The sequence below is a fragment of the Calypte anna genome, chromosome 1, assembly GCF_003957555.1.
Source record: "Calypte anna isolate BGI_N300 chromosome 1, bCalAnn1_v1.p, whole genome shotgun sequence".
In the NCBI taxonomy this organism is placed as follows: domain Eukaryota; kingdom Metazoa; phylum Chordata; class Aves; order Apodiformes; family Trochilidae; genus Calypte; species Calypte anna.
Genome location: NC_044244.1, coordinates 168,577,447 through 168,721,625, shown reverse-complemented (window position 1 = coordinate 168,721,625; position 144,179 = coordinate 168,577,447). Strand labels below are relative to the sequence as shown.

General features: G+C 41.3%; 1 protein-coding gene across 8 annotated transcripts; it reads left to right on the top strand.

Annotated features, from left to right (window-relative positions):
• The first annotated feature begins 36,909 nt into the window (after positions 1–36,909).
• Positions 36,910–134,377, top strand: TSC22D1 (TSC22 domain family member 1). 8 transcript variants are annotated; one of them, XM_030466129.1, is made up of 4 exons: positions 36,910–37,387; positions 38,085–40,948; positions 131,576–131,627; positions 132,931–134,375. In XM_030466129.1, the coding sequence occupies exons 2-4, from the start codon at positions 38,118–38,120 to the stop codon at positions 133,186–133,188; spliced, it is 3,141 nt and encodes a 1,046-aa protein (XP_030321989.1). In that variant the 5' UTR covers positions 36,910–37,387; positions 38,085–38,117; the 3' UTR covers positions 133,189–134,375. The 8 variants fall into 8 exon arrangements, with proteins under 8 accessions (XP_030321989.1, XP_008503092.1, XP_008503094.1 ...); XM_008504870.2 differs by lacking the exon at positions 36,910–37,387 and having other exon boundaries at positions 38,076–40,948; XM_008504872.2 differs by lacking the exons at positions 36,910–37,387; positions 38,085–40,948 and adding an exon at positions 117,716–117,816 and having other exon boundaries at positions 132,931–134,377.
• The last annotated feature ends 9,802 nt before the right edge of the window (positions 134,378–144,179 follow it).

Below are 144,179 nucleotides of genomic sequence, written 5' to 3'. Positions count from 1 at the left end.
TAATTGATTTTTAGAGCACACCAGTGCAACCATTTATTTGCAGCTGCCTGCAATGAAGTTACAAATCAATATTTTTTTCTTGGAATTTATTCTATGAAGATGATTCATACCAGACAGCTAAGTGCCATCAGTGTTGTGTCAGCTTTTACTGACTAAAGTATTTTTCCATATGTGATAGTGGACTGTTCTCATTAATAGCTGAGCTGTAAAATCTTGCTTTCCTTCTTATTTATGATACTGGAAAGGATCCAGTGTAGCACAGTACATGTGTAAGTCATTACCCTCCTTCTAAGCTCCCCCCCAAGTATGGAATGTTACTGTATTTTAATATATTACAGAAATAAACAAATGTTATACATGTGGGAAATGAGTATAAATCAGATGTGACTCAAAGGGCAAAGGGCCTAAACAGAGTTTGCTGGGCCTGAAAACCTCAGGAGAACAAGGGCTGTGGTGGGGGGGATGCTGTGCTGCTGCACAGTGCCCCCACCTCAGCAGTTTGGCCATGTCCATCCCTTTGTATTGCCACATTTCCAGTTCATCCAAGCATTTGAGGCTGCTCTTTAAAGGCTTGGGATTTCTGATGCAGTCTGTGTATGCATGGTCTGTGCAACAGGCAAGGATGCTCCTCACTGACACATCTCAAAGCCCAGCCCAGGGAGCCTTTCTTTGCCAGTGGCCACCAGCTGCCATGCATCTCCTTACTGGGCACCAGTTCCCATCCTCTTACTGAGACAATATTGGCTGGTAGAGGTTAAATGTGGAGACATTTCTGGGAACAGGGACCTCCTGAGTACCTGTCAATTTTAGTTTTCTTCTCTTCTGGCCCTCCAAATTTTGCATTTCCCCTTGCAGAGGAGTTCAGTGATGCCATTTCCTGAAGAGCTGTGGCTTAAATGTCCTCACCCTGGGGACCGAGCTGTCTCTTCACTGTTGCCCCTCATGATTGACAGTGTTACCAAAAGGGCAGGAGCCTTTTGGAGACCTCTCACACCCACCGTGGGTGCAGGACCATGGTCTGTACATCACCCAATGCCACCTGTACTGGCAGGTAAGAGGGGTTTGGTGATAACTGATGGCACACACAGCTTCTGTTCCTCTGCCTGAGCTCTTTCACCTCTCTCCAAACCAGGGTGGCTTCATCCACCCTACCTGTGGACAATCCTGAGCCTGTGCCCTGTGCTTGCCAACCCAGCTGTAGACAATGGATCCACCTCCTAAATAACGTAGCTGCCTAGCATGGGCCACCAAAGGTAGCTGGTAGGTGGCCACCCAAGCACTGGGTATCACATCCTCTATTCTGGAGGTGGCCAAGTCCACCTTTTAGATCAGGATTTGAGTTTGCCATGCCAAATTCCCCAGCCCAAGTATTTATGCTTTGATCAATTCTCTGTCAAGCAGGGAAAGAGGAAAAAAAATATTCCTCTAGCAAGAGCATTTCCTTTCCTCTGGATCAATGCACACAACTTCATCTGACATCAGTGGGAGCTCTGTCACAGATCAAAAGCAGTAAATGGCCTAATGGAAAGAATAATAATGCTTTCATGTGTACCTACTGCTTCTCATTCATTTTGCAGTTTTAAAGACCTTCCTCATGGTGAGTTTGCTGGTCATAATGCTCACCCTCAGCTAATTCATATCTTTTAATTATCTTTTCAAAGGTGCTATCAAAAATCACAAGGAAAAAATGGAAAAGCACAGAATATGCAGACTGAAGCTGAAGCTGAAATGTGATGCTCTAAAAGTTGAACCTCTCCTCCTTTGAAATATAATAGGCAATGTAAGTTTAAAAAAAACCCCACAACAGTATCTTTTATTAGAAGTACTGTAATTTAAAACCTGTGAGCCTGAGATTTAATTTCATCCATAATATGCAATGTAATACTTTATTGACCTCAAGTTGTTTTATACTGTGCTCTTCTTCTGCCTCTTGATGCTAAGGGAAACATCTTTATGAGCCACTGTATTATGTGTTAATACAACACTTACATTGTATTCCAAGTGGAAAGGAAATCTATTTGTGGTGGCATTTCATCTTTCATGCTGTATTTTCTGTGGATCTTTGTGGGTACCTTTCAACTAATACAATATTAGCATCCATGGTGGGGATGACAGCTTCTTTGATATTCACTTGAAGCTGGACAACAAAGTGGGAAAGGATAAGAGAAAAACAATAGGAATAGAAAAGTCTTTCTATATGAGATAGTTATTTGTCTTAGTTGCATCATTATGTTCATCCTCAAAAATTTCTCTGGGATTTCACCCTCATTTTGATGTTTTGTGGCTCAATGGACACTTAAAATTATTATTACTTTTTCCTTTTGCTTGCATAGCAAAATGTGCTGGTACTCTCATGGACTGAGTGGTCTTATTTACTTATAGTTCCAGAAGTGGAATTAACATAAAATATTGTTTAGGATATTGTGCAATAACCCAAATAGCACACAGAAGGGGGACAAGGAAAGCTAAATTATGTTTTATATTTATTTTGGTACCAAATATAAATCATCATCATCCTGTTACTATTAGTGACTGTTAGGAAGAAATTGAGAGTTTCTTGATGGCATAATTGATGAATTCTTAAAAATGAGGACATTAAAAGGGTATGATAGTGTTAACAAATTGTAATGGACTGATTGTAAAGAAGTTATTCTGTCTGTATCAGGTATCACTATATATTCACATTATGGAAGACTCCTGACATAATGAGTAAATCATGATAGGCTATGTATGAATCACAATAAAAGAATTTGTGTTTAGTTTCAAAACATCCCCAAGTGCTACAAATCAAACACAGGCTTCCCCTCCCTCAGCTGAGTCCCCTCAATCTTCACTGGGGATGCAGAAGCACATCTGTATGTGATGCAATAAAACATGGAAATTGAGCCTATTGGTAGAAAATTATTTTAAGGCAATTGCTGTTTGCATCTAGTCTGCTCCTTGGAGATGCACGAGTTGTTATGTACCAGATGTGCAAAACTGTGATACGCGACATCACCTTCCCTGAGTGGCTCAAGTGGTGAGTTGCAGAGAACTTTAAGGGTTACTAGGAGAAGAAAGACATTCTAACATGAAACCTGTGCTGTAGTCCTTAAGCAAGAGAGTCAGATTCTTCTGTAGCAGGGAAGGATTTCATGCAAGAATGATGAAATTTTAAGAGCTAGCAAATGGTGTTAGATCCAAGCTCTGAAACAACACACCAGGAGGTGGGCACTTGGGCAGAGCCCTGTTTTCCACCAGGAGGGTTGGGAAGAGTCTGGTTTGTCTGGAGGAACCTCAGGATACGTTGAAATATATTAAAAAGTTTGATATTTTCTCCACTAATATTTGGGTGTCAGAGAGCACAGGGCAAAAGGCTGAGAGGCCTTGTGAGCAGCTGCCCATCACCCATGCACCCTGCCAGCCACCAAGAAGTGGGGAGATGTGCAGCTCCTACAGGCTCTTCATGAAGAGCCAGAAAAGAGGAATGCCAGGTAGCAGGGCAACAATTTTTGGCAAGCTGGCGTATTTCAAACAACAGGAAGGATTATGGAGACAATACACTATTTCTTCCTCCTTTTTAACTCCCTTGAGCTCCCATTAATGAGGAAAAGCAGCTTGTTTACAGCCTCCAGAGCACTCCTCACGTCAGGCTCTGAAGCAATTCTGTTTGCAGAGGTCATGGCTGAACCTTGGAGAGGTTAAGTGCCTTTCCCAGGACTGGAGGGCAAGAGCAATCAGGGCTATGGGGACCGATGAGGAAGATGGGTCACACAACAGAACAATTGCAAGTCAGGAAAGGAATCTGGGCCATAGGATGCTCAGAGCCTGCAGAGCCAGCCGGACGTTCACCATGGTGGGAATAAGGATATTGTCCCTCCAAATGTCTTGGACCTTATCAACATGGAGCCATCTTCAGAATTTTTTTGAAATGCAATCAAGCCCAAGGCTTTCCTGGACATTGGGGGACTGCTGGAAAAGAGTTGATAAAAAGCACTGAAGACTGGTGAGCCTTTGGTAGGCTTGATATCTTCATTTCAGCTTTACAAGATCTGCAAAATCAAAACAATTTGAAAAAATTACAGATCCTCCCTTTATCCAGAAAATAAAGTCAGGTTACAAAAAAAAAAAAAAAAAAAAAAAAAAAAAAAATCTTAGAAGATGTGTACCAGAAAGGAATCATTATCCAGACTCCCCTAGGAAAGTATGAAAAAAAGATCAGATCAAAGGTAACTACACCAACTGCCTTAAACCATGTTTATACATAACATTTTCCCTGTGTTCTGCTTTTAAAAGTAGATTAGGATTGGAAATTATTCAGAAACTTCTTTGAAATGAGTAAGAGCCCTCTGAACAGAGCTGCAGCCTTAGGAATGCCAGCACTAGGATGAGGAATTGCACAGAAAGAGGTTCAGATGCAGATGAAGAGCTGTAAGAGAGGCGGTTGTAAAGCCCTTGTACGTTGAAGATGTTTGGGAAGACATCCAGATATCCAGACATCTGGACACAGGGAGCTGCTTGTGTCACATGAGAACTTCAGCCATGAATAGAGGGAACCAGCAAGGACAGATCAAGGAGAAGGAAACTTCATCTGAGCTTCTGACAAAGAGAAATTAAAGAATCTGAATATAAAATATCTAATTCCTTTTATATTACATTTTAGGCCCAAAAAAGACACAGAGTATGTATTTCACTTAAGTTTAACTATTTCTTTTCCTTTTTCCCTGTCATGCCACTGGAATGCTCTTATTAAAGGTAAGCTTGGGAAATGAGGGTCCTTAACCTCTCCATAGAGGTCAGATGCATGGAAGGAAGCAAAGGCAAACTGTCAGCAGCCCCTTGAGTATAGGATTCACTGGAGTTTTCTCACTTCTAGGACAGTCACAAAGGTTTATCGATGGCAACAGAGAAGGAAGCAACAGAGCCAGACATCTTCTTGCATGGGGCTGATGCTTCCCCAGCTGCTTCTGATCAGCAAAGTTTTTTTTGCACCATTTTAGAAGGATGAAGGAAATGTGTCCCAGTGAAGAATAGATCCAAAGGAATAGTAAGTGTGCTCACATCCAAAATACACTTGAAATCCCAGGACTACTGTTCAAAGAAGACATTATGGGTCCTGCCTCAGCCCGTCTCCTGACGACATGCTTTGCTTTGAGTCCCTCTGAAATCCAAGTTCCCTTTTGAAGTGCACTTCCCTACTCTTCCAAAAAGCACAAGGGAGATACGGAAAGGTTAACCTAAGATAATGGCACTATACCCTATAAATTTTAAGCTTTGATCTATAGTTTTTCCATCAGCAGCTGTATGGATGAGTAAATTCCTTTTGATGCCTACAGCCATGTTGCAGCACACTAACGCTTAGAAATCGCACCTTCAGATTTATTGCTTGAGTGAATTTCTCTGGCTGCAACACAAGGCACAAAGGAGTTTCTGCAGAGCTGGCTGCTTCAAGGCACTTCTGCTGCTCTCAGTGTCAGGAGAGAACTTATTCCCTTTGTGGCACAGGAGTGATGGTCACAGAATCATAGAGTCGGATGGGTTGGAAGGGTCCTCAGAGATCATCAAGTCCAACCCTTGATCCACTACCGCTGCAGTTACCAGACCATGGCACTGAGTGCCACATCCAGTCTCTTTTTAAATATCTCCAGGGATGGAGAATCCACTACTTCCCTGGGCAGCCCATTCCAATGTCTGATCACCCTCTGTAAACAATTTCTTCCTAATATCCAACCTAAACCTCCCCTGGCAGAGCTTAAGTCCATGCCCTCTTGTCTTGCTGGGAGCTGCCTGGGAGAAGAGACCAACCCCACCCTGGCTACCCCCTCCTTTCAGGGAGTTGTAGAGAGTGATGAGGTCTCCCCTGAGCCTCCTCTTCTCCAGGCTGAACACCCCCAGCTCCCTCAGCCGTTCCTCACAGGACTTGTGCTGGATCCCTTCACAGCCTCCTTGCTCTTCTCTGGACCCGCTCCAGGACCTCAATCTCCTTCCTAAACTGAGGGGCCCAGAACTGGACACAACACTAGAGGTGTGACCTCACCAGTGCTGAGTACAGGGACAGAATCCCTTCCCTGGACCTGCTGGCCACGCTGTTCCTGATGCAGGCCAGGATGCCATTGGCCTTCTTGGCCACCTGGGCACACTGCTGGCTCATGTTCAGCTTCCTGTCAATCCAATCTCCAAGGAGGGAGTTTGGTCAGGTGGGAAGATACCTGGGTGAAGGCAAGATTACTCAGGCTTCTGGAGTGTAGGTGTATAATGCAGTAAGGCTTCAAGGGAAAGCAAACTGCAGCCTGACATAGCACAGAGATGCTATTATGCCTTCAGCTTTATGGGCTGGCATAATGTATGAACAAATGGGCAGCACACTCTAGTGTGTACCACTGACATGGCCCTATCTGCCCACAGCATCATGAAACATCAAGTCAAAACCATCCTGAGTGTCTTCTTTCATGCTTCCCTGAAAAGAAAATCCTTTGCTTTCTGTTGCCCTATCTTACTTCCAGAGCTCTGACTTTCTAGGTTTCTCATCCCCTTGAACATCTCTCTTTCAGCTTATTTTTCCCTAGATGTATTATGTTTCATCTTCTAAGTGAATGTCACTTCGTTATTTTTCAGCTGATACGTGCAGGCTCTTTTTATCCCCACTGGTGTTTGCAAAAGTATTGTCTGTGAATCTTAATAAGCCAGAGTGCAGACTACCAAAGATAAGCACTTGGTTTTTTAGGAACTGCTGGGCTGACAAAAAGGGAAGGTAAATGCCTTGCCTGCAGCTCTGAAGGTGGGTTCAGACTCTGGTGGCACAGGGAGCATTTGAGCTTGTGCCTGATCTGCAGGGACAAAGTTTTCATCTGTCTGAAAAGAAATCAGCAGCCACAGTAACCCCTCTGACCCCCTCATGGTTTGTCTACATGTATAGCAGTAAAAACAAAAAGCAATACCGATGGAAGAGGACAAACTATCCCTCTGCAAAGCATAATTGGCATTTCAGAGGCTGGTTTTGCTTTTAGTTTGTGGGTTTGAGTAAGGAGAGCACATTGGTTGATGTTACAAAAGATGACTTGTGCTGAGTGGGCAGGTTTGGTGCTGTGCAGAGGAGCTGAGTGAGGAGCAAGCACTGCCTGAAGGAAGTAGATGCTCAGCTGGGCATTGGTCTGGGCACCCAGGCTTGACCTTTAAACCAGACATGAACCCTGGGCTTTGCCTGAGGCCATCAGGGTTTTTCTAGCATGGGCTGGGACTAGGAGGGGGATTCTTGGAGGTTGGCTGAAGCATATTCCTGCCCCACACTGTGGTGTTGCCCACTGAGACAACCTGGGGCCAGCATTTCTTCTGCATGGGAATCCTCTTTTCCCCTTGGACAAGACTGGTTTCCCTAACCCCATTTCAACATACATCTGCATGTCCTGTTGATCCCTTATACATTATAAACACTGAGTAAAGGGGGTTTTGTAAAAAACACAGGTGTATGTCTTTAAAAAATTCTCCTCCTCTTCCCTCCTCACCTTTCCCATCTCCTTCTTTGCCATCTTCCAGGTGAATGGTCAAGGGCAAACTTACTTTCACAGACTTATTATGTATGGTAGGCTGGAGAGCAACAGCTTTCTGAAGCAAATATAACTATGGAAGGTCTTGTGGGAAAAGAGAGTGCACATATAGAAGAAAGGAAAGATAGGATGAATGAAAAATAAAACACTGGGTGTAATTTCCTTATGGCTGGCGATACTTGATTAGTTTAGGACAAAAAAAGTGTAATTGTAAAATGGATTAGTTAGCATGTTTTAACTTCTACGTTTAAAAAATATTTTAAAAAAATATTTTAAATTGTAATATATTATCATATATTTAAAAGTATGGTGGAGGCTGAGGAGAAGGCTATTGAGGAGCTATCTTTGCTCTAGCTGGCTAATCTGTGCTTAAATTGTTTTCCTTGTCTAGATTAAGGGCACAGGTCTATGACTGCAAGCAGTTGTAGTAGCTGACCAAGCTGCCCCTCATCAGCTGATCTGCAGTGCTGGTTGAGTGTCTGCTCTTAGCTCACCAAGACATTGAACTCACACGATTTTCCAAATGGGATTCTCGTGAAAAGTGTGAGCCCCAGTTTATGTTGAGATAGATGTATAAGACAAGTAGTTACTGTGGCCCTGGTAGGCACTTTCAGCAGAGGATTTGCCTCATTTTTGTGCCATAAGTACATCTCTTGATACCATTAGGCCTGGGATCTGGCTCACTCATCAGCCCTTTTGATCCTTGAAGAGTCACAGCATCTACGTGAGGCACTGCTGATAGGCAGTCTGAATAAAGCCCCTTTCTCTATCTAATCTGCCCGGGCTGATGTAATGCACGATACAAGCCAGCATCTTCACAAGATAGGAATCTAGGAGCTGCTTATGTGGCTAAGCCTTATGCCAGACCCTGCTGGGTAATGTCAATTGGATGGGGGAATTAACTAGAGGAACAGTCAAGGCTCTTTGATTAAGGGATTGCATCAATTGTCATAAGATAGGTTGGCAATAAAGATCTGTGGTTCCTGCTAGTAGGTTAGTATCAGTTGTAGCTAAGAACACTATCTGGCCATCTGTTCTTGGCAGGAATAGTATAATCCTTTCTTTCAAGTTGCAGATATTCTTACACTTACTCAGCCTTTGTCAGCTCAGAGCTTGACCATTATAATGCTCCCTAAAGGATGCTGCTTGCTGTGACCATCTGGAAAAAGAAGTTAGATCAGTGTACAGCTGCTTGCTTATTCTGTGGCATTCCATACCACAAATGCCTTACACATCTGCCTTGTCATCTGTCTCAGTTATTAATCTGGAGGGGTGGTAGTAGGTGTTCCTTTGAATCTATCCAATGCTGTGCATGCACACACAAAACTATGCTAAAGCAACACGAGGATACAAAGTGGGGTACACCTGGGTATTGACTGGACTGTGACATTTCTAGTTTAGAGGCTTTGCAAGGAGCCTCTAGACTGCAGTAGCAGCATGATAAAGGAGCATTCACACCTCCTGTCTTAGGCTACATGTGCACAACCTCTCCCCACAAACTAGATTTCTGTCTTCTTCCTCTGAGTTTCCCCCAAGCTGTGATATTCTCCAGTCACTGTGAATACACTGTCCCCCCACCAGTCACAAGCCCTTGCCTCTTTCCTTGCACAGAAAAGGTGGTGCCCACGAAGTGAGCAGATGTTCAGTGCTTTGTTTTTCATCTTTATTTAACACATATCTCAGTGCCCCTTTGAAGATGTTAGCCAAGCCTTTCTCAGAGGTAGATTTGTCCATTTTCTTATGGTCTTCTCTATGCCACTACCATGGGTTTATTAATCAGTTTATAGCCTTGTTCATCTTGCCTGAACATGGTTGCTAAATCCTCCTAGGGTCTCACCTACCCTCTTCCTCACTGTCATCATGTCTTGCTGGGGGCCAGGGTAGCTCCCTATGCACAAATGGTGTCTGCCTCTCCTGGCCTTTCATTATTCCCCTGCCTGGGGCCCATACTGCATGGAGAAGGAGGTGCCACCTCAAAGGCAGAGGAAATAAGCAGTGGGACAAAGATGGGAAGTCATGGGGAAAGTATCTGAGGACCAAGAACCTCAGGAGGAGAGGAACAAAGACTGCGACTGAGGGAAGGCCACTGGCTCTTTCAGCTGGGATGCTGCAGAGACTGGACCACAGACTGGGAGGAGAGGCTGGGGGAAGGATAAATAGCACACAGGTTGGAAAATAGGAAAAGCTGGAAAGGTTAGGAGACCAGGACGAGGAGGCAGGGAGGAGAAAAGAAATACAACAGTGACTGGGAGAGCCCGGGGCATGTTCTCCACCATGGTTACGGACAAAACCCACCCTGGAACTCTGTTGGCAAGAAATAGCCATGAGACTCACCCACAAACTGTGCTATCATCCTCATCTTCTCTCTGATCCCAGGATTAGATGGCAACCTATCAGTGCTATCAATTACTCCCTCAGATCATGTGTCTGAGTCACTTCAAGTCTTGGAGGATCAGCCTACCACAGACCACATCTAAACTCCCAGCTTCCTAAGGCAGATCTTACCTCTGGAAGCTAAAATTCAATTCACAGAAGAAAATCTTTGGAATACTGAGTGTCATGTTTTCCTGGGTAGCATTCACAGAAGTTGTAAGAGCAGTGTAAAAGAAGAAGATCTTCTGTAGGCACTTACAACTGCGTGGAGGAAATCACCTAGTCCATTTGCACAACCCTTTAGCTGCATAACTGGGCTTTTGTTCACAAAATCTCTGATTCAGCAAGTTCTTTAATCATGTGTCCCACTTTAAGCATGCCTCTGAAAATCGCCTCTCGTGTCACACACCTCTGGAAAAAAATCAATTTTTGTAGCAATTCACAGCTTTTTCTGTCACTTTACCTCTCTTGATGGATTTGTCTGAAATTCTGCACCCAAGGCAGAACATCAAGCAAACATAAGAGCTCATGTAAACAATTATATTTGTCAAATGGTTATCTTTTTGTGGCTTAAAGTGACACTATCACAGTTTTCCATTTTTCTGCATTATTACACCACAAGAAAGGACTACCACTGGAAAAAACAAAACCAAAACCCAACAACCTAGCCATGGTTTGGGGCTTTTTGCCTTCTTCTGATTAAAGAGAATAAAACTAGACAGCAGAGAAAGCCACATTTTACAGGATCTATCTACCTCTGTGTCTTCCCTTAAGCTCCATAAAATGTATGACCATATCATACAGCTTCACTAGTTTGTTGGCACTTCTCAAACATGCTAAATTAGCATCACCCATATTGCTTATCATGCACTACATCCCAGCCACATGGTAACCATCAGTTTTTCATCTATTTCATGTGCAGAAGGCACGAGGCTTATGTTTCAGCTCTGCTGAGAAATGGGGAAATGTACTGTATTATTAAAATCTATAAGTTTTCCTATGCATTTAGTGATCACATTTTTGACTGGAGTTATCTAAACTTCATCTTGCCCTTCTGCTACTTGTTATGTGCATGACAGTCTTCATTACTGACTTCCCCAGAGATGACTGATTGTATTTGGGTATAAGAATGTTTCCAGGTCTCAGGAAGTTTTTGAAGGCAGACAGTGTCTGGGTCCCCTGGTGGCTCTGAGAGGATGCATATGCCAGTTGTGATGGAAAGAAATGATGACCTCTCTTTTTGTCCTCAGAAACTTTGCAGATCTGCCCACTGAGGCAGATGGAAAGCCAACTGGGGGCTCAAATAACCTTTGTGTTTTCCAGGCTGCAGCCTGAATAGGCAGAGAAGGAGGAAACCACTGTCAATAAATGCAAAGCTAAAAATAGGCAGACCAAAAGCCTCAGCAGAGCTCTGGAAAAATTCTGAAGGTGGAAGTAAGAGTTATTTATGAGGTTAGGAATTGAGAGGGGAGAAGGAGGTCAGTAGAAGACTTTATTTACATAGTTTGGGTTCCAGAAATTACTTACCAGTGCACATAGCATCATTAGCAAGTGTTTCTGGTCCAGTCCTGGGTACTAGCTACTTTTTGTGCCAACACAACAAGCTGTGTTCTGCTCTGATGGGAACCAGGTCTCTGGGTATTCCCAGGATGCAAAAGGGAAAGTTCTCAGGAGCTGCAACTCCACTTTTCAGAGCAGAGGTTCTCACTTGCAAGTACCTGGTTTGCAAAAGCAGTTTTTGGAGTCTGAAAGCAGGTTAAGCATGGTCCCAGCTGGTAGGTAAGTAGACAGAATTACAGATAGATGCATGCCTAGGGTGGAGTCATCTGTTCTAAACTGAACTGCAAAGAAGTGAGCTTTCTGAGTTAATTAGCTAGGGTGTATGAAGACATTTCCAGTTCAGAAGGTGATTAACATCAACTGCACTTCACTTGGGCAAGTACTGCAGTGCAGGAGGAACAGCTTGAGAGAGGCAAAAGTGGTGCTGAAAACTTGATGTTTATTCTCTACACATTGGTCTCACTCTGGTCTCATCACATTTAGAACCCCAGGTGTGTTCCTAGGGCACATCTTTTGGTCTAGTTACATCAGCAAGAGGTCCAGCTGGTGCCTCTGTGACCACTCCTGGATGAGACCCATAGCATGGGAAGTGGGGATGCCTGAGGGATGCACTTCAGAAGAACCCTCCCAGTGCAAACACAGCTCTGTCACATCTTTAAGCAAATAATTTTATACACCTAAAACAGCTGCCATGACATCTATCCCTCACAGGTTTTCCTGCATAAGCTTTAACCTCACATTTTCAAAGGTAATAGAGGGAATTTTCATTTCACAAGACAGCATGTCTATTTTGTCTGTCTTTAGTCTTAATAGGTTACTAAAAACCTTTGGCTATTTTGCTTGAGGCAGGTAACCAGCATGAACAAATTCTGCATTGTTACAAGTGTTAGAATCTTATTTAATGAGAAGTCTTGAGCAAGCTTAATAACAGATGCATCTTCCAGACTAATATAATGTAATAGAATATAAATGACCAGTGAGTGTGTATTTAAATATCTCCTCTGGGGTGTATTTTGGATTGGCTGTTTAAATTAATTATGCAAGTATTTAATTGCTAGTGAATTTAATGAAGAACTTAATCTAGTTAGCCATATATGAGAAAGATGGGCAACATTTATGCAGGTGCAATGTCCTGTCTGGCGGTTGGAATGGACCTTCTGGGCGGCAGAAGGACACTTCTCAGAAGTTGCCTGTGCAGAGGAATATCAGAATATTTCAAATATCAAAATATCAGAACTGCTGGGACAGCCAGCTTCTTGCCCAGCTCCTGGACTAAATAATCAACAGCATCTCATGGAGGAGCACTAGCATTGCACTGACCTGATTTACTCCTTGCCTTTGCAAAACGATTGCCCCAGCACAGGTGGGGGACAGTGAGTTGCAATGTGGAGTTGGAAAGGAGCAGACAGAGCAGCCATCACTTTAATCAGCTTTGCTGCATGAGGAAATGAGTGAAATGAGGAGTGATGAGGTGGGAATGTCTCTTGCTGAGGCTGGAGCTTGAAAAGCAGCAGTAGTCCTTCAGCAGCTAATTTAACAGTCCTCTTGCATATCAAAAGGACCCACTGACTTTTGGAGCACAAAAAATAAATAATGGACACCTCGTGAAGGAGACTATCAGGTCTCAGCCATCAAATTGATGGGAATTAGCCTCATTGGAGGGGATGTCTGCAAGGCCAGAGCACATGCAATTCTGATGCTAAGTGATTTGGCCGTGATATAATGCAGAAGTTAATGACATGTCAGTATTTTGTTACACCATTTTACTCTCTGCTCTTCATTAAATCCTTTCAGTGTTTAAAAAATTTCTTCCCAGTCACCACTGCATTTGTTAGAGCCCTCAGTTCCTGGCAGGATGGTTATAAACCTTGCTGGATTAGAGGGTCTCTGGATTTTCCCATTAGAACAAAGCCTCTGAAATACCTCTGAAAAAGTGTGTAGGCAAGAGGGACCCAGCAAAGGTGATTTCCACTGGATATTATAGCTTTTGGAAGTGAAAAGATTGACATTCTTATTTTTAAAATAAAGGCTCAGGCTTCCAAGGAGCAGGATACTGCAAATGACACCTCAGAAACAGGATGGCTTCAGTGGCAATGACTGGTTTGTATGTAAGGCCATGTCTTTGGATGGCTCCCCAGCTGTTGTGCAGGAAAGCCTGTACCACAGAGCTTTCCTTCATGTTATCCTGGGAAAAAAAATGCCTCACCAAGAGAAAATCCTATTGTGGACTGGTCAGAGTTGGTGCCTTGCTGCTCAACAGAAAGCCAAGGTGGGGTATGTGCAAAAAATCTGGGAGTATAACACAAACTGTGGGGAATCAGTGCTGGTGAGGCCACAGCTTGAGTTCTTTGTCCAGTTCTGGGCCCCTCAGTTCAGGAAGGATATCGAGGTCCTGGAGCAGGTCCAAAGGAGGGCAACCAGGCTGGTGAAGGGACCCGAGCACAGATCCTGTGAGGAGAGGCTGAGGGAGCTGGGGCTGTTCAGCCTGAAGAAAAGGAGGCTCAGGGGAGACCTCATCACTCTCTACAACTCCCTGAAAGGAGGGGGTAGCCAGGGGGGGGTTGGTCTCTTTTCCCAGGCAACTCTCAGCAAGACAAGAGGGCACGGTCTTAAGTTGTGCCAGGGGAGGTTTAGGTTGGATATTAGAAAGAATTTCTTTACAGAGAGGGTGATCAGACATTGGAATGGGCTGCCCAGGGAAGTAGTGGATTCTCCGTCCCTGGAGATATTTAAAAAGAGACTGGATGTGGCACTCAGTGCCATGGTCTGGTAACCGCAGCGGTAGTGGATCAAGGGTTGGACTTGATGATCTCTGAGGTCCCTTCCAACCCAGATGATTCTATGATTCTATGAAGTGAAGTGGTGAGTGAGCCTGGTCTATGAAATTTCTGTGGGTCTTGGCCCGAGCCTCCACTCCCATGCTCTGGATCTATCTGCACACAACTAAAATATAGAAAAAAAGATTTTGCCAGACAGGAAAACAGAGTCCAGAGGAAAAAAATCCACAGCTCCTTTCTTTATCTCCGCATGAGAAAAAGGAGACAAAACAAAGCTTAAATTTCTCAAGGTCGGGCAATTCGACTTGAGAAGGCATGAGTATCACAGAGACGACTGCCGAGACAGAAACTTTAAGGGATGCAGGGCAAAAGTCCCACCCACCACCGGGTCAGGCGGCTGAGAGCTCCCAGCACCTCCTGCCCACACCGCAGTCGCGCAAGCCCCAGAACACCGCGTTCTGCTGCAGTCAAATCCCAGCCATTGCCCCAGCCTGCAGCTGTTCCCCGGAAAAAAAAACAGTCCGGGTCACAGGCTCCATCCACCTGGAATTGTCCAGGAGCAGGGCCCAAAGCCTGGCCCTGCATGCCATGCATGCCTCAAGCCCCCTGCAATCAACAAGAGGAGTGAGCCCCTGGGGGAGGCTAAGGTCAGGCATGTCCCATTAACTGCTAATGAACAAGCTGGCAAGAGAGAGAATTGTTTTTTTGGCTTCCTCCTGAGAGGGAGCCTAATGTAACTAGATACGAAGACAAAGGTGAGAAGGTCATTCCCGCTTGTGGCAACCCCCCCCCCCGAGCTTGCTGGTGCCGGGTCACAGCCTGTGCTGGCCGGGGAGCTGCGTGGAGCTGCCACACTTGCGCGATGTCAATCAGGGATGGGGCAGGGAAAGGCCACGCAATCCCTTCACGCTATCTCCCTGAAGACAGCCCCAGCGCCTTCTCATCACCCAGGGGTAGTGCCTGAAGCCTTCTGGAAGAGTTAGAAGAGACTGATGGTTTGGAAGTAAGGAGGTCTGCTTGAAAAATGGTACTGGAGCTGGAAGTTGGGTTTGCTCCGGAAGATTTAAACCTCTGAAAATCACCACTTTGCAGTCTGAACTGCTTGAAAAATCCTGGAGCTCAGGGCAGAGGTGGTGTTAGTGGGGATGGAGATTACCTGATGCTTGCCTGAGATAAACAAATTATTGGGAAATTGCCATTTTAGTAACAAGGAAGAACATTTAACCAAAGTCTATGGGGACCTAAATGCCATCAGTGGATATGTCCTCCCAAGACACGTCTATACTGTTCCCTAAAGAGGAACTAAGAAAGGTGAAGAACTAAAACCAAAAGACAATGGGAGATGGAGTGACTTACTGAAACTCATATGAAAGACACACTGCCTTGCTTTTGGCATGCAAACCAGGTACACACATTGGGAGCAGTCTTACCCCACGTTCTTTCTGTTTTCTGAGGTGAACATCCCCAAAGTCTGAGCTCTCTGGAGGTGCATGTCTCCCCCTTTTATTCCAGAGGGTACATGTGAGGAACTGGAGACAACTGAGCCTTTCATAGAATCATAGAATCATAGAATTGGCTGGGTTGGAAGGGACCTCAGAGATCATCGAGTCCAACCCTTGAACCACCGTTGCGGTTGCTAGACTATGGCACTGAGTGCCACATCCAATACCTTTATAATGATATTGATCGCCATTCCCAAACTGTGCTATCCTGTCCAGGAACAGGATTTAGCCTGTGATGGAGAATGTTTGCATTTCATCATCTGTCTCTGAATTCTAACAATAATCCACAATAACCACTGTAATAGACTCTTCAAATTAAAATGCTGTTTAACAGGAAAATGAAGTTCTAGAAATGTATTGCAAAATTAGAATTAGCCACAAAATAAAATAATTTTGACATGACATATCTGGCTGTAAATTTGCCTTGCAACAGAAATATTCATAATTACAGTAATTTGCAGCTCAGCCTCTTACTGTAGTTATAAGATCCCGTAATTGCTGAGTTGTCTGCAAAGTGCTGGTTGTGCTAGCTAAACCAGTTTGCTGCTTTAAAGGGACAGACTGCAGGCCAGCTCCAGTGCATCCTGAAGCCATGGAAAACTTCCCAGAGACTGCAGAGAGCAGTCTGGACTTTGAGCTGGAAGGGAGGATGTTCAGCCTCCTGAAGAACAGTGTTCCTGTAACATTTGTTCAGAAGTGTGGAATACTGGGATGGAGACAGGTATTGGTTAAAACTGTAAATCGGCCTCTACTATCAATCACTGCATGTTAACTGAGGAGTTCTGGGTTTATTCCAATCTAATTGGAAAATATTCTGGTCAACATCATGGATAAAACTTTGGCCTATACTTAGGATACAAAGCTGCTGATTTCCTCAAATTCAGAATTGAATGTTCACTTCTGGGAAGCCAAAATTAGGAGAGGTATAATTCAATAAATACTACTGCTAACTTAAATGAACATATCTCTCAAAAAAACATTAATACTGGGGCTTGATTGAAAACTCAATCTGTTTCTGCTGATCATATATGAGATGGCATAAACTATGGGTTATGTTCTTAAAAACACCAGTTAGAGGAGAACTTGCATAAGGAAGGAGAGCCTGAGGTTTAGGTCCTTAATGTCAGGTAAAACACAGGGCAGCATCTGCATTTAATGTTAGGTAAAACACAAAATTAGTCCTAAGATCCTCTTTTCCCAAACCCTGAGCCTTCAAATTCATCCTCACCCTGTCCTACCATCATGCTTTCATGAACCTGTGTTGCAGAGTGGTTTATATTCAGCAAGAACAGAGACTGCATCGCCTATGGAGCTTTGGTTGTCTCCTGGGATGTGGACACTGTGGGTTTGAACTGCTTCAGATTGAGATGCAGAGAGATTTTCCATCTCCTGAGAAGGTCCTCTTACAATTAAGCTGTCAGAGACAAGCTGTGCTGCATGGTCAGACAGTACATAATGTAGTGGGACCACAAAAAACAGATAGTTTGGGATTTTCTATAGAGAATAAAAACCATTTTAAAAAATAATGAATGCTACTATTTAAACTATTTATCTTCTGGTATGCAAAATAAATTTTACACATCATCTCATATTTTATGACACTAGATGGATAAAGAGAAATGTGGAACAGATAGGTTTTTATATTCGTGCTGATGTTAAGGCTACAGTTGTCCAGTTATATTTTTTTAGTACAGTGTTTGAATGATAACTCCTTTGTTATCTAATGTACATTGGAAATGACCACCCACTTTGGAAGCACTTGTTGCAGCATGAGATTTCTTCAATAAAATTCTGTGACCAAAGTTGGCCAATATCACCCTAATACTACTTGTGCAGAAAACACTTTCTGCTGGGCCTGGGGAAGAAGCAACTACAAACTACTTCTTTAAGAGCTTAGGAGAGCAAAAGGGCCCAGTATCATAACACCTGTCAGCAGCCTGAATCCTGCTGCTGATGGGATGTCTTCTTGGGAATGCCCCATCCATTCCAGCTTATACATTACAGCATTTCATTCCATTGACTGTAATTTAATACAGCAAGGAGGCTCCCAGCAGAAAAAAGCAGAACCAGCTTGTGTGGACTCCTTGCTGAGATGAATATTGAGTAGCGTGCTACAGGATTTATGGCAGTTGGTTAAAAATACCAGTATTATTAGGGAAATAAAATATGGCTGCTCAGCTCGTGTGAGACCTTTCAAAAGACTCATGTCAGTATGTGACCTCTGGAAGGAGAGTTCAGTTCCACCTATAGCACATTCTCCCTTGCAGCAGAGCAAGCAGGGAAGCTGCCAGTCAGGCTTTGCCCAATATGTTTTAGAAGTTTGATCCTCCTCCAGACCTCATCCCACCAGTCTTTTTCTCACCACTGGTGTTTAACTAGGTTTGCTCTCACCTTATTTTGAACAACACTGTACGTGGCTGACCTTCCTGTCCAGGAACCAGTCCCAATTCAGAAGTCAACACAGATGGACCTGGGGTTCATGACCACACTGCAGAGCACCCTTTTCCTCACAGAGCTGCTTGCCCTTATACCCCCTCACCACCAGCAAGCCTTCACCTCCTCCTCACCAGTTCCAGGGGTCAGGTCTAGGATGCTGTGGATGCAGAGGAGTGAAATGAGGTGAGACTGTGGTTGCTGCCATGGGAGCTGCAGGGAGAACTGCTGCTGCTGCTGAGAGCCAGCCAGTCCATCTTCTCCAACTCTCTGGCAGCTGCATCACTCCAGCACACGTGGTCAGCTTACAACAGGCGCTCTGCCACTTTCCTTTTGGGAAACAGGCTGGGGGAAGGGACCTGCAACCTCTCTTCAACTTGCAAGCCACCTTCAGCTTGCAAGCCTGTGGGTAAATGCCTGAGTAAGCCCAATATTTCTATTGGATTTAGTGGATTGCAGTAAGGTAGATGGGGACTCAGAGCATTCCTGCAAGTTGCAGCAAGCAAAATTGCCCCTCCCTCCTCCCTGCATGCACACCATCCCAAACTAAATGTTGGTACCATCAGTGATCATGCAAGCTGATGGATATGCAGCAAGAGATGCACCACTGCCACCTCAACAGAGAGGCCTTTTGGAGTAGGACTTCATTCAGGACTGTCTCTGTTGTCAGATTTTTTTGTTTCAGGTAGGTCTTTGAGGTGGCAGGAACCCAAGTTCATCTTTCAGGATGGTTCCTCCATCCTCTGGCCAATCCCTTTCTTCATTTTTTAACACCCATCATGCCAACTTTTAATGGCAAGCACCTTTCTCTCAGCTGAAGAGCCATCAGTACTGATTCCTGGTGTCTAACACAGTGTTTTCTGTACAGCAAAACACTGGTGAGCTCAAAGATGGAGCCAGAGCCAACAAACAAGGCGCTGCAAAGGGTCCCACAGTAACCTGCAGCATGTGATACCAAGGATGTCTTCTCAGTAGTTTTCTTGGCTGTATTCCAAACCCTGGGTCAAGTTTATGCTTCTCCATGGACAACCAGCAATCACTGCATTAAGTTATCATCTCGTATCATCTCTTTTTTTTCCTTCTCTTAAAAAAAAAAAAGAAAAAAAAAAAGAAAAGAAAAATCTACATGACAAGAGGGTGAGGGTTGTTACATGAATAAGAAGAGCAATAAAAACATTGACTTTATGGAGTCTCCTGCCCTGGGCTGTATGTTTTGTAAAGCACTTTTTCAGACAGTGCCAGGCTAGGATTACTAAGTGTGATAACCAGATGCAGATAATCTGCATGTACAACAAGCTGAATAGCTAGAGAGTGCAAAAGGCATTAATTTTTGTCATACTTCATGAGAGTTATTATTCTGACCTTAACGCTTCCTTAACTTTCAAAACTGTGCATGGTGTTTTAGCTCCGTAGCTTCCAGGCCCCACACTGTTCCTGTTCAAGACAACAGGAATTCTATCATTGATTCCAAAGGGAACAAGCTCATACCAATGGCATCAACACTGATTGCACCAGAAGGCTGCTCTCTTAGAAAAACACACTTCATGGCTACTTCTGACCCCAAAGTGCCACGGTTATGTCTGATGACACCAAATATTTGCTGTGACATCATAACAGCTTTGTAAGTTTCCTCAGAGTTTTCACAGCTAGCGTGGCAGTGAGTAGATGCACAGCTGGGCTCATTTCAGGTGTCCACTTCCTCCAGATTGAAGGCAAAGTCCAGATCTGTTGGCAGCAGCTCTGTAAAATGTCAGTAGAGCTTATGCTTCTGAGGCCAAAGGTACATTTGAGTCATCCCTTTTAATGAAATGTTCCTTAATTGCCTTTATTCTTTTGAATAGCATAGCCAATGGAATATACATTTCATAAAGAGATTATAGAAAAAGAGTGTTGCCAGTATAATTATATAATCTTGCAAGCCCTAAACTTGAAATTGCCTTGTGTTTGCTGTTTTACAGTGCATCTTTCCTTCATGCCCTCTATAGCTGACAGAATAGTGTTTGTTTAAAAAAAAAAAAAAGTGACAGAAAATACCATGGGAAAAAATGTATTGTTAAATCTCAGCCAACCCGCAGGAAGGCTCAAACAAGGACTGTCAACACATCCAATCCCAATTCAAAGTGTGCTCTTTGCAGTGAAAGAAGGCAGCACAGAACTAAGCAGAAATTAATTAGAGGACTGAAAGGAAAGAACAGAGCAAATTTTATTCTTTTCTAATCCCCACCCAAGCCCAGTTGGCAAATACCTGTTCACTGTACAGAGATACAGTTTCACTTTGTAGTCACAATTAAGTGAAAGCTATAAACTAGTTTATGGTGAAATTACCAACTGTTTTGAAAGCCCAAACGTGACTCCTACTGATTTCAGTGGAGCTAGGCCTTTATTTGATATGCTTATCTTATGCTGTTTCAGCACTTCAAGAAACCATTACTAGTATTTTTTTCCAAATCATGCATTTCTTGGTCTTTTTTTTATTTCAAGTAGCTCATTGTAAATACTGTGTTATGATTTATGTTTCTCAGAGCTGCAGGATGGCATTTTACTGCTTGCCCCTCTCCAGAGACACACAAGAAACCAAGCAAACCACCTGTGTGTACCTCTTCTGGAATAAAGCAAAACCAGCACTTACACTAACCTTCTGGAAAGAGATGTACCTTGGGACTGCCAAACTGCCCAGGGCTTGGAGGTACCCACAGGTTCTGCCTGCAAATCATAGAATTGGCTGGGTTGGAAGGGACCTCAGAGATCATCAAGTCCAACCCTTGATCCACTACCACTGCAGTTACCAGCCCATGGCACTGAGTGCCACATCCAGTCTCTTTTTAAATATCTCCAGGGACGGAGAATCCACTACTTCCCTGGGCAGCCCATTCCAATGTCTGATCACCCTCTCTGTAAAAAAATTCTTTCTAATATCCAACCTAAACCTCCCCTGGCACAACTTAAGACCATGCCCTGTCTTGCTGAGAGTTGCCTGGGAAAAGAGACCAACCCCCCCCTGGCTACCCCCTCCTTTCAGGGAGTTGTAGAGAGTGATGAGGTCTCCCCTGAGCCTCCTCTTCTCCAGGCTGAACAGCCCCAGCTCCCTCAGCCTCTCTTCATGGGATCTGTGCTCGAGTCCCTTCACCAGCCTGTTTGTCCTCCTTTGGACCTGCTCCAGCACCTCAATCTCCTTCCTGAATTGAGGGGCCCAAAACTGGACACAGGACTCGAGGTGTGGCCTCACCAGGGCTGAGTACAGGGGAAGAATCCCTTCCTTGGACCTGCCTCTTTGTTTGGCCCAGTTCCACCAGAGGAAAAAAAAAAAAGTGCCACATGCCATCAGATTCACTCAAATCTGTTTTGGATGCTTTGTGCAGTCTTCAAATGAAAGCAGCAAGTTGTGCTATTCCTAAACAAAGGTTTGCACCTTTGATTATGAGTTGGAAACATTGCTGTGGAAGCAAAACATCAAAAAAACCCCAACACCCAGGAACTTAAACTGTGTTTGGTAGCTGCCTATGCCCAAGCTGTCACCTAAACTTTCTTTGAAGCAAGATGTTACTCACAGCAGTCTGAGGCAGGGATGGTGAGCAGCTGGTTTCTGAGGTACTCTTCTGTTTGAACCCCAACCTTCCCACATTGCCACTGCACCTGACACTATTGGGGCTTCCCTCTGTGCCAACAAACCTTAGACTTAGCAGGATCCTTTCTTCTACTAAGGAAGCCTGCACTATTTTTTGCAAGCTTTTAAGTATGCATGGAAAGCGGTCTGGCCGTGGTATGTACAGCCAGTGCCAGGTTTAACTTCCTGCTCCAGAAATGAGGCAGCCCTTCCCAGATGGCATGACTTGCACGGAGAACTTCCGATAGCGTCAAAGCAACGCACACGTTGCTTATCACCCGGGGAATTACACACAGAACGTTTTGACAGCCTCTGGATTTGTGGGAGACTAGTGCTGGCTTTCCAGAGAGATATGATGACATGATGGTAGGTGTGGGGCATGGCGTGTCACCTCCCCACCTACCTTGCATCAGTGTTATAAAGTCATCACCACGTATGCTATGGTATTAGTAAGAGCTATACAACCACCCTCCCCAGCTGCTGCAACCTATTCCTGGTTTGGAGCAGGAATAGGAGGTGGGGATCGGTCTGTTGAAGGAAGTTACAAGCGGCAAGACAGGAGTTGACGACCTCAAGCTGCACCAAGGGAGGTTTAGATTAGATGTCAGGATGAATTTCTTCACTGAAAGGGTTATCAGGCATTGGAATACGCTGCCCAGGGCCGTGGAGGAGTCACCATCCCTGGAAGTATTTAAGGGTCGGGTAGACATTGAGCTTAGGGATATGGTTTAGTTAAGGACTCATTAGTGTTAGGTTAATGGTTGGACTCAATGATCTTCAAGGTCTTTTCCAACCAAGGCAAATCTGTGATAGGAGAGCCTGGTTCCCTGCAGCTGTGCATCTGGAATTCAGGAGAGCTATGATTCTAAGGTTTTATGCAACATCCTTAGCTTCCCTCTCTCTCAATTGCATCCTCATGTCATAGCAGGAGTGAAAGTTGCATTACAAAATTTCCCCTCTACTTGCATGAAGCTCATGCAAACTACAGGTGTTTGGGACCTCTCTGTATTTGTCACATACACTAAAAAATCACATGTTGCCCAGCAACACGCAAAACTGCTGGGGTTAGGAGAAAACAATTTCAAAAATCTGCACTCACAGAAGTTTCAAATTTTTTGGAAACCAGGTTAAAGAAGTAATACCATTAGACTCAAGGCTTTCACTTTCTGTCATGCTGCTGAACAAAAGGACTAAAATGGTCACAGCACTTTATAGACATGGTGCTGGGACAGTGCTGCTGGGCACCTCGCTGGCACGGCCACTTCTGCTCTGTCGAAAAAGCTTTTTATCAGTAGGAAGCTCATCTTTATTGCTTCCCTACAGCAACATTTCTAGCTAGAAACAAAAGGCATTGGATTTAATGCTATCTGTGGCATGTTGCCACCAAAATTTGGGTATAGTTATAGCTACCTTATTAACTTCCTGAAGGTAATTAAGAGGCTTTCCGAAAGATGGAGTTTTGCACCAAACAGAGAGGAGTACTGCTGGGATGTGATTTCTTTAGATCAGCTGAGACAGATGCTCTCAGATCACAGAATCACAGAACTGTCACAGTTGGAAAAAACCTGTAAGATCAGAGAGTCCAGCTCTCAGCCCAGAGAAAACCACCAGCATGTCCCGAAGTGCCACATCTGCATGGTTTTTAAATGCCTCCAGGGATGCCTGATGCTGCTGCACAACTGGGTGTCCTGGGACATGTTGCCCACACCCCTTTTTTATGGTGTTTCTTCTATTAACTTCTCAGGTAGTCTGCAAAGAGTCTGCTGCCTTTGAACAAGCAGAATCCCACTCCCAGCACAGAGTAAATTCTTGATTTTGGTATTGATTTTTTTTGTGTGGTTGTTTGGTGGTTTTTTGGGTTTTTTTCTGCTAAATATGCACTTTTTTTTTTGTCCACCAGCAATTTAACAAAGGTTTACATGGCTTTCTAACTAATCACTGGCCTAAAGACTATCGGGAGAAATAACAGTAGACAAGAGAGACTAAGTCCTTCTGCCAAAACAGGTTTACATGTTTGCACATCAGTTTTAGCTGAACTGCTGGAAGTTTTTCTGAGAGGTAAAAATCTGAAATTGCTTTATTTGTTGCTGGATTTGCATTCTACTTGGATTTATTTAAATAAGTGGTTAAAAATATACTGAAGCAATTATTATGGCAACTGAGACAATAGCAGTCATGTTGAGAAGAGAAGCAACATGTTCATAGCATTATGCAAAGCTCTAAATGATTCCTTCAGTAGGCTACAAACGTTTCTGATTTAATCCCAGACATTTCTCATACTTATTATAATTTTTAGCCTTGAGAATTAACAAAGCATGAGAACTTTCAGAAGCCCACAGCAACATCTTAGAAAAAATTAGTTTAGAAAAAATTAGTTTATCTGTGATTTCCTCAAACAGTAGGAGAGCAAACAGAAAATTTCTGGAAAGTTTAATGGAGTATGTGCCAATTCAAATCCTGGTCTGTATATAGGAGCTACAGCATTTCCTGCATCCTAAATATGTATATGACCGGATGTACAGGGTTGATAAAATATTATTCCACTAACATACTGTGCAAGTTATTTGGTGCCTTAGTATCACCCTCTCAAAGCAGTGTGTTTTCTACAGAGATTCCCAAATTTACTTCCCCTTTTTCTCAGTCTCCTGGAGCTAAATTTAACTCCTGGTTTTTCAGCTTTGCTATGCAGTCACGACTGATAGTCAATGACAATTTCTGGGCTGTGTTTTCAGCTGAAGAGTTGGATTTAGTGGCTCTGGAATGTGAAAACTCAAACAGGGCATTTGTATCACATGCAATTGCAAGCTTTTCCTATTAATAGCTGGGGCAGGAGAGCACCTGTGCTTTTTCCTCCTAGCATTTTGATGGATAACTTTGTTGGCATCTCCGCAATAGACGCTACACTAAATTCAAAAAACAGGCTGAGTCAGTCCTAAGTTATGGAAAAAGTCCAAATTCTTCTTGGCTTTGATTCTAACAGAGAAAGACATCATTTTTGTCTCCTTCCAGATTAAACTCTATTCCATTTTCTGCTGCCCTAAATGCACACTCCTGAAAATCCCACAGAAGCATTAACATTCAGTCAATGAGTTATTTCTAGCACCTAGACTACTATAATGTTTAGGTTCTTCTCTAGTTGCAAGGCCTTGATTTTAGCCTGCCTTTACAATCCATAAAGTGTCTTTAATTTTGACAGCCCTGAACAATACCATCCTGACAGCCTGTAATGTCTTGTACCCTTGCACCACCCTGCCTTTAAGGCTGCCACTTTGATCTCCTGAGGTTTCCTGAAAGAGAGAGAAAATTGATAACCACCATCCAAATTATGAATAACTTGTTTGGTTTTGGTGGGTTTTTTTTAATGTGTCCTCCTGGAAATTCATGAGGAATCTTTTCCTTTTCAGGGCGGATTGCTTGGAAATTACTCAGAACGTGGGTGAAAACCCAAAGTTTGTATGTTCTTTCTTCCCCTTGTGCAGGATAATAAACCACCTCCAGCTCGTAGAGTATCAAGAGTTCCACATTCAGGCACTGAGGGAGCAGGATGAAGGGAGAGATAATATATCAAGGGAAGCATGAGAAGCAGGTTCAGGCTGTGAACATAAACTATATCTACTGAAAAGACCAGATGTGAAGCAGCTAAAGTTGTTGACCTCTTAAACTCTTCCCTTGAAGATTTCATGCTACAGAAAAGAGAAGCTATTTTCTTGCTGTTTGAACCTTTGGTTCTGTTGTGTGCAGATTCAGGGAGCCCAAGTTTTGAGTGGATTGTATTTTCAAGGTTTTCTTTGCAACTACAAAGGGCAGGAGGGTACTTTAGGCTGCAAAATGACAACAAGAACAACACAAGCTTTAGAATGTGCAGAGTGTTGATGCTGTTTGGGTGCAGGCCACCCCAACAAATCCTTGACCTAACCTTGTATGAGCCACCTTGCATTTGTTAACACATGCATTAGCTCAGGACAAGCTCACCAACCAAGAATTCACCCCATCACTCAAATGGCTTCTGCTACGTGTGCTGAGCTTCAGATTACTGCACTGCTGAGGTTTAATGGTAGCTGATGTACATCTGTGCACATCCAGTTGTAGACGGCTTGCTACATAAGGCAGTCAAATGTGTTCAGAAAGTATGTGTTAGTTCTCAGTGGACGTATTTTCTGCTTAGAATTCAGTTCAACTAGAAGTAAATCAAAGGGCCTGAAAAACTCTAAGGCTTCAACAGGCCAGGTTCCCTGAGAAATTACAGCTCACCTTACTTAAACCCCATCAAAACAGCCAAAATTGATTACACATTTGACCAGTCTGTGTTTGTCCACAAGATTTCTAGCCTGATTTCCTTAGGAAAGGTTTGGGATGTCAGCCTTTATTCAAACACAGGTACATGCCCAATGCCTGTGTACATTTGCATGTCTATGAATTCACCTTCATGTCACTGTCCATCACCTACTAATTTTGAAGTTCTCAACCACTTCCAGCCAAACCTGACAGCAGAGCAGGGGGTTCTAAAATGCTTATTTCCTATGAGTCTGAATAAGTGGGCAGTTAGTTAATGGATAAAAGCTTTATTAGTGTATCAGTTATCCTGAGAAATAGGTCTAACTCTTATTAGATACCAGAGACTGTATCTACACTTCTACATGGAATTTTCCAGGACCACTTGCTGTAATTAAGGGCAGCAGGTGGTGAACAGCCCATGTACTACTAAATGCCCTTGCCCTTTGGAGCAGGGCAGCCAAATGCAAACTCCACGGTGGAAATGGCCTTGGCCAAAGCTTGCTTCCAAACTGTGTTCAGGAACCATTTCGGAGACTGCTCCGGGCACAGGCCAGCACTGTGCAAAGCACCATTCAGACAATCTGATAGCACAGAGGATCAGTTTCAAGTGGCCAGAAATATCCCCTGGGACTGTTTGATTCAGTACAGCCACTGGCAGAGAAACTCCACGGGAAAGGCATTGGGAGTGCCCCAGCTACAAGCAAAGTTTGGATGAAGGTGGCTACCATATTAGACAATGGAGAATCCAAACACGAAGTGCAAAACCCCAGGAGAGAGGCCTCATTAAATCTGTTGCTGACAGAACAACTTGTTTAGCTGACAGCACCTTATTTAGAATTCACTTCCACCAGCAACCCTTTGCAGATATTATATAGCAAGTCCTGAATGCCAGATGCACGAGTTGCTTATTTTAGCATTAATTTAGCTGTTGATATTTTGTTTTCTAATTTGTTTGCATTAGCTCCCACTGTGATTGGGGTTTTTTTTTGAAACACTGTAATTATGTTCACCTTTATTGCTTAACATGTGAATCAGATGATTTACCTTGTTTGATATCAGGTGTCATGACTGAGAATTCAGATCACAACCTAAAAGAATGAAGATGTTAAAATCTTAAAAGTATGAAGTCTGTTAACCAGCAGCTGCAAACTCTCATCTTCCACAGCACAAAGAGAGATAGAGGACAAATATTGAGTATCTGGATACTGGATATCTGGAGACCAGCCTCCTGCAAGAATAAACAGCTGAAAATTATAGCAATGCTAAGAAGATTAAGACTCTGAGGAGCTGGAAACCTGAACACCCAGGAGGAGTCTGAAAATTGCCAGCTGCAGGCTCAGTCTCTCGGGTACCAAAAAATGAAGTCTAATGTTCCTACTGCAATTTTATTAACATCTCCTATTTGTATTTCAGTGGCACTTAGTGACCTGAATCTGAGACTGAGCCACCCAACTGAAAATGAAGACACACTCACTGTGAGTCTGTGATGTGCAGACACTCTTTCCAAGAAGAGAAAGACTTCTGTGAAGGAAACTTTCTGGACACTTGGATATTGTCATAAATACATTTATTCCATAAACAACAGCAATAATGACATTTGGCTGCCTTCAGACTTTTCAACCCCATACAGAGCAGGCCTTCTTCCTTCCCACTTCATCACCAGAACAGCCCCCTAAGCAAGCTCTTTGCCCCAGGGGAGGGACTCTGACCCAGGCAGGACTGCAGTACCTATGCCACTGCCACCCCAAATGGCAGTGGGATACCTGGTGTCCCATCAGAGTGATGCATTTGCGCTTTGTCCTCTCCCAAACTGGAGAAATGCATAAACTATAGGCCCAGTGTATCTCTGCGATCTCTATCCCAGCCTGAAATCAACCAACAGGTTCAAAGTTATTAAAGTGAGGCTGACAGACAAGCAGAGGGACAGCCAGGCAGAAGGGTTGTGTAAGCTTTGTTTCCTTAGGAAAGCAGGCTAAAAAAAGAAACAAAATGCAGTATTCACTCATCATTGTCTACAAAAACACTGAAATCAGCTATTTAACACTTTGTAACGAGGGTAATAGCTCAGCAGAGTTATTTATTCTGCTTGAAAAACCTGTTTCTAGGCCTTAGAGGATTAGCTGAGAAGCAGCATAAACTCTCTGTGACCCCACCAGAGAAGAAGCTGGTATAACTAGAAGTCTGAAAGCAGCATTTTGGAAGTGGTGGCAGCTATGCACAGGTGTTCTAGAGCTGGTCTAAGCTAAGGGGAAGTTTTACAGAGAAAGAAAATAATCTAAGCACCAGATAGGAGAAAGGTGAAGAAAAGGAGAAGAGAAAAGTAAGACAGAAAACAAATGAAAAAAAAAAACCACAAATCCCAGAATCAGCACAGCAATAAACGCTTATCATTGTGCTGAGGAACATGGTATATAGTTTAAATTACAGGTTAAAATTCTGTTAGGCCAACTGATAGAAGCTCAACGATGTAGAAATTTCTAGAATATAGATCTGGACTTCTCAAACACTTTTTCACGAAGGTGAAGGATCATGGACTCCAAATGCAGGGGATGCCAGAGCAACGAAGATCAGGGAACGTCTGCAACAAGAAGCCAGGGCAGAAGCCACAAATCTGATTTCATCCACCTGCCAGAATTTGGTTTGGGAAGTTGTGTTTATATGGACAGTAGCGAGCTGTCCAGTTTTAGGAGAATGAAGACAAGAAACGTAAGAAGCAGCTCTTGGCTGCCCAGGCAAGGCTGACCCTGGCTCAAAGCACCCTCAGCTAATGGTATCTGATAGCAGGGGGATGCAGAAGTCCCAGTTAGCAGACACTGAAAGCATCACCAAGCTTCAGCTAGGGCCAAAAATATTAAAAATATTAATATAATAATATTTGTATTCACATACAAACCCACATGTATATTTACACATATATGTATACAGCTATATACATATATATATTTATCTATATAAAGAATGTGATTTTATTCCCCAGTATAATGTTGAGGAATAAAATCACATTCTTTCCTGCACTGGATAATCACCTGTCGCTTTAATCCTGGTATCGGGGAAGAGCCATATACCACAGATTATTGTCCTTTGCCAGATAAATGTATTGTATGTACATTAATGGCAGGATTAATCTTACAGATTATATAAAACCTCTCTTGATCAGTATGGGATTACATTCTACAGGCAATCCTTCAGTGGTTTATCCTGGCTAAATTTGAATGTCGCTGTAATTGATTTTCTGCCACTTTCTCACAGGCTGAATTGCATTGTAAGTGTCTAGTGTATCCTCAAAACTGTTTGTTCTGATGTTCAGTCCAAATACTCTTTTTCATATGCTATTGGCTCCCAGACCTCCCACCTTATGCTAGGTCTCTACTGGGACACATGCTAGATGGAGACAGAGGTCGTAGGTTAATGTTCCCATTCCCTGTGAGAAATTTTACAGCAGCACTTATAATTCAGGTACCTCACTGAGACTGAGCCAAAATCTACCCTCCTCTTTAGAGAGAGAACACTATCTTGAGATTGAATACCTCGACCTGCAGACACTTGTAAAATAAACACACATTATGACCAAAACTCCAGCTTTTTCTAATATCACTTTTGTTGCCTTTCTCTGGACTACTTCCAGTTCTCCAATATCCTTCCAGTACCACAATGTCCTTATTACAATTCCTAGGTCTATAACAACAGCTTCTTCTTAAATGTCACTGAGCACTAAAAATGTTACTTTGCATCCATTTTATATTCCAAAGTCACATCTAATTTAGTGTTTACCAAGCATGTGAACCAAGCAAATGTACTTTTTCTGGACATACAAAGTCCACCTGTTATTTCCTGGACCTGTCTGGTTTCCAAGCCACCTCTCATCTTCGTGCCTGTGAATTTCACTTGGATGCTATCAACTTCTTCCTCTGTGCATGGTAGAGGTAGAGGTAGAGAAGGAGCTTCTTGCAGCCCACGCCAACAGGGAGTTGTTAGAAGTCTTCTCACCGAGGATTCCCCTTTGAGGGGAATCTTGTGAGCTGCTGGGAAGACACCCGCCAATTCCAGAGCAAGTGCTCTGGAAGTTTCTGAGCTAGATTTAGCACGTGTGTCGACCAGGATTTGTCTTTTGCTTCCTACAGATGGTTTAAAAAAGACAACTGAGTCACTCGGGAGACAGCGGGCAGGGGGTGTTTGCTGCAGGAAGGAATTCCCTCACTTGTGGCGTCATTCCACCTAGTCCCGGGGGACAGGCACACTGACATACTGCCCCTTCTTCAAGTAGGACAGTGGTCTGAGGAATGTTTTGACACTATTTCTGCCTTTCCTTGTTTATTAGAAAAGAATTCACTTGGCAGTGAGATGTGGTGTGCAACCCCGCCGGGTTTGAAACTCTCATCAGTGCTTCCATGCCCAATTACTGACAAAGGTATTGGGACTGAAGAGAAATAAAGCACTTAGTAATCAATAGAAACATGTTTTTTTTTGTTTGATGCCCTACTTAAAACAGGCATTTTTCTAGTCTCTTGCTAACAACAGTTAAAATGCCTCAATGAGTGATAAAACTGGAAATGAGGTGATGTGGCTTGATCCTAAAACAGTGAAACTAGCAGGGGTGGCTTTTAAGCTGAGACACATGGTTCCTATCAGAAAAAAGTTAGCATCCCTTCAAAAATACTGGAGAGTGCCTGGTCTGGCAGCACACAGAGTAACTTTCTTGCTGATAAGGACTCAACACTGTTACCAACTAAATGTCATCATAATCCTAAAGCTCCCTAGGACCACACCTTAGCACATACCTCACCTTTTTGTCTTCTGAGCCTACAAATATTTACACATGTAATGTTAAGTTTTTAGGGGTTTAGTTACCAAATGTTAGCAGTCAAAGGGACTATTCACATGACTGAAGTTAAGCCTCTGATGATGTGTTTGAACTGTCAGGACTTTGCACATCCTTTGTTCTACTGAAATTGATAAAGGCCATTTTTTCTGGTGCTTGAGTTGGGAATCCTGTTTCCAACTGAATTTTGCCACAAGGACATTTGACTTTTCAGGACTTGCCCGTGTACATGTGCAGAAGCAAAAGTGTCCCATACAGTAATTTAAAATGCAGATCAAAACACTAAGTGACCTACTCATAAAAACTGTGTTTGCTTCTGTGCTCATGGCAAATCTGTGCTTGCTTTCAGTAAGCAGTTCAGGCACTACCACTAATGCATATAAGAAGCCCCCAAATATTTAAGTTTGCTCAAGTACTGTCCAATAGAAAATTCTGGATTTGAGCAAACACATACATGGTTTCACAGAATATATTTCAGATGGGAAGAAATACTGTTGACACAGCCAAAAGGGAGGTGAAACTTAGATACAAAATATTCAGACAACTAAATCATTTCAAAAGGATTTCTCTGTACCCTTCACAAGCAAGATTGCCTCTCTGCCTCCAGGTACTATGTGATAATATAATGACAAAAATGGTGTGACTGTGCTAAATACTAACTAGCTCCACATTCTTTCTGCTTTTCCAAAGAATTCTGCATCAAACAAGCCTGGTTCTTCAGGGTATTTATTCCCAGCCTGAGATTTTAACGATTTGTGTCTCATCACAACAGACACATTCACCCCTGATCATTCAAGAAAATCACACATAAATTGCAGAACTTTTAGCCACCACAGAATTACCAGTGTAGGCAAGAGACACAAAGTGCATTCTCAAACAAAGCATTTTCCTAAGTGTTTTCCTCTATCAGGGTTAGGATCTGTCAAAAGAAAACACCACCACACAATCTTTATGGCTGAGAATTAGAAACTGATTTCCAACACTGTGAAACAGTCCTGTCCAAATCTTTATGATTAATTAATAAAAATTAAAACTAAACTAAAATACTAGTTGACTCGCTACTTTGCTCACTGATTTCCCAGAGGTAAGAAAGGGATGGTCTACTTAACAATTGGACCATTTTTCAATGATTTGATCATCTATTTTATTTAATCTTCAACTTAATTATATATACCAGTTGGCTGACTAATCAAAGATCAGACAGTTAACAATCTAAGAGCTATACTCTACAAACACCTAATTAAATAAATGATCTCAGACTACAACTGAATTGCATCCATTACAGCTGTAGGCTGAGGTATTGGAGGAATACTTCCCAGAACTATAAATGCAATTTCATCAGCTGACAACAAATGCAAGTAAAAAAACTGAGTAATAAAAAAGAGCACTATGATAGTGATAAAATCATGGTGGTCTTTTGGATGGTGATACATCACTCATGAGTTGGTGGAGGACTTTTAACCCCTGCTGCTGCAACATGCTACACTTAAGTCCATTCAGTTTAAAGTGATGTCTTTCCAGAAGTTTTCCATGAAATCTACAATATAAACCCTGTTAAGAAAAAATAAATAAAAAAGAGCACCTACTTGGCCACAGTTCCCAAGTGCAAGGTATAATTAATATTTTAAAACAAATCTTCCAGATGACCTAAATGATATGGTTTTAAATATATTCACATTAGGGTAGACCCGAGTATTCTAAAGGAAGTTTGGGGTTTTTTGTTTTGTTTTTAATTTAAGTGTGCTAGAATTGTCAATTTCTGCAAGCGTTTATTTAATAAAAACTTGTGAGAAAACTTCCCGTTCCACAAAGTTTAACATCATTTCATAGGAATTAAAATAAAGACTAAAAAATGTTTCAGTAGGCGTTTTGGAATCAGTCAGTAAACCCCAATAAACCAACTAACCAGCCAACTAAAAACAAAACAAGAAAGGAAGATCAAGACTTGACTTGAACTTTCTAAGAAAATACAGAAGCAGAATTACAACTTTTTCAGAACTGAAAGGTGAGATTTTTCTAATGAGTACTTTTCTAAGAAGGAAGAAAAAAAATTTATTCATCTTTGCAAATCAACTTAGAGACTACAGACAGCAATATTAATGAACACAGAAAAGCCTTCTGTCTTAACTAACAATGACAGCTTCATATCATAAAAAATCCTTTTCATTACAGTTTTTAAAAAATTATTTATGAAGCAGTCACAGGGGATTTAAAGAGACATCAGGCTGATTTGCCGTGACTCTGACTGTCCTGAGTTAAAAAATCCCATAGTATTCCTGTTTGTTGGCTGTATAATTACTCTGCACAAAGACATAAACTACTGCATATCCTAGGATGAAGGCACACAACTGTATGAAACAGTAAAGAAGCCAAAGAAATGAAGTACTAAAATGCTGCTTCTTCTTGGACGATCTGTGGAGGCAGCAAGGCTTGTTGTTTCCTGTCTGAAGAAATATTGCATATGGTGGAGACAGATCTCTAAATATTTACACTATGAAGATCTTGTTCTCTTGCACTAACCTGAATTGCAAGATTTTAAGGTTGAAATAAGAATTCTTCCAAACACTCACTCTCCCTGCCTGGCAGCAAGGGCTGCATCAGGCCCATCTGTGCTTGTTGATTCGGGAAGCATTTATGTAGGGGATGTGATCCAAGGGGATAAAACTCTGAACAGGCAACTCTCCAGCAGTCTTCAGTGTCCAGCTGAGGTAATGATGGGACTGAAGGACCCTCTGCCTTGTATTTATAAGCAGAGACCATGGAGAACAAGGTGCTGGATCCATCCAGTGATGGTGCCACAAGCACCTCTGGTTCCAGCCAGTCAGTTAATAGAGTTCATTAACACACAGCAGGTGGACTCACTTGGAATAACTATTGGGTAATATCACTTACTGTCCATACGTGAAGGTCATCAATTCTGTTGGTGTTCTGTAAAGGATAAAATTTATTTCCTACTTTGAATATCAAGTAGAAAACACAATTAATAACAAATTGTCAGTTTAAATGTTTTCGTTTTAATTTCATAAACTTTAATGGATAAGAAAAGGAATTTAAATCTTTGAGAACCTCATTCTCATGCTTAGACTAAGGATTACAAAACACGAAAGAGAAGTGTAAGCATATACTGATGAAAACAGATAAGCAAAGAATGTATAACATTAAAATGTTCATACCTATGAATAGCATTAAAAAATTAACTTGAAACATGCCACTTCAGATGTGCTTTGTCTACTCTAGACGATCATTTAGATTGTTAACTGTCCTGTGACCACATTAGGCAAAGAAACTAGCACCGTTACCCATATTTCATTTTTTCTTCAGTTTCTTTTGTGCATGTAGAAATGTTTCACATGCTATACTAAGATGTTTGTAGCCCAAAACACCACCAGCTATTCAAGATGAATATCAGTTGGTGTGGGCAAAAGCAAACATTTAACCAATGAAAATACCACTGGTTTACTTCTTTTTCAGGCTTGTTAATGTCTATTAGCTGCATACAGGTTATATAGCTCAATCCCTTCTGAGATACTTTTGCACAGATTTTTATGGCTAGAAACAGATTCATCTGTATTCAGAGCCTATGAGCTTTAAAAGTATTTGGACTTTTTTCAAACATACAAAAAATCATCTCTGAGCTGCGACTAATCATAGAAGACTTAATTCCTCAAGGAAATTGTTCTGGGAAAGCTATAAGCAGACAGAACAGGAATTTACAATGGAAATTGGCTTGCAACCTCAGGCTCTCATCTCAAAAATTTTTACACATGTATCTCATTAAAGACATATAGGAGGCCTTCGTGTTGCATCAAGATGCAGACAGGCTGTGGGCACCTTTGTGATGCTTTCCTAGCATCTGTGAGGGTTACACATAGACTCCTTCCAGCAGAGCTCACATTCGGGTAGTATGGTCTTCAAGCTGTCATATGTGGTTATTAGTTTAAAAAAGTAATATTTTGCTCTCACAAAAGGCAGAATCTTGTTTAACTAAATGTCAACCGTTTTGTAGTGTCTGTACACAGGTAGTGTCCTAGAGCTGCAGAAGGAGCCAGGGTTGCAAATCTACCTTTCAGACACCTGAAGTCCTGAGCTGAATGTCTGCATTCCAGACATAAAAGGAATTAGGCTGCAAAAGGTGGGATTTGCTTAGAGCCACCCCTGTCCCCTCACCGAATGAGTTTAGATATAGTAGGCTAACAGGGAGAGGCGAGATGGAAGGGTGAAATTCAGGAACAAGCAGCAAAACCTCCCACTGTGTGTGTGACCTTGAATCCTCACCCTTTTCACAAAATGGAGCTAGAAAAACAGCTTTTTTAGTACCTCAGCGATTAGACACCACACACTGAATATGGGAGACTCAAATCTCCTCTCTGCTCTGCCTGAAGGAGCAGTTTACATCTCCCACAAGAACTCTCCAATGACTCAGCTATATGATATAATGCCTTGGACTCTCACAACTTTTCTCCTATTAAAGCTCTACTATTCCTGATGTGCTTGAATATTCACTGCAGCACACACCAAGCCCTCCTTATTCCCTGTGCCCTGCTGACAGTCCAAACCAGCCGGGGATATTTCATAGTCAGGTCACAGAATTAGCCTGAGCCCGTCTCATCCCGCGAACCTTTTACTGTTCCACGCAAAGGGGCCCATTTCAAAGCAGCGATTTGGAACACCCCCACCAGCTCACGGATGCCTGTGTTTGAAGACAAGGGATGTGCTGACAGAGAAACAGGGGAGAGGGTACAAAAATGTCCCCCTCTCCATAGGAAAGCCGCGACACACAATTTATCACTGCGGGAGAGGGTCCTGTTGATGGAAAAGGTGGAGCAATGCCGAGGGTGCAAATCGGGCTTGCGTGGCCATAGAGTTACCGTCCCACTTTCTGCCCAGCTCTGTGCACCCTAACAGCAGCAAGGACACGAAGGAAAACCTCCTGGTGGACATGCACCCACCGAGTGTCCTCAGAGACCAGACGTTCGTGACTCCACGATGAGGAGAAGCTCAGTTTGGGACAAGGGAGAGCTGGAGCGCATCGGGAGAGGCACTTTGAAAGTTGCTGCCCGGCTTTGAGAAGAAGGGCCACGAGGTCTTTCTTGCCCATCAGGATCTCAGCACTGAAGCAGCGAGGGAAGACGGGTGGGACTTCACCTCAATTCCGTTTAGTAGCTTAAAAATACCTTTGAAACGGCATCGTTTTTGGAGCAGCCCACACATGTCGCTTACGAATGCTGATGCTGAATGATTTCACCTGACCCGGCCGCCCTTCCCCCTCGGCACCGTCGTGTCCTCCGCCCCGCCACAGCCCAGCGTCTCCCACACCGTTTCGCTGCTTCCCTGCTCGTAGCTCCCGCCCTGCCAACGCCGGGGGCCTCCAGCCACCCCCCGGAGACACCGTCCTCCCGCCCGGCCAACAGAGCGGGCATGAAGGAGGGTGGATGGGCGGCGGCCATTTCGGGGTGTGAAGGGAGTCACCCGCGAAGACCCCCGCCGGAGGGGGCAAAGATGCGAGCGGCGGGGGGCACAAAGGGGAAGGAGGTCCCCGAGCGGAGCGCCTCCGCTTTCTCCATGAGCGGCGGGGAAGGAACGGGCAGGAATATTCTGGACCGAGGGAGGGGAGGAAGGAGAAGGTGATGAATAACTTGAATAAATCTGCAACGGAGCTGAGGAGAGGGGGAGGGAAGCGGCGGCGGGTCATGTGAGGCACAGTCATGCTGCGGGACCAAAGAAGAGGCAGTAGAGGGGCACCTCGGGGCTGGGGAGACGAGGCGGCTGCTGGGGGGTCTGCCTGCCTGCCTGCCCGGTCACCATGGCCACAGCCCTTCCCCGCCCCGCACCCCCTCCCCAGCCTGGAGAGCCCACACGGGGACAACCCCCCACCCTTCCCCCTCCGCGGGCTCGGCGCCGCTCGGCAATTTCCGCCACTCGAGCCGAACCTATTTCCGTCGGCCTCGGCCAGACGGGCTTTATGTCTGCCAGCAGGGCGCGCATGCGCGGCGGCCGCCATCTTACGTTGTCTCTCGCCTGCCCTCCCCTTTGGCGAGCTTTCCCCTCCCCCCTGCACCTCGGTGCAGCGCCCTCCTCCAACGCTCCGCTCAGGAGACGGGGCCGGGAGGGGGAGAGACCCGCGGTGGCAGGGAAGCCGGGAGAGACCCGGAGGGAAGAAGAAAGGACGAGGCAGACGCGCACGCGGGAGGAGGACTGATCCCAGGCGCGGTTCTGCGGAGGAAGAGCGGGTGCCGCCTGTTATAAAGGGGGAGGAGGCGGAGGGGGAAGGAAGAGCGTGCGGAGCGGAGCCTCCTCCAGAGACAGCCAGACACAGAGGGAGGAGAGAGAGGCTGCCTGGCTGGCTCCCCCTTCCTCCCTCCCTCCTTTTCATGGACTCTCTTGTTGGGCTGCTGCTGCTTTTCTTCCCTCCTTATTCCGTCTCTTTCATACCCAAAATGATTCAGCTCCATGGCTGCCACTGACGGGGATGTCCCTGCCCGGCTCAGCCTGCCGCTGCCGCCCTGCTGTGCGCCAGTCCTGTACGTATCTGCTCTCTCCTACTACTACTACTACAGCTGTGATGGCGAGGGGCGCCGGCCGCCTTGCCGGGCTGCCCTGAGGGCCCGCCGGCTGCCCTCGCCCCGCTGAGGAGGCGGCGGCCCGGCGGCGGCGCCCGCCCTGCTGAGGGCGGTTGTGCCGGCTACCGGCGAGCCGCGGCGCCCGAGTGAGCCGCGGGGAGCAAGGGGCTCGACCCTGGGGCTTGCCGGCCGGCCGGCTGGCTGGCTGGCTACCTCCAGCATTTCTTCCGCCCGCTGCCCACCCCCCAGGAGAGGTGCAGTCGGGGGGCGGGAGGGGCAGGAGGGGGGGAGGGCAGGAGGGCGGTGGAAATCAGAAGGGGGTGGCGGGGAGAGGGAGAAAGAAAGTGAATGGCGGAGGATTGAAAGTGTCACATTCAGAAGCGCTAATCTGGAGGACCGGTCCTCGCCCCCTCCCTGTCTCAGAGGGGAGGAGGAGGGGAGGGGGGTGGTTAGCGGCGGTGCCGAGGCGCTTCAGCCCGTGCTTTGCGGGAGCCGAAGCGGGGGGGGGGGTTGTGCGTGCTGTATCTCTGCCCTGCCGTGAGCGCAAAGCTAACTGTGTGTGCGTGTGTGTCTGTGTGTGTCTCTGTGTCTGTCTGTCTGTCTCTCTCTCCATACCGGGGGATTGCACTCTTAAAATACACCCGATACAATGCACCAGCCTGACTCAGCCGCAGACATTAGTGCTAGGAAGATGGCGCACCCGGCAATGTTTCCTAGAAGGGGCAGCAGCAGTAGCAGCGGCAGCAGCTGCGTTACTGCTCCCACTGCACCAGGTACCGGCGTTGGGAGCACTGCCCTCTCCGCCGAGGATTATCAGCCGCCTTTGCTGGTCCAGCCGCCGCCTCCATCTCCCGCAGCATCTTCATCAGCGGGTCCACAGCCGACACCCCCTCCTCCACAAAGCCTGAACCTCCTTTCGCAGTCTCAGCTCCAGCCACAGCCTCTTACACAGACTGGAGCTCAAATGAAAAAGAAAAGTGGATTCCAAATTACCAGTGTGACCCCTGCTCAAATATCGGCAAGTATGAGCTCTAATAACAGCATAGCTGAGGATACGGAAAGCTACGATGACCTGGATGAGTCCCACACTGAAGACCTGTCATCTTCAGAAATCTTGGATGTTTCTTTATCCAGGGCCACTGACTTGGGAGAACCTGAGAGGAGCTCCTCTGAAGAGACTTTAAATAACTTCCAAGAGGCAGAGACTCCTGGGGCTGTTTCTCCAAACCAGCCTCATCTTCCTCAGCAGCATGCTCCTCTGCCTCATCACCCACAGCAGGGTGTTGTGATCAATGGAAGTGTTCACCCCCATCATGTTCATCACCACCACCATCTTCACCACCACCATCATGGACACCATCATCCATCGCATCCTGGGGTGGGCAGTGCCCCTGTTTCTGGAGGACCACCGCCCAGCCCATCATTTAGAAAACTATCAACAACTGGAAGCTCTGACAATGTTATATCAACTGCACCAGTTTCTGCTGCATCATCCACTGGTTCCCCGGCATCTGCCGTGTCTAATATCCGCACCACAAGTACTCTTGGCAGCTTAGGTGTAAGTCCTGCTACTGGAACTAGTACCTTAAATAATATGGGTGGTGGTAGTTCTAGTGTGGCAAGCAATGTGCTTGGTACTATAAATTTAAGCAACATTACAAGTACTGGTAATGTAAATGCTTTGTCTGGAAGTAGCAGCAGTGTTAATGTGAATATCTTGAGTGGTGTTGGCAATGGTACGAGTGCTTCCTCTAGTGTCATTAACAATGTTACTAATCCAACTGCAGGAATGGCAGTGGGATCAAGCCAGCAGCAGCCTACATCTGGCACTTCAAGGTTTAGGGTTGTAAAATTAGATTCTAGTTCTGAACCTTTCAAGAAAGGCCGATGGACATGCACTGAATTCTATGATAAAGAAAACACTGTTGCAGTTTCAGAAGGAGTAGCAGTAAACAAAGCAGTAGAGACGATAAAACAAAACCCGCTTGAAGTGACTTCTGAAAGGGAGAGCACCAGTGGGAGTTCTGTTAGCAGCAATGTAAGCACACTGAGTCACTATACAGAAAGTGTGGGAAGTGGAGAAATGGGAGCACCTACTGTGGTACAGCAGCAAGCTTTTCAAGGTGTGGGTCCACAGCAGATGGATTTTAGCAGCACTGCTCCTCCGGCAATTCCAGCATCCAGTATACCACAGAGTGTTTCTCAATCACAGCTTGCACAAGTCCAGCTGCATTCTCAAGAAGTAAACTATCCACAGCAGAAGCCAGGGGTCCAACCTCCTGCACAGGCCAGTCTAACCACTGTGACTGGGGTTCAGCCAGCCCCAGTTAATATCCTAGGTGTATCCCAATCTCTGGGCCACCAGCAACCTGCCATTCCAAGTATGGCTCAACAGCAGCTCTCGTATTCTCAGCCGGCGCAGCCCGTGCAGACTTTGCCAGTTGTACAGCAGCAGCAGTTGCAGTACGGGCAACAGCAACAACAGCAGCAACAGACAGTTCCTACACAGATGGCTGCAGGTCACGTTAAGCCCGGGAACCAAAACTCTGTCACAGGGGCTATGCCAGACTACATTCAACATCAGCAGATTCTTCAGACTCCAGCCCCTGCCATGCAGCCCAGTTCTACAGGAGTAGGAGCAGGGCAACCGGTTCCCGTCGCCCCGGCGCAGAGCATGCAGCCTTCAGTACAAGCACATCCAGCTGCTGCCCCAGCTCAGCCTGTTGCACATGCTCCAGCAGGGATACCAGGTGTAGGTACCAGTGGTCAAATGCTGAATGTTGGGCAGCAAGGAAGTGTAGCCACTGTGGTGCAGCCACCGTCTGCTGCAAGCCAAATTCCACCTCCAGTTATGCCGTCAACGGCTGCTCCTCCATCTTCACAAGTAGTGCAGCCTGTGCAGACAGGAATAATGCAGCAGGGATTACAGGCTAGCACTTCAGGCCTTCCTCAGCAAATGGTCATTGCTCAGCAAAACACCTTGTTACCTGTACAGCCGCAGGCACAAGGAGTGGATTCTGTAGTCCAGGGGATGACCGGCCAGCAGCTGCCTGCAGTTAGCCCTATACCGGCTGCTAGTACTGTTCCTGCACCAAGTCAGGCTGGTTCAGCTGTGCCTCCTGGCATACCTTCTGCTTCCATAGGTTTGGGACAGCCGCAGAATATAGCGCAAGCTTCGACTGTGCAGAATGGGAATTTGGCTCAAAGTGTTAGTCAGCCCCCCTTGATATCAACAAGTATAGGTATGCCAGTGGCACAGAGTGTGCCACAGCAGATACCGCTCAGCTCTACCCAGTTCCCTGCACAATCACTAGCTCAGTCAATTGCAAGCCAAATGGAAGATGGCAGGCGCCCTACAGAACCTTCCTTGGTGGGTTTACCTCAAGCTGCCAGCGGTGAGAGTGGTGTTGGAGCATCATCTGTCTCGGATGGTGGTAGCAGCAACATGCCATCCTCTGCTTCCCTCTTTCCGCTGAAGGTGCTGCCTCTGACAACGCCCCTCGTAGATGGTGAGGATGAGAGGTAAGAGTGCTTGTAACTTTTATTCAAAGATGCTGTCTGATAGTTTGGTTTGCGCTAACTTGAAGGTCTCGTTGCAGCCATTCTGTGCACTGAAGTGGTGTGATGTTTTTGTCTAATAAGAATTACTGTTTCTTGGGTCCCAGTGCATGTAGGTATATATTAAAATACTTGCTTTACTCTTGAGGGGGTGGGTTGTATTGATGATGCTCTGAAACTACTGCGTGGGTAAACTGTGTTTAGCAATCTGTGACATTGTGTACGTTCCCATTGTATAGAGGAAGACTAAAGAATACTGCGGAATGTGGGTATGCTAGTGGTGATTGTAGTTTAGATTACTATACTGGAATAATTAATATTTATTCTAAGGTAGATTGTGTTTCTTTTTCACAAGCCTAGACTTCATCCTGCATCAGCTTCTTTTTTTTCAAGTATTGACTTTACTCAGGTTGAACCAGTTGTGAGTCTGTGGTATATGTAGAAGTCTTCTCTTTGACAGCCAAGCAGTGCTTTAGGCAAATGAGTATGGTGGGAAAAGGGAGGTTCAGCAACACTGTTGTGGCTCTTTAAATTGAACTTAGGGCACTTTTGGTCTTGGTGGTTTTGCTTCAAAGCATGGAGCCATGGCAAGAGCCACTCAGGCCTACGGAGGAGTGGTGAGCCTTGGAATCTGGCGCACCAATTCTGTGAAGTCAAGAGTAGGAAACTGCTTGTGTTCTCCCACCTTCACCTTTGCAGGTAACTGACCACTGGCTGGTCTGAATAGTATGTTCATGTGAATGTTCTCTGTTCTTTGACAGCATGTGCAGAGATCTGTGTCAGTTGTGAAGGGCACTTGCGTGTGCAGGCTGTAGCGATCCGAACCGCAGTTTTAAAGTGCAATTGTTTGATATTAATTACACATGGAAATTCCTCACAGTGTTGAGGACCCCTTGTGATAATGTGTTTAGAAATGGATGGGAAGACTGTGGTGGTTCTCCCAAAGAACTTGTTGTCCTAAGAAGAAGCTATGTTACTGGAGGAAGTAACTTTAATAACTTGCCTTGAGAATGTGGGAGAGGATGGGCAAGAACACCAGAAAAGAAAAACTGAGACTCAGGAGACAAAATAAAGCACTAAATACTTACAAGGTGGGGGAAATGGCATTGCAATGGCAGGCGAACTGCTTAAATATCTTCTTGGTGCCATAGCATAAATCAAGAGTAATACCAATGGCAAAGCCTTATTAAAAAAATAATAAACCAGGTTACTGGGAGAGGCTGGATTCTTTCCTTAATATTGCAAATACTAACTCTATCAGCAGTCTCTGATTATGTTGATCATGAGGTGTTGACTGCCTTAGTGGCTTTCATCATGTCTTTCTAAGATGCCAGGGAGCTATAATGAGTAGCAGCTTGTCTTCCAGGAGTGCTAGAAGACAAGTTCCAACACTGTTTAATTCTGATTCTGTTTTTTAGTCAATAAGTATGTGAAGGTGGTAGAAGACGGATTGAGGTGTTAAAGCCCACAGTGCCACCATTATGCTACTAGCAGTCAGTTTTCTCAGTAATGTTTTTTGATTTGCCTTCTTTCCATATTTCTAAACCAGAACACTAATCCTTCACTTCACGGGTCTGACTGGTGTTTGTTTGGTGGTGTGTTCTCGTGGTCTGTAGGTTTTTGTCTGGGGTTGTTCTTATGTTGTAGTGGTGTTTTTCTTTTTTTTCCCCAACCAAAAAAATCTCCCTAATCTTTCGGGGGATCCTAGCTGAGAGAATCATAAACTCATTGATACTTAGTGTTTTGGAAAATGACATCTGGCATGTGACTGTACACTGATTTTAAGAGCATATGTTAGCTGTTGTCGTGATAGGTAGTTTTTCCAGAATGTTTAAATCCCTCAGGGTAACAATAGCCAGAAATACCTCCTTCCTCTGTTATTTGGCTGGCCAAGGATCATATCCTTTCTTCTCCCATGCACGTTGCGTCTTTGTTCAATCTGTCATCTCCAGGTAGACTACACTTTTGTTTAGCTGCAGTTGGAAAATCATTTAGATTCTTTACACGGGGCAGGATATGACTCTATTAAATGGACACCAAAAATAATTGTGGGGTTTTTTGCATGGCAGTAGTGGTCAGGTTACTTTTGTGTACAATTAGATAATTTAAAGTGGCACTTTTCTCTGCATATCTGCCCGTAACATTGAAAACTTAGCGAGATTGCATCTGTTTCTGTATCCAGGGAGTTTCAGAACAAGATATTATTTATATTATCATGCTGACTGGAGTTTCTTGTGGTCTGGGGCTTAGATCTGATCACTTGCTGAAGGTAGTGCAAGATAACCCTGTTCTGCTTGGCTTTTCATTTCTCTGGCCATTGGATGTCTCTAGTTAGAGTTTAATTTTTTGCCTGTTGTTAAGTTTATTGCCTGTTTTACAGGAAGTGTAGTTTATTGTAAAAATATATAAACATTTAAGAAGCAGGTATATGGTAAATATGTGTTTAAAATGCCCGTTTATCTTTGTCTTGTGCACACGCACATATGTCACTGAAGACTTATCAATAAGTCCCAAGTGATTCTAAACCTGGCAAGGGAAAAGGCAGGAGAAAGAAGTGATGACATAATTGGGCCAGTGAAGAAGCTGTAAAATTCCATTTAGTGTGCCTTTGAAAAAACATCTGACCCATGTAATACCTCGTTTAGATTAACTCCCAGCTTTCCTTAAACCTGTATATAGTTGCCCTTAAAGACGTGCCAGTATCTTTAAGTCTTTAGTCCTGTTCAGTTTTTAGAACACCATTTGAGGCTCTCTTTCTATGCCTGTTATCAGGGCATGGCCTTTTAAATATAGACAGAGTGGAGTGTATCTACTTTGAAAACTGTAATCTTTATTTCTCTAGAATGTTTGGGTTTTTTTTTTAAACTTCAGTGACTTGAAATAATAGATATTAAAAAGTAACTGCTTGACAGAATGTTGTATGTAAGAATAATTAGCAAAATTTCCCTATTAAAGAGAGGGTAACACTGTTATGAGTTCCTATATCAAAAAAACCAACCCAGTAAAAGCAACAGAAAAAAACCCCACCACCCCCCGTGGTGGTTCTTCTAACTTTTCTTTCTTCAGCCTGTTGGGTATGCCATAGATGTATATATGTTGGTAGATTTAGATTATCTTCTAAATGTTGGTAAATTTAGATTATCTTCTAACATTTCAGTTTACAAAAATGCAGTCCTGTATTTTGAATGTTAAGTATTTTTTTCTTCTCTTGAATTATGGTATCGACCAATTTTAGTGCATGATTATCTTACAGTTTCTTGGGTTTGCAGCAGGTACCTTGATTAATCAGTTCTGTTGTTAAATTGTGTCAATTATAGATGTCTTCTGAGCTTAGCATTTCATCTTTGAAACTGTAGAAGATGATTTCTTTTTATGCTTTTGAAACTTAAGTATGGAAAAAACCATTGACATTACAGTGAATTATTTTGTGTGTGTATATTCAATGTTGCAAAAGCAGTTTTACATCTTCCTAGACAATGCTTTATTATGCTATAGGTGCAGTAAGATTTTGTGCAATTCTTAAATTAACCAGTAAAGCAAAAACTTAAAAAAACCAGTGCATTTTACAGCATTTATAAAGGCTTCTGTAAGTGAATTTTAAAATAACTTAATCTGAAATCTTGTTTACCATTACTGAAAAGCAGATTTTGTGAACTGAAGGATAAGAGAATGAAGAACTGTCTCCCTGTCCTTGACAGCATTTTCTGTAGAGTTGCTTTCATTTGTCAGTCTGATGTAAGTTGTTTTCACCTGTTTATGCATTTCATCCAACAGAGAAGGAAAAGAGGGAGGAGGAAAAGGTGATGATAAGCACTTAAAAGTGACATGGAGATTTGAAGTATTCTTTAGTACATCCAAATCTCTCAATTTTATTTTTGAACAGAAATTTTGGAAAAGATCTCTTTACAGCTAGACAGAGAAAACAATATGGAGGAAATGTTTTCTGTATAGGATGTATGCTATGGCTTGTTATTAAATCTCTGGAAAAACTGGAAGATTAAAGCTGAATTTGAGAAATTAAATATTCATTAACAGCCTCTCTAGTAACTAGTACTAGCTTGTAAAGCAAGAGTTCAGTCAGGAAATTGGATTAATTTTTGTTACATACATAGTTTGATATTAATACAAATGAGATTTTTACAGGTGTGATTGCATGCTTGTTGAGGATGTTATAGTCAGGCAGTAGTGAATGAAAATACTGAAGTTGAACTAGACATGTCATTTAAAGTTTTTTTTTTTATAAGTTTTGCTTATTTTACTTTGGAAGATGTTTGTGTTTATATGGGCTTTTAAGATTTGCTGTAAGTTTTGCTTCTGTGTGTTTGATGAAAAAGGGAGAAGATACTTTTGGAAGATAATTCACAATAAGGATTTATGGTGGCTTAGCATGGATTTATGGTGGTAGTTTCTTTAATAGCATCATAGGGGCAGCATTATTATTTTCTCAGATTTTAAACTTGCTTCAGAGTCTTTCCATCAATAAATTTCCTAAAAGTCTCTTCAGATCTTCAGTTTGGCTATCTTTGGAACTTGGAAAAACAGCTACCCTCAGTAATGGCAAGTTACACGAGTAAAAAGAAAGCACTTTAAAGAAAATGTGGTTGCTGTTGTGTTATGGTGACAACTCCAGCTTCTCATTTCATCTGATAAAATTCCCACTGTTGGCAGAATTGCTTTGTTAGATCTCTAAGTAAATAACAGTGTGGAATTTAGGGTCTGCACCTTGTGTGTGTGCTGGCCTGCTGGATGTGGCAATACCTGCTTGGATGGACCTTTTTCCGGTGGCTTTTGTAGAGCCATTTTCTGCATACCATGGTTTGCTTTGAACTGAGAATAGCTGCAGTGCTTGGTATTGCTAAATACAGGAAGAATCAACAGATTTCAAGGGGTTGTAAAAGCAGTAATTTACGACTTAAAATAAAAAAAGATTGTCGGAGATGCTGAGAAGTGTTGGTCTCCAACTGATAATGTGATTTCCAGAAAATGTTTCTTATCATTACAGTTTTAGCTGCTCTTTGGAAATTATCAGTGTATATGCAGAGTAAACAACCAGCAGGTTTCAAAATATTTAATGCTGAAAAGCCATCTTTGCTACTGTCTCAGGATTTCCTTTATGTTACAGGCTAATTAGGATATTAGAATTACCTATTTGTCAGTCTTTGTATTGGTAGTGAAGTGTTTCAGTCTTTACAAGTTACAATGATCTAGATAATGCCATAATAAGGAGTCTTTAACAGTCAGTGGTAAGCGGGCAAAGGTATGAAAATGGGAAGGGGAATATTAATTAAAAGAAAACAAAAAAACCTCAGAAAACCCAGCCCTCCTCTCTAAAAGACCTTCATGTTAATGTGCCTTGCTTAAGCTTGAAAGACGTGGCTAGAACATCTTTTTTCCCAAAAGCCCACCCTGTAATAAAGCTGTTCAGTTTCCAGAGGATGATAAATTAAATAAGCCTTTTCAGAACTTTCTCTTAACAGCTTAGAAAGTAGATCAAGTTGTAAAGAGTAGTTTTGCTAGTGTAGTCTTCTAGGAGAAGAAACTATGTTTACCTAATATCAGTGTAATAACAGCAAGTGTATTCTTGGTATGACCTTTTAGGTAAAAATTTGTGAGCTGAGTTTGCAGTTTGGTGCAGCTGAAATGTAAACAAGAATAGAAAAGAATTGTGTGTCTTTGTTCTCATTGATTTAATGCACTGGTTCTTTTCTGTTGCTGATTAATTTATGAGACTAAAGTGTGCTATGTATAATGGGTATTCTACTTTAAGAAATGACTGAAAACTTATTTTTAAAAGGAGGCCTCTACCTTTCATTTACTGTACTTAGGCCACCAAAGGCAATAATACTATTAAGCAAAAGCATGCTTTAGCAGCATACTAAGCAGGGACTAAGGGTAAGATTATTCAGGAAATTATTTCATGGTAATGATCACTGTAAATAAGGAACTGGTTTATTCTCAATGCGGTTGTACAAGAAGGCATAGCCTAAAGCTAAGATGAAAGAGCTCTTGAGTTACTGGAGATACCACTTTATTTAAGCCTGTTCTAAAGCATTCACAGAGTTAAGAATTGCACGATGGTGTCAAATTGGAGAACCTGATCATCCTTTTAGTTTTAATGTCTTGCATGGCTTTAACTCCTGGTCTGTCTTTGGAATTTGCTGACACAGATAGTGATTGTGCTAATAGTCAGCTGTGGTGTGTAAACCCTTATCAGCTCGTTTTGTGCAAGCCTTCCAACACCTGTTATGCATTATCAGCATCTGAAGCAAGATTTGGTTTGTGGTTGCAGTTATATGCAAAAGTCTCCATCTTCCACTGAAACTGGATAGGCTTTCCTGAGAGAGAGATTTAGAGGGTATAAATGTTTGTCAGGCAGGGGTTGTAATCATCCCATAGATGCAAATGCAAGAGATTATTGCATATGATAGTTGAGGTGTGTTTATCACTGTTGGTTACCTTATGGGCTAAATGACTTCCTTGTACCTAATAAATGAGGACTTTGGTGCTGTGCAGAAATGAAGAATAATACTCATCATGGTTCAGATAAAGTACAATGTTGCACTTTAATAACTGAACTTCTTCAATTTCATATTTTTTTTTTTTTCACTTGCAGAACAGAATCAGGAGCATTTGTTTTGGGAGAATAAAGTCACAGTAAACTTGTTCACTGTTTTTCTTTGAGCAAGCAATTAGTTTGTATTCCACTTAGCATTGTATTTTGTGTTTCAGAAGTGACTCTTGAAACCTTTGTCTATTCTACAGAATTAACTGACACTTTGTGGTCTTATCTAAGTTGTTTTAATGCTGTTGGTAATTCACCTTTTCTTTAATTCAGTTAATAACTTTCCAGAACTTCACTAATCTTTTTCTTAAAATATTTGAAATAATAGAAAATGTACACTAGGCTTGAGTATTATTACTGTAAGTTTAAAAACAGTGCTATATGAATTATTAAATAAAACATTTAAGTGGGTTGTGTAAACATAGGAATATGTTGGATTCTAACTGCTGCTCCATATGTGTATATGAAGTCAAGCTTTCACCACTGTGTTAAGCATGAAAAATTGACATGTGTTTATGTCTATATTTGGGCATTTAAGCCAATGTGTGTTGTCACATGCTTTTTAAATGATTTTTCTTTGCATTTAATGGTTTTTTATTCAGCTTTCAGGAAATTGGCATGGTATTGGTGATGCTTCATATATTGAGTACCTTTGACAATCACAAGGTACATTTTAAATAGTGTAGGCATTCAAGTTTGAAGCTCTTGTCTGTGTATTTCTTCTTGTAATGCAGAGCTAGGGGGGATCTAGAAGAGTCACTAAATTTCTTTGTTCAGCACAGAACTGGTGTATAAACAACCCACCCTTTGTAAACCTTTCTTGTTGGGGGTTGTAGGTGTACAAATTGACATGGGTGCAGAATCAAGAAATCACATTAGAATAATAGAGAAGAAGTAAAGCAGTCTGAGGGTCTTTTATCATTAAGGATTAGAAGTTAAGCACTTTCTTGAAGCTGACTTTAATTCCACTGAGTTTTTAAATTTTTCTCAAGAAAACTTTCAGTAAAATGTTTTAAAAATACTTGGAGCATCTGATCATCTGTTTTTATGCTTGTGAAATACCCATTCTTTTGAGTATAGTGGAGGAGTACAGTTTTATAAATTGCTTAAACAGGCAGCAGATGATCTGTAAATTTAGGCCTAACAGATATAAATGGGCCAACAGTAGGTTGAAAAATATAAACAGTATTTCTAGTGAGATATAAATTTGATAGCAACTGGAAGTTGTTTGTAGAACAATTTCTATCTTGCTGCTTGAGTGTGCTAAACCACTTGGCCAGGCAATTTCAGCTTGTATGTGACTGAAGTACTTGTCCAGCATTCTGTTTCTATGTCTTATGTTGTTTTGCTTTTCTTTGTGTTTTTTTTTTTTATTTTTTTATTTTCAATTAGCGTGGATATCCATTAGGAACTTTTCAGGGCTTTAAACCCCTCATGTGTATCAATGTTTGAACTTCTCCAGCAGTATCAAAGTGCTTAGCTAAGTATGAGGGAGAGTATTGAAAGCTGCTGAAAAGGATACACATTCATCAATAGTCCTGGTTTGTTACTTCATTTAATTTTTTACTACTGTGCTGTAGTTCTTAAAGATGAGTTAGTGACACAGAGAAGGTAATTTCAACCTGCCAGTGCTACTGGGGTATTCTTGGTTCTGTATCCTCAGCATTACACTTGGTTCATATAAGATCAGAAGGTGCAGATAAAATATAAGTTATGCCTTTTTTTTGCAGACATTGTTGGTCTTCTATTTTAATCTATTGCCTCATGGGTCAATAACCTTCCTAGTTACTGGTATGGTAGTGTGAATCTTCAGTGTTTCTGTATCTAGTCAACAGTCTTTTTAATTGTATAAGATGTTACATTTCTGAACTTAGTATCTGTTGTGAGTTGCTTCTGTTCAAAACCGGTATTTTCCTTTAAATCATTGTAAACAAATGTGTGATGTAGAAAGATCTTTTTGAATGTTTTTTTCAGTAACTGTGTAATGTAGAGGGATAAAATCCCTGTCAAGATGAGGAAAAAATTCAAATGCATTTTAATCTTTTCTGACCTTCATTTCACCCAACTCTGTCACAGTTGTGTATAGATAAGAGATGGATGCAGACCCACAGTTATAACTTAGGTATGAGGAACTGTAGAAAACATAGAATTAAAAATGTAACCATACTACATTTGTGTTTCTAAATATTCAGTGATGTTCTGGCTAGTAAAAAGATGGTTATTCAAAATAAAGCCAGCAACTGATGTATGATTGCTTCAACTTCTGTTGTGACTGCAGTTTTGAAATATTTCTCTTTTTAAAGATGAGCAAGCAAGAAGTGCTCAGGCAGAATCTGATTTCTGAGTGACTTGTTTGGCATGTATTGCCTCTCAGTTGGGATGAGCATAGTGAAAAAAAAACCCAAAAACCAATGAAACAAGCCAAACAAAAACCAAACCCCCCAATTAAACAAAACTGAACCAAAAAAACCCACACTCAAAACAGAACAACTAAAAAACCCCAGAAAATCCAAACAAACCCCTCAAACTTCTGTAGGTAATTTTCATTTTGGTGATTTTACTAAATGCATGTTTATGTGACAAAAGTATCAGTGTGAGATATTGTACTGTCTGAAAAGATTCTAGATTTCTCGGATCAAGTCTCTCTGTAAACTATAAACAGCATTTTAATTCTTACTTCCAGGTTGAGCTTGACAGAAAGGGAATGCTTTCATTTCCTCTAGGATTTTGTGAGGTTTCATAAAACAATGTTTATCCTATAGAAAGGCATTAAAGGGGAACCAGAACAATTTAGGATGTTTCATTATTATCTTGTGTGTGGAAACTGGTGCATGACATTAATTGTTGGTTCCCTTGGTGTCACTTGAAATACAGGATTCTCAACCTCTGAGCATCTTTGAAACCTAGCAAGGAAGGATTCTGCAGTAATAATTACTTTGTATTTGGCACTGTGGTTTATGTTATAAGCTGTTCAGTGAAAATCTTGACCTGGCTTCAACTTGAATTTTCTGCTGAACATTTTGATTAATGGATTTGGAAATTCTTTGGTCAAAAATTCTGAACACTGTGTATCTGCATATATGTACATAAGGGCATAATTATTATTAATTATTATTATTATTATTATTATTATTATTATTATTATTAATTATTATTTTCTTTCTAATGAAAAAATCCCTCTCCTGCTGGTGGGAGAGGCAGCAATTGCTTTTATGGTTTCATTTCTTGCATCCTTACTAAATAAGATTGAGTAAAAATAAAATAAAAGGAACCATGAGTTAATGACTACATATTTTAAGTACTTGTTAAATAATTTACTGTAGCACTCGAATGAATTCAAGGTATAAATGTACCCTATTAATCTGTTGAATGAGGTTATTGTGTTAAGAATGGATCAGCATATTGCACTGCCAAGTGTTTCTTTTGTAGGCCTAATATCCTAAATTGGGTGAAATGGCAAGTTAAGCATTAAAGGTTCAGGGAATGGTGCAGGATGTGCATGTGCCTCCCTGTACTGTTCTTTTCTTTCCAAGTTGCTGAGACTTTCCAACTCCATAATTTCTTGTGAAAAAGAGGAGTTCCTGAGCTCATATTTGATTGGAGGGAGAGGAGGGAGGACTGAAAGTGTGAAATGCTTATGATGGTGGTTTTGACTTTCTGCTTTCTTTTTCTGGTGGGGAAAGGGATTTTCATTTTTCAAATGGCATGAATGTGTTAGAGCCAAGTGTATGCAGTTGTTGGCTGTACAGCCTCTTGTTATTTATGGGATAGTAGCTAAAAGGTCTGCTTGTGTATTGAGGCTCTGTTTTGTTGGCTGCTTTGTAACCAAGAGAAGGAAAGGTGATGCTGAAGGACTTCTGCTGCTGCCTATATATTTTCTGAATTGATTTTAAGGTGGTGATTCTTTAAAGCAGGCAAAATCTTAAATGTTTTCAGTGCCTTATGAAAAAAACCCAAAGAGCAGCAAAAGATGGTTATCTCCATATTCCTGTAGAGATGTACCCTGTTAATAACAAAGTACACCACCTCTGGAATTCTGCTGCATTGAAAATTGAGTCACCCTTTTGTGTGGGTTAGCATCTTTTGAAAGGTTTCACTGGCTCTGCTCTTGGGATGTGTAGATTCTTAGTGCTGCTTGCTTATGCTGGAGCATAGTGAGCAGCTTTTTTATTTTGTTGGAATTTAGCATGTAAACAGTGGATAGTGACTGCATGAGGGGATTTTCAAGAGAGTACTGTGGTCTGTGGAATGGGAAAAGCATTAGCATGCTATAGCAGATAGTTATCTTCCCTTTTTGTATTTGCCTGAACACCAGAATCCAGTCTCTGAGAAACTTTATGTATTTACTGTCCAAATACATAAAACAGTTAAAACTAACCTTTTAGTGCCTGTGAAGCTATTGGATTAAAGTGTTTTCTGTGAAAGCATCTCAAACAGTCTTCCAAAAAATTCTGTCACGGACACTGAGATTGTGTTAAGTGTTCCTATGTATTTTCACATAAAAGATGGTCTTGATATTTACTGACTTGTAAAGTGTTTAAGCAAGCCATGCAACCCTCCCTTTTAATGCTTGTAAATTTGAGAGATGTCTAAGGAAGCTTGCTTTTTTCCAAGTTTTATTTTTAAAAGGTCTTCCTTCCTACTCCAAGCTCTGAACATGATCAGCTAAACCATTCTTAATGATTTAGGAACATATACCTTTTATAAATACCTAAAATGTTTTATCCATTTTTATGTTTCAAAAAAAAAAAAAAATATCCCCTCAAAATTGAGATACCATTTTGTAAATGATGTAGTATGCATACTATGTGAGTTGGAAGATGAGTCAGATCAATGTGAGATCCATGCAGTTACCAAAATTTGAAATTCCCAAACACTTTTTCTTTTAAAGCTCCTATAATTAAACGAACTCATAAGTACTTTCTAGAATTACTTTCTCAGAGTTCCTGTTCCTTTACCTCTGAAACCAAAGTGCTTTATGATAGGCACTAGGCCTCCTGTCTGTGATTTAAGAGGAAAGTTGATAGCTTCTGGATTAAGTCTGTAGCCTTTGTTTGCACACAAATCTTCCCCATGTTTTTATTACTATGATGACCAGAACAGTAATGCAGATTATATTTATCAAATAATATTGCCCTGTAGCTTTGCCTTGTAAAGTCTGTGTTCAGAAATGTTCAAATGTAAGCTTTCTGTAGTAAATTGGTGTATGTATATGCAGAGCTTCTTTAAATTAAATGCTGGAACTTCATAAAATATTCTAAAATATTCAACTTCCTTGGATACCAGTATTAAAAATGTAACTATAAATTAAAAATATAATACAAATTAAGAGCTTCTGTAGCATTTGATGTACAAATGTATATTCAGTCCAAAGGTATAAATTAATAATGAAATTATTAAAATCATTTGTGCCTGTGCAAAATACTTTGAACTTCACAGGTGAACACTGGATCCTTTTTTGCTCATGAGTTGCATGTGTTCAGCCACTGATTTATATAAGCTTTCTACTTCTAATGAAGAGGCAAGATTTAGGAGAAAAAAAAAAAGAATAAATCCTTTCAGAAATCATGAGGTTGCTGGAAAGATCTAAATTTTGCTTCAGAAGTAAGAGTTAAAAGAAGTAAGTACCATTGGTAGTGTAATCTGCCTAAGGTGATCATAAAAGGAAAACAGTACAGGTAACTCCTGGGAAAAGTGGCTTTTCCTTTTTTATGAAAGAAGCTGATCCAGCCGTGTCTGAATGTGGCTGGTTTCTGAACATGACCAGTTTCTGTGGGATTGGCTTTTAAGTGGCAAACAAAAATTAAAGTTGCAAACAAAGGTAATCTCAGACTGGCAAGAAGTGGTTTGAAATGTCCTGAAGAGACTTGCAGTTTTTTTTTTTTTTTGGTTGTTGTTGAAGTTAGCAGATTTTCTCTCTGTAAGCATACTGATGTCAGTGGATTGAATTAAGATTGCTTGCACAACTGTGAAACATGAGAACCCAGATTCTCTTTTCAGTTCTGGCTTTTCTGAAAACTCGAGCTAAATAAGAATTGTTCTTGAAACATGGCAGTGAACATCTAAAATGCCAGAATGGCTGGTGCTGACTTAGCAACTTAGTCTTCTTGAAGGACATGCTTGTGTTAATTAATCTAATTGAGTAATTGGTAGCTATAATAGAGTTGCTGAAAAAGGGAGTAGCATGGAGCCCCATGAACTCAAGAGACTGAAAATCCTGAATTGAAGTTTGCATTTTGGAGCAGTTTGTAATGGAGATTTATGAACCTTTGGCCTTCTTCAGGAAAGGTATCTAGAAGTGTATGAGCTACTTTTAGCTAAGTTATACTTTATTGGGAAGTAAGGTGTTTCTCTCTGCTCCTTCTTTTGATGGTTTATAGCCAGAGACCCACTGCCATAGGAAGAAGTGATGAGTGGAGGGGCTTTTGGTCAGCTAGAGTAGGGTTTGTGAAGTCTGACTGGGGTGACCAAGTGTTGCGGGGATGCTGTATATCCCTGGAAGTGACTGTTCCATCGAGGCTTTACTGTTGAGGACAGCACCTTCCAGAAGTGGAAGTAATAGAAGCAATTGATTGATGTTAATTGCACATTTACCAGGTTAGTACATTTCATGTGCATGCAAATAGCATTTTAATATTTCTCACTGTATTTGCTTTTCTGGATGTGAACTGCTTCTGTTGGAGCTTTGCTGTATTGCTCTGCTTACTTAAGTACAAGCTTCAAAACTTCTGCTGCTGTCCTGACAAAATGCACACAAAATGCAACACTTGCAGAACTAGGGCTGCTGCTTGACCTGAGGTATTTTCTTACAAAGTCTGGAGTGGTCCCTTCTGCTTCAGCATTGTGTCCTGGGCTTTTTCCATTTGTCCAGTTTGGTTCTGCATCAGCTGTTCTTTGCTTGAGAACTGATCTGGTTCAGGAAAACGAGGATGTCTCTTGGTGAGTCTTTGTAGCAGAAGCAATGAAAGGGCATTAAAAAAGGCATGGTATCAGCAATTAACTAAAGTCTGGATGCTGCTAATTCTTCTTGTAAGACTGAAAAACTACCTTTTGTATTTTCCCATTTAATTTTCCTACAGGGTCAGTCTCACTTAAGCAGCAGCCCTTTGCACTGCCCTTTGCACTGCCCTTGTTAAGGACAAGCAAGGTTTGCTTCCTCCTGGTGTGTGGTGCAGGAAGTGGAGCTGATGTTAGGGCCAGTGGCTTTCCTTTTCACTTCACTTCTTCCAGTACAAAGGGAGTGTCTTCTCTGGTCACTTTTGCCTTCCTATGGATTTACCACTCTTACCCCCTATTGCTGTTGTGAATTAATCTGTTTAAGGCTTCCAGATCTGTTGTTGAATGTGCCACAATGGATATTTAGGTTTGGTGTGAACAGATACAAAGCCCAGAACGTTCATCTTGTAAATCAAATGAGAGCCTTTGGAAACAAAAAGCTAATTAGTTAAGGCCTGCTGTGTCCCTGGAGCTTGTCCTACAACATCTCGGAATTCAATTGTGGTGTTCTATTTTTTAATGACTAAAGATGGTCTACAGAGATTAGAAGGAATTCAAAATGAAAAGACAAAGTAATACCTAAACTAAGAAACAAATCTCTAAAGCTGAATGGTAAACCTCTATCAGAAGAGACAATGACTCATAAGGAGCCTAAAGCTATAATAACCTTTTTGTCCTTCAAATGATGAATGAGAACTAGTTTAGAACAAGATAAGGACTTTATGTGCTCAGATAATTCAGGACCAAGAGGAAACACATAAAATTGCCTTGGCTAATTTCAAGGAAGGTTTTTGTCTGTTGAGTTCATTGCCACAAGATACTCTAGAGACTGAGAAGTTAGCAGCAGCTAAAGAAAAAAATCTGCATGCATATTATGTATGTTTGCACTGGAAACCATACAGAATTTTAATAGTATGTGCAACATTAAGTTGCTTTAGGTTTTAGGACTACTACCTAAATCAGGGTAAGCAAATACATTTATTTTTAAGCAGGCTTTCTGTAGCTACCTCTTGCACCGTTTGCAGTGATTTCTGAAGTACTTAGTACTTTGAAGGTGGGATACTACTCCATACCTGCTTACTCCAAACTGGAAAGAAACTACAGCTTTATATATATATATTTTCTTTTTAATTCACACTTGATTGAAAATGGAAGTATGGGCAGGAGAAACTGGTAAGAGTCAAATGGAACAACAGAGGCTCTGTACAGAAGGCTGTGCCCTTGACTGTTGTGCTTAGAAATGTGAATGATTGATATGGGTCCCATGGCTACTAAAAGGTAGTTGGGATGCAGTGATGTGTTACTGACATTGTGGAACACCAAAAGTTTAGAGGTTGTTGCATCCTTCAGGTAGGGAAAGGTGTGACAAAGGTCAGAAATTAAGATGTCACCTAAGCATAACCCAGGTATTTCTGGTTTCATTAGCAGAAGAAACACTTACTTGCAATCATTATTTTTCAGGATGCTGTTCTCGTGCTTGAGAAATGTAATGGTCAGTACACCAATGGCTTAAAATAGCATGTTGAATGCTACAGTATTGGCATTAGAGCCCCACTGGCAAACATCCAGGAGGCCTATAAAAGAAGAAAAATGCTTTAAATGTTAAAGTTTCAAAAGGCAGCTTCTGCTATTTACATCTTCCAAAAATTTTAAAGTTGTATGCCTGTTTAACAAGATATTAGAGAGTGATCTTAAAATCCTTTAATTAGTAACTTGACAGAGAGGTTCTTATTGGCAACACCAAATAATTAACTATTGTAGGAGTGTATGTTGGGGAAGGTAGCTGTGAAGAATTACTGGAGTTGTACAAAGGAAAGTGGTAGCTGCACCAGGGAGGTAAAAAGAAATTAACTTCAGCAGTTGAATTTTTTGTTCTCCATGCTTGCGTATCTTTCAAATGCTTGGTTTTGCCAGGATACCCTGTAGGGCTTTCTAGGCAAATTTTTCTTTGGAAATATATTCCATATTTAATAGTGATGTGATGGAATTGAAGCAGGTAGTTTGTCCTGTTGCAGGACACTGCAGGTGACAAGAGAAAGGATGGTCTTTAGCATCCTGCTTCACTGCTCCTCTTGGAGTCAGCTTTGGTAGTTCCATCCTGCCTGAGGGGAGGAAAGATGCCTTCTGTTTGATAACCCCTCTTACCTGTATCTGTGGTAACTCCATTAGCTGCTGCTAATGAATAAATAGGCAAGTAGCAATCATTTAAAATTACCAGGTTCTCAGTTTTGCTGCTGCCTGCAAAGGACTCTGAATAAAGATGTGAAATGCTTCCTGCACTTGTTCTTCCAGTTGTGTCAGGTAAAAGCTATTACCAGAGTTGCTCTGAACTGTCTTCAAAGTAAAAAAAGAAAACAAAAACCCCAAAACTAAGCAACTAACCAAAAGAAACCCCAAAAACCCAACAAATCAACCCAACAACAAGAAAAGAAAATCAGAGCAGGACAATTCAGCTCAGTTTATGCCTGTGTGGTCAAATTTGCAACCAGGGTAATAAAAGACATTTTAAAGTGTGTTACCAGGGCTGGTGAGAACTGGCATAACGTTTTCAAAACACTCCCACATCACAGTGCTGCCTTTTCAAATGCTGTAAATAATTAACATTGAGGAAGAATTAGACTTTATGCTTCTATTATGGTAATAAATTCTGCAGCAAGTTTTTCAGGACTTCCAGATTTCTGGAGTTGCTGGCACATGAGATGTTCTGCAGATCAGCAGGCACGTCAGAGGTCGCTAAACCCTAAAGGAGACAAGTAATCTACTTAGGTTTTGTTTGTTTTTTTTTTTTTTTCCTCCCCCCCTGACTTTATTTAGAACTCGTAGTTTGTAATATATTGAAAATAGCAATCTTCTCATTGTCTGGTATTTGTTTCAATCCAACCAACAACAGAATAGTTACACAGAGTGGAATGTCTTAGAAAGAATTTCTTTACGGAAAGAGTGATCCGTCATTGGAATGGGCTGCCCAGGGAAGTAGTGGATTCTCCGTCCCTGGAGATATTTAAAAAGAGATTGGATGTGGCACTCAGTGCCATAGTCTAGCAACCGCAACGGTGGTTCAAGGGTTGGACTCGATGATCTCTGAGGTCCCTTCCAACCCAGCCAATTCTATGATTCTATGATTCTATGTCTTTTTCTTGTCCAGTCAGTGGAAATTAAAATGTTTTGCTTAAGGAGCTTGTGCTTGGACAAGACCTGAACACGAGCCCCAAAAAGTTACCATTGTGGGGAAGGACTCTAAATCAAAACATGGGTTAAGACAAACCTCAGGTACTGTAGCTGCCCGTCTTCTTATCATGTGGCTTTTGGCTAAGTATTGGTATTGCATTTGATCTACAGCACCTGTTCCAGAAATCCTGCTGCAGAAGCTGGAGGAGTCTGTAGGCTTTGTAGGGCTTGTATATGGTGTTTGGAGAAGATGTTTGGTTAGATTTTAAAGTTGAGTGTGATGTGAATTAGACACAAATGCAATTTTGCAAGTTAGAAGTAAAATAACTTTAGAAATGCAGAAAGCCTGTTGATCTTGTTTTTAATATAAGTTTGGCAAAATGTGTGTGGTGTGTTGTTTTGTTTTTTGGTTTGTTTTTTTGTAATTAGTCACAGTTACTGTAGCCTGTAAATTGCCTTAATGTTTTCTAGATACCAAATATAAACTATCTCAAATATTTCCTGTTGGCTGCAACACCAGGTATTATTGGAGGGAAATGCTACGTTTGGCTTAAAATACAAAATTGAAAAACCAAGGTAATAGATTTCCAAGTCAATGCATGGCATATAACTGATGTGTAAGACAAGTTTGCAAACACAGTGTTGTTTAGTGTTAGTGTCTTGGCATGTTTTCTCACACTTATTCCATTTTTCTGCCTATAATTTATGTAGTAAATTCTTCCAGACTACCTGCCTCAAGGAAGCATCTGAATATGAGATTAGGAAGTGCTGTTTGACACTAACTAGAGTAGGATTAGCCAAGTGTTCTATTTACACTTGAAGTACTGTTAGGGAAATCTGTTTCTTCCTTGTGTTTGAAATTTGCATAATATTGTTGTCTAGGTGATACTGCAAAATGCTGTGGTTATGGGAACACTCAGGTAATGAATTAATTGTTCACGTAGTTTTGGAGAACTTAAACTTCTCAGGAAACAGGTACAGAGTTGTTGCAAGTGGAATAAAATACCCCAGAGGAAGTAACTGCTGTTATGTTCTTCAGAAAGAAATCTGGTTGGAAATGTTTGTAAGGACTGGTGGGTGAGGAGGCGCAGGTACAAAGGTAAAACCAGGTCTAGTGACTGTAAATATATCCTCTTCCTCCAGCTATTACTCTAATATTATGTGTTGGTTCAGCCCTTCATTTTAAGCTTCTGTACTTAGTAACTTTAAGTGTATCTGTGTATATATTATATATATATATATGGGTGCCCACCAACAGTGATGAGAGCTTGTTTGCTGACCTCACAGCTTTCATCTTGTCTTTTTATTTTCCATATTTCTGGAACTGTGGAAACATTTTTAAAGAATACAGATGTAAGAATTATAGCTGTATGTGCTGTTTCCCACATAAACCAGGAACAGTTCAACCATACTGGGGCCCAGGCTGCTCTGAAAGAGCCAAGGGGGCTGAGACTAATGGAAGGAAATGATGAAAAGGATTTCAGAGTTTCTAGTATTGCCCAGGATTTAGATACATCAGTTTGGTTAATTTACTTAAATACGTTATAAACAGTGTACTGAAATGTACTGAAGTGAAGTAAAATAAAAAGTAAAGAAATTGTGTAAGTTGAGTTAAAGGGAAGACAAAGATCAGCAGAAAAAAAAATAGGGAAGCCAGAATAGCTCCTTGTGTAACTAGTACTGCATAAATTGCTTTGGAATCAGTGACTACTGATGTCAGCACCCTTAAAAATGTAAAAAAGGGAATAGAAACACTTTTGAGTTAAGTAGATCTCTACTGAAAAACTTGTTACTCTTGTTAGTTTGGCTGGTTTTAATACACAAACTGTTGAAGTGCAGAGGCTTTAGGACATACCAGATGGAAAAGAACAGTAGAATTTCAATGATTTTATTTATTAGTAATTGGATTACTCATTGGAATGAGACTGAAATGCAAATATTTTTGCATTGTTTGAAATTCATATAGAAAATAGGAACTGTTCAAAGGACCATGGGACCTGATTCAGGTACTTGTATACAGCTTTTTTTTTTCTGTTTTAATGATTGGATCCCCTGCTGTTATTTAAGCTTTTCATTTGCCATACAAAAGACCCTTACATAGCATTCCAGAATGAAAACAAGCTGTTAAATTCTTTTGTTTGTTCTAATAGTTTGCTTTCTAAAGGTTAATATAAGCAGTTCAAATAATTAGCTTAGTAGTAAAAAGCCTATTTAATATTTAACAAAAAATCCCAACACCTGAGGCTTAATGCATCAAAGTCCCAGCTGTGAAGGGAGATGGACAAACAAGTATTTTCCTTCTTGATACTTGATCTTTTTTGGAATCCTGCATAGATCTAGGAAATGGATTCTTAAGATATTTGGCATTTATGATGTGATAGTTATTTTTGTGCAGTAACTAGGCAGGATTAATTTGAAAGCCTTTGACAAATGCTTATTATTTCTAGATATTTGGGACCCATTTTTCCCTGGAGGAAAGAGTGATGTAGCCAGGGAAGAATTTTCTGTTGGAATTTACTCAGCTGTCTGAAAATTCATTGAGATTTTGTACTTCAATGGCTTATTTGTGTGGGTGGGTTTTTTTTGGTGGGTTTTTTTTTGTTTTTTTTTTTTGTTTTAAATCTGAATGACTTTAGGGGAACACTAGCAAGAGGATGGGAAATGTGAATTGACATGATTTGATAGAGTTGATTATTTTAATTCCTTGAAATTCCCATCTACCTCCTGGGCCAATGAACCCCCCCAAAATAGGCATCTGGTGGATATCTTCTCCTTAAGGATTTTGATTTTTTTTTCTACAACTTAGACTTTTGTTTGAGTGCTTTTTGAAATTTTTTTGATCCTTAAGGTTTTTAATAGTGTATCTTTAACTGCAAACATCCATGGACTTACAGTTTTTATTGAAGACAGTAGGGTTGGTCATGAGTTGTGTTACACCTCTCCCACTGTGTTGCAGTGTAGTGTTTTCTTCATCATTAATGTGGCTGTTAGTTCATAAAAAACTACAATAGACATAACAGATTTGAAAAATACTAACTATTTGATGCTTTAAGCCTTATTTTATAATACATATTATAGAAAAATATTATGAAATACCCATGAAAATTTCAGTCTTTTACCTAATTTAAATAAATCACTGTCTCTAAAGGGTCTCAAGTGCTTACTTCATACCTATGTAGGAGCAATGAAGTCTCCTTAATTTTGCTTATGGATTTGAGTTCCTTCAACTCAACACTTAAAAATCAACAACAAAACCCAGCCAACCAGAACCCCCAACCAAGAATACTCTAAGTAATATTCATGCTCCAAGAGCATTTACATTATTTGCTTTATTGCTCTTTTGGTTTATTTGGTAGTCTTGGCATGTGCTCTCTTCAGACACAATGTATCCCAAAGCATCTTGCTGAAAATCTCTTGAATTCAGTACAGAATAATGTTCCTGAATATTACTCACTATCTTTGCCCTTTTTGGAACTGGCTCTTTGAAGCTTCTGTTTCTGTTCACACTTTATTTTTCATGTCTTTTGGTGTTTCCCAGGTTAAAACATGCAGATAAAAGGAAATATGCATATTTTCTGTAGCTGTCTCTTGGCTCTTCTGTTTCAAAGCAAGTAGTTATAAACTAAGAAATACAGTTACTGCATTCAGGTGTGTATTAACTGGGGAAGAATTTGCCATCTTCACTAGATGAAGAGTGAGGAGACCTTCACTCTTGAACTAAACCTTTAAGATGAAAGCTTTCTATGTGATGCTTTAGTTTTGCTGCATATAGATTTTTAGTTTCAGATCAATAGTAGACAATTCTCATCAGTAGAGGTGTGATGTATTGCTTGAGATTCCTTACAAATAGAATCATAGAATTGGCTGGGTTGGAAGGGACCTCAGAGATCATCGAGTCCAACCCTTGAACCACAGTTGCGGTTGCTAGACCATGGCACTGAGTGCCACATCCAGTCTCTTTTTAAATATCTCCAGGGATGGAGGATCCACTACTTCCCTGGGCAGCCCATTCCAATGCTGGATCACTCTCTCCGTAAAGAAATTCTTTCTAATATCTAACCTAAACTTCCCCTGGCACAACTTAAGACCATGCCCTCTTGTCTTGTTAAATAGAGAAAGGCTTCCTCTAAATTGGAAAGTATCAAATTGTGACATGTACACAAAGTTTACTCATTTGATAATATGTTAGAATATGTTAAATATAGTTACTTAATGGCTTTGTAGCACATTGTGCATCACCAAATGTGCTATAGTTCCTGTAAAGAAAATGCCTGCTTTTCCAAAAACTAGTATACAGTTCCAAAGGCAGCTTCTGTTCCGATAATCAAGTACAAGTACCATTGCTACCTACCTCTTAAAAATATATGGGAAGAAGGGAAGATGGTCTGTCAGCTGCTAGCCCTGCTTTGCTTCTGAGTCTCAGAACTTGGTACACTGGAACATCTTACTATACCTTTTGTAGCTTGTTACTCCTTTCTGCTGGATGACACTACTTTGAGCTGCAGGGTTGGACTAGGTGGTCTCCAGAGATAACCTGCCAGCCTCAGCTGTCTGTGATCCTGGGAGAAGTTCAATGTGCTTTTATAAATTCCACTTTTAAATTGTTACTTCTGCTGCAAGGAAGCATCATTTGTTGTTTGGTGAATCAATTTTTTAAAAATAAGAAATTAATATAAAAATTGAGACCTGTGATGGTAAAATAAGACCTGAAATTGGTACTTCACTAAAACAGATAACTTTGTTCCTCCACCACAAAATGGAAACCAAAAACCTTTATGTTCATGTGTAGACTGCAAGCCTGACTTATATTAGCCCTCTTAAGCATGCAGTTAATTCTTGTTTCTCTATAACACCTTCAACTTACTCTGGACGCACAGCTGCATTTTGGTGGTTTTTTCCTCATTTTTCAAGAAGCTTGATGTAGATACTGCTGTAAATCAAATGCTTATTTTTTAAAAACAGCTTGTTTCCTTCCTAAGGTCCCTTTCTCTTCTGTCTGTACCTTTGCCTTCCTCCCCAGCCTGTTAGTTTGCTTTATTTGAAATATTCAGATGAGGTACCGCAGTAAGGGGAAAGAAAAGGACATGTGGCAAATTCACCTTAATATTTTATATCAGTTAAGCCCACAGTTCTGGCACCATTTGTCTATACTTAGTTTATTCTAAGAATTTATGTGATTCAGTTTCACTTAAAATTAGCACATTTTAGCAAGCTATAGAATTTGTGTACATTTTTAGATCTCAAGTGTTACTATGATGAATATTTGATTTTAATTAATTTCCTCTAGTGAAGCTTGAGAGAACATCTCATGTTCTGTAGAGTAGAATTTCTAGAGACTTAATGTTTCTTCTGTGATCTATAATCAATGCCTGCCTGTTTCTGTTCACACTTTATTTTTCATGTCTTTTGGTGCTTCCCAGCTTAAGACATACAGATAAAAGAAAATTTGCATATCTTCTGTAGCTGCCTCTTGGCTCTTCTGTTTCAAAGCAAGTAGTTGTAAACTAAGAAATACAGTTTCACCTTTTATTTTCATTTTTTTTATTTGCCTGTTTCCAACTTTTAACATATCACATCCCCCTTCCTGACTCCTTCAGTGTTGGAATCCACAAGGCAGTCAGCAAAGGTGACTTGAATTCAACCCTTTGGGACTGAGAGATTTTTTCATTTGCTTATGTGCATTTTTGAGGAGACCTCTAAAGCAAGGTTTTGTTCTTGGGTTCTGAATTCCTTTTCATTGGCACTTGTAGAGGAGAACAGAAACTTGAAGCAAAGAAGTCTATAAAAAGTTTGACAGTATTGCAGGAGAACCTTCTGATCTGCTGTTGTCTGCTTGCCAACCCTGGTACCCTCTTGCTTTGACCAGCAGCCTGCAAGCTTCTAAACAGCTCTCAACCCCTGCAGGCTCTGCTTCCAGAGGGAGCAGCAGCTACATAGGTGTAGATGGAGAGTCCAATATCCCTTGGAATTCCTCCATGCATCTTGGGAAGTCACAAGAGATCACTAAGACCCAGCCAGGTATTTTTGACCAATTGTTTCCAGATATTCAAGCACTGGAAAGTTTCTGTTCATCACTTTCTTTTCCTCATTTTGTGTCCTCTGAACTGGTAGAGGACGTGGCTTAAGTGCACGATGGAGTGAAAATGACATGCTCAGGTTTTCTTCATGCTAGTAATTCAGGACTTGTTTGAGTTTTTTGTGGTTTTACTTTGGCCAGTGAGCAGACCAGAGCGGGTGTACTGGAGCCAAAAAAACGGAATATGTTTTTGGATCCTTGTTCAAATTTATTCAAACTATATTTTTTCCTGTTTGTTTAATTGCTAAATGGCTTTGGTAGGTAACTCAGGGCAAAACAAAAATGGAGGAATCAGCAACTCCATGTCCCTCTTCAAACATCCTGTCTTTAGGCCCCATCACTACCTTTTTCATGACCTTCTGTAATCCTCAGTTTACCTTTATAAAAATGAAAGCAAGTCTAGGAAATAGTCAGCATGAGAAACAAACCAGTGATTGTAGCCTCTTGTGTTTAATTACCTGCCAAATCAGACTCTGAATTTTTTTCTGAGGTTGTAAATTAACTGAACACTGGAGGCAGCTGCTTTTTTAAAATGCACAGCATAGGAACTGGGGTCTGCAGTCTTAATTTGAGAATTCCCAAATTCTTCTTTTCAACTAGCCTATCAGCTATGCTTTTTTTTATGTTGAATTCTTTTTAAGAGAGTATGCACTACCTTTCATAAATGGTTCATAATGGTGGTTTTGCTTCTCTGGAAGTATTTTAACTTTGGCTTGTGTTAAATAAACTGAAAATAAGATTATATATAATGAAGGGTATTTGTTCCTCCCTAGTCCCAGAGGCTAAGGAAGCCTTTTTTTTTCCCACTGTAGTTTGCTTGTACTTTTGACTCATCTTTATTGCAGGTTCATGTTCTAATAAAAGCTCTTTGGTTGTAGTTGATTTTTTTTTTTATTTCATGCTGTCTCTTGATTGCTATTTATTCTAGCAAAGAGTAGTCTCACTTCATGTTTCTCTAAAACACTCTTATATTGGTGGTCTCAAAGGAAAAATGTTCCTGAAACTGAGCCAAGGATACTTCAAACTGGACTCTGAAAAGCATTTGCAGTTGGAGAACATTTCTGAGACATCTGTGCTTTGGTTGGTTAAAGAGGGAGGGATTTCTAAAATGTTGGGTGCTTAAAAACTGGGGGCCAATGTTCTTGTCCTGTACAGGGAATTCAGAGTGTGAGGAAAAACATTTCTGTCTGTGGCTGACACACTGGAGGGAAGGGATGCCATCCAGAGGAATCTTGACAGGCTGGAGAGGTGAGCCCATGCCAGCCTCATAAAACCAAGTGTAATGTCCTGTATCTGGGTCAAGGCAATCCCAAGCACTGATACAGGCTGGGCAGTGACTGGCTTGAGAGCAGCCCTGGGGAAAAGGACTTGGGGTGCTGGTGGGTGAGAGGTTCAACATGAGCCATCAGTGTACACTTGCAGCCCAGAAAGCCAACTGGATCCTTGGCTGCATCAAGAGAAGTGTGGCCAGCAGGTCAGGGAGGTGATTCTCCCCCTCTGCTCTGCTCTCCTGAGACCCCACCTGGAGTACTGCATCCAGTTCTGGAGACCCTGTTACAAGAAAGACATGGATGTGCTGGAGTGTGTCCAGAGAGGGCCATGAGGATGTTCAGAGGGCTGGAGCAGCTCTGCTGTGAGGACAGACTAGAGAGTTGGGGTTATTCAGTCTGGAGAGGAGAAGGCTCTGAGGAGACCTTATTGTAGCCTTCCAGTATCTGAAGGGGGCTACAGGAAAGCTGGGGAGGGACTTGTTAGGGTGTCAGGTAGTGATAGGACTGGGGGGAATGGATTCAAACTAGAGGAGGGGAGATTTAGATTGGAAGTTAGGAAGAAGTTCTTCACCATGAGGGTGATGAGACACTGGCACAGGTTGCCCAGAGAGGTGGTGGAAGCCCCATCCCTGGAAGTTTAAGGCCAGGCTGGAGAGGGCTCTGAGCAACCTGATCTAGTGGGAGGTGTCCCTGCCCATGGCAGGGGGGTTGGAACTGGATGATCTTAAAGGTCCCTTCCAACCCTGAAAATTCGATGATTCTACAAAATATACTTTACATGGCTTTATTTGTTCTAAATGCCTGATTGCCAGCTCTAGTAAGTTCTAATGTGTCCACTGATGATCCAAAAAAAGTACATGTACAATTTTCCGATTAAAATTGCATAGAAATTTCAAGCTGTAAATTCAGCTCCTCAAGCTCTTTGAAATACATGAGGGATAAGTATGTGTATTGGTTAGAAGTTTTGAAGACTAAAACTTGTCTTTCTTTGAATCCCCTGCTATTGTTTAAAATTCAATAGTCTTATTTATTTCCAGTGTAAATTGTGAGGCTTTTTATTTGTTTAGTGTAGGCCTCTGAAAAGCTTTGGTTTCGGGGTTCAGTGCCAGTGATGCCTTCTAACGTTTTTGCACAGTGATGCCAATCATTTACTAAAGAAGTAAAATGGAAGTAATTAAAAAATGTTATGCTAGTTTTGCATATTATTTAGAAGGATAAACTTTATTATTAGCAGCTGTTTTGTCAAGCATAGCAGTCATTGCTTTAATAAATGTAAACAGTTGTATGGTTGTAACCATGTTAGAATGACTCAAATACTTGGAAAATAAGGTGGTTTTGAACAAACTGCATTTGAACAGTGTTTAAAACCAAACAAAAATCATAGAGGCTTGTATCAAACCATGAAAGAAAAGATGAATTGTACTTAAAAATAACATTGGCTTCAGTCCTTCCAATGGCCTCAGAAATGAAGAAAATTGAATGCTGGAGTGTTCCTTCCAGTCAGTGGAGTTCACTCAAGTCAGTGGTTCTGCTTTAGGGGGAGTGTAGGATGTAGAAACCAGCTTAAAACATTTGACTTACAGGTGTGTAACCCTCTGTGGGTGTGTTTATTACTTGAGAAACATAGGAAGTCTATGAGAACTGGAGTTAAAAAATGAGGGGCTGTGTGTAGATTTTTCCATGGATTTCTGTCAGAGGTCTCCTTGACTGTGGCACTGTAGCTTATCCTTTTCCTACTGCTCTTTCTTTTGTCCCCCCCAGTAATTTGAGTTCTTGTATCTGTATCTCTCTCCTCTGCCTTTCTCACTTCAGTTTCCCTTTTGCTTTGTGTCTTCTGGCTTGCTGGCTGCTTGAAGAAGAAAAAAAAAAAAGCAGATGGAGCCACTGCTCTCTAACCTTGTCATGTGCTGCCTGGATAAGGTGGTCACTGGCCATCAGAATGAATAATGTTGGGGTGCCTCTTGACACCCCTTGCCCTGTGCTTGGGGAGGCAGAAATGGGGCCCTGCTCATCTACTCCATTGCTTTCATGACACTTCTGTTCTTGGAGGTGTCAGGCTGGATATAAACTAAGCAGTGGCTTTGGAAGTTGTTTAGTAGGGAAAGAGCAGCAGAAGTACTTGGTTTGTCATGTTATTTTGACTTTGAGGTTGTGAACACCCAAGCAGAATTGTGATAGAACGATATGCAGTGGACAATAATCTTGGGGAGTCTGGGTTGCTTATCTTTGCAAACTTTAAGTGTAATTACTAGAAATATGTGAGTTTATGGAGTTTTAAACTGTACATGTAAACACAATAAATTTCTAGAGACTTTTAGGAATTTACTATACAAAGTTAATAATAAAATTTGGAGATAACTTTGGAGATAGCTATGAGCCCTCTTTTCCTATAGCTTGCAGTTTTCTGTGTTCATTGTTAGCTGCAATTCTGGAGTGGAGTGTTAAGGTTGTGTGAGTTTGGCTTTCTCACAGGAACTCTGGTACCTTCCACTGAATTGTGTACTTTATGACTAAGCTATGTGGAGATGGATTACTGATGTCCTTGGCCATAGTGTCATATTTTTACCTCAGATTAACTTTATTTACATTATATACTAATGCTCCAAATGAACTTGTAGTATTAGTTTAAATGTGACTTATGATAGATGGAAAACAGAGTAGTCAGATGATAGTGATTTCAGAATAGCTAGCTGCTAAACAAACTTTTTTTTTTTTAACATGAGTGTTTAGGACACTGTTCAGAATAACCATTTTCTCTGAAGTCAGAGAAGGGGGAAGGAGTATTTGTTGTGTTAATGTGTGCTGGGAAATGGGTGGGAAAAGAAGACATGAAGCAGTTGTTTATAGTGAAAATAATATTAAAATTTACATTTTATCTCTTCACTTTCCTTTTAGAATATTTAGGCTTTCTCAATAATGTCTTTTACTAGCATTCAATAAGTTGTAATTAAAGATTTCTCTTAAGTTTGCATGCTTTTTTTTTAAGTCTGTACTCAGTATTGCTACACTACATTGCTCTAGATGCTGTGGAGCTCAAGAACCTGTACACAGTCCAGTTAATGATTCATTTTCTTAAAGGCCAAGGTTATTGTGGTTAAACTATTGGTTCCTCAAGAGCAGTCTGCCAATGTGCATGCTGCTGTGACAGGTGTTCAAGTGATTCCCCTGGAGTTGTGGAGTATCCCCTTCCCCCTGGCCTCCTCCTCTTCCTCCCCAGTGCTCTAGGTCTCCACTTTGGTGATGGGAAGCATCTTTCATGGAGCTTTGTTGGATGAAGAATATATGTTTAATTGCATATTTTTGTAATGAACTGCAGTAGGAATGAAAACAAACTATTACTTGATTGTGGTAATGACAGACTAGCAAAATTTTGTTTAAGCTTTTGGATTTTCTGCTGCACCACGTTTTTTCTGTCTACATATTTTAAATGTACAAGGCAGAAATAAATAAATACTGTTAGAATGCATTTTATTAGGTACTGTATGTAATTTTTTTTTGTCATACAGGATACTTAAATACATATATGCATGCTTTTTTTAAATAAAATAGAGTTAAAGAACCTGGCTAGTTATTGACAATTTCCTGATGACTTGAGAAAGGATGTTAAAAGGCTGCCTGGGCTATAGGAATAGCAGACTGTTACAGTAAGTTGCATCTTAAAGTATCAATTTGGCAGCTGTGTTTAAAACAATTCTAAAATCTACATTAAATTGGTTAAGAAATAAAAAAAGAAAATTACTTGGTGTTCTCATGTAAAATTATATAGACAAAGTAATGCTGATATAATGCAAAAAATGAAGAGGAGGGGACAAAAGCAGTTACACAATATGAAACTGTGGTCTCGTATGCAGAATGCTTGTGGGGATTTCAGTTATGTGGATGTTAAACTGTGAATTAAGTATCATTTAAAACTTGGGGAAATAGCTGTTTGGAAGGGTAACTACACCTAAAAAATACAGATTAATTCTCAGGGGAATTCTATATAATGCTTGACTCTGTGGCCCCTTGGGAATGGATTTTGATCACATGCCAACAATTAAGGACTTTTACTTCATTAGGCCATCTGTATTGCAGTTTCCTTTTCCTTGGCTATATCAGGCTTTGCCATAGGCACTATACTTTCCTTTCTGTACATTTCAGTAAACTAGAAGATGGAGTTTGTCTTGATTTAAGGGGGTAAGATAGCTTTGTAGTATGAACTTTTTTGTGTATAGAAGTAACAGCAACATGGAATGTTTTAAATTTTATCTACTAAGCCGTTAAGTAGAAAATGCAATAATTTGCATATAAAATATACAGCTGAAACCTGAGAACTTTAATGCAAATCTCTTTTGTTCTTGCTGCAGTCTAATTTTAGAACCTTGCCTTAAAAAGAAAACGTGATGGATGGGAAGGAGCCTTGCTAGTCCTTTATAGGAGAGCTGATCTTAGGAACTCAGAGGTGGAAGCATTTTACTAAATATAACATCTGCTTTGAGGAAACCCTGGCCTTTACACTGGCACAGAAATCAGAGAGCAGGCAACTCATATCGTGCTTAAAGAGTCACATCAAGAATATATGTGGTGTATGTTGTTGTCTGACTTGCTTCAAAATAAACCATGAGTGTTGTGGATATTAATCGTAAACGGAATTGCTCAGTAATGATTCAAATGGTGGGGTTTTTTCAAGAGGGTTCATAGTGTCTTTCGTGTTTGGTTGAGCATGTGGGAAGCTCTTTATCTGCCCTGGATTACGTTTATTTTTGTCAATGAAGTCTTGACTCAAATGAAGAGGGTCCTGTGAGATTCACTGTGTGGTTAAACACTCTCCAACCCAGATCAGTCAGTGGGGTAAGTTTCTATTTTGGCACAAATGTTTGATGTCTGTCTTTTTCCCTGTTCAGAAAAAAATTTTGTCAAAGTAGCAAACCTAGGCTAGAAATAGATCCTTTCTGTTTCACGTGTATATTTTTATGTATAACTTGATACTGTGTTTGATTTCTTGCACGAAACCTAAACCAAGTGCTAATATTTCAACAGATACAGAATGGCAGTCAAACACTGCACACTGGTATGCCTGTGAAGAGGCACTGCCAGGGTTAATTCTCTAGTGCAAAAGCTGGGAGTTCTGATGGAAGCAGGTAGGTGTGGGAAGGTGCTTGCATGGAGTGGAGATCTAGGGGCAACTCAGTGCAAACAGCTGTACAAATGTTAGATTCCTAATGGCCTTTACCTCAGCTGAACAGTTTTACTGTAAGACCGGTGGTGGTCTTACTCCATGTTGTATTTGAGAGAATGACACGATTTTAGTTTGATACTGAAAGATGGGTAGATTTGAGGTACTTGTCTAATAAGGGAAGTTAAGTCAGCAAATTTTAAGAAAAGATTTAGTTTAGCTAATTAAAGACAGCATATTTTGTGTAGTGGTAGCAGGACAACATAACCTAGAATTAATTTTTCATGTACTTCTAACACCTACTAGGTAAAATATTTCTAATGTAAAACACAACTCATTGCACGTGAGACTTTTTAAACTTGCATCCTGCGAGTCAGACTATGTATTGCAGCTACCCTGGTGTGCTTGTACATTATTTGCAGGTCATGACTCTACATTGGTTTCTGTTTCCCCTGTCACCAGTTTGTGTTAGGCAAAAGCCCTGGTTTCATCATACACCTCTGAGTGCTGGGGAACTCACACAGCTTACAGCAGCATCTGACAATCAGTTTGTCTCTCAGCTACTAAAAAACTAGGTTCAGTCACTCAAAATGAGGAAAGGATCAAGCTTGTGGGTCAGACAGCATGCTCAGTTTGTAGAAGTAGAGTCAGGAAGTTGTTTATTTTTAACATAGAAGATAAGTATTTGATATGGAAAGTAATGTAAGTGCTCAATGCTGAATTGCATGTCTTGACTACTTTCCAAAGTAGAATTTCTTAAAACTGGTGACTTAAAAAAAGCCACTCTTTTGTTTAGACTTAATTTTCCAGTGCATTCATGTTGGCCTTTACTAATAATCTATTAAATATCTATACTTGAGTAAATATTGCACAAATTGGGGCATTTTTGCTGTGTTTTGCTCTCCAGACTCCAGAGGAAAATCATGAAAGGATCAAAAAATCAAGGGACAAAACCTACTGAGAGAACAGCCTTGAACTATTCTCACCTGAAAATTCAGTTTCAACCTTGCCTACAAAAAAACCACCAAAATCACAAGCATCCAGTCCAATGTGGCTGCTGTACATTATTAGAATGGCTCTTCTTAACATTCCTTATGTTTAGTATTTCAGCTTTCAGGTTCTGCAGATAGACTGGCTGGAAAAAACCCTGACCAGAGAAGTGTAGGAATTATGTGAAGATTGAGAACTCAGTAAGAGAAATGAAAAATTTGTGTAATAAATTTACATAAGGTACTTGCATGTAAATTGAATCAAATTAAATCAAGCAAATCGTGGATTAAGAGCTAAAGAGGAAGGTACAAAACTGCTGTTAATATTTAAAAACTCCAGATATGTTCAAGGTATACATAAATACTGTAGCCTTTGTTGCTATTATTTGTATTCTTAAGGAGGAAAAAAATGGCCAACCCAACATCTTAAACACTTGTCCTTAAACAATGTCTTAAACACTTTTTTTTTAGTAACAGCTCATGCACTCTGCCCAGAAGCATAGAATTTCCCTAGGGGTGAATGAAGGTCTGTCTTTATGACAGAAATGTATTTTAGTGCCAGTAAAATCTGTTATTTTGATTTAAGATGTGGTCTATTTAGGCTAAAAAAAGGTTTGCTCGCAACTGTTCTTGGCATACAGAGTTGACAAAAGCATGTTAATAAAGACATTTAAAGATATTCTTGCAATGTAAACAGTTCTAAAAATGAAAAAATTAATTTAACTTTGCTTAAAAATACCCATTTATTTGATTGATGCATCTGTGAATAGGAGTTACTTTTACAAGATAGTATTTTCTATAATCAGTCATTCTATTTTATACCCTTAGTGTTTTTCCTGCTGTTATATATGAGCCAAAAAATACAGTTTCTCAAATGTGTGTTGCACACAAAGTGCATACAATTTCAGAATTTTCTGTCATGCAGAGTTCCACAAAAGCATAGCTTTATACCACTCCTAAAGTGGCAACAGGTAGGGTCTTCCAGGGGTTGGTACCTATGCCAGTCTTGTAAGTATTGTCTGACACCTTGCCTGATAATCTGGACAATGCTGTGGCCCTCGGACTTTTAGGAGGCTTCTAGAGAAGTTGAGCACAAAGCAGTTCTGGAGGGAGGCCAAATTCTTTAAAACAAACTGAAATTCAAGTCAAGATGACTGCTATTCTAATAGTGTCCAAGTTTAGCTTTTAATGATGGGTTGCATGATACTTAATCTCTTAAAATCATCAGTGGTTTTGCTGCCTTTTTTCCAACTTGGGACCTGATAATGTTGTCTGGTATCAGCTGCTGTAATGCTTAATGACATATTCTCTCCTGTCCTGTCAAGTCCTCTCTTCCCCCCAAAAAACCCAAAGCAGGATGTTTTGGGAAACCAGTGTTTTTTTTTCATAGAGGTGGTAGCTGGGAATTTAAACAGTCAGCTTGACCTCGCTCCTGTTGATACTTTAATATGCATTTCGTGTTAGTTTCCAGGAGAAAGATGCTTCACTGAAATTTCTTGTTCATATAACATTTATTTTGTATAGCAGTTGAACTGGATGCTGGTGCATAGATCCTGCAGTGAACTTACAGCCTGCACATTATTTCTTACAGGTATGACTAAGGACAGCAGGGCAAGAACTACTTAACCTAGAGCAAGTTTCATTTCAGGAATTGCATATACTCCATATAGCTAGTTTCACCTTCAAGCATTGTGCAGTTATTTTAGATTTATAATTTCACTTTGAGGGTTGAGAAATAGTTGATTTAGTTGCAGGTAATGTGAATCAGGTGTGGCATTTGCACTTTGTTTCCATGTTCTTTGTTGGTGGAACTGCAGTATTCAGAATCGAGAGGAGGGGAAAAAAAAAGTATTTTTTTATACTACTTACCAAATAGAGTTTTTTGCTTGTTTTGCAGATGGCATCCTGCAGGGTTTACAATTGTTCAGACTTTTCTTTACTGGCTGTTGAGCTTCTGCTCGCTGATGCTGGAAAATGGGAATCACTCTTCATTGACTCTTGAATAGCACTGAAACTTGCTGTGTTTAGAGAAGGGAGGTGGAAGAAAGCCCTAAAGGGAGTTTTCATCCCAGAATATCTTATCAGCAGTTAGGCCACTACAGAAAGACATTGCAGAGATTCCTTTCTTTGCCCAAAGGACACGGAGGTTGTGTATATAGAATTTCTTATCTTGTATGCTCACAAGTAGAACTACCAGCACATTTCCTGACTTCACCTATAGCTGAAGATCATCAACATATTGTTCTTGTGTCAGCGCAGCCATAATTTCTTCCTGCTCCAACTAGAAGGATCTCATTCCAGCCTGTACTTGAGGTAAATCAGCAAACTCTGTAGCAGTGACTGAGAAGAGCTGTTGCATGTGCAGATCCTTAAACTGGCTTAACATCCCATCTTGGTTGTGTGAATCACTTCTGAGGATTGATGTGAGGCAACCAAAAAACCTCTCTCAAAATTCCCCTAACCTCAGAATTCAGGTATATTGGTCTATTCTAGACCTCTTTTCTTCTAAATCTTTAGAAAAGCCTAGAGTATTTATTAGCATTTCTCATCTTAAAAGGTAGAGGTACAGTTCTTTCAACCTGAAATATGTAAATACATATAGGAAGCAAGCAGGCTCGTATTTTTGATAGCTAGAACACAAAAATTACCAACCTCACTTATTCTTTGGAGTCCAAGACAAATCTCTTCAAGGGAAGAAAAGTGTTTGAAAGGATGAAAATAAGAAGTAAAAAGTTCTTCCTTTGTTGGAAAAGGAGAGATACTGTGACCTTGATGTAAGGAAAGGAATTCAAAAACAAGTTATTCCTAACAGCATGTTTCAGATTATCTTCCAGAAACTGATTTGTGGTCCAGCTTTTTCCATGAGGAAAACAGCAATGCACAAAGATCTAATAAGTATTCTTTATTCCCCTTAAGGTATTACATTGGATCTTTGTCTCTTCTACTGAACTTCTACATGAATAGAATAAGATCAAGTAATCCCCTCTTCTGTACCTCCTGAAGCTTCAGTAGTTGATTTCATACTGTGCTGTATGTTGAAGGTGATCAGGAGTCTTTTTCCAGTAAATAAGATCTTTACTCACAGGAAGAGGATTTTTAAAAGACAGTCTTGTCTTGATGTTACAGAGGCCCTGGGCAGAAAAGAACCTGCAGTAAGCTGGGTCAGGCTGCTTCATCTGGATTGATTTGCTCTGATACTTTGTATTGCTTTCAGCTGGAAAAGAATATTGACTTCAAAAGTGTTAGCAGTGTTTGTAGCCTTCAACTCACTGCCCAAAATTAGGCTCATAATGCTGTATATGGCATTGCAGTTTACCCAGCTGTTTACCCACTTGAAAAGTTCCTGAGATACAAGCTATTCCAAGTTAACCAGTTAAAAGGAACCTTCTGTTCACAAAGGAGTATTAAGAAGAACTGTGCTTGTAATTATAAGGTCTTTTTAAGATAGTTTCCTCGCCAGCAAGTATGGAACAGTGCAAATTTATGTTTAACATGTTCTGTTTATTATATTTTTCCTTCTTTTATGTGGTATCCTCTATCGTAATTGAAGAGAGGAGAGTAAAAATGCTAAGCTTTTTAGCTAAGTACATTTATATGCATGTTGGTCAGTTAATATTTCCAAACAGAAAGACCTTATTCACAGAAACATGCATGTGAGATGAAGAGACTGAACCTCATTCTGACCTTTGAAATCTGATGTGAAATACCCAAAAAGGCAGTGTTTTGTCAAATTGAAAGGTACAGCAAAATATCTTCATCTGGTTACTGAAAAGTCATGAAATTCCACTAAAAGACAATCCTATTATTTCTAAAATAATCTTGCTGTTTAGAGCACAGCCTCTTACCTTAGACTGAGATACCATCACCCTATTCACTATCTTCAAACACAAGCCAAGGTACAGAGTACAGAGCATTTTCTCTGGAGGTGACTTGTTGATTTTTGTTTTAATTACTGTAGGGTATTAGGTACTTTCCTTGATAGTTTTGTCACTTGCTAAAAAAAAAGGCAGCTACTGTAACTGCAAAAACTAAAGGTGCCTTTAAAAGTTATTTTATTACTGTGGTTTAATGACAAAACCTAGCTTTTTCCCCCCCCCCAACTTCTCCTTGCGTAATGGGAGCACAGTGTAGGAAAATTTCTTTGAGGAGGGGAAAGTTTGTAATTGAAAGACACATGAGATATCAAAACTGTTTTGTTTAGGTGTGTGCTCTAATGGAAAGGATGAAGAAACACCAGCAAAATTGCCCCCAAATGAATTAAGTGAAATTGCATCTAACATAAGGAGTAGCAAATCTTCTCAGTTAACTACTGGGTCATACTCTACTTCGTGTCTTGAGAGCAACAAAGACCATTGGAGATGAGATGGGGAGTGCCTCATTTGGGGCACAAAGTCTCCCCTAGATATAAATACAGGCACTGTTGCTGTTGTGCAAAAGGTGTTGCAGTGGATAATAACCAGTAGATGCATACACAAGCAGCTATTTGAATAATTGTATTTTTAAGCCTCGTGGCTTCTGTTGTGTTGCATTTTGGCTCCATGCTACTGATAAAATTTCGCAGGAGTCGATCAGCTTTCAGGATTTCTGAAGAAGAAAATTTCAGCTCCCTTGTGCATTATGGTTTTGTTTTTTTTTTTCTTTCTTTTCAAGTAATGGTGGTTAACTCCTAGGACATCTAGATTTTCAGGAAAAAAGAGGAATATTCTAGAAATCCAGAAACCGGATCCAGGAACTTGGGTAGGTTCTTAGCTTCCGCAGCAATCATAATGTGCCTTGTTGAAGTCAGAGATTGTCAGAAGAATATGAAACTGCCATGGGAGTTTGATCACTCTGGTTTTGAGAGTAGAATAGAAGACCTGAGATTAGAGTAAGGCCTTTCCAGAGGAGCTGGGGGTGAGCTTAGGAAGTAGCTGGTGAGGGGAAACATTCAGGTAAGTATGATAATTTCTTCTTAAAGAGATTATGGGGAGACATTCACTGCTTTATGAAAGATGCCATTTTTAATTCACTTGAGAGAAAGTGAACAGAGGAGAGATTCAGATTTTTTTCCCAAGAAATGAGCACTTAAATGTTTTGGATGTTTTGGGGTTTTTTTGTTCGCTCTCCCCCCCCCCCATCCACTTGTAAAAAATTGACAGAACTTTCTGGACAAACATCTTATGATCGATCTCATCTATTGGTAGATGTCTTAAAAGTCTTGAAAGTTCACAAGTCAACACGTTGGGGTTTTTTTTTTTGTTTGTTTTTTGGGGGGGTTTTTTGGTCTTTTTTTTGTTTTGTTTTTTCTTTGGCATCAGAGCATGAAAAAACTGCATGTCTGGTATTCATCTCTTGTCATCCTCCCCTATTGCAGTGACTATGTGTATGTCTCTGTGTGGCAGAAAATAAGGGAATGCAGTTCATTATTCAAGAAGTTACCAACTAGCACTTTTCCTTCCCCTCCAGTCTTTCTGCCTCCCTATCCTGGAAGTATGGAATCCCTGCCTCAGCCTTCGGCTTCATTCTTTTTCCAGCTGCCCACAAAAGTAAAGAACCAGTGTGAGAGTTTGAAGAAAGAATCCACTCAGAGGACTGAGTCTCAAGCAAAAGCTCCAGGTTGCAGACTCAGAAAGAAACTTCCTTTGGGGAAGGATCTGCTTCCAGGATTTGCTCGTCTCTTTTTCCTTGGGCAAACAGAGTTCTTGAAGCAAACAACAGGGTTGCAGGTAGGTAGGGCCACTTTGAACTGCCATCCACTCAGGTGTGAAGGATGGACTTTATGCTGTTTCTCTATGCTATTTTTTGTTGATGTTGTCTTCCACTTCTCTAGTCTGAGAGAGGGAAAGATTGTGAGCAGTTTATAGAAAAAAATATGGGGGAGAGAGAGAGGAGAAAAACTAATATCTTGGGCACTTGGAAAAAATGGTTTTATGCTTCTGTGTAAGCTTCCTGTCCATGGGTCATATTTGTACTTCAGTTCCTTGAAGCACTAATGACATTCTTTGACCCTTTGCTAGACAGGAAACTAAGTCAAGAGCAGAAAGTGGTGGCTAGGGCCAAGGTAAGGCCAGTGATTGTATATGGCCCATAGTCACACAGTTTTCATCTCCTCCCTGTCTCTTCACACCAGTGCTAGGTATGAATGTGCAGTAAGGTGGAGGCCATCAAATGGGTTTGAAATCTGGCTTGATTCCCAGCACTGAAAAAGTTCCCCAGTTCTAAATGTGTAAGTATGTTCTTCCTTCAGAGGAGCCTGTGGCTGCTGGGTTTAAGTCCTGTTTCTTTGTCCATGTCAAGGAAGTAGACTGGGATGCCGTGATTTAAGGGGTTGTGCTACTAAACCCACATGGTCAGCAATCCCTCAGATCCAGAGAATTGAAATCTGTAGAATCAGCTCAGGTAAATTCTGCCTTCCTTGCTTCACGCTGTGCAGAGCAACAGCCTCTTCCTTGCAAGCATCAGTAGCTTACAGTCAGACCTTTTCTTTCTCCAGCTATGTCATTGCTGGCACAGGAGTTTATTCTAAATTTCCTTTTGATTTTTAGCAAAAGGAATAACTTGAAAACTGGCAGTGAAATTCTAAGGAGATTTTACCAGTTCCTCTCATGCTGAGTTGAAGTCATTTGGAACTATGTTACATGCATTATTACTTTGGTGCATCTTGTGACTCTTCTCTCCCTCTTCATTCCCTCCAAATTGCTTCAGGACACCTTCTAACCTTTATACAGCATCACAAGCCTTCAGCAGAAGATCTTGAAGAGCCATTTATGTTGCTGGAAGATGACTGGGTTTGGATCTTGGCCTTCCTTAAGCAGGATCTTCTGACAAAAATGGGATTGGGAAAGAAATGACTTCTTTTTTTCCATCACACAAAGCCACCCTAGAAATGGAGGCCAAGGCAGAAAATTACTTCTAATTCATTATCCTTTAGGAAATTTGTTTGGCCTCCCATGGTCCTTTTGTTGCAATGTCAAAAGATGTCTTATATAAAACATAAGCTTGGCATCTTCCTATCTGAAGATCAAGTCAATAAATCCAAGGTTGAGAATTTACAGGTCTAATAATGTGATCAGATCTTGCTGTCCCCTGCATAGGAGATGCCATGTGAATCTTTGATACCCAGGGTTCTGCTGTGGTTCAGACTGTTAAATTTGTAAAGCCTTTTATACTTGCAGTCCATTTAAATGGCTAGAAAAAAATATTAATAAAACTTCTTGTGAAAATGGTATTTAATTAGGCTTCTACCTTTCCAGGTTGATGTAAGAATAATTTGAGCCAAAAATGTCACAATAGCAATATAGGAAGTACTCTGTCTTTTGAGGTTTCCTGTGGCTCTATTTTGAGAAAAGGTGCATTGGAAGTGTTGAGAGAAATGAAATGGGAAAAACATTAGATTTTTCTTTAAGAGAGAAAAGTTATTTGTTAGAAAGCAGAAAGCTTTAATTGTTCTCCCCCTAAGGGATTCCATAGTCAAACTTAATTAAATACGTCTTGCAAGATCTCAAATAAAAACCTTATGTTTGGCAGTAGTGAACAACACACGCGCATGCCCGTGTACTTTTGTTCTTTCACTATGGAAAGTTGGTTTTCAAGAATAGGATTTACTTTTAACATTCAGATTAGGAGAGGGGGAAACTTTGTTCTGAAGCTGAGTGTGATAAGGGGTGGCAGGAGGGTAAACTGGACCCTCTGGCAGTAGGTAAAGAACACTTTTATTTTCCTGTCTTCTGCTTCTGGCAGCTGGAGTAAACTAGTCAGATCCTTGTGCTTGAATCCAATTAATTTCTTAAATCAGTTACCACTAAACATTGTTTTTACTAATGCCTCGATCTTTCATTAAATTCACCACCATATTTAAATTGTTGAACAGTCTAAATGTAGCCCTGAGGCTACTGCTTCATGGCAGTTGTGACTTCTTGCTATGCTTGAATGCATTGCAGTCTTAGTACATTCTAAAAATAATTGTTCATATGGTCTTGTTTAAGTACATACTTATGTTGTGAGCCATTGCACTGGACTCTATGAAATTTGGCTCTCTGGATGGCTTTTTAATACTTTTTTTTTTAAATTGTGACTATATCAGTCCTATTTGTCTTGCTTCTTCTGTGGTTATTGAGTTAAAATACTGAATTTATAACCCAGTATTTTTAGAAAACTGATAGCCAGAAGCATGTGTTTAAACTATGCAACCACAGTGGCACTTGTGAAATTTAAAGGGAAATAAGTTTAACTCTATCTACTGTATCACATTCAGTACTTTTTTTAATATGTGGAAATGTGTATGTGATGACCTTAAAACTGAGTAGTTGTTACAGGTATGGGCACGAATTGTGTTGGAACAGGAGTTGTCTCTAAGTGCTAAGCTGAAGATCTGTGAGTCTCAGTAAATGCTAACATCTGTGGCTAGAGGTCTGTCCTAGGAGTGTTTCTAGTTGAAAATACCTGTTTTTCTAACTCTAGACTACGTAAGGTTTAATGTGTTTTGTGCCTTCCTTAAATAGGTATATTTGCCTCAGCCACAGTTTTTGGTAATCTAATTCTGTGTAACATAAGGCAAATTGAAGACAATCAAACGCTTCTGAACACTAAATACTTCCAGTAAAACAACAGGGGCACTGAGAATTGTTTCTGATTTTATTATCTCAGTTGCTAAAATGACTACTCCCCCTCCTTCCTCCCCAAAGTCACAATTAGGAAAAAAACCTAAAAACAAATTAAAAAGAAAAAGGTTGCTTTTCTACAGTCAGTATTTTGATACTTCTTGTCTTTCAGCATTGTGTCAGCATATTATTATCATGCTCTGACTTTTGCAGTTGGAATCTTGGGTGCTTGTTACATCTTTAGAGTAATAACTCCTGCCTTTGTGTTTGTTATTTAATAAAGATGTCTAAAACCATTTTCTTCTGGTTTATATTGTACTTAACGGAATTGTATGAGTATTGAGTGACTCCTCTGACTGACTCCAGAATGCCAGGAAACATGGAAAACTCTGTATGGTTGTTGAGGTTTTTAATCCACAATGCTAACAATTTTACAAGATTGACTTGTAGTGGTCCTCTTTTTCCTCTTTCTGTTCCTTTTTAAGATTCCTTGAACATTTGAGATACTTAACTCACTTTACATAATCTTTTACATCTTCTTGACCAGATGCCAACTCCTCTTAATTGTTTCATAGCCAGTCAATAAAATCCTGGCTGTTGACAGTTCCTTTTTCCTGTCCCAGATGAGCTATCTTGTTTAACCTGAAAGATTTGCTTTCCTCTTTCCACCTCCTATCCACCCTCTGTGGCAACTCTTTCTCTGTTAACGGGGTGCTTTGTGAGTGAAGAAGCCTTCTATAAAAATCAGAAAATCAGGGAGAAAATCTTCTTGCTTCAACCACAGCTAAACCTGTCGTTAGTGTGAGATGCTTTGTCAATTCAGAGTAGTTTAAAAAAAGGAGTTATATATTTTAAAAAAAAGTGCCTTTTATAAATTTAGAAAATAGTGTTGATTTCATAAACAAGAAAATGAGAATAAAAAGCATAGGTTCTGGGATGTTTACATGCCATTGATTTGCAGTGAGGTTGATGGGTAACAAAACATCAGTTCACTAGGAACTTCAGAAATCTGGACTGGTTCCATCAGCAGTGGTGTGCTATTAGTTGTATTTAATTTTTCCAGTCCTGTTTTCAGGGCACTGGGATTTGAGTGGGCAGCTGTGACAAAATTCTTTTTTCTCTTTTTCTGCTTTTTTTAAATTGATGAAAGTAGATTGATACCTTGGTTTGCCAGACTTTGCTTATTACTCTCTGAAAGAATGAATTCCAGTTAGGGGTTAGTTTAGAAAAGTGGTTTTCATTGAAAACTGGAAAAGGTGTTCTCTGAAAGCAATGGTAACAAATGGTTGAACCCTTCCAGTTTTGTTCTCTTGCATGGACTCTTTGAAGAATTGGCAGCTGCACAACTCCTAAGCCAAGTCCATAAGTTGGTATCAGCAACTTGAGGTGAGTTGGTGGGTTGTTTCAGGAATTGTTGGATCTTGCTGCTTAAGAAACTGACTTGTCTTAGCTGGCATGGAAGGAATTATGATTTTAAAGATTGTTTTGAAAATGTGACCATATTAAGTTCGTTGGCTTTTACTGATGACAATGATGTTTCCCTGATCACTTGCTTTTTTTTTGTTCTAATAAACTGTCCTATGTTGTTGTATCTCCATGATCCGTTTTTACACATGGGGAGGCTTTTTTCTCTTCCTGGTAGAAAAAGATGGTTTTTGTGTTTTCAATGTGCCAGTCATATGGAGGTCAGGAAAATGTGTGTGGGTTTTAGGCTTCAGTTATCTTGCATAAATGGGTATCAGGTTGTTTGGGGTTTTTTTTTTTTGGGGGGGGGGGGGCAAAATAATTTTATTTATCCTGATGGATGGTTGTTAGAGAGGCATCTGGCTTAGGATGGTTTTCATCTTGGTAACTGCTTGAGCTGTTTCAACCTTACCATTGGCTGAACCCCTTTTGCCAAATTCAGATAAAGTTATCACTGGTAATTCTGAATTAAACAGCAAATATAAGAGCAAATGATGGAACTTTTATGATAAAAAATATATTTAATGTGCTCCTAATTGACTTTTGAGAATCTAAATATGATTTTTCTAATGGATTTCCCCCAAAATTTACTTTGTACTGACTTGAACTGAGGCTTATTCCTCAATGGAGTTCTCTTATTTAGTGCCCAGATAAAGTCATAATTTTAATGCAGAAAGATAGCAGATGTATACTGCTATTCAGGGTAAGCACTTGTTAGAAATTAATATAACTAAGTAATCTTTAGTATTGTAAGCATGGCATATGGGAAAGGTAGCTGTTTTTTTGGTTTTAGCTTTTTATTGGTGAAAAATTAAAAGACATATCAAACAATACTGTAAAGAAGCTGTAGGTTAAACAGCGTGTCTGTGTATTTTCATAGCTTTAATACTAGTAAAAATAGGATGGAATTTTCTGCAGCTCATGCACTCTTTTCAGGATGTAACCTTGACTGAAACTGTTTTACCTGCCTAGGCACCATGAGCTTGCAAACTTAGCTTCTTGTTGGTAGGAAACCTTTGTTGAAAAGACAAGGTAAGATAACACTGTTCTGAACACCTTGTACAGGGCTACAGAAAGAATGAGAAGACTATTTGGACTTGTCATTTTGCAGAAACTGCTGACAAATAGCAGATTCCCACCAATTTTTTCAAAGCTTTGCTTCCCTATGGCTTGGTGAGGGCCTAAGTCAGAAAATCAGGAAATCTCTGCTACTTAAAGTAGAAGTTGAATTATCTTCTCATTCATCACATTGTCCCCACAGCTGTATATCCTGGCACGTACCAGTGAGGGAAGAAGGTATTTTGAAAGGCTAGGAAATAGTGTTTAATGTGAAGTATAAGTGAAGTAACATGAGAATGTGAAATGTGAATTTCTTGAGACCTGGTAGAAACTGTCTTGAAAACACCCATAAGCTGTGATTGGGAAAGCATCCACATCCGTTTAGGGGAGTTATCAAAACCCTGCTGCTTGCATGTGTTTAGAACTTCTCAGAATAGTAACATTGGAACTATATTCCAATAGTTCTAATTGGGAACTATTTGGAACTATTATATTATAATATTTAAAAAATAATAAATTTAAATGTCTTTTAAAAAGTCTTTTTAAAAAGACTTCCTGATCTTTTAAAAAGACTCCCTGATCTTTTAAAAAATCTTCCTGATCTCTGGTAGCACGAGGCATTAGATGAGGAAGCATGAAAAATTAATCTGCCAAGTCTTTTCAGAGTCCATGTATAAATGATGGAGAGACAGAACCAGACTTAAGCAGGTGACTGCAGACCAGCTGACTGCAGCACAGTTGCTGTGTACAGATGGGCTGTTCCTGGGTGATTCGAGGACTGCAGAGGAATTGAGGCAGTGACATCCTGGGTCAGCCCAGGAGTTGGAATAGGAGTGCCTTAGCAGGCATTGGACTTGACAGAAGATGACTTGAAAGCAGCTGAGCTTTCCCCCCTCGCCCCCCATGAGCAATGAAACAAGTACTGAGGTCCTGTAGGTCCTGTAGATGTGTAGCTTGTGTGGTGAGGTTCTCTGGTGTCTAATAAAGTATAAGCACTGATGTGAAGTTTTATTATGCCTTGGGCACTGGTTATGTTTATCACCCAATGGTGTCTAAATCAGCTGAGTGAATGCTGCAGCTGGTTTGTTTTTTTTTTTTTAAGGGGTAAGTAGGGACAAGTTAGAAGGGCTCCCAACTTGTCAATTTATCTTTCTGTAAGTTTTAAAGAGCTTGTATATCTTTGGAAGCTGTTAACCCTTCGATGGGTCTGGTTAAAATTAGAAATAGGTTAAAAAAATTGAGAGGGACATGAGAGTTAGGGGTGTTCACAGAAAGAACTTGTATTAGTTGCTTTCCTAATAAATTTGAAGAGTAGCTGTAAAAATGAGAATGTGCTGTAACAAACTAACTTTTTATGTGTTAATCTCTTGATTTTACCTCTATAGTACCCCTGAATCATACCCTGCTTAATTAACCTCTGGACTATTTTTAAACAGTCTTTAGAAAGCACCCAACGAAATAATTTTATTTTAATAATAAGCAATAATGCTTTCTTCTGTTCTATATTACGCTGTGGAGTGTTTCAAGAAGTGATTTTTGCATTGATGTGTTTCCATTCTGTGCAGGTGTGATACCTTTTAAGTGTCTGTTTCCCTTGTATTAATGCTGAATCTTGCTATTTATTTTTTAATCTCTTTTTCCATATCCTTGAATCTGCCTTGGAGACTTTTCCCATCTATCCTGTTGAAAGAGCACACCAGTCAGGTGTCTCTAATACTTTTTAACTAGCTCAGAAGTGGTTTGGTGTGTGGGGTTTTTTTTTGTTTGTTTGTTTTGATAAAGCAGTTTTGTTAATGAGAATGATTAACAGTATTACTACATCTGGTCAGAGGATAAATGTTAAAGAAAAAGTGAAGGAGACTCCTGTCTCCTTATCAGTCCTCTCATTGCTCTCCAAAAGCAGGTATCATTACTGGGGAGACTGTGTCTCCGTGGCTGGTGGTCAAAGCAGTACTGCTGGTATGGCAGCTGCAGGGCATTTTACTTTACTGATGAGACTTACTTGTCTCCTCAGATAATTTTAACACCCAGCTTCCTGCTTGTAGTGGAATTTAAGTTACTGTTTCAGATTAATTTTCTGCCTCCTTCAACGACTTGAACATTGTAATCTTTTTGGCAATACAGTGATGGTACAAAGGGCTATGCACCTTGCCTGTTGCTTACAGCTTTGCAAATTAAGGATTTTTCTCTGGGCTTTAATGGCACATATGAATGGATGAGGTAAATCTAGGATGTTCACTTGCCTTTACACTTCAGCAGCAAATGGTTTATATTGCCACATTTTGTCTCTCTGAACTACCATCTGGTTTGTGTCCCTCCTGAAGCGCCTACTGCTTCAAAACCTGGCTTGCTTTGTGAGTCAGTGTACTTTATAAAGAAATTCTCCTCCCAGCCTTTACCTAAATACTGAAGTATATGCAAGATGTTATGCCTTGACTAGCTGTTCACATTTGTTTCTTTGTAGAGGGTGCAGAATTTTAGATTGGAGATATTTGAGAACCACATGGTGTGAGGTCTTGATTCAGTGAATAATCTCCCCAGTTTGACTGGCATGTGATAGTCAGGAATTCTCAGGATACTCCTTCTTGGAACATTTTTGTGTAGACTGCACTGGAGCAGATCTTGGTGTCTGGCTTTCTGCAAGGCAGGTGCTCTTGTTGCCTAACAGTTTTTTTTTCTTCTGCTCAAGCTAAAAGCAAATACAATAAAAGTGCCAGAGTCCCGCATTTCTTTCCCTCTTCTTTGCTCCTGTTTCTTCTTTGATGTCTGGCACAACGAAGAAATTTTATTTACTGAGCAAACTCCCTCTGCCTATCAGAGAACCCTTGTAGGTTAGATAAACCCTGAAAATTCATTGCCTTCAATATGATTCATAATCTAATTTATGAAATAAATCTCAATGCTTAAAAAAGCCTTGACCTGTATCAAGAATTTAACCTTTAACCTAGAATTATAGTGGCTTTAACATGCAATGACTGCCTTTTCCATCTCCCCCTTTCAAATCTGAACTTCAGTTTACTATGGATTAAATAATTCAGGATATAATTTTCCCCCATTTTTTCTCTTGATGCCAGGGAGCCTTTCCTTGTTAAATGAGGCCCACGGTTGGTATTTTAGCACAAACATGAATTTGGTTTATAAGGCATGGGTTTTTGTCTATATTCCAAATGAACCTGAATTTTCTCATTTGCTCCCAAAGTTGAGAATTGGTCCCTTAAAATTCTGACAAGCTATCATACAGGATTTAATCAAGACAAAAATCTCCCTAAAGTAGACTTTGAGACCTGGAGTGTAAAGTACAGTATGATGTATGACAGTGTTTCTTTAACATGCCAGACAAATAACTATCTTCAGAGACTGGGGATTCCATCCTGGTTTTGTGGTGTGGTTTCTTCCCACCCCCCCCCCCACACACACACATAGAGATATTTTTAAGGATTAATTTGTACTTTTGAGTGGTGAGAGGCTTTGCTGGTGAAGAACACCTACTTTTGGAAAGCCCTCTGTTCTTGTTGGTTAGTTTCTTTCTTATTTAGCACACTGAGCCTTACTTTTTTGACTAGGTTTGTAGTAGTGTCTTCCACATGTGAAGTTAGTAGAAAGATTTTTAGTTTAAAGGTTTAAAAGTTTGTGTTTTATTTCTCTACTGTGCTCTTAGGGACAGCTTCAGCTGCAAGTCTGTGTTAACCTTTTGCTGAATTATTCTTAGAGGTTAGGGAACTGAATACATAATTTTAGTGTTTTTATATAACATCTTACACACTAGTACACAGAAGAAATCAAAACATTATTTTTCCAACCCCTGAATATATATATATATATCAGATTATGAAGTGATTTGTGGTTGAGAAACACTATATTGTATTTTTTTTAATACTAAAAATAGTTTTGAAGGTGGTACTGCATATTGTGACATTAATATTGTAGGGTATAGGAAAAAGTGGTAAATTATGTTCTGGTGTCTTATACTTATTTAAAGAGCTGCTTCATGGCACTAGATGCTATACTGGCCTTTAAAATGAAAGCTAAAACTAAAATAAGCTCAAACTAAAGCAACTCAGGTGATTGCCTGCAGAAAGTGGAATAAAATAAATTCTGTGAGGATTCCAGGGGAAGCTGTTTCCCTGATAATAAGAGGAGGTTGGATTAAGGATGCAGATGGCTATTTTTGAAGTGAGGACAGTCAGTGAGAGAGAATATTGTTTTCTACATCTTCAACAGCTTTACTCTCTCTGTCTTTTTAAGTGCTCTGTAAGTTAAAGTGTGGATTTGTATCTTCAAAGACCTGCAGCCTGTAAATGCATGTTGGAATATCAGATATATTTTTCTGTCTCTATCTATCTATATGAAAATAGATAAATTGTCTCTAAATTTCTGTAGGTAGGTATAGTGTGCTGGTGCAGAACATCACTTTTGTGAACAGCTTTGGCGAATCAGAACTTTTAATTTCTTCCTTTTGACTTTTAAAGTCCATCAAATCATGAGGCATCTAATCATGAAATAAATAATGGCATTGAAATAACTTTTCCCCAGCCTTTCCAAACAATATTATATTAGTAACTGAATGGCCTTGTCCACAGAAGGAGTGGTGATCAGGCAGTGCAGCAGTGGTTCTCCCCTGTCACTAGATAGGGCTGTAGAAAGCTTTTTTTTTTTTTTTTTTTTTTTGCCATCTGTTACTCCTCTGTGCTGCTTTTTTGACTTGACCTGAATGCCCCTGCCCTGTAAGGGCAGTGAGGTTTAAATGCTGAGCACAGGCTGATTAACAAGGCATTAAGTCAGTGAATTCTTTCATCTTTAAATAAAGTATTAGTGTGGCCTTGGTGGTCACTGAGTTACATTTTAAGTGAAAGAGAGCTTATGTAAGCAATATGGATTTTTAACCATTTGTGGTGTTTGCTGGCTTTGGTTCTCAATGTGACATTGTAAAGTTTAAAGAAATTAGTTGGTGAATCTGCTTTGCTTGTTCATGGTACCTGTTGCAGTGCTGAAGAACAGATATGTTACAAACTTGTTTAAAGCTGAAGGTTACAAATGTATATGAAGGGTGGACAGGCCTGCTTCAGAACAAGTATTTTTTTTAAGTGTGTTTTTTTTAGAAGGGATTTCCTTGTGTTATAACACAACATTAGATTTACTTATCAGTAGGTGACTTTGACACTCCTGTGGCTTAGTACCTGAGTGAGCTAACTCGGTGAAACTTGGCATCAAGTGGGCAAGGGCTTGAGGAAGGTGGAATGATCTTTTCTAGAAATGGTAATGAAATAATATGACCTGCAATTTAATTCTTTAATTTTCTGAATTTCAGTTGTGGTGGATTTAAGTATTTCTCATTCACAACCATAGCAGTACATAAGACCGAGACCAAAGGTCCCACTGAAGGAGGGAAAAAAAAAAAATCAGTGAAATCCTTTTGGCTTAGAAGAAGATTTGAATGCTGAACTCTCTCTTCTACTTTTGTAGAATACAAAAATACTTTGAGGAATACTTTGCATTTACAAGAGCATCAATTTAAGATTTCTGCTTTGGGGAGATGCTTTTGAGTCCTGAGGCCATCTATAAAAAGCTACTTCATTCATCTAAGCTCAAGAATATTAATTAATATCACTTTAATTTCCTGGTTTGGGGAAAGGTGTAAGAACTCTGTATGGTATTGCCATAGGAGCCATTACTGCAGTGCAGCTTCCCTACTGTTGGGATTATTACTGAATTTCCCCAGAGACAGCGTTGCCCTTCTGGATAAATAAATACTTCCTAACACTGTTACCAACTCGTGGTGCCATAGCTTCTGGGAGCCTTTGTTTTGATTTATATACGTTCTGTGAGCTGATGTGCTCTTGAAAGTTGTGTTGGTTCTTCTGGTGGACATAGTTGCCTATTATGTGAATTATAGGCTACCTTCTGACTTTGAACATGTGTTAATTTGATAGCCCTGTTGCTTGGAAGGCTGATAGTATATAAGACGTGGTTTATTTTATTTTTTTTTCCCCCAGATGCTTTGTTTAAGCAGATCTCGTGTTGTCAAGACAGTTCGTTCTCACATCTTAACTGGAGGTGTGAAGGGCTCTCCTCCTCTCTTTGAGGCATTTTAGCAGCTTATTTGTTACAGCAGGTTGGAATAGGTGGTGTAGTTTGGGGCTTGTGTATGAAAAAGGAGAGAGAGGCTGTTCTGGGCAACTCTTAATGATTGTGTAGTACTTGGTACAGTAAACACAAGTACTCCAGGTTTGTCTTGGCACCCAGCTCCATCTGTGTATTTTTGTGTGTGAAAGGACATTATTCATGTTCCTGAAGGCCAGAATAAGACAGAAATTTATTGCTTGCAGATGGTGCTTCACATGCAGAAATACTCACTTTCTGCTTGTGCAGTTACATGACTTAAAGAACATCTCACACAACTTGGCACTTAACTTTTTATTGATGCTCACACAAATCTGGAGTTCTTGTTTTCTACCAGTCCTTTTTCTAGAGCTTATTTTGCTGTTCTGTATACTAAATAGAAGTTCTCAGCAGATTAGTTGTTAGGATAAAGGTACCATGATTTACTGAAGTAATTTACAAAAGTCTTGTTGACTGCCTTTGAAATCAGGACTGAAGGTGTGAGAGTAGGAAATGATCTTTGCTGAGCCATAAAGCTTCCTTTTCCTTCTGCCATACTGTCAGCTAAGTACTGCACTCATGATTTGTTCATGGGAGGAGAATATGCACAAAAACCAGTTAAAAATGTTGGTGTAAATACAGCAGATATTATTGGTATTAGGCATTTTTTTATGTAAATGGAGTGGTAAAAACATAGCAATCTGACAAGGGATTTTTCAGTTTGTGTTTCTCTAATCAACAGTGAAATTAATTATTCTCTTGATTCTTTCTGTAATACTTCCTTTTTAGAGTTCTAGGCTGTGTGTAACTGTTAACTGTATCTAAAGATACCTTCTTGAAAGGCCTCTTTTAATGTCATCATGTTGTTACTGCTCAGATGTGCCAGGACTTGGAGATAAATTTGGTCCAATTTGTTATTTTGGTAATGGAATTGAACTGGTACAAATTCAACACCAGGGCATTTTGTTGCTCAAGTTATTCCAGTTCTCCATTGACAATGATGGTTGTGTGCTTTGTTTCCCTGGGTCACAAGTTGTCATTTCTCCTCAGCTTTACTGTGTCAACTTCTAATTTTTGCTGTTAGCCATATACTTTAAAATGTTGAGAATATCACCTAGGAAGTTTGGGGGGTTTTGTTTTCCTTTTTATGAGTAGCATCATTCTTCAGTTTTGGCTGCCTTCTTCCTCTTGGTGGCTGGGGCACCTTTCTTGCCACTTCTTCCTCTTTCTACCTCAGCTGTTGTACTGTGGACTTTACAAACAAACAAAAGTTTCCTCTTCTCATGTTCAATACAGGAAAGATTTTATTTGGCCTAGAAACTTCACAAACAGCTCTAACAGGTCTGGGTTTGTGCAAAAGTGGCCTAAGTCCATTGGGTATTCTCTCTTTGTTGTATATCCTCTTGTGTATGGTTCTCTGCACCTGTGTCTATGTTGAGTTGCAGGCTGCTGCTAAGCGATGCCACAGCCTCCCCAGTAATTGTACAGGTGAGAAATCAATAACAGTGAGGGGGTGGATCAAACAAAATATAAGGTGATTTATGTTGGGAATGCCTAATGTAACCTAAACATATGGTTGTGTGGGTGGACATAGAATTTCTGAAGCTGTATGCTTAGAAAACCTGCCTAACTATAATTTTGGTTAATGTCTAGTAGAATATTCAATTCCAGATGCTTGGTAATCAGAATTTTTGTACTCTCTCCCACCACTCCAAATTCCTGTCGTTCATCTGTCTATTTTAAACGTGTCTCTTGTGGAGTAGTCCTAAAATTACCCCTGTTTTGACCTGACAGTAACAGGAATATGCAGGCTTCTCTTACTGCTGTTCAGCTAGAGTATGGCTGCTTACACCATTCAGAGATTATGATTCCCCGTGGAGGAATTGGGCATTTAAAATGCTATGCTGATTCTACTGTATTTTTGACCTTTCCATAGCAATGACTGACAGGGTTTCAGTTCATCATCATGGTGCTGAGAGCACAACTTGGTCAGGCCAGATGTTCAGAGCCTCTCACTAAAATTCAGCCATTTAAATCTTGTTCCCTGTATAAAACCTTACAAGAACCTGGTTTGCTGGGTTGCCCAGCCACATAGCCTTTCTCTCAGCTTGTCTGGCCAAGCTCATTGCTCTCTGAATATGAATTGCTGTGTGATTTCTTGCACAAGGGAACACACCATTTAATGTAAATGAAACATTAATAATGTAAGAATATAATTCAGTAATAGACTGTAATTATAAATATATAGTCTATACACCTTTAATAGATATAGAATATCTCCATTATAGAGATAGATATGTAATATAGTTAAAGTGTAATCCAGTAAGAGTAGCTGTTTTGCCAGATTGTAAACTATGTCACTGGGATCAAATAATTTGAAAATGTTTTAATTCAAATAAAAATAAACCTTTGCTTTTCAGAGAAAACAAAAATGAAGATTTGAAAAAGCTATCAGAGCACATATTGGTAGAAAAGGACAGAGTTAGGGTTACTGGCAAAGGTGAGGGGGGAGGCAGTGGCAGAAAGCAGCTTTTCAGATGCAGTGTAAACACAGCCCTGGTTCCTCTTTGTCTGTTCCTCTTGCATTTTCTGACTAATTCTCTTTCTTCTGTGCACGAACAGATTTGCATCTTTGCAACTGCTGTAACAGCTAGTAAGGAGACTTGAGTTCCCTTGCCTTCTAAGCTTAAAATTGGCAAATTCCTAATAATGTCTTTGGTTTTGCTTCCTCTACCTTGCAGTGCTGTTTCATAAGTAAAATAACTTTTTTTGTCCTCTCCTGTGCAAGCAAACCTTCCATACTTTTAAATTTCTTTACAGTTCCAATCTTTTAAATACTACTGTTGAATGAGCTTTTTGTAATCTTATGATTTGGATAATTTTTGGAAAAATTAAATCTGTTGGGTGTTAGTTACGTATGCAGTTCTGTGAATTGTGAACTAAGAGTTCAAAATCATTTATTTGCTCATAGACAGTGCTGTGTAAATACTGTATGGTAGATAGTCTAGTTGCTTAGCAATAACATTAGCAGTCATGAGTGTTTATAAAGCAAATATAATATGATATGGTCAACAAGGTATGTGGTGCTTTTGTATTACTTAAGTGTCTTGATAACTGTTGGAAAACGTTTATTAGGATTACACATGAGCAAGCACCTGACACTTAAGAGCAACAACTTGAGTAAGTAAATCTGATAAATGATGTGCTTGTATTTTTAAGTCTAAAACCCCACAACTTAAGCCAAGTGGTGAACATGATGATTTTCCAAACACATTAACTTTGAACTTTGAAATGTTGTTTTCATGGCTTTGATAAATGCTCTTGGGATGGCTTTGGATGTTCAGTCTGGTAATATTAAAGGTGATAGGTTATGTGATTAAAAGGTTTGTCTTTGTCTTCTCAGAGAAGCCCTGAGGCACAGCAGCAGGCGGGGGAACCCTGGGGAACCTCATCAGAGAAATGAGCCCCCTGACCTGGCTCCTGCCAGGGCTGTCACTGGAGATCATTAGCCCTGGGGACCTGGGTGACAAACACTTGATGTGTAAACAGAGAGGCTCTGTGGGGTCAGCCTGCAGATTGGGAAGGGGGGGTATAGGGTCACTGTTGGGACTTACTGCAGGATGCAGGGAAGAATGTTTTGGGATTGTAGATGACTTAGCATGAGATGCTCAGGGGAGGGACCACAGTTGAGGGAAGGAGGGATGAGGGTGATTTTGAGGTAAGGAACAACCATAGGAAAAATCGAGGGGGAAAAGGGATAAAGTGGGCTGGTTGCATGTAAGCAGGTGTCCGAGCAGTGTGTCTGGCCATGCTGTCTTCATCAGCACAGCTTGGCCTCTCTCCTCATTAAACTCTCTCATGATATTTTCTTGAGTGAAGGGGCCACATGCTGTGTGCGCCATGGGGCAGCTCTGTGCCACCAGCTGGAGTCTGACCACTGGTGACAGGGCCTGTGTGGCTGGGGTGAGTGATGGAGTGAGCATTGGGGTGTGGTCACCAGGGACTAATGGAGCAAGAGTTGCCAGGGAGAAGAAGAGATTTGGGAGCAGCAAAGCATCCCCATGAAACAGGTGGAGTAGCTGGCTTCTAGAGGAACTGGGGTCTGGGCCAGCTGCTGAAGAGACTGTGAGGTCTGGGGACTGGCTGAGAGCCTTGTTTGGCTCTGACTTAACAAGAAGTGAGAGGTTCTGGGGGCCAGTAGATAGGTTGACCAAGAGTCCAAGGCCAGATCTTAGAGTGATTAATATGGGCCCCTCAGTTCAGGAAGGATATCGAGGTCCTGGAGTGGGTCCAAAGGAGGGCAACCAGGCTGGTGAAGGGACTCGAGCACAGATCCTATGAGGAGAGGCTGAGGGAGCTGGGGCTGTTCAGCCTGGAGAAGAGGAGGCTCAGGGGAGACCTCATCACTCTCTACAACTCCCTGAAAGGAGGGGGTAGCCAGTGGGGGGTTGGTCTCTTCTGCCAGGCAACTCTCAGCAAGACAAGAGGGCATGGTCTCAAGTTGTGCCAGGGGAGGTTTAGGTCGGACATTAGAAAGAATTTCTTTACGGAGAGGGCTATCAGACATTGGAATGGGCTGCCCAGGGAAGTAGTGGATTCTCCATCCCTGGAGATATTTAAAAAGAGACTGGATGTGGCACTCAGTGCCATGGTCTGGTAACTGCAGTGGTAGTGGATCAAGGGTTGGACTTGATGATCTCTGAGGTCCCTTCCAACCCAGCCAATTCTACGATTCTATGAATATTGAGCATATCTATGTGTTTGCAAGGACTTCTAAGTACCAGCAACTAGAGTGGGGCTGTGGGAGCTCAGGTGTCACGTGCTGGCAGCTGGAGAGACCGAGGGGGTGAGGGAGATGCAGAATTGAGCCCTCAAGGCCAGTCACAGGGGTATCCTTATCCTTTGTGTGTGTGTGTACACTCCTACATAGATATTTTCCAGATGGACTTTCACCCTGGTCAGAGAGGAGCAGGAGGAGGCTGCTGGTGTTTACCCAAGTGCTGAGTTGGTGTTGACCTGTGTGTCCAGCCGTGTACATATGTGCTGTGTGTCTGCTTGTGCGTGTGCACCTATGGGGAACGTGCTTGGGGCAGGGAGCTGGGGCTGTGTCACCTCTGCTGGGCTGCTGGATCCAGGAGCTGCCAATAAGGGGTCTGAGTCTGAGGAAGAGGTGTAGAGGCTCTTGGAGAAAAAGATATCTCGTTAACTGAAGATCTGAGATCATTTACTTGAGGAGATACTGACTCTGTTTTTCAAATGTTCTATGCTGCTGAAAAGGATAAGAAACTTAGCAGTATAATGGAATATTATTTTCATATCAAGATTTACATGAAGTTGTAAATCTCAAACTTGGAAGTTTGAAGTTGTGCCATTTATAACCAGCTTTGAACATAAATGATTTGGAAGATAAAATTCCATCTAAAACACAACTTTAAGTGTCATAGTGAGTTTGACAGCATTGTTCCTCTGCTAGACATCTACTAAGTGTTTTTTCAGGCTGTTAATTAATTTTTTTGGTAGCATGTTGTCATTTATGTATTATTTTTACACTTTGTTTTCAGATTACTTAGCCAAAAGTAAACTGACCTTGAAGCCTTCTCCCCACGTGCTGCCTCTAAAGAAAAATCCAGACAAGCAGCATGTAATTTAAGTGTCTCCAGTTCCTGGGATAGTCCTCTCCTTTGATTTAATGGAGGTTGCAAATCATATTTAAACCTGTAATAAGTTTCTTTTTAATGATGTAAAAAAACTTAATCTGAACAAAAGCCATCATTCACAAAACCTTCTAGATACTTAACTATTCTTAAGTAATAGTGTCTAATCATATATAAGTTGACAGCTTTTAAAAAATATTTTGCTTTGGTGATTTCTCTCAGCCACCCGTTTGACTGGAGGAAATAATCACCAGACAAAAAAAAAAACAAAAACAAAAACCCAAAATGAACCAAAGCAATAAAAGTGGAAAGCTTCTGTTTGCAGTAATCTTGTGGATGAATGATGAATGTTCCTTTGCTGGAGAGCCTCAGGTATTTGGTGCAAGGCTTTCAAAATGTCACAGGCATCGTGTCAAGAGGTTGCTGTTGTATTCAGCCATATTTTTGTACCCAGTAGATAGAGCTGTCACTTTCTAAAGTATGCTCAGACCTCTGGAGAAGCTCACATGAGACCCTGACCGTCATTCTAAGGTCTCATCCATTCTAGAGCAAATGATGTAGGGGGAAAATGGGGAAAGGTTTGCTCCATGTGTACGTACTGCTAAAAAACTGAATGGCTCATGCTATTTGAGGAATGGTATGCAGCCCAGTGGCTGAAGACTGATGCAACACACTAGAAAAGAGAGTTAAAGGTCTCAGATATCTTAGTGTGCAATGTGAAATAAATAAGTCAATGCAATATATAAAAGCTGAGGGGGTTACTGAATCTGGAAGGAATTGGTTTCAGTTAAAATTTGTTGGGTGGAAAGCTGTGTTTATCTCTTTCATGAAGATGTAAGGAAGAGTCCTCTGCTGAATTTAGGATTTAAAAAATTACTAGATTGAGTTTTTGAAACTAGAAGAGAACTGCCTCATCTTTAATAAAAGAAACCATATATTAATTTCAGCAGAGGAGTCTTTTGGAAAGAATGTGTTATGCAAACCAAGTTTCCAAGGAGTCTGTAGACACAACAGACTTCATGGCTTGATATGCAGGGTGGCTTGTGTTCTAGTGCAACTATAGGGGTGTATATGTATTATCAATAGACTACTGTAAAGGATTATGTCAGTCTTTGAAAAAAAAATCATCTTGTGAGTGTTTAGAAAGATTGAGAGTCTTGTGTGACACCAGTGTATTGGAAATAAGATTTTGTAGTTCAGATGACCTGTGCTTCAGTTCTTCATCTGGCTTTGGAATATAGTTCAGACCTTTGAGACCCGGTGGAAGGTCTCAATTCTGGACAATAACGAACTGATGAAATAATGTTGGTTCTTGATTTCAGCTTTTGTTTGTGTGCTTAGGATCTTGGTGGGCACATGTCCTTTCATTCTTTGTACATTTTTCCACTCTGCATACATGACGCTTTTTGTATTGTTTCCTGGCTTGCTTAGCAGGTGATTTGTTGAGATGACTCTTGCTTAAGGTTGCCAATTGAACACTGGCTCCATTATAGGATTAAAGCTTTTGATTCATAAGTCATTAGCTTCGTCCTCTTTGATCACTAAGTACTGAAGTACATGTTTTTCATTTGATACTATTTTATAGCTTCTACAAGATACAACTTGACTTCTAAAGTATGTTAGTATTTAATCATAATTAAAAAAAAATAAAATAGGTACCTTACCTGAATACTTAGATAAGGAGTTTTGTTTTGTTTTTTGTCTAGGTAATGTCTGCTTACTTGTCTGCTTACTGATGCAAACCATCGATGTATGGGAACAATTGTCTGCAATGATTCTGGATTCAGTTTGATGATAATATTTTCCCTTTTCCATGCTTGCATGCCTCATCCTGCCTTCTCTTATCGTATAAAAGCTATCGGTTCTTTCCTATTCTTGCTTGCCAGAAAGTCTTAAGGTAAATGAGTTGATGAAAATGTCTCTATTCTGCTGATGCTGAGTCAGAAGTGTTTATTTAAAGATGATGAATTTAGTAATCATCAAGCTGTGTTTAAATCATCAGGAATGCTAATTATAGATAGGCTAACCTATATTTCTGAAATACTTAATGACTCGAAGCCCAAATCCTTCTCGCATAAGTTAATAAATGCATTGGTTTCAGTTGGAAGCGAATAACACTGTAATTCACAAAAGACAAAAGTAGTAATTATCTAGATGAAAACATAAAATTTGTATCCCATGGTATGGCAAGAGAGAAACCGAATGACATTCTCACACTTTTCTGTGCTCTTTAAAGCAAGAAAGGAATAAAAGCCTTTGAGGTTCTTTATGCTGTATGTATAACTTTCGACTATTTTATGCTGATGATACTTTGCTGCGTTTTCCTCTATGTCAAATATTTATAGCTCTGCCTCTCCCACTGTACTAACTTTTTTCTTAATTCTCATGGTTTTTTGTTGGCATTTTTACTGGGTAATATTTGAGGATCATATGCTGATTATGGCTGGTGTGTTTGGAAGCCAATCTGGGGAAGAAAGCAAGTCTTGCATTTAGCTTAACAATTTACTCAGCACTGTTTTCAGTAACTATTTATAGTGATAGTATCAATCACTAGCTAAAGTAACTTTCCATTGAAAGCTAATTCTGAGATGAAGCTATTTTGGAGAAGAATGAAAAGCCTTCAGTTTCTTCCATGTGCAGATAGGGAAACAATTTATTGAGCTAAAGCTTGAGTCTAAAATTGTGGTAATTTAATTTTTGTCCATTACATGTGATGAGAAAATACCCAGATTGTTGTGTCTGTTCTTTGTTAATCTGGAAGTTCCATTTTCTTAATGATTATGGAATGTAATGACAGTGTAATGGTATTACCTACTGATGTGAAGCAGTGCTATTTTACTGAAAATGGAACTTCCTTGTTTTTTCAGAGACCCAAATGCTATTGTTTCTTGGTTTCTTTTTAATATTAATGGAAACTTGGGCACGTCCTAGGAAGAATGTTTGAAAAAGGGAAGAAGGTGGAAGAATTTTAATGTCCCTCCAATTTAAGGAAAGAATCTTTCCTGCTGGGTGTGATCTGCTTCCAGAAACTGATGACCGGTTGTAATGAAGAGTTCTGTTTAATTGCAGTCAGATTACAAATGATTCAGTGCAGCTTTCTGATATGGAAGCATTTGAAATCAATGGACCCTTAACGTCTTATGCTGACTGATAAAATTAATGCAGAGCAGGCAGGTACAATTTCTCTAACTCAAGTTACTGGTGATGTGTCTGTATTCAGAGTGTTTATGAACATACACATAAAGTTTTAAATAGAAATCATGAGACTGATGGGTTTTACTGGCATACATACAAGGCCTTAAGTATACTTACATTTATAAGTGAAATGTGAAATTTAGTGTTTCACTGTAGACAAAATGGATGTTTTTATGGGCTGAGAAAACTGTTTTATTGCTGCCATGACTAAGGTTGGGTTTTTTCCCCCAGTAACTATAGGATTACGGGGACTTCAGGATAAATGCTATAGATGGCATGTGAGATTTATTAATGAAAACTTTGCAAAACTGATACTTTCTGTAAATGCTATGGGAAAATCTCTGCTGTTAATGAAGACAGATTCAATATGCCACTCTTACTGATGCAAAACAGGCTTAGTCAATTGCCTTGCACAACCTTACCAAGTAAATGTGAGAATGTTTCAGGCTTCTGAGAGCTTTGGGAGAGGAATAATTGTGAATGGTGAATCCACAGGAAAGAATGAGCTCAGCAGAGGTTTTATTTAAATACTGGCCAAGAATGAAGAATCACATATATACACATTTTCTGACACTAATTGTGACACTTCTCTTTTAATGCTGGGGGGAAAAAATAGCATCTCTATCTTGATGATGGGAAACCCCCAGATTTCCAACACCTATTACCTAATTCTCCTTAGTGAATTCTGCTGTGTCAAACTGCCCATGGTTGGTTGGTTATTTTGTTGGTGGATTTTTTTTGTGTGTGTGTGTGTGTGTGTTGTGGGTTTTGGTTGGTGTTTGTGGTATGGTGTGGTTTTTTGTTTCTTTCTTTCTTTCTGTGACCTGAATCTCTCAAACCTTTGTGACAGCAGGGGTCTGTCACCTCATTAAACTTTTGTTTGGAGCTGGGATCCTCAGTGTTTGAGAACAAATGAGTCTGAGCATCAGAAGAATGTTTTCTGCCTGTGTGGAGTCCCAGTTCAGAACTGCCAAGTTTAGGCAACTGCTTATCTTTGGGCTATTCTTAACCTCAGCAATCACGTATTGCAATCATTTCTAGCGTGTCTCTAATCTGCTGTTAGGGCTCAGTCTGGAGTACAACTTCTAGGATAAAAAAAGGACAATTCTGTCATAACTTTGTAACCAAGTTATTGAAACTATTTGTAGAAATGTCAATCTTTAACTCACAGAAGCTAAAGAAGGACATTTTGGTTAAGTGTATGGTTACTGTTAGCACACAGAGCAGGCAAGAGTGCTTGGCATTCAAAAAGTAACTGGCTCTTAATAGACTTCAAAAATACTTGAAGTTGTGCAATATGTTGTGAGAATGATATTAAATGGGATGATAGAAGGTTGAGATATGTCCCAAGTTCATTTGTGAAGCCTTAACACTTCATGTACTATTTCTACTGTGGTTTTTCTTTTGAACTGCAGACGTTGGCAACATTCTTCCCTATATCTCTTATATTAATTTCTATGCATCTTAATTTCAATGCTTCTATTCTCCTTTCCTGCTTTATTTTCTTGCCTTTGAATTCTGATATTGACTGTAGAGACCATAGAATCACAGAATGATATGGGTTGGAAGGGACCTTCTAGAGGTCGTCTAGTCCAACCCCCTTGCAGTAAGCAGGCACATCCTTCACTAGCTCAGCTTGCTTAGAGGTTGAGCCTTCTTTTGAGTATCTCTAGGGATGAGGCCTCAACTGCCTCCCTGAGCAACCTGTTCCATTTTTCCACTACCCTCATGATAAAGAACTTTTTCCTAACATCAGACTGAATATAATTTAAAGCCATTGCCCCTTGTCCTATCACTACAGGCCCTCGCAAACAGTCCAACTCCAGCCTTCCTTAGGCACTGGAACATCACCATTACATCTCCCTGGAGCCTTCTCTTCTCCAGGCTGAACAGCCCCAGTTCCCTCAGCCTCTCTTTGCAGGAGAGGTGTTCCAGCCCCCTGATCATTTTTGTGGCCCTCCTCTGTACTTGGGTCCCAGTCTTGCCTGTGTACCCACTGAGTTATTACTTAAATGTGTATCCACACTTTAACAAACTGTTACTGGTGGTTCCATTCAGGCAGCTTTCTTTGACACATTTGAACTGAAATAGTGGAGTGTTAGTAAGGAACTAATCCCCAGATACAACAGGTGTTGGACTTTGCAGAAAGTCATCGTTAAATGTTACAGAACAGCACCAAAACATATAAAACAAATGCAGATTTTTCAGCAGGTTTTGAACATAAAGCTAAGAACAAAGTATTCTTTTTTTTTTTTTGCCTGTCTTTTAAAATATTACTTACAGGTGCTGAATTAAACAGGCTTGGCATTTTTAAATGGGTTCTACTCAGACTCAAACCTGCAGTCTTGAGAGCATAAAGGTTTTGAATCAGTCTCTTGGGATTGTTTTTGAGATAGGATCTTTTGCCAGTTTGGATATAGACATCTTTCATTGCTGTCTGCACCCCGGATCATGACATCACACCTAATTACAACATAATTGTTTGTGACCGTTGTTTTTAAGTACCTAAGTGGATCTTATTAGCATGAGCTGTGATCTGGTGGTACAGTTACCCCGTCTTCAGTTCTTGAGGTTTTTGGGTGGTTCACTGCTGGAACCTCTTTGTATTTACATTTGCAAGGCATGTGAACACAGGGTTTCACCTGGGGTACTACTGTAGAACAAGTTGTCTTCTGTGTGACCAATGTATTTGGTCTTTTTTTCACTGTCACTTTTCACTTTGATGCCTCCCCAATCCCCAGCTTTCTCCACTTTGCAGGTATAGTTTAATTTGGGCTTTTCTGAAAAGGTTTCCTGTACTGAGTTTCTTGTTCTCTTCAGCTGCTGCCTTGTTTACTCTTGCCAGTGAAAGACTGGGGGAATATAAAAACATCCAGGAGGGAGAAGAGATATTTATACTTTTGTTTTTCAGGCTAGTATGATCTCTTAATCTGTTGCAAGAAAACACGCATGATATACTAAAGGCTACTGCTGTTGGAGAGCTGAAATTCTGTTTTGGCTTCCAACCAGAAGGGCTGAAGTGACATAGTTGAAGTAATTGTTAAAATACTGTTTGAAATATAAAGTGTGTTTTGAGGAGTTGCCTGATGAACTTTTGATGAGCCATATTGCTTCTTCTTTTTCTTTTATCCTGGAACTGTAATAGTTTGTCAGCTGCTTGCTACTTCCAGTGCTCTATTCTACTTTCTGCTGTTTCAGAAAATAATCCGTGCTGGTTTAGTTGGAGGATCACAAACAGGGAGCCTTTGCTGAACTGCAAGGTCTGTATTGGTGCAAAGTCTGCACCATTTTTGTTTACTGCTCTTTAGCATTTCTAGAGCTGTGTCTTTCAAGTGCCTTTCAACCTGTGGTGGAAGGATAGTTGTCATGAACTGTAAACTCTGTCTGAAGGCAGGAAACCTGATATAATTTTGAAGGTAGCCCTCACCTGAGCAGGAGGTTTGTCTAGAACTCTGAAGAACCCTTTCAATGTAAATTTTTCTATTATTCAGTGGTTGGTAGCACCCACTAGGTGGTTTCTTAGCTACTTTTCTTGATTTGCTTTCTTCTTGATTTGCTTTCTTCTTGATTTGCTTTTTTCTCTTTACTGGACCTGCTGTGTCATTACTTGCTGTTGTATCTTGAAGGTATAAACCCATCACTGGAAGTGTTCACGGCCAGGATGGACAAGAACTATGAGCAACCTGGTCTAGTGGGAGGTGTCCCTGCCCATGCAGGGGGTTGCAACTAGATCTTTAAGGTCCCTTCCAACCCAAACCGTTCTAGATTGGTTTATATAACTTGTAGAAACTGTAGCAAAAGACATTTAGCCAATTAAGAAAATTGACCTTCAGTGTTCCCTCTATCCTGCTCAAGGTCCACTTTCAGAGAGTTTTCTTGTAATGTCCTGTGAAATAGCAGTAAGAACTCAGCTACTTCAGAAAGTAACCATGAGACTTAAGCCTATTCACTAAAATAATTGGATGAAATATTGCTTTGATAATTAAAAGGATAAATATGGTTTTGATCAGATAACTAATAGAGTCTACGTGCAGTATTGAAACTACAGTAGTGGACAAAACTCTAGCTTGGCATAGTAACAAAAGATTCAGACTCTTGTGTCAAATCCTGTTGTGACAGTCGATTCACTACTAAATTTGGAAGGGCAGACTGCATAAAATGTCTGGTTTTGATAGGGTTCACAATCTTGCAGGCACATCTTTTTCTGCAAAAAAAAACCCCAAAAAACTGTGGTCCAGTGCACGTGCAGGTAGGTCAGGAGGGTAGGTGAGGTAGAGCAGTACTAAAAAGTCAGAAGACTTAATCCCTTTTTTGTGACCGCCTCTGCCTTGTCTGTGTGTCTTGAGAAGAAATGAGTTGGAATGATTAAGTTTGAGGTGATCCCACATCTTTTTTGAAGGTCTTGTCTTGCCTTACAAGCTTTCATGCTGCTGGGCTAAGTCAGCTAACAATAGTTTCCATTAATGCTTGACCTGGCAATGTCTATGTTCTGCCTCTTCAGAGGGAAGGCCAACTTTACTAACAAAACAGTGCTGACATCACTTTTATACTAGTGATGCTTTTGGCAGTTGAAGAACAAGTCTTTGCCATCTTGGCTGATGCTCTCTTAAAACAAACAGAGAAAATAAACAAGGAAGGAAAATAACGAAAAACAATACCTCCAAGTGTTTGGGTGTTCATAAAAAGGAAAACTACTGAATTACATATTCATTGGGACTGAAAATTGATTGCATAGTGGAGCACTCTTTTTAAAGCTTCCCAGTTTTTGTAAAGAAACATTTTTTTTAAATCATAAAATCCAATTAAAAAACCCTCTATGCAGCAGTAAAAATTCTTGGATATTAAGACTGTCTAAAGTCTGTGTGTTCTGATATACCAACCTCTCTCTTGTGTGCCTATATCACACCCAGGCACTTGTATTTTCTTAAGCTGGGCTCAACAAGGACTTGTTTTTTCTTCATAGCTTTCCTGGGAATAGCAACAGAATTTGAGTGCACATCTTTTTGCTTCAATATTTGCTCAAACTTAACTGCCAGTGAGCAAAGTCAGATTGGTTTTGGGGGAGAGTGCAATGACCCGTTGGCATCTTTGGTAAAAAATGCTGTTCGGATTTTTTTTTTTTTCCTGTCATATGCTGCACGGCTGGTGCAAAGGATAAGGGTCATTTCTCAGTAAGGCTGCTGTGCTGTGGGCATATGTTTGTTGTGGGTAAGCCAATGACCTTCTAGCACTGGAAAGCAGTAAATTTGGGTAAGTTTTCAGGAAGACACCAGAGGAAATCTAGTATTTCAATTAATACAAGGAATACTTTAGTCGGAGAAGTGACATATGGCTGGTGTGACACCAGTAACTTGCTGCCCTTGTCTGTGGCTTTGGTGTTGATGAGACAGCGGAGAGGAGGGAGAGAAGAGAGAGTAGAGAGAAGGGAGGGTGTTGCTTTAGCTTGACTGGAGTTGGCAAGCATGGTGTCCTGCAGCCTATCTGCCATGGTCTTTTGGAGGTAAAGTCTCCCAAGAAAAACATGGTGTGTGCTCCAAGTCTGATTCAGATCACTCGTTCTGCCCTCATTCACAAGCAGCCCCAGCAATCAGAGCTGTGCTTGGCTGCCTGTATGTGGAGCACAGGGGAGATTGATCTGGGTTTCTCTTGCACACACAGCCTTAAATATTTACTTAGAGGGAAAAGCAACACAGGTTTTGGCCCCGAGGTCTTTTTAGACCTGAAAGCATAGTGTGTGACTGGGATAAGGAAGGGGCTGGCTGGTGGGGTTGGTACCTGGCGGCACCCCCTCACTTGGGGCAGTCAGTGAGAGGAGATGCTGATGGGGAACTGACTCAGGGCAAAAATTTACTTCCTCAGGATTTTTCTAGAACTCTTCTCCCCACAAGCTTCCCCTTGACACATTCTTTATCCACTGACTTCATAGTACAGAAAATTACTAGGGGAGGATATAAAACCAAGTAGGAGGTACACAGCCCAGGCCTGGGGGACACACTGCAGCTGGGGACAGATGTATCTGACAGGTCCTGGTGTCCCATTTCTGGGGTGTGCTCCATGGTCATCCAAAACCCTGCCTTTTAAGTTGGGTTTTGTCTGCAGCACCTATTGAGTGCTGTCACTGGGGTCGGATGCTCTTGTTTATATGCCTGGCCTCTGTACAAATAGAGATATTTCTGCACCCTTCCCTTTTAGCCTTTATCTGTGTAAATTCAGGCCAAGCTGGCATGTTGTGTCTTAGTGTTCAGGGAGATAAAGCTGTTTCTTCAGGAATGAAGGAGAGCTTGACCTGCTGCTTCCCGTTTTATTTGGGGGTGTCGATACAAAGGCATGTTGTGTTAGAACTGGGGGGCTAATGGCTTGAAATTGAGAAAAAGGGAGATTGAGATGAGACATTAGGAAGAAATTATTTATTGTGAGGGTGGTGAGACACTGGCAGGGGTTGCCCAGGGAGGTTGTGGCTGCTCCCTCCCTGACAGTGTTCAATGCCAGGTTGGATGGGGCCTTGAGCAACCTGGTCTGGTGGAAGGTGGCCCTGCCCATGCAGGGCTGTCGGAACCAGGTGATCTTTAAGGTCCCTTCCAACCCCAACCATTCAGTGAGTTTAATTTATTATTATTATTATTTTAATAGCTTTGTAAGAGCGGTTCCCAGCCCTCTATCTATGGAGGGGAGGGGGAGGGCGGAGCCGCCCCGCGCGCCCTGCGGCAGCGGCCGGGCTGACAGCGCCCCCTGGCGGCCGCATCGGGGCCCGAGTTCGCCGTCCCCGCGGCGGGGCTGTCCGGACCGAACCGGAGCGGCTCTCCGGGGGGTTGCTCCCCCTGCCCACCCCACCCCATATCCGCCCACCGGACAGAGAGCGAGTGTCGGGGGCCACCGCCGCCTCACGGAGCGAGGAGAAAGTCGGAGGGTGCTGGCGGCAGCGGGGAGCGCAGCGGCCACCAGGGGGCGGGGTTGGGCAAGCGCTGCCCGGCCCGGCCCGGCGGCTCTGCCCGCAGCCCCCCTCCGGGGCTGAGCTCCCCGGGGATGAGCCAGGGTTGGGGTTAGGGACGTTTTGGGCCCCAGGCTTCGCTTCCCAGAGGTTTGCCGAGGTGACAGGAACAGGATAAATACCCCCTGGCTGACAGAAGCGGTGCTGGTGTGGAAGTAGCATCCTCAGGAATAGTGAGAAGCTGTCAGCAACTTGAGGGTTTGGGTTTTGGTTTTTTTTCTGTTAGTGGAAGCTTTATCTCTGCAGTGCAGCTACAAGTAGGGTTTCCCTCCCTTATCAGAGGGAAAAGCCCTGTTTGGCACGGGGGAGGGGAAGGTTAAGTCCCCGTTTCCTTGAAAAAACAGCAATGGGGCTCAGACTTGACAGCACAGAGTGAAGAAATGGGGTAGAGAGTGAGGAATTCTTTCCCAGTGTGGGGTCTTGGTTTCCCCCATGAGATGTCAGTGTTCTGAACTTTAAGTAGTTTTCAACTACTTCTAAGTAGTTTGTTTTGCTAGAAGCAAAACACAAAATCAGGCTGAACACAGCTAGCCTGTAAAAAGCAGAACTGTTGAGGTCAAGAATAACTCGTCTGCATCTACTGATGCAGCTTGGAAACACAGCTGGATGGACATCAGACCAAACCAACAGTACTTATGGTTAGTAGGGAATGGGTCAGAGGAAGGGATGGTGGTGCCCCACTGTGATCTAAAAGGATTCAGGCTCTGCTGGCATATGGCAGCTGTGAAATGGTACTCAGAGCTTTCCACTGACATTTCCATTGTATGGGCTTCTGTGGGGAGCTTGGTGGAAGTAGCCAAAATCATTAAGGTTGGTTTTACCAACACCAAATCTGGCTATATTTCACTGAGTTTTGTTGGTGATTGTTTTTCACCTTTTAATTGATTCTACGGAGTCCCGGTTTCATTTATATCTGGCTTTTAATATAGAATATATTTAGCTAAACTTCTGGGAAGAAGATGTCACCAGGAGGTTGTTTGGCCTCTGCAAGCCAGTTCTTTTTCTCTGCCTAGAGGAGTGGCTGCTTCTCCAAGCCCCACAGACTCTTAACAGGAGGGAAGAATCAAAGGAAGAAAAGGCAAAAAAAGCTTCAAAGGACTGGGATATGTTCAGCTATGGCTGAGGTGTCAGTAATAACTCCCAAATTTCATGATGCTTGGCAGAAAAACAGTGAATTGTCTATACTTGTATTTACACTTTATCTTGCTTAACTTCCCAATTGTATGTATACAGTTGAGTTTTTGTCTTAGCCTGACTGTAAACATTACTTTCATATGTAAGGAACCCTCTGTGGTCAGGGTTGGTGATAATGTTGAGCCTTCACACAGTGAAACCTGGGAATTTAAAAATACTCATTCTCTCTTTGATTTTCCTCAAACATTATGTATGTGATCAAAGGACAGGGTTTGTTTTATGATTTTATTTTTTATATTAAAAAAAAAAGCTGTGCTGCAATTTTTGGTGGTACTGGTACCAGTGGCAGTTTTATCTTGCTATGAAATTAAGTTGGTGCAGATGAATAAGAAAAACAGAAAAAGTTGGTTTGGTGCATTTAGAGGAGTGTTTGTAGCAAAAGTGGGCAATTTCTCTTTCATTGTTGTCTGGAAATGTACAAGGGTTTTGTTGGCAGCTGAGCTATTATAAATAATAGGAGCCTTGGAAGAAAAAGCAGCCACCTTAACTGGTGGATGAAGAGAGTTTCAGGTTAGCATGAATAACCATTTGCTTTAAAAACCAAAATGTGCTACATGGAATACCTTTTAATTCTAGTAAAATTCTTTTATGCATAAGCAGCAATTTGAGACTGAAAACTATTTCATTTTCTCATAATTCAGGTTAGCAAGAAAATTGAGACAAACAATAAAACAGAATTAAGACTCTTCCAATTTCTTCTGTATAATTGAACAAGTCTTTAAAAATCATTATCTTGCTATTTTTCTTAAGAGCAATGGGAGTTTCTTGATATTTAGCACCTTTTTTGTTTGGAGGTTTTTTTGTGTATTTTTTTTCTTTTTCTTTTAACTCTTGATCTAAATGTACAAATAACTGACCCTAAAGAGGCTTAAGGGTTAGTCTGTATATTACCTTTGTCTCTAGAGGGACCAGACTGATTATTTTTTTTTTTTGTGCTGTGGATTTTGGTGTTCCTTATAGTGTGGTGTGCTAGAAGAAACTTTTTTTCGCTGTTCACTATAGAGGTGTAGTTTAGATGAATTATGCATACTTGATATCCATTGCCTTCCACTCCCTACCCATTTCCTTACACTCATGCTTGGGACTTCTTGGGAGGAGGGAGTGGGAGGTGGAAAGAACATCCAAAAGGTTTACTGTGTGCCAGTCCCCTGAACCAAAGGGAAGAGGCCAGAAGGCAGAGAGCAAAAAATACAGGGAAGGTGGAGATAGAGGAGTGGACAGGTTTGGAAGCCAAGAGAACAAAACAGAGGAACAGAAAAGGTGCTACAGAGCTCCTTTGCAGTAAGGGCCTCAGCTTGGAAAACCTTGTGAAGTTGGAGCAGCTGTCAGGTGCTGTGCAGAATGGCTTCTAGTTACCAGAGTTCTCTTTCTGTGTGTGTGGCTTGTTTGTTTGTTTTATGAGTCTTCCATTTAGATGCTGGCCCCTGCAAAAACCACTTTACAAGAGGACAAGATATTTTTGAAGGCTAACAGATTGTGTTGGGCTGCTTCTGTGGAGAGAAAAAGAATGGAGAGAAAGGCAGGGACAGTGGGCTTTAGACTGGGCACTGTCTTCTAGACATCTAAGCTTACCTGGGCTGAAGTGAGTTTTGAGAAACACCTCTTGGTATCCAACATGTGCATTACTTTCAGCACACGCTTTCTTTTTAACCACGTGCTTATTTTGAGCAGCTTCTTTGAGTGGACCAGACATTGTTGCAGGTTCATGAGTTAACCATATTTCTTTTGAACAAAATAATTAGCTAATGCTATATCTGTGTCATTACCTCTTTGCTCTTAGATACAAATGATTCAGTTACTTCTCAAGTAACCTTGAAATAACCAGTCTAATGTTAGTTGTCCTTGCTGTTGTGTATCTTAAATATGATAGCTTTGATTATAATTTAGGTTTTCTTCTCTTTTCTGCTGTCCCTTTTGCCTGCCTGCTTATCTTCATTGGAATGTGGTCCTTCAACTGTTCTGATAAACTTCTGACACAGGTAAATACCAGTCTGTTTGTAGCTGTATTTACTGAGCATGCCCCCAACTTGGCAGTGTGCAATTAATCTCTAATCAGACATGCCACACACTTAGCTTATGCTGATAGAGGTATTGGTGTGTGTTAGGAAGGGGAGAGCAGCCTAGAATGAAAAAATACTTATATATCCTCACTCTTCCTCTTCTGCTAGTCAGTCATTTCTGTTCTCAATTTTGTATTGTTCACGTGGTGTAGCAGGTAATCATTTTTTTTGGTTTTCCAAAGGAGAAGGCATGAACATGTGGGTGGGATGGAGTAGGAGAACCTTTCATGGCAATTAATTTGAGCCTGTTGTGAAATACAGTGGTGGAATATGTGTTACGGAGTGATAGGTGAGGAATGTTATTTAACTTGTTAGCTGTGTTCATGCCTTTTATTAAAACATGGAAAGTTCAGCCTATGTCAATGGAAGGCCTGTTGCCATGAATGCCTGAGCAGATTATTTATGAGATTATTTATGTCTTTGGACTTAATGCAGTCTGTATATACCAATAGGGATCACTGCAAATGTTTAATGGGATACTGAACTGTTCACTCAAGGAGAAAGTAATAAACTGTGGGTTTTTTCAGGCACCTTGGAAACAAAAATTCATAGTTCTTTAAACTTGATTAATTGATATTTAGAATCCAGAAATAGAGATGTTTTAGGTCTTAAAACCCTTAAAACCCATCATACTTACTGTTTCTGGTGCATTTTTAGTGAGCAATATGAAGTGTTAGCCATTACTTAGGTCGGTAAACTAGCAGGGTGTCCATCTGTCTGTCCTCCTCACTCAGAATGCCTCCTCAGTCTCTCTTCCACCCTGTGCTCTGAAGAGGAGCAAAAATAGCACTGTATTGTTTGGAGGTCACAGAATGTCCCCTTCCAGTGGGAGAAGCCGAGACATGTAAAGATCATTTACTTCTGGTGCCTTAGATTAAAGTACTTCTGTAGCCCTTTGTATTTAAAGTATGAACTAAGGAGGGAGTCATCATAAACTGGATGCTTTTGCTTCTGTAGGCAGAGAAGAGAGATTGAGAGTTGAAAGCTTCTGATTTTTTTTTTCTACTTTTTTTCCTTTTTTCCCAAAAGCTGTCATTGTGACAGTGATGTAATGGCATTGGGTTAAGAATTAAAGTGCTGGCTTGCCAAGGGGAATTGCAGGGCTTTGGCAGCTGCTCACTGTAGATTTAATTTCTTAATCCTTCCCCTCCTATATTTCTCTTTATATAGAAAAATCTGACATTTGCAGAAATGCTCTTTTTAAAAAATGTTCTATTAAATGTACCAAAAAACCCCAAAAATCTGCTGTTAACCTTTCTTTGGGGTATTTTTAGTCCATAATTCCTTTATCCTCTTCACTGCCTTATGTGGTTCTTGACCCTTCTGTCTTAAATGCTTTGCTCTCCTTGCTCTTTTCTCTGACTGCTTTTTCTCCCTGTTCCTCTCCTGCTTCCACTTGCCTTTATTTTTGTTCTTCATTGTTGTCTCTTTATATAGTTCACTGATGTGTTTTTGTAGTTTCCAAATCTGTAGTTTGATGTTTTTCCCGTGATTCTATTATGTAATATTTAATGATAAATATATTTCTTGGACTCATTAATTGTAGCATTTATATAAATAATATACCTTTCTCTGAGATGCAGTAATACTCTTTCAGACCTCCATTTTAGTCCCCCAAACAACCTCCATATCTTATATTTACCTCACTGGAACAATTAATTTCAAGAGAATGACTGATTACTGGTTATAGAACAGGAGTCCAAATTTTTGGTTTAAAAGAGGGACATTCCAGCACATCTGCAATATTTTCACTCTGTGTTTCTTACTGATAAGAGAAGGAATGAATATATATATAGTCAGAAAGTCTCTAAAGAAAATTTTATGTCAGAAGCAACTAATTGCAGAGTTGCTTGCTGTTGTTACATAGCCAGATAAGAAAATCGAAGGTTGTGACTTTCAGTCTTCTCTGAAATAAACATTGCTCAATACAATCAGTTTAGAATACCAAAATAAATAGAGGGTAGTAGGTGTGTAAAAGTTAAATGTTCACAGAAAAAATAATCACATATGGAATTAGTGGTCTTCCAATGCCTGCTATAGGAGCTAATGCTTGATGTTAGGGTGTTGCTGACTCTTGATGTGGCTTAATCGTTCATGGTGGGGCACTGGTGGAATTCATTATAGGAAAAAAACTTGTAGTATCAGTGGCTCAAAACGGTAAAATATTTAGTTTGCTGCCCCTGCTGTTATTTTGGTGCTGCTGCTTTCCTGTCAGCTTCTTTAAACACATGTTCGCAGAAATCAGCATATTTGAGTAAGTTTCACAGCACCATGCAAGTTATTTGTGTGAGAACAGATAATGCACAAAGGACTTGTCAGGCCCTGTCAGACCCAGGAGTTTCAGTTTCAGCAGCAAGTTGCACCCTGTTCCCTTCTGCAGATGCAGTGCCTGAGTTGTGAGAGGTGCTTGTGAGAGGCTCTGCCCCTGTACTCAGCCCTGGTGAGGCCACACCTGGCGTCCTGTGTCCAGTTCTGGGCCCCTCAGTTTAGGAAGGAGATTGAGGTCCTGGAGCAGGTCCAAAGGAGGGCAACCAGGCTGGTGAAGGGACTTGAGCACAGATCCTATGAGGAGAGGCTGAGGGAGCTGGGGGTGTTCAGCCTGGAGAAGAGGAGGCTCAGGGGAGACCTCATCGCTGTCTACAACTACCTGAAAGGAGGGGGTAGTCAGGGGGAGGTTGGTCTCTTCTGCTAGGCAACTCTCAGCAAGACAAGAGGGCACGGTCTTTAGTTGTGCCAGGGGAGGTTTAGGTTGGATATTAGAAAGAATTTCTTTACAGAGAGGGTGATCAGGCATTGGAATGGGCTGCCCAGGGAGGTGGTGGATTCTCCATCCCTGGAGATATTTAAAAAGAGACTGGATGTGGCACTCAGTGCCATGGGCTGGTAACTGCAGCAGTAGTGGATCAAGGGTTGGACTTGATGATCTCAGAGGTCCCTTCCCACCCACCCGATTCTATGATTCTGTGATTCTATGATACTGTAACTCCGTGTCAGCCCTGGTGCTCTGGAAGCTGAATCCTTGGGCCTGGTGGAGTGTCCTTCCCAGGGGCAGCACTGAGTTCCTGGAGGGTTTTATTTGGGTTTAGACATAAGAGAATCCCCCTTTTAGCTGGATCTTGCCTCTCAGTGTCTGGCATAATTGAAGTGAATCAGGGTCACAGTGTTTCTGCCCCCATGGGAAAATACTGGATGTGGCAGAGAAACAGAGTTGCTCTGCTCTCTGCAGCTTGCTTTAGGGCATCGGAGGTCATGTTACAGTTGCTGTGCTTGAGATATCAAAAGGGGTTGGTTACTCCTGTATGAATTTGTGTTGGTGTAGTGTCTCATAGGCGTTGCTGCATTGTTTTTCTCCTTGCCTCCTTCTTGAAACACATTAACCTGTTAAAAATAACACACTAGCATCACAGGGTCCAAAGCTTTTGAGTTCTGAATTGCTTCTTGGTTGCAAGCTCCTCTCTGGAATCTGAAAGATGGGAAAATTCTGTGGAAAGAGATCTGTGGAAAAAAAAAATTCTGTCAAAAGAGTTAAAAAGTCTTCCTAGCTTAGTAATGAAGAACTGCATTGCTGTAAATCTTTAACTTACTCCTTTAATATGAATGTCACCAAATGCCTAAGGAATGTCAGCTGTAATTTAGTCCTATAGGGTTCCTGTGTTACTGAGGAGTTTCTGGTATCCAAGAATAGCTCTGCCAGCCCATGCCTAGTGGTGAGTTTCAGTCTGGATGTCTGGGCAGGATGCACATTTGGTTTGGAATTGTCCTCTGAAGGTTTTGGGTGGCCCTTCTTAAAAGGATCATGCTGCATTTTTCTGTTGAAATTCCTTCCTTCCATGAGTGAGAATCCCTTCCATGGATTATGACTGGCAGCTTCATAGGACTTTTTTTTCCCCCTTCTTGCATTCATAGGTTAAAAGAACCACCAACACAACCAAACACAGGTGTGTGTGTGTGTGGGAGAGGGGGTTCCTTCCCCTCCAGTCTAGCTAGATGTCTGTAAATCCTTCATTATTTTGTATTCAGATGATGGAACATGCAAAATAAATTGACAGTCCCTTGCAGGAAGAGAACTGCTGAGCTGCTGTTACTGTGCTGTGTCAGTCCATGTTAATCAGGCTGGTTGTTAATCAGAGATTCTGCTGGTTTGGATTTCACAGGTGCCTATGGCAAAGGAAAGGAGCACTGACTTTAGGATAACACAGGAAAGCCAGGATAAAGGGATGTCTTACCTGTAGAAGAGATGCTAGGCTTGTCTCCTAATTTTGTCCTAATCCTTGTCTCCTTGTCTCATCTAATTTTACTGATCTCCACAATATAAAAAACCAGTAACAAATAAACAACCCAACTGGGAGTCATATTCTGTACTAATGCTCATAATTAGTTCTCTCCCCCTCCCTCCCCCAAGTTATTTTACTTAGTTTTTTAAAAACATGTTTCTTTGTCTCAGTGCTGTCATGGTTTCACAGCTTGAATGTGCTTTAAGGACATTTGTTCTTCTGTATAATTAAATGTCAGAAGTTGTGATTTCCAGTTAGTGGAAAGTAAAGCATTCACTTGCAGATGGCTTGCTTGTGGCTCTTAGAGAAGACTTAACTCCTGTAGCTGCTCCTGCATGCTATGCTGGCTTCCAGGTGTTAATAGTGTGTGTCTGCTCCAGAGATTCAAATTCAAATCTCTTCAGCATCCAGAGTGGTTCATGCTTCATATTTGGTAGTTTGACAACTGGCTTTTTCCCTCAATAATTAACTCAGAATTAACCAACCAGAGTTTTATAAAGTCTTAGAACTGCGTGATGTGTTTTCTTTAAGAGAAAACAACAGGACCAGTTCTTGGAAGAAAATTCCCTTGAGTTGTTAAACATTAAGTTACTCCATCTTGTGCAGGAACTCCTTGAGTTGCTGACAAGTAGGGGGATAATGAAGAAAATTTATGTGTATCTGCCTGCCTTTTAGGGTTCTCCCACAGGGCTCTGCTTGTGGCCATGCCTAAAGGTGGCTCCTGGGTGTTCTAGACTCAGTAAGTTTGTTTTTGTGCATGTTTCTTGATCTTTCACACAGGAAGGATTTTCCTTTTGGGAGTATATGTAGTGATACCAAGAGAAAAGGAAAACTAAGTGTAAAACAAGAGATTAATTTTGTCCAATTGTAATGCTTACCTTTGTGTAACTTTAAAGCCCTACCTTCCTGTCACTTGGTGATGAGTATGAAAGATGTATAAGAATATTCCTCAAGTGCTCAAGTAAGATATTAATAGCTAAAGGTACTTTTTTTTTTTTTTAAGTTGCTTAATGATGGACTGAAATAAAGCTGTCTTTTCTAACCTCATTACATGTGTTCAGAACACAAGGAGGACAGCAAAGGTACAGCAGTGATTTCTGCTGCTAGTGTTTGGAAATAAGGTACTTCCCAACTTGGCATCTACACACTTGGCTTTCACTTCACTACTTTGGTTTTCATTATTGTGCAGATACCTTTGTAGGGCTTTTTGTGCTTTTACCTTTTTCTCATTGTCTGGTTTATTCCCTTTAGTAATCCAGCATGGTTTTCTTCTCTAGTGAGTTCTAAAGAATGTTTTCTCTAGTCAGATTTGGGTTTTGTGTTCTGCTGTCACTAACTAGCAGCTTTCCAAACCACTTTGCGCCAAAGTACTCCATAAAGATTAATTTAAGGTGGTTGGGGCGGGGGTAACAGAGCATTAAAAAAAAAACCAAAACAAAACAACAAAAAAAAAGGTGTATAGGGAATCTCCTGTACTGCAGCTTCATATAGATGGGGTTTTTTACGTCTTTGAAGCCTCCTTATAGTAGTCTTAGAGACAGATCACAAAACATACTTTGGAAATCCTGGGTACTGGTGCCTGACATGAATCTCAGATCACTGTTTCAGTAATTTTTAAACACTTAATCTTAAGGATTGTGTGTTTGTAACTTAAAAGTTTCCAGAAGAGCTTGATTATTTGTCTGGTATATTTTCTGCTTTACTGAGCATTCATACAGATGTCAGAGTTTTAAATTTCTTTTTTTTCATTCCATCAAAATCGATGTGGTTACCATAGAGCTTTTATGTTTATAGTCTAAATGTTGACCTGTGCTGCATTTTCTGCTGTTTCCTATGGTAAAATCTGCATTATTCATGCTGTCTCTAAAGTCCTCTATAGTGGAAAGTGAACCTGCTAAATGTTTACCCCGTGAAGGTATGGCAGCTTACTCAGTGATGTGTGACACTCTCAGGAATTTGTGCTCAAGTGCTGCACTTCATTCAGATTGACGTCAAAGGTAAATCTGCTGGCTGAATGCCAGACCCATTCACTTTCTAGATTAAATCTGAACTTGGGCTGATGTGGTTGGTTGTTTTTATTGCTTTTTAAAAAGCAAACTGTCAAGGAGTACTGCAAGTGAAGTACATTAAAAAACCTTCCTCTCCTTTGGGTGTAAGAGTTGTGAGCAGTGGAGGGGGTGTGAGTGTGTGGTGGTGGTGTTGGAACCTTGGTACACTGATGCTATCATGCATAAAATCTTGTTGTTTTTTTGTTTCATTAAATGGTAAAATCCGTATCTGACATCCTAGCTCATGCACAGTGATAATTCATTTCTTTGCAATCTGTCACTTTATATAACAGCCAGAATGGTTCAGGACAAAGGAAGGAAAGCATAGCTTGGTGCTGAATTCTTGAATGTGACAGGAAAAGAAAGAAGATCCTTGTATTTCAGGCATGTTTTGGTTGCAGCTGGAGGCTGTTTTTCAAAGCAGTAAAAATGTTCCACTGCTTAGTTAATCCATTTGGCTTGCAATTTCTTTTGTGCTTTCCATTACCTGTAAGTTGTTGACCTACACATAACTGAGGAATACTTCTAATTACTTGACTACATTGTAGCCAGAATTGGCAAATTTATGGGAATGCTTATGAGAAAAATCAATTGGTTATTGGAATACCTGCCTGTGCTGTGCTTATGTTTTACCATTTAATTTTATTTCAATGTGGTAACTGACAAAGCAAATCCTTTGCTGTTTTTCATGAAGGTGATAAATGGAACTGGTCAGGCAGCTCTGTGGCACAAACCCACCAAATAAGTGATGAATTGGTATTATTTGCTTTTAGATCCGTGGTATAGAAACCATTTTACTTGGCTTAACTAGAGAATTAGCATCAAACAATGTCTGAGTATTGTCTTATTGTAAAATCATCACCAGAATTGGGGCTAAAGCATGAGGAAAGGCAATTAATGTTACCAAAGGTGGAGCTTCCTGTCCCCTCTGTGGTCTCACTTGCTTCTCTGCAGAATGAAACAACTGAGTATATTCACCATACCTTCATACGTATACATACACACACATGTATTTGGCTTTCACTTTCAAACTGAATCTGACATGACTACTTTTAATAAGCAGAGCAAACTACAAGGATTTTACCCTAAACTCCTAAGAAGGATGCTGGAAAGATAGGTATTTTTACAGTATGTTTTTATTTGTGTGTGGGCACGAGCTTTTCCCCAAGTACTCCAACATCTTGTGATCCTTTTGGCTATAAAAGAAACCCAGATTTGAGTCAGTTGAGTAGTCTTGGAGCTGAGCTGTATGTTAGTCAGATGTGTACAACTTACTGGACCTTCTTTTTAATTGTTGGCACCCAGCACCGACCATGATGGAGCTCCTGTGTGGAGGGCATCTTGGAATAAAAAAAGGAGAACATGAAGATTGTCCACAGGACAGGCAAACGTTACTGCTTTAATCCCTTTCCCACTCCAACACACTTCTCTGTGTATTCATTTGTTTTAAGGCATCCTGGAAAACACCTGTGACTGGTGCATGTAGTGTATGTACAGATCAAAGAGGATGAGGAGAAGGACAGCTTAGAATCTGAAGCCAGCATCTTTATTGGTGAAGTTCTGTGGGATACAGGCTGAGGTGTAGTTTATAGAACAGCCCAAAAGAGGATATGTTGTAGGATATGTGAATACTTAAGATAATGCTTCCAGTAGCATTCTGCTACCAGTAGAATTCATTAGGGACCATGGGTGTACTAAGTCTCTGACTGTGAAAGGATATGTAAGGATGCCACTCAGATTACAACTTCTGTATTGCTTCAGCTTTCTGGAACTGGTTTTGAGCATTTCTCTAGTTGTTGCTTCTGCTCTTCAAAATAAGCAATACTCTTTGCTACAAGTAATATTTCATCTTTGGCATTGAAGTTATTCAATAATACAGGGTCAAATGTTCTCATCTTAATGGTTATTGAGTGCTATAATTGTTGATCCCTTTATTCCTAGTTTATTGTTCCTTGGAAGCCAGTTGAAAGTCCACTTCTTTATACAAATCATTCTTCCTTTCCTTTGTATGTATGTAGTTGTACTATGTTAGGCTTCTCTTGAAGCTTTGAAGAGTAGCTCTGTTTTCAGAGCAACCATCCCTTCTCTTTTCTAGGGACCAAGATCGTGGACTACAACTGTTCCACCACCTGAGTGATCCCACCTCCATGGCTTTTTTTTTGAGCAGTGAGAGAATGCTCAAACAAGCCATGTCTGTTACCTCTTTCTGTGCTGCGCAGAGGAAGATAGACTTGAAGCAATGAGAGAAATACTTATAAAGTGTAACTTGTCTGCTTTTGTCTGCCTGGTGTGCTTCAAAAGGAATGTGATGTTCTCTTCTGTCCCTACAAACCAGGCTCTGGGGAGACCATTTGGAAATACTCTGTTCTGCTTCACAGTCAGTGGCTCTGATATCTGCTCTAAATTATCTGAATTCCCCGTTGGCTCTAAGAATGGGGAACAAATTCTACTTCAACCTTAAACACCAGGGGGAGAAAAGAATACTGTGTTGTTTGTTTGTTTGTTTCCTTTCAATCTCCTAAGCAAAATTTTAGAGTTGTGTGATATTTTGCTAGTTCTAATAAGTCAGGTTGATTTTACCCCCTCCCCAACCCAGACTATTTTCTTACTATCATGTAATACCTGTTTCTCTTGCCATCAGTCACCTTTTCAGTGCCTTGGCAAGGTAGAACAGAAGTGCTGCTCAGTACTAGATGGCCATGCTCTCAGCCACTTTGTTTGGCCCTTCCATTTGGTTTCTTTCCTATACAGTCTTGCAAGCCAAACCTACTTGAGGAAACACATCTGATACTGCTTAAGCAGCCAGTGGTAAGCCCAGGTAACATTTGCTAGGTTTGATTTCTGGTTTTGGCTCTGCATTTTTGTGGTGTTGGTCTGGTGGAAGAGTGTAACACCAGTGCCCAGGCTGTCTCCTGTGGTGGGGGTTCCTGCACACATGCTGCAAGTAGCTGGCAATTTCCATGGCAAGGTGTTATCTCTGCCTCTCCAGCTCACGAGTTAGGCTGGGAAAGTGTTTACTTCTCTACAATATATTGTGGGCAGTCTCTTTTGTTCACACTGAAAAAACCAGTTCACCATGATAGAGGAAGGATTGCATTGCATCGAGGTTTGCATTGACTAGTGATGGATATTGTTACCTATGCAAGTAGGCTCACAGTTATGAGGTATAGACCTACTACGGTGCACAAAAAAAAAAATCCACATGGTACTCTATGTTTCTATGAGGAATAAGCAATATTTGATTGAAATCTGGCTTGATACATGACGAGTTATCTTTATCTCCTCTGTAAAAGACTCGAACCAGTCGCACATCTTGTCACCAGTTCTTGCTATACTAGCACTCAGGGATAGGATTTGCCTGTGTCAGTATTGCTTTGGCAAACTGGGAACTGTCACTTTGTTGTCTAATTACAGTTGCCATTAAGCATTAGAACTTTGATTAGAGAAAACAGTACAACTCGGCTGCCTTTCTCTAAGCAGAATTAGCTTCCCGTAGCGCTTAACATGTGCTTTACAAAAAGTGGGAGCAGGCTGAATCAGCTTGAGAGCTGCCCAGTTTGGCACCGCTGAAAGAAGATGCATTTGTTTGAGATTTGAAAACCTAATTGTGGAGATTTTAATCTCTCTTGATGCTTTATGTAACAGGACACCATGTGATCTGAGGATCTGTAGCGTCGTCACTGTTCGCCTGTCTTGTTTTTTTTTGGTCATGAGCAACCACTCTTAAACTCAGCAAACTTTGAATAGAAGTAAGTGGATAATCTTTAACGGGTGAGGCTTTGTGATTCTTGAAAGTGCTGTGGAGTTCAGGACCCGTGGTTAATAGTGGAATGCTAATGCTAATCTTATGGCTGCCAAGAACCCAGAGGTATTTCTTCCGACTCTCCATCTGGGGGAAACTAAGTAGGTACATCCATGAAAGTGACACTTTTCCAGAAACAAGGCTCTGACCAAATAACCATGAAAGTGTTATTCCTGGAACTAGAACAGCATCTAAAGAGGTATTTGTAAAGTTTTAAATTCTTAGATGCTTGATTTACTTGTCTTCCTCTGTTTCTCTTAAATGATTTTTTTAAACTATTTTGTTTGAGCAAGTACTTAAAAATGCTTCTCCTATACCAGAGTGCTTGGCTCTTTTTAAAACTATTTAAAATTATTTCAAGCTAGGAATGTCATACTGGTTGAAGAGTACTGTGTCACACAGAGTGCTTTACTTACTGGTTGAAAATCGGCACATCTTGAAGTTGTATTTACTGTAGTACCTAGAAATAATCTGTATGATAAAATACTTACCTTTACAATGCTTTTATTTCCTCTTTTCAAAAGAGATACTCCAGTTACTCCAAATCTAAAAGATGTAACGCTAAAAAATGAGAATTTTAGCATTATTTGACACTTATCAAACAAGTCCATATAAATTCAAATATTTTTTCATGCATAATATATTCTGTCTTGTCTCATGTTTGAAGAAAAGTTCAGTTAATCCTTGTAAATGTTTGAAGAGGCATTGAAATACAGCTTAGCCTTCTGCAAGTTACAGTTATTAACCTTTTACATATAAACAGTGAAATGCAAGGGGCATGTTTTTGATCTGGTTACTTTCTAGAGTTAAAAAGAAAAATACCAAGTAACTTGGTGAGAGGGAAGAATTATTTTACTGAGTTCAAAATATGACAGTGTGGGGGGAAAATGCCCTTGACTCCTCATGTTGCAGAGTTGTTGTTCCTTGTACAGAGGCAAATACTCTGCTATGGGAGGGAACACAGAATGTGTTCTTCATAACTTCTGATCTCTGAACTGGTACTTTATTTATGCCCCACCCATAAAATTCAAATATGTTGCTCTTACCATAAAAAATTTGACAAATACCAATTAATTGCATTTACTTGATATTCTTGTCATGTCGTGTTTGTGGCATTGCCTGTGGACAATAGATTCCCTCTCTGAATGGTGCCTCTTTAAAAAATATAAAGTTATAAATTAGAAAGCTTTTAAAAAAACCTCTTTTTTTCTGCAATCATCAGTTTCTGAAAACATGCTTGAACTCCCAAATGAATGTTAAAAATTATACTAAAATAATTCATCTAAATGTCTAAGAAACCAGTGTAATACAAATATTTTATATTAGCAATTGAAATATAATAACATTTGTTATGCTTGAACAATATGTATATACAGCAGTGACTTGTGTCATTATATATTACTGAAAGAGAAAGGGTTGAGAAGATTGTTTCCTTCCACAAACCAATTTATTCCATGTTAAGTATAATGAAAATAGTGTGAAGGATTTGAAGTGTTATTTAACTTTTCTGCATTATTAGGAGGCTTTGGTATAACTGATTTCTTTCTATACGTATAGCAGTATAATGTGGCACCTCTGATTGTGAACCAAAATCTGCATCTGTTAACAACATAACAGAATATTTGTATGATTTCTCCTGTGTTCTTATTCAGCAAGCTACCTTCTCTTTACATCTCATTTGCTTTTCCTTTTCCTTACTCTAGTTTCTCTTTCAAAGATACTGGTTTTGCTCTACTTTTTTTTGTTTGTTTGTTTGTTTTTTCCCCCTGTGAATTAAGACTGGCTGACACATCACTCTAAATTGCAAATGAAGGAGAACTTCTAATCTCTTTTTTAATCCTTTTCTTGGCTGGTATTGCATGTGGTTATATATTCTTTCTGAAACTTGCTCTTCTGAATGAACGGGCCAAATCCAAAGAAGCTTTGGGCTTTTTCCTGGTTAGACACAGAATCTCTTTTGAGAGAGAGCAAAGTTGTGTGAAGCTTTCTGGAGGGAAAAAGAGTGATTTCCAGGTCAGGCATCTCACTTTTTCACTTTCAGGGCACTGACTCAGTTGGTGGATCTTTTTCCACTTGCAGTCCTTGGTCAAGGGCAGTTTATAGCATACTGAGAAGGACTTTTACTCTTGATAAAATTAAATACTTTATACGACTTCATTTTCAGTTTGGCTGCCAGAATGAGGTCCAAGATCTGGAGTTCAGACCCTGGAGCTCTGCCAAGGTGCTTTGGAAAAGCAATGCCTGATATCTCTGTGCTGCTGGGGAGCTGCCTGGCTCTGGGCAGCTGGAAATGGGTGTGCAGGAGCTCCTGCTTCTCTTGTCATGCAGACTGCAGACAGGTGGCAAATTGTGTTGTGTCATCCTCTGTATTTCTTTTTGAAACTTGGCTGTGAAATACAGAAGATGCAAGCCTGAGAGAAAAAACAAACAAAAAAGCCACAAAGAATTCAGAAGATGCTTCAGCCTTTGGTTATGGCATCATCTGAAGAAGGGAGTGCTGGGTGCATCTGCTAACTCTTGGGATGCTTAATGTTGGTTGTAGCTGGTTAAAATACAACAACAATACTGACAGCAGGGACACAAACTTCTGTGACTTGCACTGTTGTGTTTAGGCCATGCCGTCAGTAACTTCAGTTTATTTAGAGCATAAAGTGAAGGGCATCTGGTCTCTTATCTGATATCAAGGGATAGAAAGGCCACTCTGGTTTTGAGCTAGTCCTTCTTACTGTTTTTAAAAAGCAGACTTTAGTTCATTTTGATGTATAAATATATATATATATAAAAATATAAATATATATAAATAATTTTAATACAGAAATTTAAAACAATCTGTAAGCCTCTGAAACTTAGTATTTTCTGTTTAAAGGTAAATGCTCACTTTAGTTTAATCAGGTCTGGGTCCTTCCAAGGATTTAAAAGATCCTTTCAAGTACCAGGACATCTTTCAGTTTATCAGTTTTTCAGTTACTTCCCCAGTAATCTCTGAATTGGTTCAGTGGTTCTTTTCTACCTCTTTCAGTTTATCAACAGCTTCTTTTAAAATGCTGGCTTTTTTAAGAAATGGGGATGAAAAACAGGTTTGGGGAGACCAAGGCAGGAGCCTGTCTCAGTTGCAGCAGTGCTACCTGGTGACTCAAACATTCACTTACAGATATTTTTGTTTATAGCTGTCACGATTGCTTCCATGTGAACTGCTGATTAATATTACTTAATATTACTTTCTACGTGCTGGTAGTGGCTGGGAGGAGGCAGAGAGGAATTCCCCTGTTCTGTACCTTGTGTGAGAGCAGGCAGTGCCTCCCCAGATGGGAATCTGCCCAGGGTTGTTTTTGTAAGAGGTGACTTGTCCTCTGCTCCTGATGGGACTTTGCAGCAGATATTCCCTGGCTCCATGAGGGAAGCTGGAAGATGGGCTTCAAATCCTATGTTGCAATAGGGGTTTTTTCCATATTTCTTGGCAGCACTGGGGCAGCTCATTCTATTGATCCTGTAGACAGGTGGCTACTGAGCCTCTGGGCTACCACGCCACATGAGACTGAGGAAATGTACCAGAAAGCTGTTTTGTGTTCCCATACATTAATAAGTGGGTTACTCATCTCAGACTTTAGGCACTGGACTTGTTTGGGTTTTGTTTTTGTGGGAGTTTTGTTTTGAGTTTTGGTTTGGTTGGTTTTGGTTGCTTGTTGTTTGTGTGTTGTTTTTTTTAAAGGTCAAGGTGTTATCTTAACAACAGTGGTTTCTGGAGATGAGGTCATTGTTTTCAAGATGTTCCAGGTGCCTGACACAGTCCATACATGAGCTCAGACCTTGTTTTGTACAAGAGACTGCTGGAACAGCTAGTGAAACATATCTAGAGGATATCCACCAGCAAACAGGCAGCAGTGATATCAGAGTGGAAAGGTCTGCTTTGTAAACCTAGTGACAGTCATAAATGTAGCTTAAAGATGATTACCCCCATCCTGAGTAGGTATGAAATAATACGCTGTAATCTTTCCTTAGCAAACTGCATACTGAGAGATTAAGAGGTTATCTTCTGCAGGAGGTCTGACTCAAGGGTGGCCAAGTGTCAGTGGTGTCTGACCCACGTTGCCACCACGAATCCCATGGTTTCGAGGTGCTCGCTGTTGATAAGCAAGAAGTTGCAGCCCTTTGGAAAACGTGGGCTTTCTAATGCACGGGGTTCCTTTAGGAGAACCAGGACTTCAGGATGCACAGGCCTTCTGTAGATGCTGTGGATTTATGCCAGCTGTTTGCAGTCTCTGGTCCAGAAGTTGTTCCAGGGACATCTTCAAAATATGCTAAGCCAGCACATCTGTGTTCTGACTGTTCTCTTTGGGTTGCAGCGTGGCAGGATTGCAGGAAAGAAGTGTTGTGCTGAAGGGGGTAATATGTCTTTAAAGCTGCAAGGCAGAGTCAAGTCAGATTAAAATCTATTTATTTGTCCTTAGGTAATTTTAAAAGTAATTTTAAAGCACACCTTATTGCATAGTCTTACGTACCTTCCCAGGTGTTCTGCATCTTATTCAGCATGGCTTTACAATTTCTTCCTTCAGCAAGAAGAGTGTAAATGTTTTCCATGTGGAGTTACTTGGTTGGGATTTCTGCAATCGTGAGTCAGCAGGATTTGTCTCTCTTAAATCACCAAACCTGTGCCTGGATTAAGATGCCTGGGAGTGCTTTCCCACTCTAAAATCCAGCTGTGCCCATTTCTTAGTGCCATACTGAGCTATACATACATGTATACATCAGGTTCCTCTCATATCCCTGTTTCCACAGGAAGCCAGGAAGTAGGTGAATGGATGGAGGTGCATGGGGATTGATTTCTATATGTGAAAATTTCCATTTAAGTGTAAAAATACACTTGAATACCTTAAATCAAGCTGTTAAAGTGCACTTCTGTCTGGAATAACAACTCTTGAATTTTCTCTACATTTTTTAGGGACTCACCAAAAGTTGATTAACTGTGGTTCAGGCACAACTCAAGTAGAAGGCTTTGACCACTTAGAAATTAGGAAATACAGTATTACAAATTTGTGTAACACAAGCACATTAGAGCCAAGGGAGCTAATCTGAAAGCCATTCACCTGCTTGTTCACTGATAAAACCTTTGAAGCCATTTGTCAGTGATTGCAGGGAGACAGAAATTATAGGAATGGAAATGGATGGAGGTCTGTCATCTTAGTGTATTTGCTGAGGAAGAAAAGCAGCATGGAATTCTCACCTTATTGTTACCCCTGTGACAGAGTTTTGGTGTTGGGGGTTTATTCTTATTTAACAGAATGGCCTTAAAAATGGTTTTGCAAAACTGGGTGATGAGGGGTAATTGCCACATCAAAAGCCAAGCATTAGCAGATCTTTCTCCTCATTCACAGCAGATTGGATTCCATCCATTCCCACATTACAGCCTTTTTGTTTCCATACTTTTCTACTTTGATCAATACTGATTTTTTTTCTTTTTTCTTTTCCTTTTTTTTCCCCCTCTAAATAATTTCTTTGGAAGCTGGAGTAGAGAGCTATATTCCAAACCTCTTGAAGACCATAGGACAACACTGGTTATTTGCAGGAGTTTAGGGTTTGTTCTCCCAGCAGCTCTGAATTGCTTTCTAGTGTGATAGACTTCTGTGGGAAATACAGGCTTAATTTCAAGTGCTGAATTGAAAAGTGACCATCAAAAGGAAAATGGTACTTGGTGAGAAGTGTAGGCCAGCTGTTAAGCAGTATGAATAATTCCTAAATATGTGTGACTAAAATGTTAGCTGATCAAAGATTTTCAATATAGTTTTAAGAGGAACTAATAGAAAAAGGGGAGGAGGTGGGAAATGAGGAAGGAAGGGATTAAGTGTTTAAAAACCCCCAAAAAAACAGACCTAACGGGTTTAGGCTTTACCAGGAGGCTAAGGATGGCAGAAATGGAGGAACTTAAAATCTTCCTTCCCTCACTTCCACAATTAGCACCAGTCAATAAAACTTAGTGTTCTCATTTCATGTGACTCTTCTGCAGCTTTAAGGAAACAGAAGATACTGAGAGCTTAAAAAATACTAAAAGAGGACTCTTCTCAGTTGTGGGTTATATTGGCTGGTTTTTAATGTGATGACTTAGTCCCCCTGTGTACTATCAAGGCAGGGTGAGTGTCAGCGCTGGAGTCCCTCTTGGGCTCTTGGTCCCTGGATTAGAGGTGATGTTTCATGCAGAGAACCTCAGCTTTCCAAATGCTCACTGTGCCAAAACACTTCCTATACTTAGGTTTCTTTTATTATATTGAGTGTAACTTGAAATGCTCCAGTGACTCTTTCCTCCCCTCTTATTTTAATTTTGGAGCACATGGGTGAAAAATCTGTTGTTGTGGAGTTAGAACAAGTGGCAATAAATGCTAGTGTGGTTTTGACTCCAAGGTGGTGTTCTTGGCTTTCAGAAAAGCATTGCATATGAGAGCTATGAATAAAAACAAAGAACCAAATGCTGTTTTAATTAGTTAAATCTAAAATTATTTAAAGCACATTTCCCAGAAAGGAAAAATGAATTTTGTGTCCATGCTGCGGATACTGAAACTTACAGATTGTACCATTTCATCACTTTTCTACACAGGCTGCTTTATGGCACTAAGCTGTTTTTCTCCCCTTCCATCCTGGGGACACAGACAGCATGCAAAGTGACATGTACAGCTTTCTGGAGGAAAGAAAATCAATTCCTGGCTCAGATGTCTTACTTAAAACTTTCAGGATGCTAACACTGTTGGTGCATCTTTTCCCCCTTGCAGTCCTTAGTCAAGGGCAGTTGAGGGGTACAGAGGAAGGCTTTCACTTTTACTGAAACAAACAAAAAAAAAGCCACAAAGAATTCAGAAGATGCTTCAGCCTTTGGTTATGGCATCATCTGAAGAAGGGAGTGCTGGGTGCATCTGCTAACTCTTGGGATGCTTAATGTTGGTTGTAGCTGGTTAAAATACAACAACAAAACTGATAGCAGGGACACAAACTTCTGTGACTTGCACTGTTGTGTTTAGGCAATGCCGTCAGTAACTTCAGTTTATTTAGAGCATAAAGTGAAGGGCATCTGGTCTCTTATCTGATATCAAGGGATAGAAAGGCCACTCTGGTTTTGAGCTAGTCCTTCTTACTGTTTTTAAAAAGCAGACTTTAGTTCATTTTGATATATAAATATATATATATAATTTCATTTGAATACAAAAATTTAAAGCAATCTGTAAGCCTCTGAAACTTAGTATTTTCTGTTTAAAGGTAAATGCTCACTTACTCATTTTAACCTTGCATATAAAATTGAAGAGGCCCGTGATTCTGAAACCAGATATTACTGCAGATCTGTAACTCTACAGAATCATTCTGGTTGAAAAAGACCTTTAAGATACAGTACAACTGTAAATTTAGGTGGTGCAGCACCTGGATGCAGTTCAGGGTTTGAGTTATAATATCACCTCACTTGACTCTGTGGCTAGACAGTGAAACCAACTGGCTGTACAGGGATCAGGGTCCTTCATCCCAGCTGCATAGCTACGTGGTCATCTCTGGATGATCAGGGGAAAGGGGATGCTGCACATCCCTCTCCATGCATCTAACTTGCTTTAAGATGGCTCATATTTCCTTGCAGAGTTCTCTGTGACCAGTAATGAGTGGGTTATCTCTGTGTTTGTCTATATCCAGGTACTTGATTTAAACCTTATGTTTTATTTTGTCAGTATTAAAATCGGTAGAATCATTATAATTCTCATTAAAAACAACAAAGGTTGAGTTAGCAATTAGTTGCCTGTAAAAGAAAGAGAGAGACATTATTCCCAGTGAGAACCACTCCTCGTTTGTCTTTTGATCTTTCTTAGTTATCTTCTTGGTTTTAACTGCAGCCTTCTGTCTCCTGTGCAGAGCACACAGCAGGATGCTGCTGGGTATGGAGTGGGATTAGTGAGCCTGTCAGGTTATTTTCAGAACCCCAGTAGGGTGTATGTATTCTTTCCACTGAATATTTATTGAGTTATGCTTGCACATCTGGCTAGAAAATAAATAAATGACAAATATAGTACATCATCTCCCTAGCATATTGCACAGCTTTCCCTTTCATCTGTTTTTCATGGAACTCAAACACACTTCCTAGCAAACCAAATTAGGGATGCAAATTACTGTGGAGGGGGAGAGCACACATTTAGGAAAACTGATGAAGTAATATCTGGTAGCAAGGGGTTCTTGAACTTAGCAGGTACATAACTTTAAATCTGGCAAGTTCAAGCTGGAAATAAAATGTGTGGTTGCCTTTGGAGCTGAGCAGTAAGTTCTCAGGAGCTCAGTTTCTTGAAATCAAAATCCTAGCTACAAGTTTGAGACTGGAAAAGGAAGTTGGATGAGATTGTGATCTTTATTTAGACTATGTCAATGTGTTTTGGGCTTTTTGGGTTTGTTTTTTTTTTTCTTCCTTTCTTTCTTTGGGGTGGTGGTGGGGCTTAGTATGTTAAAAAAGTAATTATGATTTACTGTGTGGAAAAAAAAAAACCACTGGGCAGTGTCTCCAGTCTATCTCATACCTTTAATGAGAAGAAGGAAAAAATCATGGCCTATTGAAACAAACAGTCACTTAGTATTTGATGGCAACTACAGCCAGTTTCCTTTTTAGGTTATTAGCTTGGAGAAATTTCGTGTAAGTTTGACATAAGAGGGAGAGGGGTGTTGTCACCAGACATAGTTTTATATTAATGAATTCTAAGGTAGAATAGTTCTTTGCCATTTGTTGCTCACCTTAGATGGCAATGGACATGTAAAGAAGTCATGTAGAATGTAGTTACTCTAGTCTTGAGTAACAGTTGGTTGTTGGTTTTGTTTTTGGTTTTTTTTAAACCTCTTCAGTATTTGTTTTCTAGTTGAAAACTAGTTGAAATCCCCCAGAATCTGAGCCTGTCTATAGTTTGAGATGGAAGTGTGCTTGACAGAAATTGGTGTTTTCTAATCAGGTTTCTGGTGTGCTCTCTTTGCAACCCAGTCAAAAGTCAAGATTTATTTCAAGTTCAGGAGTTATGTGTCTATTGCTTTTAATGTTGGCATGTAAAGGGAGTGTACGTTGACAGGGTACTTGAAAGAGAAAAACGTAAAGTGAAATAACTTCTTACCATGCATGCAGATCTGTGCCAAAGCAGACTTGCATAGGGAGAATAATATTTTGGGTTGAAGCTTACCTCATTATGTGCTTGAGATGAAAAGCACTTTTTCAAGTGCTTAGTGTGATTAAATTGAGACAAGAGGAAATTGCTTACTGAGAAAAACATTGTTTAAGAGCTGAAAAACACTGCAAAAGATGAAGTGCTAAAAATCTTTGACAACCATACTGTGTTTCCACTTCAGCATTTTTTTGAGGATCAAAGATGCTGGTGATCTACTTGCTTTAGTAGTATATTGTATTCTGCCCTGCTCGAGTCTCAGAAACCTATCTCAAGTTGTTTTCTTACTTTATGCAGTCTTCAAACACCTGGAGTGCTCCATAGATATGCAGACTTCCAAAGCCTGTGATCCTCCTTGTAGCAAGGCTCTGAGCAAATAAATGCCTCTCCTCATCCATCCTGGGCTGTCAGGGGATTGAATTGGTCCAGCCCAGTGCTGACCCAAGAGTGGCTTCACAGGAATTCTGCAGCCTCTGCTCCCAGGAATGTAGAATTGTAAGCGTTTGCAGGACTCTAATATCGTGTTGTGTCTGTTAATGAGGTGTTAAAAGAGGTGGTTAGAAGGAACAGGGTCATCTTTATTCCCTTCTTGCTGTAAAGACCTGAGTCCAATCTGAGTGAAATCTATCTTGAGTGCCATGATAGAGGCAGAAGGGGAGAAAAAGCAAGGAAGGGAAAAGGTTTTTTTTTTTAAATTTAGATTTTCCATAAATTGTTTTATTTCATAAAAATTTGATATTTTTAAATAGCAACAACAGCCCCCCCCAACCTTTAAATTTGGAGTTCTGTCTCTGTCCTTGTCAGGCAGATAACTGAGTGTTGAGGTGACAACAGTGGAGATTAGCAGTGCTATTCCACTTCCCCCACCCTCCTATCCCAGTTTTGGTTATGTCATGGTTTTTATTTCCTAGATGATCTGAGAGCTCAGAGTTTTCTCAGCCATAAATGGACACGTGTGGTTTGTTCTGGGTTTTTTTGGTTTGGTGTTGTTTTTTTTTTTACAGGGTGGGCAAAGCAGAACATGCGTATTAATATCAGTCCTCCTTACGCAGCTGACAGCCTTATGTTGAATCACAACTCAGCTTGTAGGCATTTAAAAATAAATGAAGGAATTTGCTAAAAGCACAATGAACTTAGTGGAAGATGGTTAATGAGTTTAGTGGGATTTGGGATCATATCTATTTTTCATGAAGATACATTAATAGAGATTACAGAGAACGATGTTATTGTTAATTTTACCTGAGAATTCTAATTCTTCTGTTGTAAGTGGAACAATGGCATTTAATAATTGTCATTAAGGCAGCACAAATGTCTTGGAACTCATCCATGACTTTTTACATGTACAAATTAAAATAGATATGAATAACTGCTGTCTCTCCTGCAACAGCAAAGCAGACATTTCAAGGGTAAAGCTGTTCAGGCGTGTGAGGTTGCTGTCTTCAAGAGACTTCACAAGGATCTAATTAGCAGAGATAGGACTGCTCCCTTTTTACACCTACTCAGCCCTTTGCAGATGAAGAGCTTGAGGGGACCAAAACTGCCCCTGAGTTTGTGTCCAGCTGAAGTTTGCTTAATTCTAAGGTCTGGAGTAACTGCCATGAGAAGGAGTCATTTTAGTCCAGTTCTGGGCCCCTCAGTTCAGGAAGGAGCTGGAGAAAGTCCAGAGAAGAGCAAGGAGGCTGTGAAGGGATCCAGCACAAGTCCTGTGAGGAAGAGCTGAAGGAGCTGGGGGTGTTCAGCCTGGAGAAGAGGAGGCTCAGGGGAGACCTCATCACTCTCTACAGCTCCCTGAAAGGAGGGGGTAGCCAGGGGGGGGGGTTGGTCTCTTCTCCCAGTAAGACAAGAGGGCATAGACTTAAGCTCTGCCAGGGGAGGTTTAGGTTGGATATTAGAATTTCTTTACAGAGAGGTTGATCAGACATGGGAATGGGCTGCCCAGGGAGGTGGTGGATTCTCCATCCCTGGAGGTTTTTAAGAAGAGACTGGGTGTGGCACTCAGTGCCATGGGCTGGTAACCACAGTGGTGGTGGATCAAGAGTGATGATCTCAGGGGTCCTTTCCAACCCAGCTGATTCTGTGATTCTGTGAGACCTAACTAGTTTTTTTTTTCAAGCCCAGCCTTTCATAGAACGTTAATTTAAATGAGTCTAGGACAGGAGTTGACAGAGATTCTGATGTGCTTTTGGAACTGTTGCTAAACACCTCCATTGATCACTGAATGCAGTGAGTACTCCTGAGTGTTGTAAGCAGCCTCCTCAAAGAAAGCAGTTAGTTGAGGTTTACGTGCAATGTGTGGTTATCAGTGTCTGTCTGTCTTAGTAGTTGGGAAGTTGGAGCCAGCTGCATATGTTTTAATGTGTTGCTCCTAATTCCTACTAAATTTGCAAGTCAATGCAGATATGGGTTTGTTTTTGTAGTGTGGTGTGAGTTTGATTTTTTTTTAATTTTAAAAATTTGCTTTAATTTTCAGGCCATTAGGTACTGTTCTCTGCAGCTTCCTCAGGCACCCAAAGGGCAAGGTGAGAGCTGTACCCTTATGGGATGAGCATCATATGTGGTACTGGGAAAGTGGCCGTGAGGAGCTCTTATTCTCAAATGTGACCTCTCCCATGAATAGGATTAGTTTGTACTACTCTGGCATTACTGAATGAAAGAATAGTAGACTGGGACAACATAAATAAACTAAGACGGATGATGCAGATACGCAAATGCTAAATTTAGCTTTAAGATGATTATTCCGTGCCTCCTGGATTTCCTGCTTCTCTGGGAGCAACACCTGTGACAAATATGTGACTTCTAGTTCTTGGAGAAGATTGTCACAGGGAAATGAAAAGGGTTTTTAACTTTATTTTTGTGCTTTTAAGTCATGTAATGCCTGATAAAAGTACAGCTCTAGAAAATAGTGATTTTGGAGGCCGTCTGCTTGTTGTGGCAGTATTTTGTAGCATTCTGATGCAGCCTTGGCTCTCCTGGACTGTGACAGGTAGAGAGGATCCCTTGGATGGGCTGTGACTGTAGTGACCGAGTTTCGTGACACAAGCACATAACGTTTGTTGAGACATCCACCACAGTTAGGTGGGAGATTTTTTTTTTTCCCCCTAAATTATTAATGCTTGTGCAGCAACTTGTAAGTGCTGTATGGCACCATATAAAAACGAGTAAACAGGCGTTTTCCTTGTTGCTGCAGAAGACCATTAGCTGGCTTGCTGGAAATCTGCAGCTTCATGCTCTGTGCACTCACTGTGGATGATGTGTTGGCTGCGTATTTGTTTCAGAAATGTCTTTTCGGGCTATTAAGGCCTGCGGGAGGGCTGCAGAGAGATCATCGCAGCTCTAGCAGGAGCCTTAAACACTTTTTTACTAGCAGCGTGTGCATTCCCGGGTGGGTTCATATCCCGCATATCTGCCCGCTTGGGCAGAGTTACCGGCCGTGGGCTGCCATCTCCGGGGCGCCGCGGAGGTAGGGCCAGGGGGGGGACGGTACCGGCAGGTGGCTCTGGCACCGGGTTGCCTTGGGAGCCGGCGCTGCTCCTTGCTCCTGGCGGGAGTGAGTGGGCCGAACCGGCGCGGTTCGGGTGGTACCACCGTGCGTCGATAGGTGGCGGTGTTGTCGCAGGAACGGGCGTCGCGTCCGCACTCCCGCCGGCGGGGGCTGGCAAGCGTGGCGGGCCGGGCTGCGCTGAGCTACCCCGCCGCTCTCCCCCCGCTCCCCAGCCCCTTTAATTATCATTAGTATTATTTTTATTTTAAACCTCCCTCCGTCCACTCTTGCGGGTGGAAATCGGCACGGTAAGCCTGGCGCTCCGCGTGTGTCAGGGTTTCACGGGAAGCGGAGGGGTATATAGAGCATCCCCCTCTGCTGCCGGGGCCGTCCCGTGGGTGCCGAGGGCCCGGGCAGGACGCGGACGGTGCTGGGGGGCTGCGCTACCGGGGCAGGGTGATGGGGGGGAGCGCTGCTTAATGAGATGCGAAGGAGCCGGGGGGCGTGGCCTGGGCGGCGGTGGAGCCAATGGTCGGCGGCGGCGGCGCATAAATTATGCGGGGGGCCGGGACGTGCCGGTTTTGTGCGGCGCGGCGGAGCGCTGACCTCGGAGCTGGCCGAGCGCAGCCCCGCGCCCCGCAGGGTCCCGGCGCTGCCCGGCGGAACCGCCCCGCCGCCCGGAGCCCCCGCACAGGCTCACGTCCGGAGCGAGGGAGACCCGATTTCGGCAGGGAGCGCTTCTGGCCGCGGTTGCATGAATGCCCAATGTTGTAGACCAGTGGCAATGGATCTAGGAGTTTATCAACTAAGACACTTCTCAATTTCTTTCTTATCGTCTTTGCTGGGTACCGACAACTCATCCCTGAGGCTCGACAGTAGGTAAATAAGTGTTGTGTCCGAGGCGCTCTGCGGCGGGGCAGGTGAACGCCGGGCTGGCTCCTTTGTCCGGGGGAGCCGCAGCAGCACCGGGTGCCCGCCTCGCCTCGCCTCCCCTCCCCGGAGGGGCTGCCCTCCCCGGCGCGGAGCGCTTCTGCCGCAGCCTGCAATTAAGCTCCATCTTTGTGGTCTGCTGGGGAGCGGGGCGGGGGGGTGGGGAGGAGAGGCGGAATTTCGGGATATGTGATCCGGCTGCAGGAGGGGAGTTCGGGGCTGCTTCACAGGTTGCTTTGCTGCATTGAAGCATCCCGGTGAGGCAGCAGCCAGGGCAGCGGGAGGATGACTTTCTCAGCCAACTGGCTACCAGTGCTCGTGTCTCTTGTCGCTTAAATAATTCAGCCGCCGCTAATGTAATTTTTTTTTTCCCTTTTCTTTTTCTCTTACAGCTCCTCTGGTGCAAGCGTGGTAGCTATCGACAACAAAATCGAGCAAGCGATGGTATGTACCGATCGGGGCATAAAACCTGGGTTCGTGTTTAAGGCGGTAAACAATATGGGGATGCGGCGGACGAGGGTTAACCCCTGCGCGGGCGCGTTTTTATAGCGGAGCCGGGAGGAAAAGGGCACGGCTTTGGTTTCGGGGGCTTGATTTTTGGCGTTGTTATTATTTTATTGATCAAAGGGTTCCTGCGGTGAGGAATGCGCACGTTTCTCTATCGATGCCGGGCAGGCAATGACGGCATCGCTTTCGGCTCCTGCCTTCCCAAACGATTGATCCCGGCTCCGTGCGGCGGGGGAGGGGCAGAGCGCGGCATTTGTTTGGTGTTTTTTTTTTTTACCCCTCCTCCCACAAAGAGCGGGACACGGGGTTCGGGGGTCGAGGTGCATTTTATTTTTTTTTTTAACCCCTTTCCCAGCGTATCCCGCTCTGCGCTACCCCCTACCAAACGGGAGCGCGTCCCCCGCGGGCTGCAAGCCGGGGCATCACCCCCACCGCGCCTTTCTCCCGGCCACCGCCACGGGCATCGCGGTGGCCGGAGCCGTCGGCTTCTCCCCCGGGGTATGTGTGTGTGTGTTTGGGGGGGGGGGTTAACCACCATCCCGGCCCCCGCCCTGCCCTGCCGCCGGGCTCGGTCCCGCCGCGCTGCGCCTGGGGCCCGGCCGCCCTTTGTTACTGGAGCGGTGCCTGGAGCCGTTCTCACGGGAGCCTCTGCCGACTGTTGCTAGGCAAACTCCGAGCCTTTAACTCCCGGCTATAAATAACTCGGGCGCTCATTGGCCGGGGCGCACTCTGACGTCACTCGCGGCCGCGCACGGCCGGCGGGAGGGAGGGAAATGCGGCAACCTGCGCCGGGAACTGGCTGCAGCCGGCGGGAGGGGGGCGGGGCCAAGGGGCTGGGGGGCGGGGCCAAGGGCCCGGAGGGGCGGGGCCAGCGGCTCGCCTGGGACCGCACGTGTGCGGCGGGGAGGTGACACCCGCACTCCACCCCGGTACCGCTGTCCCCTCCGGGATGGTCCAGCCCTCCTACCCCCCCCCGGCACGTTGTGGCTGCTGGCCCCAGCTCGAGGGGACCCCCGTCTCCCGAGGGGACCGCAGTCTCCCGAGGGTCTGTTCTCCATGTGAGCGGGGGGCTGTCTGGGGTGCGCTCTGTGTCCAAGCATGGATGGATGTATGAGTTTGCACCGTCTCTCTTGCTAAGGTGCATGCATGCCCTGCATCTGCAGCTGGGCTGGGTGGGGGTAGGAACCCAGTGCTGGCACTTGGGCTGCTCTTCTCACATGTGTTGTGTTCCGTGTTTCAGGATCTGGTGAAGAGTCACTTGATGTATGCGGTGAGGGAGGAAGTGGAGGTCCTCAAAGAGCAAATAAAAGAGCTGATAGAGAAGAACTCCCAGCTGGAGCAAGAAAACACTCTGCTAAAAACACTCGCCAGCCCGGAGCAGCTTGCCCAGTTCCAAGCACAGCTGCAGACTGGTTCCCCACCTTCCTCTTCCCAGTCACAAGGGACAACGCAGCAGCCTGCTCAGCCAGCATCACAGGGCTCAGGGCCTTCAGCATAGTTCCAGATGTCCTTGCCATCATGATTGCTTGGCCTCTGGACTGCCCAGGGCAAGAAGGACTAGCGGGGATCACCCTTCATCCATTTCACTGCACACTGCAGCCCAGACTGAGGACTCCGTGCCTTGCACACATCAGGAGAGTTTTCTCCCGCCCTGTATTACGCACTCATCTGTCTCCCTCTTTCATCCCTTCCCCCTTTGGCTTGAAGGAGTCTTTGTTCTTAGGTTGATTGAATAAAATAAACTTCTTCCAGAGAATTAGCACAAGTACACTGGGGACTCAAGCAGCTTCTGCAAAATGGCCGAGAAACGAAGCTGCATGCCTGAAGCTCTTTTGGTTTGTTTTAAAATCCTCCACTCATCCAGTGATATAACTGATACAAGTGCTTTTCAAGCTTGGAAATATGAAGAAATAGACTGAAGTAAGAAGTGATGGCTCAATCCCCCGTAGTGCACTGGGGTTCCAAAGTGAGGACTGGTGCATAGGATCTAAGAGGAAGAGGGAGAAAGGTAAACTCAGTGTTTTAACACTTAATTGTCACCTGAAACCTTAAGTGCAAATATTTGCACCGTTTTCTGAAGCACTGGACAGGTGCATTAAAGCTGTATTATATATAGAAAACAGGTAGGTGACATACAGTTGGGTCATAGGATAATTACAATGAAGGTTATTTGCCTCCTGTATATTTGTGTATTTAGTGTAATTACTTTGTAAAATAGAAAACTGTAACTATTTAGGTTGTACAGATTGAAGTTTAGTTGTTTCATTGGCTGATCTGAAGAAGTTTGGAAAGTCTTTTTTTTTTTTTTTTTTTTTTTTAATGCTACATAAATAAGAATGCACCTACGCAACTGTTCAGAATTTGGCAGATTTATGCTGTTTGTGTAACCTCTGAAGTTCCCTGGCTGCTGATTATCTTGAAGTAAATCTTTGTTCATTGTAGTTTGGTTCAAGACAGGAAAAACCACTCCAAAAAGTAACAAACCCCGCTAGCAAGTAATTTAAAAAAAACCCACCCCAATAATTAAAAAACAAAAATATGGATTTCCCAGTATGGATTTTTTGCATATGATCTGTACAGTAGTATGCATATGTTTTTGTGCATGTTCTTTAAACAGTTGTAACACGTCAATGTATTTAACTGTTGCACTTGTCAACTTTCAATAAAGCATACAATGTTGATAAATCACTGTTTGTATATTGTACTGATGTTAACTGCATCACTTCCAACATGTTGCAACCCGGTGAGCTGAGGTCTGGGTGTGAGATCCCGTCGGCTTCAGAGCTTCCTCAGATTTACAGCTGAAATCCTGCTCCTGCTTTGCCTTAAAAAATGCAGTGAATGTGAAATCGAATGAAGGAAGGGGAGAAGAGAGAGGCTGACTTAAGAGCAAAGCTGCTTTTTAGGTCCTATATGGTCAGGACTGTTGGCTCCTTTCTATACGTTGAGTAGTAGATAAGCAGGAGCACAGAATCTGCTGTGTGATCAGTCACGAGTGTGTAAATCTTGTGCAACACTTGTTCCCCAGCAGGGAACTGAGCCCCTGCCTGGACACGGGTCACTCTTTGCTGGCAGCACCTCCAACCCCCTGAATTCGGGGTGGCTAAGGCAGTGGGCATTCCAGCTCTCCCAGCAGGGCAGCCCTTGCACTGCTCTCTCTCAAACTTCTAGGTGTGAGACCAGGATGAAATCTCAGTGTCCAAGGTTTTCTCATCTTGATTTCCACAGCTCTTACCTTGATGATTCCATCATTTTTCTTTCGTGGGTCGACGCAGTGTGAACTTTGATTAATTCTGCCTTATGGAAGTGTTGAGGACTTTTAAATTAAAAATGTTTCCCTTCAGTTTAAAACAAAATTATTCCTTTTTAGTCGTGATACTTAAAACATAACCCAGTCTAAACCTACAGATTTCTAGGTGAAAGACTGTAGTTACAGTGTGACAGTCTGCAGTAGGGGAAGGAAGGAATTTGCAGTTTATTCTGTGTACTGGTTCTGAGGATGTGAATCTTGGATACTTAAATATTCGTAGTTAATGGGATAAAATGACCACTCATTTTGAGAAGCAGTAGGACAGTAGCTTGACTGTGAAAACTGTATTTTAAAATTTGAATACAAGCAGTTAATGTCTTAACATGTAAGAGTTAAAAACCCAAGCCACCTTTGTAAGTTTTTTTTGTTTTACGTTCTTACACGACTGCCTACTCCATATAATGAAAACCTCTTCATGGGGAACTTTTTGGGAATAATCAGATGAGCAGAGGGAAGGAAAGACCTGGGGGGTTTGGTAGCAGGACAGATCACCTCTTTTTGTGATTTATAACTCAGCTGCTTTTGGATACTCATCGTGCAGTAGCTCAGCTGTCCCGTGGCTCAAGCAGTTGTGTTGTTACCTTTATTGGGATTAGTGTCTCAGGGTGCATGCATGAGTGAGCCTCTGTGGGAGTGTGAACTTTAATTCATAGTTTATGTTCTTGAGACTTCAGTATATAATTTAAAGAGGATGCTTAATGAGGAAATGCCAGAGAGAAATGTGAGATAGATGCTTTTTTTTTTTTTTTTTTTTTGATGGATTAAGCTAAAATTACAAATTGATGATAGCCTTTGTGGCAGAACAGCACTTGAATTATCTGGATCTGACAAAAGGAATGCTAATTTTGGTGCTGTTAAATGGCTTAATTGTCTCCAGTTGCCTTTTTATTCTGAATGTCTCTTCAGCACTTCCAGGCCATAACACTGAATATATAAAATAGTCCATCTTAACATGCAGATAAGCTTTTTCACCCACTTCACTGAACAAAATTTGCAAAGGATTTTTCTTGCTTAAAACAGAAATTAACCTCTAGATGGTTTTTTTTTTTTAGTTTGTTTAAAGAACAGCCTGAGCATTTTCTAAGCCCTAGATTTTGTTTTCTAACTGTTCTTTAATACAGGGTCTTTACATATGAAGGCTTTCAGTGAGGTAATACATTGATAATTTTAGTACACTGTACTTCAATGTTGGCAAATCTGATGCTTTATTAGGTACTAAATAGTTTTAAAATTATGGAGCCAGTATCTGGAGCTGTTCATTAACTGCTCAAGTCAGGCAGAGTGGTGTTTTGCTGCTGAGATGTTTTTAGCAATAGCTCTGTTAAAGCTGCAGCCTCTCTCTGGATTCAGATTGACTAAAATTGCACTTGAGACCCAAAGAAAGAATAGACATTTCAGTCAGTTCTGTTGTAACACTTCTGGAATGAATTGTTTTGATTCTTGCTTTTGTTCTAGAACAAAAAAATTTTCAAAGCACAATAAATCAAATGCTGTCAATAGTATTTTCTTTCTCTATCTGAATTTGTCTTTGTACAAACCCTGAGATGCTCAGGTTTACATCCACAGTGAGAATCTAATTAATGTAATTTGTCTTTTATATGTCAGGCTTTTTATTCTCTGCGTATCTCCAATTCAGTAATTCTTCAGGCTCTATTCAAGTTGTGTGTCACTTTGCTTCTTGTTAATGTTTAGCTGCACACTTACTTTTCTATTTTTAACAGCAATATGATAAACTGATCTAAGCAAATTATCACAGAGACCAAATTTTAATTTTTTTCCCCTTTTTTTTCTAAAAAAAATCCAAACAACAACAACAACAAAAACCCCCTAACCAACCAAACACCAAAACAAAAACCAAACCCAGCAAATTTTGGCAATAATTTGGCAGGTTGTCCAGATTCTGATGGCTCTTTAAAATACTTGAGGAAGAGAAATAAGCTTCAATAAGATGCCTGAAAACCATCAGGAGAGCAGCCAGACAAAACCTCCCAGCAGCAGTGGAGTAAATGTGGTGCGTTAGAGATGCCTCTCCCTAATTCTTCGGGAATAAATCAATGCCTCGGAGGCAGCTTCCTCTCTTTCAACTGGAGAAAGAACCCAGCGAGGCTACTTGGGAATTACCACCCTTGATTTCTGAGGCTACAGTGAATGTATTAATCTCAATACAAAGAATTTTAATTATTATTTATTCCTTGCAGGGTGGAATAGCAGTGCTTGAGCTCTCTGACTGAAGGCATGCTTGTTTAGCTTAATATATGCCATTCTCAAAGCCTCTGGTGAAGTGAGTACTTTACTAACAGTTCACATCTTCCAGACATTGTGTTACTTCTTGCTTTTCTCCTCTCTCTTAGGGCTTATGCATTTTAACTTTCTGGAAGGTTTTCTGCTGGGGTGAGCCTGAAACAAGTTATAAATCCAAGGCTTTCCTAAGCTGGAGTCTTGCCCAATTCCAGCCACTTCTGGTCAGTTTGAGACGAAACTTTAAATGGAGAAGGGATTGTTGGAGGGAGCTCCTGGGTAGTCTGGAATGAGTTTGATGTTTGAAATGCTTGTTTGAGGATACTCAGAAAAAAACACCTGCTGCTGGCCTGATCCTTTTCCTGCAATGAGTAAGCAGGCTTTCTCGACAGCATTTTAGCATGTGCTGAGCCAGGCCAGCAACCAGCATGTTTTCAAATCCCATGGCAAGGAGTTTCCAGCAGACACTGGCAACTGCCCACCTGAATCGGGGTCTGGTTTCCAACAGGAGCAAAGCCAAGCCCAACAAATGAAGTTAAAAGCCAAGCCATGAATAAACTGACTTCCTTACATTGTAAATACATCGGAAAAGGGCAGAGGTTCAAAAGGGAAAACAAGCAAAACTGTGTTGACTTTCCTTGAAGCTTAAGTCCCAGGTGGGGGGTTGGTCCTTGAGCTGCCCCCAGGAGAGTTGTGCTGGGCCAAGAGGCAAGAGAGTTTCTGTAGGACATGGCCAGGAGGGTCCCCAGAATGTAGCATGAAGGGAATTTGGGTACAGCATCCCCGGCCAGCTGAGGAAAGGGAAAACAGTGCTCCAAAAGCTTGTTTGTGAGCTAATCCTGCTTGTTAGGTCATCTTAACTTTGCTTCTTCAGCTTCTTTGGGTGGGGGTGGCTTTTTAGTGCTGTGTATGTGGTAATACATCTTGGATGCAGTTCAAGTCATCAGGACAAAGTGGCTACAGGCAAAGGAAAAGGTTGTAGCACTCCCATTTACATTCTTCTAGTATGGGTGGACTGAGAACTTAGTTCTTGCTCTTTGGAGCTTTTAAGGCCCAGTGAAACATCAGCAGGTTGAGATCTGGTGAATGCAAGCTCAGGGCAAATCCACCTGAATCTTGGAATTACCAAAAGGGTAGAACTTGTCAGCCTTTAAAAAACAAAAGTCAAGCAGAACAAACTATACGGCCTTCTGAAAGGAAAGCAGATCTGCTGCTCATCAGGGAGCATGGCAAGGGAGGCAGATGAGCTTGTTTGTGGATTATTTGAATTACTCTCAGCTGCTTTCCAGCCCAACATACGCTCAGCATCTCTAGGAGTTGGAAGCAGGGGATCTGTGCTGAGCTCTCACACCTCCCCCCCCCCCTCAAAATCTTGTCTAAAATATCTGCCTGCATTATGTTCCCCATGGAGGCTTCAGTAAATGGTCATTCTTCCTTCCATTAGTTTTATTACAGAGAACCAGCCTGTTCTGCCTCTCCACTGTTGCCTTAATCAAAGCTTTGCTACCAGATAGCCATCAGAAAAGACATCTGCAATTCAATTAGATATGTGCTTAAACTCCTGATCTCTGTAAAGCTGGTCATTGCCAGAACACAGTGGCCTCCACAGCATGGGCTCTCTGGGGCTGCAGGGCTCTGCTCCAGCTTCACTGGCCCTGGGGTGGCACAGAAGCAGCTCACAGATGCTTGAAATGGCACAGGGGAAAGGCAGGAGAAGTTTTTCTTCTTCCTTGCAAATGAGGATTGAAGCTAGAAACTTGGCACCACTCAGGAGCCATAAAATCTGCTTTATAACCCATTTGCTGCAGAGTAGGGTCTTTCTGAATTGGAAGGTTAGGCTGAAGGAGCTCCAAAGGTGCTTCAGGGGGAAATTATTGCACCTTTTGAATGGGTATGAAAGCATGATGGGTTGATGGGAATGTCCATACCAAAATAAGTTGGACTTCTTTATTTTCACAGACTTAGTTCAGTCTCCAGGTCTGTAGAGAGACATCCACTGATTCTGGTGGCTGGGCCAGTGTTTTTGGTTGGCAGGGGACCTACAAGATGAGCAAGGTGAGGTCCAAACACCTTCTGGGCCGTCCAGGCTACTGAGCCTTTGCAAGGAACAGCTCTTTGGAAATATTTCCATGGCCCTAGAGGTAAGGGTGACCTCCAAGTAATGTCAGGCTGGTCCCTGATATCTACCACAATCTTGTTTAAAAATGCTCTAGAAAGGATGTTACAAAGTGCTTTAGTGGTCTTGCTTACAGGACTTCTAAGAAGTGATTATAAATGCTCAGAAAATCCCAAGTGAAAGCAGTCAGAAGAGAGGTTTGTGTGGGCTTCTTTGTGGGACAGATGCAGCTGACAAAAAACCCAAACCTGAAGAGAAGCAAAAGTGAGCACAGGGAGTGGATGTATCTTGCAGCTCACTGACAGCTTTCCTGCCTTCAGGGAGCAGTGGCCCCAGTTGGTAGAGAGGCAGATTTAATGTTTACCTGCAATGAGAGAAACCCAAACAGGGATTAGGGTAATGCAGCTTAATATAACCCTGATGAGTTGGGATGCTGCACCTGTCTGTACCCTGGGATTGCGGGCTTTGGCAAAACCTTAGGAAGTGCCCTTCAGCCATGGGCTTTCTCCATCTGCCATTTACAAGGGATCCATCCCACCAGTGGTGATAAAAGCTCTTCAGGACTGTCAGGGTGAGGTGAGAAGAAGATGGAAGTGTAAATACTCATGGACAGTGCTGGAAGAAGTCCCTTATCTCTTCTCCCCACCTCCACTGGCTTTAACTTTAAATCCAATGAGCAGTGGTGGCAGATCAAGTTCAATCATGCCCTCAGTGAAGAGCAGCTTCCCATTTAATGGGTTCATGTAGAGGATCTGTGCCAGGACAGCCTGTTTGTGCAGGAGGCAATTACTCCTATTTACTACTGAAGTGCCATAAATGCACTTGAACTTTCTAAGGAATGGCTGCAGCTGTATTGCCAGGGCATGCAGGAAAAACTGAAGCAGCTCCAGCCAACAATAGGATACAAATAAATTAAGGCTGGGTTTGCTCAGGTAGATCTAAGATAGAGGGAGATAATTGGAGAGGCTGTATTTTTGTGTGACTTGTTGGGTGCCAGCATCAGTACTGAAAATGTTAGAGGTGGGCAGGGATTTTACTCCAGTCCTGGGCTGATTTGGTGGCCCTGGTAGCCAGCAAAGTGTGAGAGCAAACCCCAAGGCCAAGCTGCCCTGATGACCCTCACACAGAGCAGAGGAAATCTGAAAAGAGAAAGCCTTTTTTTTCCCCCCTCTCTCACAATACTGATGTATTCTTAATATATTTTTAATAAATTAAGTGAAACCTTACAGTGGAAGCAAAGTCTAACATGGGTCTCTATCTATTTTAAAGGGCTGCCAGTGGAGGAGGTTTGGGGCTGTTTTTCTACTGAAGCAACCTCAAAGCCTGCAGTGCTTAAGCTTGAGTTTTGGCAGGGCAGGTGTATGTACCTGGAGCCCCCAGGACATCCATGCTGAACCTGTTGGACCAGGGGATGTTGGATGGAGGCTTTTGGGTGGCCACTGCCCACCCACCCTTCCCTCCAGGATCTGGGGTGCTTCTGGTGAGGGTCAATGCCCCAGGGCAAGGAGAGGGCTGCACCTCTGCACCTTGTAGCTCAGGGGAAAACCTTCTAGCTTCCAGTGGCACTCCTGTTTCAGCTCATTTTAGCTGCTCAAAATCAGCCTGGAGGTAAAATCAATCCAGACCACAGCTCTGTTTGCATTTCACCAATGCTGCTTCCATGGCAAACGCCCCTTTCTCTAAAAGTTTCTTTTTGAGGATGTGAAACTACAAGTATGTTGTTAGTTCTTTTAGCGAGGAAAGAAAGTCTCATATCTACAGCCTGTTGTTTACAGGAGAGTTAGATCCTTTGCCTTTTCTCAAGAGAAATTTAAGGTGGAAATTTGAATTAAGAAGAATGAGCAATGCAAAAAAACCCCAAAACCTCAACCTAAATGAGTTAACCAAAAACACCCTGCAGAAGGTGATGGCAATTCTGCACATTGTGGGTTTTTTGGTGGTTTGGGGCACCAAAACCTTACTCTAGTCTGTCCCAGGGGGAAGAAAGAGTCCTTCCAGCACAGCCTGGTGATTCATTGCTGCTCCAGGTCCTGCCTCACCAAATGCCTCCTGCAGTACCCAGGGCATGTGTGGAAAATACAGCACTTAGTGAAGTGCCTGAGACCTCTTAGTGTGAGTGTGTTTGTATTTTAGGCTGTTCCTACTAATCAGTCCTGTGTAAGTGCTGTGATACTGATTTTCCTAGAATTCCAGAACTATTCTACTTGGAAAAGACATTTAAGATCAAGTCCAAGCATTAACCCAGCACTGCCAAGTCCACCACTAAACTATGTCCCTAAGCACCAGATCTACGGGTCTGCTAAATACCTCCAGGGTTGATGATTCCATCACTTTCCTGGGCAGCCTGTTCCTGTGCCTGACAACACTTCCAGTGAAGACATTTTTCCTAATATCCAATCTAAACCTCCCCTAGTACAACTTGAGGCCATATCTTCTTGTTCTGTAACTTCTTGTGAGAAGAGACCAACCCCTACCTCTCTACAGTTGTAGAGAGCAATAAGGTCTCCTCCCAGCCTCCTTTTTGAGGAAAAGAGCTGAAAATATCAATAGTTGCAATACATCAAGCCAGGAATCAGGGGAGAAAAAAAAAAAGAGAGAGAAAGAATTCCGAATTTGTTTCTTAAGATTAAAGGACAATTTTGGGCCTGACTTAGGAGGGTTTTGGTGTGCCTTGTACTTGGTGTGCCTCCCTCTGACAACAGCACAAGCTGCCTTTGGTGTTATGGTGCCCTGGTCCTGCAACACATTAAGAGTTTGGGATTAAACAGAAATAAAAGGTCGGTCTTCCCAGTTCACAAAATGGGGCTGAAAGCTTTTTCTTGATGTGTGACAATTTCATCATATTCAAGCATATGTTGTATCTTTAATCTGAAATGCCTTTTACAGCTTTCTTCATTAGGCAGTATTTTGTACCCATGATATTTCGTATTATAGGCAAATAATCAAGATGAAATACTAGTTGCTTTTAGAGAGGGAATAAATGCTGATATTGTTCCGGAACATGAAAAGCAATTCAAGCTGTCCCTTCAGGCAGGAATAAAGGTTGCAACCTTGTTTACAAAGATGAGGAAGGCAAACAGCTGCTCACTTTCAGCTGTGCAAACAGGTGAGGAGAAGCTGCATTCAAATTGGGATCACACTAATGCTGCAGCTGTGCTGGGCCTCTCAAAATTAGTCTTTGTTTTTGCTTTAGAAGCCATGGTGTTGGTGCACTGGCCCCAGAAGATGCCCTGCAATGCTTTTATTCTAGCATTCACAACCTGGGCACTGTGCAGCACCAAGTGCTCTGTAGTGGTTTTCCTTGGAGATGGGGCTCTCAGAGATTGTGCCCAGCCAGTCAGGGATGGTGCCCTCAGCTCCTGGTGGGATGGCTCCCTTGGGGTTTTCTCCAGGTGCCCCAACAGTGAGGGCCGGTCTGAGGAATGGGAACCTTCTGCCAACAAGTTTCCTAAAGCTCTGCTTGCGTTTTGCAATGAAGGGTCAAGAGAAAGTCCAGTTTGGTTTTGGGGTTTTTTTGTTTGTTTTTGGTTGTGGTTTTTTGTTGTTGTTGTTGTTGTTGTTGTTTTTTTGTGTGTTTTTTTGTTGTTGTTTTTTTTTGTTTGTTTTTTTGTTTGTTTTTTTGTTTTTTTTTTCTCCAGAAACTGCTGGCTAAATCAACCAGCCTGAAAAACAGCAAGGGCCACTTCCAACAAAAATAAGCAGTTGCAATAAGCATCCTATTTCCAGTCCCTGAGGTGTGGTGCCATTTTTGCAGAACTACGTTGTAGCAAAGGAGAAGGGGGCTCTTCTTTGAAAAAATAGAAGTTTGACCCTCATGAAGCTACACCCCTCTATCCCGAGCCTGCAAGAAGATTTTTGCCTGTCTTGAGTATCCTAAAGTGTGTGGGCAGGGAGGTTTCCAAGGGGGAAATCCCTTGGGCAGCTGTATTCTACCACAGACCAAACAATTCAGCAAAACACCCCAGCCCTATAATGACACAAACAGGGTTCCTCAGGTCTGGCAGCTGCTGACAAAGGTCTGGGTGGGACTGCTCCATCTGGGAGATGGCTGTGTGGGGAATCTGCTCCCTCAGCCCAATGCAAACAGAGAGACAGAACACAGCAGTTCTTTGCCTCTCCAGCAGATGCATCCTGACAAGGTTAAACCAAAGGGCTTTGCTGAAGCGGGTAGATAGGAAGGGTTTCCTGCACTGTGTGCTTAATGGGAGGCAAGATACTTCAGAGAAGGGCAGCAGGCTGATAGATGAGTTCTCCTGGAGGTGTCTTTGGTGCTGTGAGAGGCATGAGTATCTTATAAAAAAGTGTTTAAATGGCACATTTTGAGAGCTGGGCTATTAATGTGTTGTGCATCTCAGTGCAGTAACCTGGTAAGCTTCAAATTTTTCTTGCTGGCAAAAGGTGGGCTGTTTGCTGCCTGCTGTACAGGTGGTGCCAGCATGGCAGGGACTGCCAAGCACAGCCAAGTGAGCTGTCAAAATGCTGCACTTGAAAGCTATGCTGCCCTTCTCCAAGGGGCTTTGCTGTGCCATGTGAACTCTTTCACAGAAGCATAGAATGGTTTGAGGTGGAAAGGACCCTAAACATCATCTAGTTCCAACCCCCCTGCATGAGCCTGGAAATCTTCCACTAGACCAGGTTGATCAGTGCCCCATCCAATCTGGCCTTGAGCACTTCCAGGGAGAGGGCAGCCACAACTTCTCTGAGCAACCCATGTCAGTGTCTCACCACCTTCATACTAAAGAATTTCTTCCTAATGTCCAACCTAAATCTCCCCTCTTCTAGTTTAAAGCCCTTGTCCCTTGTTCTATCACTACATGTCCTTGTA

Excerpts from the sequence above, each read along its gene's own strand:
- TSC22D1 (XM_008504870.2), top strand. The coding sequence starts at position 38,076 with ATGCACCAGCCTGACTCAGCCGCAGACATTAGTGCTAGGAAGATGGCG. Across the intron at positions 40,949-131,575 it reads GTAGATGGTGAGGATGAGAG|CTCCTCTGGTGCAAGCGTGG; the intron begins GTAAGAGTGCTT and ends TTTCTCTTACAG. Across the intron at positions 131,628-132,930 it reads ACAAAATCGAGCAAGCGATG|GATCTGGTGAAGAGTCACTT; the intron begins GTATGTACCGAT and ends TCCGTGTTTCAG.